The 144,179-nt window shown below is 39.1% G+C and overlaps 1 protein-coding gene and 1 pseudogene across 3 annotated transcripts; one reads left to right on the top strand and one right to left on the bottom strand.

Moving 5' to 3' along the window:
- Positions 1–42,109: 42,109 nt before the first annotated feature.
- On the bottom strand, positions 42,110–50,821 carry LOC100590275 (annotated as a pseudogene).
- Positions 50,822–52,468: 1,647 nt separating this feature from the next.
- On the top strand, positions 52,469–102,089 carry LHFPL1 (LHFPL tetraspan subfamily member 1). Of its 3 annotated transcripts, none has more exons than XM_003262214.3 (4): positions 52,469–52,791; positions 61,512–61,907; positions 72,157–72,255; positions 101,131–102,089. In XM_003262214.3, the coding sequence occupies exons 2-4, from the start codon at positions 61,526–61,528 to the stop codon at positions 101,310–101,312; spliced, it is 663 nt and encodes a 220-aa protein (XP_003262262.1). In that variant the 5' UTR covers positions 52,469–52,791; positions 61,512–61,525; the 3' UTR covers positions 101,313–102,089. The 3 variants fall into 3 exon arrangements, with proteins under 3 accessions (XP_003262262.1, XP_003262263.1, XP_012354252.1); XM_003262215.3 differs by having other exon boundaries at positions 52,574–52,653; positions 101,131–101,684; XM_012498798.2 differs by lacking the exon at positions 52,469–52,791 and having other exon boundaries at positions 61,384–61,907; positions 101,131–102,086.
- Positions 102,090–144,179: the final 42,090 nt, after the last annotated feature.

Raw genomic sequence — 144,179 nt, 5'->3', positions numbered from 1 at the left:
TCTTCTCTTCTAGGTATTTTGAAATATACAATAGAATGCTGTAAACTATAGTCACCCTACTGATCCATCTAATGCTAGGTCTTATATCTTCTATCAAACCGTATATATGTACCCATTAATCTGCTTGTCTTTATCATCGCCTCCTCACTACCCTTCTTGGCCTCTGGTAACCACCAAGCTACTCTCTATCTTCATGAGATCCACTTTTTTTTTTTTTTTTTTTAGCTCCCACAGGTAATTGAGAACATGCAATATTTGTCTTTCTGTTCTTGGCTTATTTCACTTAACTTAATGACATCCAGTTCTATCCACGTTGCTACAAATGACAGGATTTTATCCTTTTTATGGCTGAATAATGTTCCACTGTGTATACATACCACATTTTCTTTATCCATTCAACCACTGATGGGCATGTAGGTTGATTCCATGTTTTGACTATTGTGAATAGTGCTGCAATAAACATAGGAGTGCAGACACATGTCTTTTTGATATATTGATTTCTTTCTTTTGATATATACCCAGTAGTGGAATTGTTGAATCATATGGTAGTTCTACTTTTAGTTTTTTGAGGAGCCTTTATGCTGTTCTCCATAGTAGCCGTACTAATTTACATTTCCACCAACAGTGTATAAGGGTTCCCATTTCTCTGCATCCTTGCCAGCATCCATTATTACCTGTCTTTTTGATAAAAGCCATTTTAACTGTGATGAGATGATATTTCATTAAAATTTTGATTTGAATTTATCTGATTATAAGTGATGTTCAGTATTTTTTTCATATATCTGTTGACCATTTTTAAGTCTTCTTTTGATAAATGTTTAATCAGGCCTTTTGTCCATTTTAAATTGCATTATTTTTCTTTTTTTGCAATTGAATTGTCTGAGCTTCTTATATATTCCGGTCAGATCCCTAATCCCTTGTCAGATGGGTCTTTTGCAAATATTTTCTCCCATTCTGTGGGTTGTCTCTTCAGTTTTTTTATTGTTTCCTTTGCTGTGCAGAAGCTTTTTAGCTTGATGTAATTTTGCCTATTTTTGCTTTGGTTGCCTGTGCTTTCGAGATCCTACACAAAAAATCTTTACCCAGAACAACGTCATGGAACATTTCTCCGCTGTTTTCTTGTAGTTTCACAGTTTCAGATCTTAGACTTAAGTCTTTAATCCATTTTGATTTGATTTTTGTGTATGGTGAGAGATAGGGGTCTAGTTTCATTCCTCTGCATATGGACATCTAGTATTCCCAGCACTATTTGTTTATTTATTTATTTTTTATTTTTATTTATTTATTTTTTTTGAGATGGAGTCTCGTTCTGTCGCCCAGGCTGGAGTGCAGTGGCACGATCTCTGCTCACTGCAAGCTCCGCCTCCCGGGTTTGCGCCATTCTCCTGCCTCAGCCTCCCGAGTAGCTGGGACTACAGGCACCCACCACCACGCCCGGCTAATTTTTTGTATTTTTAGTAGAGACAGGGTTTCACCGTGTTAGCCAGGATGGTCTCAATCTCCTGACCTCGTGATCCGCCCGCCTCGGCCTCCCAAAGTGCTGGGATTACAAGCGTGAGCCACCACGCCCAGTCCCCAGCACCATTTATTGAAGAGACTGTCCTTTCCCCATTGTATGTTCTTGGCACCACTGTCAAAAATGAGTTTTCTGTAAATGCAGGTATGTATACCTAGGCTATATCTAGGTTATCTGTTTCTATTCCATTGGTCTATGCATCCACTTTTATTCTAGTACAATGATGTTTTGGTTACTATAATTTGGTAGCAAATTTTGAAGTCAGGTAGTGTGATACCTCTAGGTTTCTTCTTTTTGCTCAGGGCTGCTATGACTATTGGGGGTCTTTTGGGTTTTAAATACATTTTAGGATTGTCTTTCTATTTCTGTGAAGAATGTCATTGGTATTTTCATGGGAACTGTATTGAATTTTTAAATTGCTTTGGGTAGTATCGTCATTTTTAACAAGATTAATTCTTCCAGTTCATGATCATGGAATATCTTTCCTTTTTTGGTATCCTTTTAAATTTCTTTCATCAATGTTTTATTGTTTTTGATGTATAGACCTTTCACTTTGAGGTTAAATATGTTTCTAGATATTTTACATATTTTGTAGCTATTGTAAATGAGATTGCTTTCTTGATTTCTTTTTTTTTTTTGAGATGGAGTCTCTCTCTGTCACTTGATTTCTTTTTTAGATTGTTTACTGTTGGTGTATATAAATGCTACTGATTTTTGCATGTTGATTTGTATCCTGCAACTTTACAGAATTAGTTTATCAGTTCTAATAATTTTTGGTGGGATCTTTAGGTTTTCCTAAGTATAAGATTATGTCATCTGTGAAGAAGGCAAATTTAACTTCTTTTCAAATTTGGACATCCTTTATTTCTTTCTCTTGCCTAACTGCTCTGGCCAGTACTTCCAGTATTATATTGAATAAATGTGGTGAAAGTGGGCATCCTTGCCTTGTTCCACATTTCACAGGAACAGGTTTCAATTTTTTTCCCATTTAGTACAATGTTAGTTCTGGCTTTGTCATATATAAGGTCTTTATTATTTTGAGGTATGTTTCTTCTATACCCAATTTGATTAGGGTTCTTATTATAAAGGAATACTGAATTTTATTGAATGCTTTTTTGGCATTTATTAAAATAATCATATTGCTTTTGTTCTTGGTTCTGCTAATCTGATGTTTCACATTTATTTATTTGCATATGTTGAACAACCCTTGTATCCCTAGGATTGAATCCCACTTGACTATGGTGAATGATCTTTTCCATGTGTTGTTGAATTTGGTTTGCTAGTATTTTGTTGACAATTTTTGCATATATGTTCATTAGTGATATTGGCCTGTAATTTTCATTTTTCATTGTGTCCTTATCTGGTTTTAGTATCAGGGTAATGCTGGCCTCATATAATAAGTTTGAAAGTATTCTCTCCTCTTCATTTTTTTTTTGAATAGTATTGATATTAGTTCTTCAAATGTTTGGTAGAATTCAGTAGTGAAGTCATCAAGTCCTGGGCTTTTCTTTGATGGGAGATTTTTATTACAGCTTCACTCTCGTTACTTGTTATTGGTTTATTGAGATTTTATATTTCTTAATGGTTCAATCCTAGCAGGTTGGATGTATCAAGAAATTTACCCATTTCTTTTAGGTTTTCTAATTTGTTGACATGTAGTTGTTCATAATAGTCTCTAGTGATTCCTGGTATTTCTGTAATGTCAGTTGTTATGTCCCTTTTTCTGTTTCTCACATTAATAATTTTGATCTCTCTTATTTCTCTTAGTCTAGTCAAAGGTTTATCAATTTTATCTTTTCAGAAAACCTACTTTGATCTTCTATTTTGTTTTTTCAGTCTCAATTTCATTTATTTTTACTTTCATCTTTATTATTTATTTTCTTCTACTAATTTTGTGTTTGGTTTATTCTTGCTTTTTGAGTTTTTTGAGGTGCATCATCAGGTTGTTCACTTGAAGTCTTTCTACTTTCTTGATATAAGATTTTACTGCAAACTTTCCTCTTAGTACTGCTTTTGATGTATCCCATAGATTTTGGTATGTTGTATTTCCATTTTCATTTGTGTTAAGAAATTCCTAAATTTCCTTCTTAACTCTTTTGTTGACCCATCGGTCTTTCAGGAGCATGTTGTTTAATTTCCATGTGTTTGTAAAGTTTTCTGAGTTTCCTCTTGTAACTAATTTCTACTTTTACTTCATTGTGGTCAGAACAAATACTTGATATTTTTTTCTGTTTTTGAATTTGATAAAACTTGTTTTGTAGTCTAAGATATGAAATATTCTAGAAAATGCCAAATGTGCTAATGTAAAGAAGGTGTATTCTGCAGCAATTGGATGAAATGTTTTGTAAATATAAGTTAGACCTATTATGTTTATAGTTTAACTTTGCTCTTTTTGTGTTGATTTTCTGTCTGGATGATCTGTTCATTACTGAAAGTGAAGTGTTAAAGTCCGCCACTATTATTGCATTTCAGTCTATCTCTTTCTTTGGAGCTATTCATGTTTGCTTTGCATCCATAAAAACTCTGGTGTCAGATGCATAGATATTTATAATTGTTATATCTTCTTGCTGAATTGACCTCTTTTACATAGTGATCTTTTTTTTTTTGTCATTTTACAGTCTTTTATTTGTAGTTTATTTTATCTAATATAAGTATAGCTACTTTTCTTTTTGGTTTTCCAGTTGTATGGAATAGCTTTTTCCACCCCATTACTTTCAGTCTATGTATCTTTAAAGGTAAAGTGGGTTTCTTGTAGGCAGCATAAAGTTGGGTCTTATTTTTTATCCACTTAGTTGCTCTGTGCATTTTAATTGGATAATTGAGTCTATATTCAGTGTTATTATTGATAACTAAGGACTTTCTATGACAATTTTGATGTTTGTTTTCCCATTGTCTTGTAACTCCTTTCTTCCTTTCTTACTGTCTTCATTTGTGGTCAAGTGATTTCTTTTTTTTTGGTGGTATGTTTTATTTTTTGTTTTTCATGAATCTATTTTAGACTTTGTGGTTACTATAAGACTTACAAAAACATGTAATAGACATAATACGCTATTTCAGAGGGATAAAAACTTATCTTAAATCACAAAGAATAGAAACAAATTAAAAACAAAAGAAATTCTTCTACACCTTAACTCTATCCTCCCAACATTTTGACTTTCAGTTATCTCAACTTACATATTTTTATATTACTTCTCTCTTAACAGGTTGCTGTAGCTATTTTTGTTTTTGAAAAATTTGCCTTTTGGGATTCACAGTATGTTATGAGTGAATTGCAATCTAACATTTCAGTATTACAGTATTCTGGGTTTGTCTGTATCCTTCATTTACATTTAGCATTTTTTGTGAGAGGGGTCTGGTGCTGAACTCTCTCAACTATTATTTGTCTGGAAAAGACTTTATCTCTTCTTCATATTTGCACAATAACTTTGCTAGATACAGTATTCTTGAAGGGCATATTTTTTCTTTCTGTGTTTTTTGGTATTTTTAAATTAACATTTATTTTAGATTCCGTAGTACCTGTGCAGGTTTGTTACACAGGTAAACTATGTGTCATGGGAGTTTGGGGTACAAATTATTTCATCACCCAGGTAATAAGCTTAGTCCCTGATAAATAGTTATTCAATACTTACCCTCCTCCTACCCTCCGGTAGTCCCCATGTCTATTGTTCCTTTCTTTGTGTCCATGTGTACTCAAGATTTACTTTCCACTTTTAAGTGAGAACATGCAGTATTTGGTCTTCTATTCTTGCATTAGTTTATTTAGAATAATGGCCTCCAGCTCCATCCATGTTGTTGTATAAGACATGATATCATTCTTTTTTATGGCTGCATAGTATTCCGTGGTGTATATGTACTACATTTTCTTTATTCAACCTACTGTTGATGGGCATTTATGTTGATCCCACATCTTCACTATTGTAAATAGTGCTGTGATGAACATACACATGCATGCATCCTTATGGGAGAAGAATTTATATTTTTTTGGGTATATACATAATAATGGGATGGCTTGGTCAAATGGTTATTCTAAGTTCCTTGAAAAATCACCAAACTTCTTTCCACAATGGCTAAACAAATTTACATTCCCACTGGCAGTGTATAAGTGTTCTTTCTTTTCCACAACTTCACCAGTGTCTGTTTTATTTTGACTTTTTAATAATAGCCATTCTGACTGGAGTGTGATGGTATCTTATTGTGGTTTTGATTTACTTTTCTCTAATGATCAGTGATGTTGAACATTTATTCATATGCTTGCTGGCTGTGTGTATGTTTTCTTTTGAAAAGTGTCTGATCATCTGCTTTGCCTGCTTTTTAATGGGGTTGTTTTCTGCTTGTAAATTTGTTTAAGTTCCTTGTAGATTCTTGATATTACACCTTTTTCAGGTGTACAGTTTGCAAATATATTCTCCTATTCTGTGAATTGTCTGTTTATTCTGTTGATAGTTTCTTTGGCTGTGCAGAAGCTGTTTAGTTAGGTCCCACTTGTCAATTTTTGTTTTTGTTGCAATTGCTTTTGGCACCTTCATGAAATATTTTCCAGGTCCTATGTCCAGAATTTTATTTCCTAGGTTATTTTCCAGGTTTTTAAAAATAATTTTAGGTTTTGCATTTAAGTTTTAATCCATCTTGAGCTGATTTTTGTATCTTGTATAAGGAGGGAGTCTAGATTCTGTCTTCTATATATGGCTAGCCAGTTATCTCAGCACCATTTATTGAATAGGGAGTCCTTTGCCTATTGCATGTTTTTATCAACTTTGTTGAAGATCAGATGGTTGCAGGTATGTGGCCTTATTTCGGGCTCTCTATTCTGTTCCATTAGTCTATGTGTCTGTTTTTGCACCAATATCATGCTGTTTGGTTACTGTCAACTTGTAGTATATCTTGAAGTCAGGTAACATGATGTCTCCAGCTTTGTTATTTTTGCTTAGGATTGCCTTGGCTATTCGAGCTCTTTCTTGGTTTCATATGTTTTAAAATACCTTTTTCTAGTTCTGTGAAGAATGTCATTGGTAGTTTGATAGGGATAGCATTGAATCTGTAAATTGCTTTGGGCAGTATGGCCATTTTAATGATATTGATTCTTCCTATCCATGAGCATGGAATGTTTTTCCATTTGTTGTGTTTGAGCAGTGTTTTGTAATTTTCATTGTAGAGATCTTTCACCTTCCTGGTTAGCTGTATTGCTAGGTATTTTATTCTTTTTGTGGCAATTGTGAATGGGATTGCATTCCTGATTTGCCTCTCACCTTGGCTGTTGTTTGTGTATAGGAATGCTAGTGATTTTTGTACATTGATTTTGTATCCTGAAACTTTGCTGAAGTTGTTTATCAGCTGAAGGAGCTTTTGGGCCAAGGCTATGGGGTTTTCTATAGAATCACATCATCTGAAAACAGGGATAGTTCAACTTCCTCTATTCCTATTTGGATGTCCTTTATTTCTTTCTTTTGCCTGATCGAATCTATCCAGGACTTCCAATACTATGTTGAATAAGAGTGGTGGGAGAAGGCATCCTTGTTTTGTGCTGGTTTACAAGGGGAATGTTGTCACCTTTTCCCAATTCAGTATGATGCTGGCTGTGGATTTGTCATAGATGGCTCTTACTATTTTGAAATGTGTTCCTTCAATATCCAGTTTATTGAGAATTTTTGACATGAAGAGGTGTTGAATTTTATCAAAAACCTTTTCTGCATCTATGGAGATATTAATGTGGTTTTTGTCTTTAGTTCTGTTTATGTAATGAATCACATTTATTGATTTACTCATGTTGCACCAAACTTGCATCTCAGGGATAAAGCCTACTTGATCTTGATGGATTAGCTTTGTGATATGCTGCTGGATTAAGTTTGTCAGTATTTTTTGAGGATATTTGCATCTATATTCATCAAGGATATTAACCTGAAGTTTTCTTTTTAGTGATGTCTCTGTCAGGTTTTGGTAGTAGGATGATGCTGTTCTCATAGAATGAATCAGGAAAGAGCACCTCCTCCTCAATTTTTGGAGAAAAGTTTCAGTAGGAGTGGTACCAGCTCTTTTTTATACATCTGGTAGAATTTGGCTGTGATTCTGTTTGGTCTTGGGCTTTTTCTCATTGGTAGGCTTTTTTATTACTGATTCAACTTTGAAACTCATTACTGACCTGTTCAGAGATTCAGTTTCTTTCTGGTTCAATCTCGGAAGGTTGTGTGTTTTCAGAAATTTATCTGTTTTCTTCCTGGTGTTCTAGTTTGTGTGCATAGTGGTAGTCTTTGAGGTTTTTTTTTTTTTTTTTGTATTTCTGTGGGGTAGGTGGTAATGTCCCCTTTGTCATTTCTGATGTGTTTATTTGGATCTCTCTGTTTTTCATTAGTCTAGCTAGTGGTATATTGATCTTATTTATTCTTTCAAAAACAAAAGTCTTGGATTCATTGATCTTTTGCACAGTTTTTCGGGTGTCCATTTCCTAAAGTTCAACTCTGATTTTGATTATTTCTTGTCTTCTGTTAGCTTTGGGATTGGTTTGCTCTTGTTTTTCTAGTTCCTCTAGGTGTGATGTTAGGTTGTTAATTTGAAATATTACTAAATTTTTGATGTGGACATTCGGCACTGTAAACTTCTTTCTTAACATTGGTTTAGCTGTGTCCCAGAAATTCTGTTGTGCTACATCTTTGTTCTTATGAGTTTCAAAGAATTTCTTGTTTTCTGCCTTAATTTTGTTGTTTACTCAAAAGTCATTCAGGAGCAGGCTGTTTAATTTCCATGTAACTGTATGGTTTTGCACAATTCATTTGTATTTAAAACATTTTAAAAATTTAAAAATTTTTGTGGGTACATAGTATATATACACATAGTAGGTGTATATATTTATGGAATATATGAGATGTTTTGATATAGATATGAAATGTGAAATAAGCACATCATGGAGAATGGAGTACCTATTCCCTCAAACATTCATCCTTTGAGTTACAAACAATTCAATTACATTCTTTTAATTATTTTAAAATGTGAAATTAAGTTATTATTGACTATAGTCACCTTATTGTGCTATCAAACAGTAGGTCTTATTCATTTATTTTTTGTACCCATTAACCATCCCCACCCCTGTCTACCCTTTCTAGCCTCTGGTAACCATCTTCTACTCTCTATGTCCATGAGTTCAATTGTTTTGATTTTTTTTTTTTGAGACAGAGTCTCCCTCTGTCTCCCAGGCTGGAGTGCAGTGGCAAGATCTCAGCTCACTGCAAGCTCTGCTTCCCAGGTTCATGCCATTCTCGTGCCTCAGCCTCCTGAGTAGCTGGGACTACAGGTGCCCGCCACCACACCTGGCTAATTTTTTTGTATTTTTACTAGAGACGGGGTTTCACTGTGTTATCCAGGATGGTCTCGATCTCCTGATCTTGTGATCCACCCGCCTCGGCCTCCCAAAGTGCTGAGATTGCAGGCGTGAGCCACCACGCCAGGCCAATTGTTTTAACTTTTAGATCCTACCAATAAGTGACAACGTGCTTATTTCACTTTACGTAATCATTTCCAGTTCCATAATCTATTTACATTCAATGTTATTATTGATGAGTAAAGACTTACTCCTGCCATTTTGTTACTAGTTTTCTGGTTGTTTTGTGGTCTTTCCTTTTTTCTTTCTTTCCATCCTGTCTTTCTCTAATCAAGGTGATTTTCTGTACAATTTTCTTAGTATTGATTTCTATTTACTTTGCGTTGTGGTCCAAAAGTGCAACTGGTATGATTTGAGTTTTTTTTTTTATTATTTGCTGAGGATTGTTTTATGGCTGATTGTATGGTCAATTTTTGAGTATGTGCCATATGCAGATGAGAAAAGTATATATGCTCTTATTTTCAGATGGACAGTTCTGCAGATGTCTGCCAGGTCCATTTGGTCATGTGTTGAGTTTGGGCCCAAATATCTTTTGTTAGTTTTCTGCCACGACGATGTGTCTTACATTGTCAGTGGGATGTTGAAGTATCTCACTATTATTGTGTGGTTATCTAAGTCTCTTCATAGATCTCTAAGAATTTGCTTTATAAATCTGGGTGCTCTTGTGTTGAGTGCATATACTTTTAGGATAGTTAGGTCTTCTTGTTGAATTGAACCCTTTACCATTATGTAATACTCTTCTTTATCCTTTTTATAGTTGTTGATTTAAAATCTCTTTTGTCTGAAATTAGAATAGCAACACCTGGTTTCTTTTTTCTGTTTGCTTGGTAGATTTTTCTCCATCCCTTTACTTTGAGCCTATTTGTGTCATTGAATGTGAGATGGGTTTCTTGAAGACAGCATACAGTTGGGTCTTGCTTCTTTATCCAACCTGCTATTGTGTGCTTTTTAATTGGGGGCATTTATCCCGTTTACATTCAAGGTTAATATTGATATGTGCAGATTAGATCCTGTCATCCTGTTGTTAGCTGATTATTATAAAGACTTGATTGTGTAGTTGCTTTATAGTGTCAATGGTCTATGTACTTAAGTGTGTTTCTGTGGTGGCTGGTAACAGTCTTTCCATATTTATCACTCTCTTATGGTGCCTTATAAGGCAGGTCTGATGGTAATGAATTCCCTTAGCATTTTCTTGTTTGAAAAGGATCTTATTTGTTCTTTGCTATGAAGCTTAGTTTAGCTGGATATGAAATTCTTGGTTGGAGTTTATTTTCTTTAAAGAATGCTGAATATTGGTCCCCAATGTCTGCTGGCTTGTAAAGTTTCTGCTGAAAGGTCCACTGTTAGCTTGATCAAGTTCCCTTTGTAGGTGACCTGCCCCTTCTCTCTAGCTGCCGTTAACATTTTTTTATTTCATTTTGACCTTGGAGAATTTGACTATGAGTCTTGTGGATGATCATTTTTATAGTATCTTGCAGGGGTTCTCTGCATTTTCTAAATTTGAACGTAGGCCTCTCTAGTGGGGTTGGGGGACTTTTCATGGATGATATCCTCAAATATGTTTTCCGAATTGCCTGGATTATATCCTCAAATATGTTTTCTCTTCCTCTCTTTCAGGGATGTCAATGTGTCATAGATTTGTTTTCTGGCTTTATTCATTCTTCTTTATTCTTGTCTGAGTTGTTTCAGAGAACTGGTCTTCAAGCTTTGAGATGCCTTCCTCAGCTTGGTCAATTCTGCTGTTAATACTTGTGATTGTATTACAAAATTTGAAGTGAGTTTTTGGCTCACTTCAAATTGGTTCTTTCTTAAAATGGCCATTTCATCTTTCATCTCCTGTATCATTTTATTGTATTCCTTACATTCCTTGGATTGGGTTTGACTTTCTCAGAATCTCAATGATCTTCATTCCTATCCGTATTCTGAACTCTGTGCCTGTCATTTTAACCATTTCAGCCTGGTTAGGAACCATTGTTAGGAAACTAGTGTGGTCACTTGGAAGTGAGAAGACACTCTGGCTTTTTGAGTTGCCATAGTTCTTGTGTTGGTTCATTCTCATCTTTGTGGGCTGATGTTCCTTCAATCTTTGAGGTTGTTATCCTTTTCATGCAGTTTTTGTTTTTGGGTGTTGATTGTGGTGTAAGGTAAGTTCTGTTGACTGGCTTCATTTCTGGAAGATTTCAGGGGGCCAAGGCTCAGCTCAGCACTTTTAGGCTGCATGCTTTAACTCTGGGGGTGGTATTATGCTCCAGGCTCTGTTCTCTGGCCCAAGGTTAGGAACGTGCTGTGCTGAAGGGAGCCAAGTTGTTTCTGGTCTGCTGATCACAACATTCCAATGAGTGTTACTGGCCAAAGCACTTCACTGGGGTGCTGGCAGTGGGATCCATGCTTGCTTATGTGTGCCAGCAGTGGTGGCAACACTGAGGTGCACATGTGTTGGCTGGAGTGGGATACTGGCAGAAGTGGGGCTGTGGTGCTCCTGTTTGTGCTTATGCTGGCAGTGTGAGAAGGGTGGAGTGCTGGCAGGTGTGGGGTTGCTGGTGTCCATGCTCACATTCACACCAGTGGTGGTCGTGGCAGAGGCAGGGTGCTGGCGGGCATGGGGCTTCCAGCCTCTGCTTGTTCATTCACTATGGCAGTGATGGTGCTGCAGGGGGAGGCAATAGGATGCACTCATGCCAGCAACAGTGGTGCAGCAGGGTGTGCATGCACACATGTGCCAGTGGGGTAGGGGAGGTGAGGTCTGCTTGCAGGTGTGCACCAGCAAACTGGTGGGGATGTGGCCATGCATAAGTACATGCTGGCAAAGCCAAATGGAGGAGGCTGCAGTGGGGGAGGGTGTGAGTGGGTTGGTGCTCATCAGCAGGGGTCACTCTGCTGGAGCTCTCTGGCTGTCAAGTACAGTCTGCCAGTGAAGGAGATATGATGAGGGCCTTTGGGAAGTGCCCTGGTTGTGCATCCAAGTCTGCACTGCAAGTGGATGCAGCCAGGCTGGGGCCCTAGGAGAGGTCAGGAGACAGGAAGCATTCAGATCAGATGGCCCCATCTCATAGGCAAGACCTCCCTGCTCTGTCCAGGTTTAATCATCACCCCAAACCTAAAGTCTCCTAGAGGAGCATGACAAGCCTTAGGGGATGGGGATTCCTGGCTATTCTCTAGTGCTAATGTTCCTGCACCAAACTCTCTGGGTTATGCACAGCCTGGAATCCTACTGCTACCACCTCTCCAAGCAGCTTTCCCTGCTAGCTCAAGTGTCCATGCAGGTTGTGGGGTCTCCTGTTGCCAGGATTCTGGAGGTCCATGGCAAGAGCAGACCACTTCCTGCCTGTTCAACTCATTTCTTCCCCAGGAGTTGCTGATGGCCAGAAATGAGTTCTAGTGCTTGGTAGCTCCACATAGGACCCCCAGCTTTCTCCCCCTTCAGTCTAGCATCTGTGTTCTCCCTCCATCCACTCTCAATGCCTTCTGTTTGAAGATCTGCTTGAAGTGTGCCAGTCTTCCTGATGCCCCAGTCTCTTGGTAGCAGATATTCCTTCTGGCTATAGATAGTCAGCCATCTTGGTTAAAATTCTTACAGCATTTTAAAAATGTTGTTCCACTCCCTCCCGGCCTGTATAGTTTGTTGAGAAGTCGGTTGCCAGAAGAACTGAAACTCTTTTATATGTTATTTGCTTCTTTTGCTTGCTGTTTTTAGGATTATCTCCAGATATTCATATCTTTCTCAAGTTTTAGAAAGTTTTCTGTTATTATTTCTTTGAATAAGTTTTCTACCTCTACTCTTGCTCAACGCTCTCTTGAGCACCAATAGTTCTTAGATTTTGTCATTGGAGGTAATTTTCTATAGCTTGTAGGCAACCTTTGTAGCTTTTCATTTTTTTTCTTTTTTCTCTTCTGACTGTATTTTCAAACAGCCTTTATTTGAGCTCACTAATCATTTCCTCTGCTCTATTCTGCACTATTCTGATCTATTCTGCTGTTGAAAGCCTCTAGTGAATTTTTGAGTTCAACAACTGTATTTCTCAATTCCAAGATTTCTGTTTTGGTTTTAAAAATTATTTCAATATCTTTGTTTAATTTCTCTGATAAATTTCTGAACTGATTTACTGTGTTATCATGGAGATCATGAATTTCCTTATAACTGCTGTTTTAATTTTTTTGTTAGAGAGCTCATATATTGCCATCTCATTAGGGTCAGTGTATTAGTCCATTCTCAAACTGCTATAAAGAACTACCTGAGACTGGGTAATTTATGAAGAATAGAGGCTTAATTGATTCACAGTTCTGCAGGCCTATACGGAACCATGACTGGGAGGCCTCAGGAAACTTACAGTCATGGTGGAAGGCAAAGGGGAAGCAAGCAAGACTTACCATGGCAGAGCAGAAGAGAGAGAGAGTGAAAAGGAAGGTGCCACACACTTTTAAACCATCAGATCTCTCAAGAACTCACTCGCTATTACGAGAGCAGCAAGTGGAAAATCCACCGCCATGAGCCAATCATCTCCCATCAGGCCCCTCCCCAACACTTGCAGATTACAATTCAGCATGAGTTTTCGGTGGGGACACAGAGCCAAACCATATCAAACATGTTCTTTGCTTTATCTCTTTGAGGAGTCATGGTTCTCTGTCTGCTGTTTCTTGTGGATGTACATCTATGTCTTTGCTTTGAAGGATTAGCTGTTTATTCATCTTTGTCTGGCTTGCTTATTTTTTTATGGGATATATTTGCTTAAAAATACTTTTTATTGTAAAATCTAACAGACATAGGAAACTACATAAAACAAACCAAACACCTTTATAACCATAGTTTATGTTCAAAAAATGGAACTTTGCCGTTCACCCTAATCACAGCCCCCTCCTGCTTTTCAAAGGTAATAACAGTCCTGATCTTTATGGTAATCACACCTTTATTTTATTTTATCACCTAAAAGTTCATGCCTAAGCACTAGTTTAGTTATGCTTCACATCTTGCTAAGTCTTTTTTTTTTTTAATCTGGAGACTGCCTTCATCTTTTTTTCATTATAATTTATTCAAGAAATATTGCCTTTTTTCCTCTAAGAGTTTCTTATAGTCTTGACTTTGCTTGGTGGAGTCTCCTGTTGTAGTTTAGTAAGTTACTCTGTCCTGTACTTCTTGTAACTTGGTAGTTAGTTCCATAGGCTGAACCAAATTTGAGTTGATTTTTTTTCCTCTTGACTTCATAGTGTGTGTGATCTATTTGGAGGCACAAAGTTTTGGGTTACCTCTCTTTTCTCTGATGTTAGCTGCCAGTAATGATTAATACCATCAGTCTTTAGGTTGGTGATATTTCACCAGGTGCTTTGGTTATTAGAAGTTCATTCTGTTAAATCAGGAAGAACTTGCAGGAACAGTATTTCCTGAGTTCTCACATGTTGATAAACTTGGCATTTTTACTTGAACTCAGGTGGGTCATAAAATCTTTGGCTCACATTTTCTTTCCTTGGGCTTGTTAAATATGCCATCCCAATTTCTGCTGACATAAAAAGATTTGCTGTCAAAGTCTGATAATCTTGTTTTCTCTCTTTTATTAGTTATTTTGGTCCTTTTATTGATTTTTTTCCTTTAAAGTCCAGTAATTTTACTAGAATGTGTCTCTGTGTTGGTTAATTTGCCTAGGTTAATTTCTCCTTTTAACCTGAAGTTTTAAATTCTGTTTCATAGAAGTGTTCTTGAATCATACTTTGTAAAAACAATTGTTCTGTTTTCTTCCTTTGATTTTCTCATTTGAGGATTGAGAGCTTATGAAAAATAAAACATTTCTTAGCAGCTGCTGAGGGGCATCAACATAGGGATGAATAAGGAATTGCCAAGCAGTATTGAAGGCTGAATTGAGATTAAATGACATACATTTCTAGTGAAGCCAACTTTCTATAGCAGAACTCAGTAGCTACAAACAAAATAAATGGTTGGGTTTTGTGGCAGGTCACATAGCATAGAAAGGTGAAGGCTTGGGAAATCCTAGGATGCTAGTTGAAGTACAGCTGAAATAGTTACCAGCATATTAATTGTACAGATAAGTACAAAATACATGCAGCTATTTCTGGAATAGTTCCAAGTTTTTCTATTTTATTTTAAATAAAGGAAATGTGAATGTTTGACTAAATGTGATTTATTTCTTATTTATTTGTAAGAATGTTCATTAACAAATCAGAAAAGAAAATCTTGATAGACCATCTGTCCCAATTTTTTAATTTGAAAAAAATTCATTCCACATCTATGTGTCATCAGCCAGTGCAGTAATAATGTCAATGAAAACAGTGCCTGAGAGTGAAAGCCCTTTAATTGGAGACTTTTTTTATCAGTCATGTTGGCAGTGTTGGCAGATTTCAGATGTTTCAATAATATTATTTATACTAAATTTTTGGCCTGTGGGACTGAAAGTACTACCTGCTTAAACAATGAGCAAAGTCGATCTTTGTCCACAGACTCTCTGAAGTGGGAATCCTTGAGTATTTTCTACCTTTACATTTAGCTTAAGGTCAAGATAGACACAATTGTAATGTTAAAAGAATCTCTTTTTACTCTTCTTTAGGTTTCCCAGTATTCCTTTGCTCTGATATTGTCATACCTGACACCATTGATGCTTATTGATTAATTGGCTTTCTTTACCTCCTAACTCAATGTTCCTATTAAATAGGGGCAATGTAGGGAGATAAGATAAGATGGTTATTCCAGACAAAAATGTCTTTATCTCCACATGGTCTTGCCATAAACAATGGGGCTGGGGTATATGTAGGTGCGGGTTGGGGAACTAGATACACAAAAAATCCCATATATAAATCTGATGGAATTCTGCAGTTAACTTTAGAATCTTACATAGAGTTTTACTACATCTAGCTACCACTTCTTGTTCTTCCTGTTACTACAAAGTCTATTTCTCTTTCTTGATCTACTTCATTGCAATTGTCCATTCAGTAGTCATTTTGTCATCCTTGCCCCCACTGCTTGTTTGCCTTGACTAGGATGGTGAAATGTATTTGAAATGTACTGGGAGTAGCAAAATAGGATCTTAATGTGAACTTTTTGACTAATTTACCCAGCTTGTAGCTTTTGCAACAATATCCTTCTAAAGGATTTCAGTCAATCTCTGTCACTATCTACTTAAAGATGTCTTTTGCTACTGCTCTCCACAGATGGCTTCAGGATGCTGATGCTTTCACTGAGAACACCAATGCCTAAACTCTTTGTTGGACCAAGGCAACATTACAGATGATGAATACCTCTTTGAGACTGCTGCAGATGCTTGTACCTAGAGCACTTAACCTGCGTAAAAGGTAATACATCGTATTACTGCCAAAGCTCTTGGTACCAATGCTGCTGATTCTTTGGCTTGCAGTATCTTATGGCGATTTGCTCTGTTTACTGCAACTTCTTTGCTAAAGAATTCAGACTTAGGTCTCAGGCTGGGAATAAAATTCAATCTGATATATACCACGCTATACTTAAAATTTATATCCCTTCTGTGTTCAAACACTGGTCTGTTTCTATTGAATCAAACTTGTTTATCTTGATTCTGCTTACATAATTCTTTCTCAGAAGAATCCTTAGACTCTAGTATAGTATCTTTCCCAGCTCCAGTGGTTCTCCTGATAGTGCTCAAAATGTGCCTGGAGCCCCTCCTATAACATTCTCTTCCCTATTACTCCAAGTAAAAATGTTGTTGTCTTTATTAAAGTCTACACCCACCCAAGAATCAGTTTGAGTAATTGGTATTCCTTCAAGTGAGGTCTTACACAATACCAAAGCACTGGGGAGAGAGAAAGGTGGAGCCACCTGATTATTGACTATTAGTTCACACAAATTGCCACTGTCTTTTTGCTACTATCTCTATTTGGTGATTTATAGGATCCAGCAGAGAGCTGTTGTCCAGTGCCTGCCTGGGACATGGTAGTCTTTCTATTGCTTCTATTCCACATTTGTAATACTAGTATTTTATAAGGATTCTTGTGGTCATCACTAGGACACATACCCCATAGCCATTTCCATAGCCATTTCCTTTCTGGGGTCATGAGACCTCACTATTCCCACCTTTGAGAATCAGATGCAGGGCCTATGCTTTCGTTACCTACATAATTCTTTCTTTCCATTTCTCTGATCTCTTAGCCCAGGGCAATATCCAGACTGTAGAGAAAAGCCCCTACCTTCCCCACCACTCACTACCCATATGAATTAATTTAATTTAACATGTTTCTTCCATGTAGCTCAGCTGGAGTGGGAGTGGGGTTAGGTTTACAAGAGCAGTTAAAATATCTGTTAGAAAGCCTTGGAGTGGGTGTCTAGCAGCTGCTTGATGCTTTTTAAAGAATATGTGTGTGGAGAGGTAGTCCAGTCTTACTATCTTCAGCTTTGAGATTTTAACTGAAATAGTGACAAAAAAAGTCTCATTTATAAGTCTGTAAGTCTTCACCATTACATTTCAATCTTCTCACTAAGCACAGCAAAAGTGCACATCCTTCCCTAACTCTTACCTGTTCTCTTTGGAACATTCTTCTTCCAAGGCTGGAGAGGCTCCTCTCTAGTATCCTGAAATACAAGCAGGGTTAATGTAATCTGGGATAGATAGCACTCATACTACCTCGAGAGGAGGTAATGAGGACGGTAAAATAGGAGGGCACTGGAGTTATAATATAATAGGACTAACCAAGGTTATGTGCTTAAGTTTCTCTCATTGATGCAGTCACTAGTTAGTATAAATAAATCAATTGTTGGCACATAATTCACGGGAAAAAAGCAATAAACACTCCTATGGCTCAGAGATAAAAATATCTTGAGATCTTGCTAGGGATATGTAAAGAAGGGCATGAGATCAATATGATGGAGAATGCAAGGCAATAGACTGCCTTGAGAGTAGCCAGTTTCTACTGTAGGCTACACTGCATATTAGAGGGCTGTATTACTATAAAGAGACCACTTTCAGTTCAACTTTGGGATACCGTGAAGCACAAATTTCACAGGAAACATGGGAATTAAAAGGTTTGAAATATGTAAAACAGACCTTATGAGTAAGAAGAGAATTCTGAGTAAGATGTAATGACTGTGGTATGCATATACGTGGCAATATTGCAAGTTTCTGAAGATTTGCAAGGAAACAGAGGTGTCTTAAATACCACTCTGAGAGCAGACAGTTTGAAGAGTTATATTTTCACCAATATATGATGGCCATCACAATGATTCTTTTTTTTCTCTCCCTTGGTAGACTTTTCTTTTCTCTAGCACCATCTGAAGTCATGTGGTCACTGAGGGTTGAGACTCCCTAACCAACATTTACTTGTGCTGTAATCTTTTAATAAAGCCCTTGGGCTAAGCTGACTGACATTCTTTTGGATAGCCTCCACAGATTTTGGAGCAAAGCCTGAGGGAGCAAAATTCCAGGGTCTCAAAGGAACCCTTTGGGTACCATTTGACTGGGAAAACCTACACCAGAGCTTTCTTCAAGTCGCATACATGTGCTAATGATCATTGCAGTCAGGGCAAGACTACCAATAGACCTTGATGCTAAATTGCTTTCAATTGTGTTTTATTGACAGGCACAGGACTCTGAAAAAGGGGAATTGATTGGGTGTATTACTGTGGAAGTCCAAACGTGGTAAAAAAGACACTGAGATATCTTGAGTTGGAATCATTCCATTACAGAGGTCTGACAGAGATACTGGCTGGATCAACTGTCCTTTTCCTCTGTGATTTCATAATATATTCCCCATACTCTAGTTGGATTGGTTATTCATAAGTGTGATGAGTTACCGTAGATTTTTGTATCCAAGGCACCTATAACACTTTCTGTAGTGGCCAACTTAGACTTTCTATGATTTGGAGACATTTTAGTAGGTAACATATACACGGAAGTATTTTCCACTGAAATTTAAGAAAACATATGCATTCTGATATTTGCCATAAACCCACCATAGCAGGTTGAATGACCAGCCCCCATTAAAGCATTGGCACCCCAAAGGCAAATCTATGCATACTATTCCTGGATGGTGTAAGGAGTGCTGACATTAGTGTTTTCTGCTATAGAATAGCTAAGTTGGGAGGGTTATCTTTATTTATTCTTAAAAAATTATATATATATATATATGGTACACAATGTGATATTCTGATATACACATACACATTGCATTCTTGGGATAAATCCTATCTGGTCATGGTATGTAATTTTTAAATATTTTGCTATATTCAAATTGTATTTTGTTTAGGATTTTTATGTCTATATTCATAAGAGATATTAGTCTTTAGATTTCTGTTCTTTTGGTAATTTTGTCTGATTTTAGTGTCAATTTAATAGTGGTCTCATAGGATGAGTTGGGAGGCATTCTCTCCTCTTCTGTATTTTTTGGAAGTGGTATTGGGGAAATGTTTACAAAAGTTGCTAAACAAGCAAAAAACAGTAACAGCCACAAACAGCAACAACAAAAAGTCCTGGCCAAGGGAGAGAATATGATTTTCAAAATTATCACATTATATTATTTATAATGTCCAGTTTTCAACAATATAAAATACAAGACAAGCAAATAAATGAGAAAGTATGACCTATGCATAGGAAAAGAAGGCAGTCAATAGAAATGTTCTTTGATGAAGGCTAGATTTTGCATTTATTAGACAATAATTTTAAATCAGCTATTATAAATACTTTAAAAGAAATGAAAGAAATCATGTCCAAATAATGAATGCATGAAAATGTCTTATCAAATTGAGAAATTAGTAAAGAGAAGTTATGAAAAAGAATAAAATAGAAATTCTCGAGTTGAAAAGTACAATAACAGAAATAAAAAATTCAATAGTGAAGCTCAACGGCATATTTGAGCATGCAGAAGAGGAATCAACAAACGTGAAGACAGATCAATTGAGATATTCCATTCTGACTAACACAAATAAAAATAATAAAGAATATAGAAGAGAACTTCAGACCTGTGGGATACCATAATTTGTCCAACATACAAAGGGAGTACCAAAAGCAAAGGAGAGAGAGAAAAAAATAGAAAAAATAACCAAAGAAATAATGGCCAAAAACACCTTGAAATGGATGAAAAATATTAATATACACACCCTCGAAGTTCAACAAACTTCAAGCAGGATAAACTCAAAGGGATCCAAACTAGATACATGATAATCAAACTGTCAAAAGCCAATGCAGAAGAGACAATCTTGAAAGCAATAAAAGAGAAGTGACTTACCATACACAGTAGATCCTAAATACAATAAATAGTTGATTTCTAACCAGAAGTCATGGAGGCCAAAAGTAAAGGATGAGAAATTCAAAGTGCTGAAAGAAAAATACAGTTGACCAACAGTTCTGTAACTGGCAAAGGTATCCTTCAAAACTGAAGGAGAAATTAAGACATTCTTAGATTCAAAAAGAACAAACAGATAATTCATTGCAAGTAAATCTACCCTATAAGAAATAATAAAGGAAGTCCTAAGGCTGACATCCTCAAGGATTTTTTTTTTCACATGGAGTCTTGTTTTGTCGCCCAGGATGGAGTGCAGTGGCATGATCTCAGCTCACCGCAACCTTCTCCTCATGAGTTCAAGAGATTCTCCTGACTCAGCCTCCCAAGTAGCTGGGATTACAAGCCATGTGCCATCATGCCCGGCTAATTTTTGTATTTTTAGTAGAGATGGGGCTTCCCAATGTTGGCCAGGCTGGTATCAAACTCCTGACCTCAAGTGATCCACCTGCTTCCACCTCCCAAAGTGTTGGGATTACTGGCGCGAGCCACCACGCGAAGCCACCTTAAGGATATTTGACAGTAACCTGAATGTACATGAAGAAATAAAGGGCACTGGAAAAGGTAACTATACAGGTAAATATAAGACAGTTAAATGTATTTTTTGTTTGTAATGTTTTTTCTCTGTATGATTTAAAGGACAACTGTATAAAGCAATAATCATAAATTTCTCTTGATGGGCATATAATATATAACTATGTAATTTATGTGACAATAATAGCATAATAAATAAAGTGAATGGAGGTATATAAGGGCCAAATTTTTATATATTATTGAAATAAGTTCATATTAATCAGAATTAGATATTATAAATTATTAATTTTGATCCCCAGAACAATGACTAAGAAAATGACTATAATGAAATGGTAAAAGAAAAAGAAATAGAATGTAAATTCCTCACTAGAAAATATCTGGTTAGAATGAAAAAGGCATAAATGGAGCAATGGAGGGAAAAATGACATAAGATATATAGAAAACAAATAGCAAAATGACCAAAGTAAATCTTACCATATCAGTAATTGCAGTTAAAGTAAGTAGATTAGCACTTCAATTAAAATGAAGAGCTTGTCAAAACAGATTAAAAACATCAACTAATTATATGCTGTCTACAAAAGATACTTTAGATTCAAAGACACAAATAGGTTTAACGTAAAAGATTTCTAAAACTATGTCATACAAATAGTAACCAAAGGAAAGTTAAAGTGACTATACTAATCATCAGACAAAATAGACTTCAAGATCAAAATTTTTACTCGAGACAAAGAGGACATTTCATAATGATAAAAGAGTCTATCCATCAAAAAGATAAACTGGTTATAAATATATATATGTATATATATATGTATATATATGTGTATATATATGTATATATATGTGTATATATATGTGTATATATGTATATATATGTGTATATATATGTGTATATATGTATATATATGTGTATATATATGTGTATATATATGTGTATATATATATATATATACACATACCCCTACAACAGAGTCCCAAAATATATGAAGCAAAAACTATCAGAATCGAAGAGAGGAATAGGCAATGAACAGTAGTAGTAGTAGTAGTAGACTTCAATACCCCATTTTGAGAAATAGATACAATAACTGGATATGTGATGAAAAATAAATGAGAAGACTTGAACAACACTATAAAACAACTGTATCTAACAAACATCTATTGAACACTCCACCTGACAATAGCTGAACACAAATTCTTTCCAAATGCACATGGAACATTCTTCAGGATAAATCATATGTTAGGCTACCAGACAAGTCTTACAGATTTTTAAAAGATTGGAATCATGCGGAGTATATTCTCTGACCACAGTGGAATAAGATTAGAAATCAATAACAGAAGGAAATGGCCAATTCACAAATAGGTGAAAATTAAGCAACAAATTCCTAAATAACCAAAGAGTCAAAAAGAAAATCATGAGAAAAATTGGAAAATACTTTGAGATGAATGAAAATAAAAATGCAGCATTCCAAAATTTGTGAGATACCACAAAAGCAGTGCTTAGGGGAAAATTTATAGCCATATATATATAAACTTTCATCTTAAGAAACTAGGAAAAAAGGAGCAAACTAAATTCAAAGCAAGGGGATGTAAAGAGATAATAAACATTATACTGGGAGTAAGTGAAATAGAGAACAGAAAAACGAGAGAAAATTAACAAAACAAAAAATTATTTTTTTGGAAATATTAACAAAATGGAAAAAAAAATCTTTAGCTCTTTAGCTAGACTGACCGAAAAAGAAAGAGGACTCAAATTTCTAAATCAGGAATGAAAGAGTGACATTACAAGAACCTTTATAAAAATAAAAAGGATTATAATGTTGTACTATGAACAATTATGTGCCCACAAATTAGATAGCCTAGATGAAAAGAATGAATTCCTAGTAAGACACAAACCATCAAGACTGACTCAAGAAGGAATAGAAAATCAGAATATAACTATAAAAGGTAAAGAAATTGAATTAGCAATAAAAAAGAAAGCCCAGGACCATATATTTATCCTAGTGAATTGTACCAAATTTATTTTATTTTATATTATTATATTTTTTTGAGACGGAGTCTCACTCTGTCGCCCAGGCTGGAGTGCAGTGGCACAATCTCGGCTCACTGCAAGCTCCGCCTCCCGGGTTCACACCATTCTCCTGCCTCAGCCTCTCCGAGTAGCTGGGACTACAGGCGCCCGCCACCACGCCCGGCTAATTTTTTTTTGTATTTTTAGTAGAGATGGGGTTTCACCATGGTCTCAATCTCCTGACCTCGTGATCTGCCCGCCTCGGCCTCCCAAAGTGCTGGGATTACAAGCGTGAGCCACCGCGCCCGGCCAAATTGTACCAAATTTTTAAAGAAGAATTAATAACATTTTCTCAATACCACTTTAAAAAAAATAGAAGAGGAGAGAACACCTCTGAATTCGTTCTATGACACCAGTATTACACTGACACAAAAGCAAGACAAAAACACCACAAGAACAAAAATCAAAAGACTAATATCCCTTATGAATATAGAAATAAAAATCCAAAACAAAATATAAGCTAAGTAAATTCAGCAACATACAAAAATTCTTATATACTGTGACCAGGTAGGATTTATCCCAGGAATGCAAGGTTGATTCAGCATATTGAAAACTAATCATTATAATACACCATATGAATACAGTAAAGGAAAAACATATGTTCATCTCAATAGATGAAGAAAAAGTATTTAACAAAATGCAACATTCTTTCTTGATTAAAAAAAACATTCAACAAGGTGGGAATAGAAAGGAACATCATCAACTTGATAACAGGCATACATAAAAATCTACAGCTAATATACTTAATGGTGAAGGACTAAAGCTTTCCCCTAAGAACAAAAAGACTAAGATTTCTACTCTTGCCACTTCTGTTCCTCATTGTACTGCAAGTTCTAGTCATGGCCATTATGTAACAACAATGACAACAACAACAAAATAGAAGACATCCAGAAAGGAAAAAAGTAAAACAATATCTGTTCACAGATTACATGACCATGTGTATAGAAAACCTTATGAAATCCAAAAAAATCATTAGAATTCAGTAATGTTAGGAGATATAAGATATGTATACAAAAATAAATTTTATTTCTATATACTCACAATGAAAATTGCAAAATAATGTTGAAGAAATATTTTCATTTTCAATATCACCAAAAATAATAAAATACTTAGGAATACATTTTTTAAATTGCAAAACTTGCACACAGAAAACTAGAAAACATCACTGAAGGAAATTAAGAAGACCTAAATGAATAGACACTCCATGCTCATGAGTCAAAAGACTTAATATTTTCAAGATGGCAATATGTCCTAAATTGATCTACAGCTTCAATGTAATCCCTACCAAAATCCTCACTGCCTTTTTTACAAAAATTGAGGTGCTGATTTTAAAATTCATGTGGAAATGACAGGGATTTCAAATAGCCAAATAATCCTGAAAAAGAACAGTTGGAGGAGTGACACTTTCTGATTTCAAAAATTATTACAAAGCCACAGTAGTCAATTCTGCATGGCATTTCCATAAGGAAAGACATGTAGATCAATGGAATGGAGTTGAAAGTTCAGAAAGAAACCAATGTAACTATGGTCAATTGATTTTCAGCAAGGGTACAAAAGCTATCCAATGGGGAAAGACTAGTCTTTACAACATATGGTACTGGCACAGCCGGATATCTACATGTGAAAGAAAGAATTTGGAACCCTACCTCACCTCACCTCAAACATATAGAAAAATTAACTCAAAATGAGTCAAAGACCTGAATGTAAGTGTAAACTATAAGTCTAAACCCTTAAAAGAAAATTTAGGTTTAAATATTTGTGACCTTGCATAAGGCAATGGTTTCTTAGATAAGAAACCAAAAACACAATGGCAAAAAAAAAAAAAAAAATGGTGAATAGGACTTCATCAAAATTTTTAAAATTTTGCTTCAAATGACAATCAGGAAACTGAAAAGACAACGCACAGAGTGGGAGAAAAATATTTGCAAATAATAACATTTTTAAGGGTGCAGTATCCAGAATATATGAGGAACTCTTGCAACTCAATAACAAAAAGACAAATGGCTTAATTTAAAAATTGGCAAAAAACTTAAAACATTTCTCCATAAAAGACTGGCCAATACATGCATTAAAAGATGTGAAAAATCTTTAGCTATTAGGGAAAAGCAAACAAAATCACCATGACATGCCACTTTATATCCACTAGGATGGCTATAAGAAAAAAATATGGAAAACAAAATGTTGGTGAGGATGTGGAGAAACTGGAAAATTTCTATATTGTTGTTGGAAAGACTTTGGCAGTTCTTCATAATATTAAACATAGAGGTACTGTATGACTCAGGAATTTCACTCCTAGGTATATACCCAGAAGAAATAAAAACATATTTCCACAAAAATACTTGTACAAAGAATGTTTATAGCAGCATTATTCATAATAGCCAAAGAGTAGAAATGACCTAAATGTTCATCAACTGATAAATGGGTAAACAAAATGTGGTATGTTCATGCAATGGAATATTATTCAGTCATAAAAAGAAATGAATTTCTGAGAGACGCTACAACATGAATAAGTCTTGAAAAGATTATTCTAAATGACAGAAGCCAGACAAATAAAGGTCACATATTCTATAATTTCACTTACATGAGATGTCTAGAATGTCAAATTGACAGAGGAAAAAAGTAGATCGGTGGTAGGAAGGGGTTTGGGCAAGGGGAGTAAGAAATGGGGAGTGAGTGCTAACAGGCATGAGATTTCTCTTTGAGTAGATGAAAATGCTCCAGAGTTGGATAATGGTGATTGTTGTCCAACCTTGTGACTATATTAGATATTGCTGAATTGTACACTTTTAAAGGATAAATTTTATGGTATACAAATTATATTTCAAAAAATCTGGAGAATAAAAAGTATTACTTATAGTTGGGACATTCAGTATGGCAGCCATTAGTGACAGGTAGCTAATGAACACCTGAAATGTCACCGGTCAGAATTACGACGTACTGTAAATGCAGAATACATATCACATTTCAAATAAGGTAAAATATCCCATTAACAAATTTAATATTGATTACATGTTGAAATGATAACATTGTGCATGTACTGGATTAAATAAAATTATTACAACAAATTAGTTCATTTTTTAAAAAATGTGACTGCTGAAAATTTTAAAGTAACATATGTGGTTTGGATTTTTTATTCTCATTTTATTTTCTTAGGACAGCATTTCCTTAGAAGGATAATACATCAAGCCCAGTATAATTTTTTTTTTTTTTTCTATCTGGATAGTTAACATTGAACTTTATGTTTCTATTAGCTCACGGAAGGAGGCCTGTGGGATCAGTCTGGAATATTGATTCCTGTGGGGGTGTATGGGTGCAAGAAAAGGAGAGAATGGAAACAATGCTGGTTTCTAATTATCAAAACAATCTAAAGCGTCTGGGAATGCAAGATTATTGTTCATTGGTTTATTAGGTGGAATCATATTTGGGGAATCATGATTACTATGTCTAAAACATTTATGGCTGAACAATATGTATCAATCAGTGAGAAAATCTCTAAAACTCAAGTGTACCTGCCATACATGTGTTTTAAAACATGTTATATTTTGTTAAAATAAACCGTTTTTTCCTCTCACTGAAATAGGGTGGGAATAAATGAAACGGTGGGCTACCACATTGAGCCATTCCAGCCTTTTATACCTCCATGTAATTGACTTCTTAGAAAGTTTGCTGAGGAAATATTATTTCCTCTATGGTAGATGCCTCTTAAGTAAGAAGCCTAGGACTGTGATGATTGTCCAGGTCAGAGTCCATTGGCCTGACCCGAGGGTAGGGTGCACTGTTTTATTTAAAGAGGACAGAACAGGCAGACACTGGCAAATGCACCTCTGAGCTCTCAGAACCCACAGTACATCACCTTGGCAGACCACACGATTTAATGGGTTATTGATGACATAGAGAAACAAAAATATATTTTTAAAAGCTGTTATGTAAATACTACATAACAGGTAGATAATAAAGTCATCTTTGGCTTTCAAGACCCACATGGGTTCACCGTAGTTGACCACATAACTTTGAGGCTGTTGTTTAATATAAAAAGAGAACAAATGTAAATTCTAAAAGCCTAAAAAAAAGGTCAAGGAAATGTATCTCTTTGATGAATAATAACTCAGGAGGGCCATCACTCTTCTGTGTGATTCAAGATTTATGGCTTGAGTGGCTTTCTGTAAGCTACTGCTGCTGTTGGTGGTGGTTGTGGTGGTGGGTCTAGTCAAGAGTACAAATACTGTAGTTGTGGATGGAGATGGCAAGGAAAGGGGTAAGGCAAAAGGATCACTTTTTGTGAATAGAGGGCTGAAATGCAAACCATCTTCTGCAAAGGCAAGCTTCCAGTTAAGAAGGTGCATTGGTTTAACTCATTGTTCAGGGAAGAGGTGCTTTCAGATTAAAACCTTAAGACTGTAAGATTTGAAGTCATTGGTGAGGAAATCTCCCTACCTAAAGATGAATGCTTCATATTTTCTCTAGTTAACTATAAGAGTGATTTTTTTTTATTAAATGGAAATTCTTTCCTTCTACTATTAAAGGAAAAAATAAGAAAAATGGTAAGGTGATCACAGGGCACCTTCCCTGTCATTTATACCTCCTAAGGGAGGGTCACTTCTGCCTGATGCAGAGGTTTATCATATCTTTCTGTCTGAGGGCATCTCTAAAGAGGCAAGCTGGGGGGAAAAAAAAGAATCAACCTTTCAATTAAGAAGGAAAAACACATTTTTAAAATGGGGAAGCAGAACAAAATGTCTGAATGGAAGCCTACACCATTTGTTCCTCCTACAGGCACATCAAAATTTAGCAGCTAGCTACACACGAAAACCACCATCAGAAGAACCAAATATCAGGTGAGCAATCACAGTACCTGATTTTAACTTCACATTGCCGAGAGGGGCACTGAAAGGGAGTAGGAGAGACAGTCTTGAATTGCCAATGCTACCCCTCCCCCATTCCCCAATAGCAGAGAATCTGCGTCCTCGGGAAGAGGGAGAGCACAGGAGCTGGAGGACTTTACATTGAACTCAGTGAAGACACCCTGTCACAGCAGAAAGCAAAACTGGGCTGTGCCCAGCTGGCACCCGCCCATGGAGGGAGCATTTGAACTGGCCCTAGCCAGGGAGTGATCTCTCATCCCAGTGATCAGAGCTTGAGTTCTGGCAAGCCTTGCCACCACAGGCTGGAGTGCTCTGGGGTCCTACATAAACTTGAAAAGCAATCTAGGACACAAGGACTGCAATTCCTAGGCAACTATTAGTGCTGAGCTGGGCTCAGAGCCACAGAGCTAGGGTAGTATGTGACCTAGAGAGACACCTTCTGGGGTGGCTAAAGGAGTGCTTGTGCCTCTCCTCCTCCAACCCCAGGCAGTGCAGCTTGAAGCAATGAAAGTGTCTCCTTTCTTCTGCTAAAAGGGAGGCGAGCAAATAACCAAGAGGACTTTGTCTTGTATCTTGGATACCAGCTCAGTCACAGTAGTATAGGGCACTGGGCAGAGTCATGAGGCCTCCATTCCCGGACCTAGCTCCCAGACAACATTTCTAGACATACTCTGGGCCAAAAAAGAATTCACTGCCTTGAAGAGAAAGACGCAGTCCTGGCAAGATTTGTTATCTGCTGACTAAAGAGACCTTGGGCCCCAAAGAATGAATAGCAATACTCAGGTAATATGCTATAGGCCTTGGGCTCTGAGATGTGCTGGCTTCAGCTGTCAGCCAGCACATTCCCAGCTGTGGTGGCTATGGTGAAAGATTCCTTTTGTTTGAGAAAAGGAGGGGAAAATGTAAAGGGGACTCTGTCTTGAGCCTTAGGTACCAGCTTGGTCACAGTGAGGTAGAGCACCAAGCAGGGTATTGGGGTCCTCAATTCCAGGCCTAGGCTCTTGGTCAACATTACTGGACATGCCTTGGGGCAGAGGGGAGCCCACTTCCCTGATGGGTGAGTCCCGGGCCTGACAGCATTCACCACAAGGTGACTGAAGATCCTTTGGACTTTAAGTGAACATTGCTATTGGCCTGGAAGAAACTGGTGCTAGTGGCCACAAGGAGAAGCTCTTCTGCCTGTGGAAAGGGAAGTTCCACTAGGAAGAAATTTGTCTTGTGGTTTGAGTGCCAACATAGCCACAGTAAAATAGAACACTGGGTACATTTCTAAGGTTTTTTACTCCAATCTCCAACTTTCAGACAGCATCTCTGGACACATTCAGGGTCTGGGGGAACTCGCTGCTCTGAAGGAAGGGGACACAAACTTGGCTGGTGTCACCATCTGCTGATTGTGGAGCCCTAGGGACTTGAGTGAACATAGGTGGCAACCAGGTATTGGTTACAGTGGGTCCTGGGTGACACCCAGTGCAGTGCTGGCTTTAGATCTGACCCAATGCACTCCCAGTGGTGGTGGCCCAGAGGTGGCTGTGTCCACCCATCGCCAGTTCCAGGTAGCTCAGCACAGCGGAAGAGACTGTTTGGGAGAAAGTAAGGGAAAAGAACAAGAGTCTCTGCCCAGTAATCCAGATAGTTTTTCTGGATCTTATCCAAGATCACCAAGGTAGTAACTTTACAAGTGTGCAAGAACAACAGTGCTGTTTGGTTTGGGGCCTAAGTCTCTTCGAATTCCTGGAAAGCCTTCCCAGGAAAGATAGGCACAAATAAGCCCAGACTGCGAAGACTGCAATAAATACCTAATTATTCAATACTCAGATACTGAAGAACATATAAAAGTACCAACATCTTCCAGAAAAATATGACCTCACCAAGTTAATTAAATAAGGCACCAGGGACCAATCCTGGAGAAACAGAGATATGAAGGAGAATTAATACCAATCCTACACAAACAATTTCAAAAAATAGAGGAGAGACTACTGCTAAACTTATTCTATGAGGCCAGTATTACCCTTACAGCAAAAATAGATAAAAGCACATCAAACAAAGAAAACAACAGGCCAATATCTCTGATAAATTTTGATGCAAAAATCAACAAAGTACTAGCAAACCGAATTCAGCAATACATTGAAAAGATCATTCATCATGACCAAGTGAGATTTAGCTTGGGGATGCAAGCATCATTCAACATATGAAAACCGATCAATGTGATACATTATGTCAATAGAATAAAAGACAAAAACTATATGAACATTTCAACTCATGTTGACAAATTATTCAGTAAAATTCAACATTTCTGTATGATAAAAACTCTCAAAAACTGGGCATGGTGGAACATACCTCAACATAATGAAAACCATATATGACAGACCCACAGATAGTATCACACGGAATGGGGAAATACTGAAGTTTTCCTCTAAGATTTGGAACATGACAAGGATGCCCACTTTCACGACTGTTGTTCAGTGTAGTATTGGAAGGCCTAGCTAGAGCAATGAGACAAGAGCAGTAAATAAAGGGCACCCAAATAGCAAAGGAAGAAAAATTATCCTTGTTTGCAGATAATATGATCTTATATTTGGGAAAACCTAAAGACTCTACCAAAAAAAGCTATTAGAATTGATAAACGAATTCAGTAAAGTTGAAGGATACAAAATCAACATACAAAAATCAGTAGCATTTCTATATGCCAACAGTGAACAATCTGAAAAAGAAACCAAGAGGGTAATCCCATTTACAACAGGTACAAATGAAATACATAACCTAAGAATCAACCAAAGAAGTGAAAGATCTTCTACAATGAAAATTATAAAACACTGATGAAAGGAATTGAGGAGGACACCAGTAAATGGAAACATATTCCATATTTATGGATTGGAAGAACCAATATTGTTAAAATGTTCATACTACCCAAAGCAATCTACAGATTTTATGCAATCTCCATCAAAATACCAATGACATTCTTCACAGCAGCAGAAAAACAATTGTAAAATTTATATGGAACCACAAAATACCCAGAATAGCCAAAGATACTCTGAGCAAAATAAACAAAACTGGAGGAATTACTTTGTCTGACTTCAAATTATGCTACAGAGCTATAGCAACCAAAACAGCATGATACTGATGTAAAAACAGACACATAGACCAATGGAACAGAATAGGGAACCCAGACACAAATCCATATATCTATGGTCAACTCATTTTTTACAAAGGTGCCAAGAACACATATTGGGAAAAGGACATTCAATAAATGGTGCTGGGAAAACTAGATATTCATAGGCAGAAGAATGAAACTTGACTCCTCTCTCTTGGCATACACAAAAATCAAATCAAAATTGAATAAAGACTTAAATCTAAGTCCCAAAATGAAGCTGCTACAAGAAAACTTCGGAGAAACTCTCCAGAACATTGGTCAGGGCAAAAATTTCTTGAGTAATACCCCACAAGCACAGGTGATCAATAAAAAGTGAACAAATGGAATCACAAGTTAAAAAGTGTCTGCACAACAAAGGATACAATCAACAAAGAGAAGAGACAATCCACAGAATGAGAGAGAATTTTTCCAAACTACCCATCTAACAAAGGATTAACAACAAATGTAGAAAAGAGCTCAAACAAGTCTATAGAAGAACATCTAATAATCTGATTAAAAAATGGGCAAAAGATTTGAACAGCCATTTCTCAAAAGAAGACATACAGCGTACCTGCTGAGTCCCACGCCTGACAACATGGAAGGAACTGGAGGTCATTATATTAAGTGAAATAAGGCAGGCACACAAAGACTTTCTCTTTTTCTATTGATTGGTATAGTTTCAGAAGGAATGGTACCAGCTTCTCTTTGTGCTTCTGGTAGAATTTGGCTGTGAATCCGTCTGGTCCTGGACTTTTTTTGGTTGGTAAGCTACTAATTATTGCCTCAATTTCAGACCCTGTTATTGGTCTATTCAGAGATTCAACTTCCTAGTTTAGTCTTGGGAGGGTGTATGTGTTCAGGAATTTATCCATTTCTTCTAGATTTTCTAGTTTATTTGTGTAGAGGTGTTTATAGTATTCTCTGATTGTAGTTTGTATTTCTGTGGGATTGGTGGTGATATTCCCTTTATCATTTTTTATTGCATCTATTTGATTCTTCTCTCTTTTCTTCCATATTAGTCTTGCTAGTTGGCCTTTTTGTTGATCTTTTCAAAAAACCAGCTCCTGGATTCATTGATTTTTTGAAGGGTTTTTTGTGTCTCTATCTCCTTCAGTTCTGCTCTGATCTTAGTTATTTCTTGCCTTCTGCTAGCTTTTTAATGTGTTTGCTCTTGCTTCTCTACTTCTTTTAATTGTGATGTTAGGGTGTCAATTTTAGAGCTTTCCTCCTTTCTCTTGTGGGCATTTAGTGCTATAAATTTCCCTCTACACCTGCTTTAAATGTGTCCCAGAGATTCTGGTATGTTGTGTCTTTGTTCTCATTGGTTTCAAAGAACATCTTTATTTCTGCCTTCATTTCGTTGTGTACCCAGTAGTCATTCAGGAGCAGGTTGTTCAGTTTCCATGTAGTTGTGCAGTTTTGAGTGAGTTCCATAATCCTGAGTTCTAATTTGAGTGCACTGTGGTCTGAGAGACAGTTTGTTGTGATTTCTGTTCTTTTACATTTGCTAAGGAGTGCTTTACTTCCAATTATGTGGTCAATTTTAGAATAAGTGTGATGTGGTGCTGAGAAAAATGTGTATTCTGTTGATTTGGGGTGGAGAGTTCTGTAGATGTCTATTAGGTCTGCTTGGTGCAGAGCTGAGTTCAATTCCTGGATATCCTCGTTAATCTTCTGTCTCATTGATCTGTCTAATATTGACAGTAGGGTGTTAAAGTCTCCCATTATTATTGTGTGGGAGTCTAAGTCTCTTTGTAGGTCTCTAAGGACTTGTTTTATGAATCTGGGTGTTCCTGTATTGGGTGCATATATATTTAAGATAGGTAGCTCTTCTTGTTGAATTGATCCCTTTACCATTATGTAATGGCCTTCCATGTCTCTTTTGATCTTTGTTGGTTTAAAGTATGTTTTATCAGAGACTAGGATTGCAACCCCTGCTTCTTTTTGCTTTCCATTTGCTTGGTAGATCTTCCTCCATCCCTTTATTTTTAGCAGATGTGTGTCTCTGCACATGAGATGGGTCTCCTGCATACAGCACACTGATGGGTCTTGACTCTTTATCCAGTTTGCCAGTCTGTGTCTTTTAATTGGGGCATTTAGCCCATTTACATTTAAGGTTAATAATGTTATGTGTGAATTTGATCTTGTCATTATGATGTTTGCTGGTTATTTTGCCTGTTAATTGGTGCAGTTTCTTCATAGCATCAATGGTCTTTACAATTTGGCACTTTTTGCAGTGGCTGGTACCAGTTGTTGTGAAAGGCCAATTTTTATAGAAATTTCTTGGAGAAGGAATGAGAGCGCTTAGAGACTAGACATTTGGTAATTCCACAAAGAGGGGAAAATCAGGTTATATGCATTAGGGATCAGCTGATCTTTTAGGAATCATGAAGAAAAGTTGATGAGCGTCCCAGGTAAAGGTATAGCTCATCTGTGATTAAAAAATTTGATTGTCGTTTCTCATTCTGGCATAACATGGAAGCTATAAGGAGCTGCTGTTGTGTTGCTCTGGGTAACAACCCACATTTGATGTTTTCTAGCCAAGTTCAGACGAGATGAACTTCAGGACAATTGGCCCATTAATCAACAGGATGCCTCATGATTATTTGATGTCATTCAGCTCTCTACTTTCACACAAAACCCTATTATTAGATTATTTCTATCAGAGACCTACAGGCACAAAGCCAGCTGTAGCCAACCTAAATATCTGCATTATTGCACGAGGCTATTTTGTAAAGGATGTAAGTCAGTGAGAACTAAAACTTGCTGAGGTATGGGGAGATGAAAGTGGGAATGTAGGTAACTGGTAGAATCTTAGCTGTAGCAACTAATTCAATTGCCATTGCCCTAGCTTATGAATGGTCTTTCCTATATGCAGCTCTCCCAAAGATTACTTTGAAGGGCCCCACTTGGTGGAAGTCCCAAGAACAGCCTTGAAACCCAGGGACTCAGATATGGGCAACAAGCCTTCCTCTGAAGACAAGATGTTATGTTAGTTCACAGGACTTGACTTTCAGATAAGTTGTTTACAGATCTAGCTAGAAGCCTCATTTTATATTTTCCTTTTTCTGGCCTCATAAAAAAGACTTCAAAGACCTTCACTAGCCTTGACCACTGCTAACTCTGAATTTTAGGGTCACAAGGCACTCTTGGCAAAAGATGAGAAGAAGGAGGCTGAAAGAGTCAGGAGTCCTTTAAGCTTTGCTTCATTTCAGTGATAGGTAATATCAGAGACCCTTTGAAAAGGCTTTGAGCGGGACCCTTTGAAAAGGCTTTGAGTGGCTGAAGTGCCATCCTGTTGGTTCTGGGTGGTTACTTGGGAACAGTGGGAAGTTTTAGAGAAGTGGTCTTAGGAATGTGTATGCAAGACTCTCTGATATTCTACATGTCTCCTTCCCTAAGGGGGGCATTTACACTGGATTACCACAGGCCTTACTCATTTGTCCATTGGATTTACAGGAGAAATAATAAAATATCTTAGCACATACCTAACCCCTAGAAGCAACTCAAAGCTCCCTCTCTCCCTCCACAAGAAAAAAGTACTGAAGGGCCAGAAGGAAGGCAGTATAACATGGGAGGCTAAAAGTAAGGGCTTCTGTGCAAATGGTAACCAAAAAGGAGTATGGGTTGCTATACTACTATCAGACAAAACAGACTTTAATAAAAAATTGTTACAAACACAAAGAAGAACATTATATAATGATAAAAGGGCAATTCACCAAGAAGATATAGCAATTATAAATATTCATGCACCAAACCCCAGAGCTTCTAAATATATAAAACAAACTTTGATAGAATTGAAGGGAGAAATAGACAATACCAAAATAACAGTAGCAAATGTCAATACCTCACTGTTTCAACAATGTATGGAACAACCAGACAGAAGATCAATAAGAAACAAAGGACTTAATAACACTATAGGCCAATTGGAACTAACAGACATACACAGAACACTTTAACCAACAGCAGCAGAATTTACATTCTTCTCAAGTGTATAGGGAACATTCTCCGGGATAGACCACATGGTAGGCTGCAAAGTAAGTCTTAACAAATTCAAAAAGATCGAAATTATAAAAGCATAAAGCATCTCTTCTGATCAAAATGCAATGAAGGTAGAAATCAATAGCAGTAGAAAAAAATCCACAAATATGTGAAAACTAAACAAACCACTCAAACAACCAATGGGTCAAAGAAGTCACAAGAGAAATTAGAAAAGATTTTGAGACAAAACGAGATTTTTTTTCTGTTTTGAAAACAAAAACAAAAATACAAAATAGTATGGGATACAGCAAAAATAGTGTTAAGAGAGAAGTTTATAGAAAAAGGCAGATATCAAATCAACAATTTAGCTTTTTATCTCAAGAAATTAGAAAATAAATGAACGAAACCCAAAGCTAGTGGAAGAAAAGAAATAATAATTAGAGCAGAGATAAATAAAATGGAGAATAGAAAACATGAAAAAAATCAAGAAGACTTTTTTTAAAAAAAGATAAAATTGACAAACTGTTAGCTAGATTAACCAAGAAAAAGAGAAAGAAGACTCAAATAACTAAAATCAGAAATGAAAGAGGCAACATTATAACTGATGCCACAGAACTACAAGGAGATTTTAAGAGAATACTATGAATGATTGTACACCAACAAGTTGGATAACCCAGAAGAAATGAATCAAGTTCTAAAAACACACAACCTAGCATAACTGAATCATGAAGAAAGAGAAAATCCAAATAGACAAATAACAAGTAAGGCGATTAAATTAATAATTAAAAACCTCCCAACAAATAAAAATCCAGAACCAGATGGCTTCACTGGAGAATTCTACCAAACATTTAAAGAGGAATTAGTGCCAATATTCCTGAAACTTTTTCCAAAAATTGAAGAGGAGGAAACACTTCCAAATTCATTCTATAAGTACAGCATTACACTGATATCAAAGCCAGACAGACACTACAAGAAAACTACAGATAAATATCTCTGATGAATATTGATACAAGAATTCTCAACAAAATACCAGTGAACTGAGTTCAACAGAACATTAAAAGAATTATACATTATGACCAAGTGGGATTTATTCCTGGAATGCAAGAATGAGTCAATATGTGAAAATTAATCAATGTAATACACGGCATTAACATTATGAAGGATAAAAACCACATGATCATCTCAATTGAGATTATAGAAAAAGCATTTGACAAGATGAAATAACCTTTCATGATAAAAACACTCAGCAAACTAGAAATGAAAGAAAATGCCTCAACATAAAAAAGGCCATATAAGAAAAGCCCACACTAATGTCAGCCTCATTGGCATGATTAAAACTTTTACTTTAATATCAGGAACAAGACAAGGAAACCTATTCTTACCACTCTCTCACCACTATTATTCAACACCAGAGAAATTATGTGAGAAAAAGAAACAAAAAAAATCCAAATTGAAAAGAAAGAAGTAAAATTATTCTTCACAGAAAACATGATCTTATACATAGAAAATCCTAAATACTCCACAAAGAACTGGTAAAACTAATAAAGGAATTCTGCAAAATTGCAGGATACAAAATCAACATACAGAAATAAATTGTATTTCTACACACTAACAATGAACAATCTGAAAATGAAATTAAGAAACAATTTCATTTACAACAGCACCAAATACTTAGGAGTAAACCTAACCAAGGAGATGAAAGACTTTTACACTGAAAACTACAAAATGTTGCTTAAAGAAATTAAGACATAAATAAATGGAAAGATATCCTGTGTTCATGGATTAGAAGACTTAATATTGTTAAGATATCCATAATACTCAATGCAATCTACAGATTCAATACAATCCCTATCAAAATCCCAATGGGATATTTTGCAGAAATAGAAAAATCCATCCTAAAATTTACATTGAATCTCAAGAAAGCCTAAAGAGCCAAAACAATTTTGAAAAAGAAGAACAAATTGAAAGATTCACACTTCCTGATTTCAAAACATATTACAAAAATACAGTAATCAAAACTGTATGGTACTGGCATAAAGACAAACATATAGACCAACGGAATGGAATAGACAGCCCAGAAATAAATTCTCATGTATATGATGAAATAATCCTCAAGGTTGCAAAGACTTCCCCCTCAAGTGGGGGAAGAAACAGTCTCTCCAAAAAATGGTGCTAGGAAAACTGGGTATTCACATGTGAAAGAGTAGAGTGGGAACCTTGTCTTATACAATACAGTATATAAAAATTGACTCAAAGTGTATTAAATTCCTAAACATAAAACCCAATACTATAAAACTCCTAGAATACATTAGACCTGAGAATAATTTTTTTTGGATATGACAACAAAAGCACAGGTGACAAAAACAAAAATAGACAAATGGGACTGCATCAAACTGATGAATATTTTTCGTCAAAGGTTGAAAGGGCAATCTATGGAATGGAAGAATATATTTGCAAATCACATACCTGATAAAGGGTAATATCCAAAATATAAAGAACTTCTACAATTCAACAACAAAAAGCCAAATCACCAGATTAAAAGATGGGCAAAAGACTTAAATAGACATTTCTCCAAAGATGATATACAACTGGCCAAGAAGCATATGAAAAGATTCTTGACATCACTAATCATCAGAGGAATGCAAATGAAAACACAATGATATTAGCCCACTCCTAATGGGATGGCTACTATTAAAAACAAACAAACAAACAGAAAATAACCTGTGTCGGCAAGAATGTGGAGTAATTGCAACCTTTCTGCATTGTGGTTGGGATTGTAAATGGTGCAACCACTATGAGAAACAGTATGAAGCCTCCCTCCCAAATTAAAAATAGATCTACCATATGAATCAACAATCCCACTTCTGGGTGTATATCTAAAAAAATGGAAGGCAGTGTCTCAAATAGATATACACACACTCTTGTTCACAGCAGCACTATTTTCACAATAGCAAAGAGGCAGAAGCAACCCAAATGCCCATAGATGGATGAGTGGATAAACAAAATGAATGGAAACAAAATACAAATGTATTACATATAAAATTTGTGTATACATATTTATATATACATTTTTTATATATGTGTATGTCTATACACACACCACACAATGGAATATCATTCAGCTTTAAAAAAGAAAAAAATTCTATCATATCCTACAACACCAATGAACCTTGAGGACATTATGCTAAGTGAAATAAGCCAATCACAAAAAGGCAAATACCATAAGGTGGGAAAATGTATGTCGTGTATTTTTACCAAAATTTTAAAAAGTTAAGAAAAAAAACTAAGGGTCCTGTGGTATGAAATGGACCTCAGTGTCAGTATTTTTATGAGCTGAGAGATCTAGGATAAGTTTGTTCTTATAAATATGCTTTGGTTTTCCCAATCATGAAAAGGGGATTATAAAATACTACCTATTACTCAGGCTTGTTGTAAGGATCAAACAAGATAATGTATGTAAAAGTGCTTAGTACAGCACTTACTAGATAGTAAATGATTACTGTCTCTTAGCTGTGATTGCTAGCTAAGACAACTTTAGGCTACAATTCCAGAATACTGGTTTTCATGGGATGAGGGAAACAATTAAAGCTGGAATCCTGATAACAAACATATTTTTCGTTTCTTCTCTCATGGACCTCAGCTGGGACAGAGAAGGGGCCTGAAGAAGGTGTATACACAGGATGTTTCTGATTCTCTACCTATCTCCTCTAAGGCGGCCAGTTACATTCCTTGTTGGCCAAAACTTTGTGTATTTATCCCACTAAATTAACCAGATTAAAAAATAAAATGTATTTAGAGCATACCTCTAACTTCTAGAAGGATCTCAGAGCTTCCTCTCATAACCTCACAGAATAGGAGTACTCCTGGGGGTCAGAAGAGACAAAGTAGTATGATGTGATGCTGAAGAACAAGTTAAGATGGACAGAACTTCTATGCCAGTTCTGATTATCTATGAAATCTTAAGCAGGGTTTTGAACCACCTCTGCCACAGTTTCCTCAGCTATTAAATTGGGGATATAAATGTGTAAGATAATCACTAGATTGTTGTATGAATCAAATGATATAACCTATGTAAAATCACCTAGCATAATGCCTGGTACACAGTAAGCATTTAATAAAATGTAGTTAATGTTAACCAAAGTGATCCTTGGGCCACTGTTCTGGAGAGAACTGATGTGATGTAGGGAGCCATTAGACAAACCTCCATGTCTTTGTGGCAAGAAGGATATCCTCTCCCTATTGTAGCCTCTCTCCATTGCTTCTTTGATTACTTTTTGATTCTTTTGATTACTCTCCATTTTTGATTCTTTTGATTACTCTCCATTGCTTCTTTTGATTACTCTAGACACATATTTTGTGTCTAGAGTGTTTGGAGTGGGAAGTTGGGAGGACAGTCCCAGCATTTATAGGACTAGGGAGGGTACTAGGACTACCTTTACTCTAGAAACAGGGACAAATATTCTTTTTCTCCCTGAGTTGTTATAGGGTTCTTTGTTCCTTTCTTTGGGAGTGCTAATTTCTAGAAGGAAAGAAAAGGCCTTTTGCCTAGCTCAAGGAAGTTAAGGAAGCTGCTAAGCCTATACTTAGCATGATGAGATTTAGACCTTCATGGGGCCATAGGAGGATGACATCCTTAGGAAATTTCCATTTCTGCCCCTTCTGTCACTTTCCCTCTTGCTTACTATTTTCCTATCACATTAGCCTGGTTTTTGAAAATGCATAACAGCTTTATTGAGATATATTTCACAAACTGTACAATTCACCTAATTAAATGGTTTTTAGTATGACCACAGAGTTGTGCAACCATCACCATTTTCTAGTTTTAGAGTATTTTTATTGCCCTGAAAGAAACTCTGTAAATGTTTTTAGTTTTTATTTTATTTTTTATTTTTTCATGAAATCCTCTGGTGTTGAAACTGATCTTAATTTCTTTTTCTTTTTTTTCACGATATTTTAAATTATTTTTCTTTTTATTTTTTCATGGTGATTTATTTTTCTTTATTTCCACGATGTGTAAATGTTGAGCAATCTCTCCTGTGGGACACCAGAATATACTATCCCCAAATATGCCTCTTTGGCATAAGGATTGTCTTAAGCTGAAGGCAATTGAGAAAAAGCAGATGTAGGAAAGCTCTCTGCCCTCCCTCTTTTTGTCTAAAAACAGAATGTAAATTTACAAAGACAAAGACACACCACCTCTCCTTTCTACCAGGGAGAACAAAGGCTAACCACTGAAGAAAACTTTAGATTCTCATAAGCCTTGAGATGGCAACACAAAAATCTACATTAACAAGCTTTTATCTGCCATTTATTTACCTTCCCACAAGTTATCACCCCTAGAGACTCACAGTCCTCTTTCTTTGTCTTGTCACTTCTCTAAAAACTGACTGTTGTTTGTTGATGGTGCTACGTAAGGTGGACTTCAAAGCCACCTTTTTGAGAATTACTAATTACCTGGGTATCTTCCATATGTATGTTTATATATTATATATAACATAAGTAATTATATATTATGTATAATACATAACATATATAATCTTATATAAGTACATATAATTATATATAACATATAAAATAAATATATATAACATATAAAAATTACATTATATAATATATAACATGTATATAGACTGTATTATATATTTGTATTTATATAAGTATATAATACATTATATATACATATATAATATAATATGTATTTATATTTATATACTTATGGAAATATATTTATATATTCATATAAATATATTTATATTTATATATTTATATAAATACATATTATATGTGTCTATATAATATGTATGTATAATATGCATAATATAAATACATATTATATATATAGTAATAAACTTCCTTTTGCTTTTCTCTTGTTAATCTGCCTCTGCCTTTTATTACAGGGATCTGCTTTAACTGGAATTTATGAAAGTTGAAAAAAATGAGTCTTCCTTCCCTTCACTGTCCATTCTCCCTTCCCCCAGGCCCTGGCAACCAATAATCTATTTTTTATCCCTATAGATTTGCTTGTTCTGGACATTTCATATAAAAGAAATCATACAATATGTGGCCTGTTGTGTCTAGCTTATTTCGCTTAGCATAATGTTTTCAAGGTTCATTCATGTTGTAGTATCTATCAGTACTTCCTTCTTTTATGGCTGAATAATATGCCATTGTATATAATGGACACATTTCGTCTATTCATTGGTTAGTGAACATTTGAGCTGTTTCTATTTTTTTCCCCACTGTGAAACTATAAACACTGTGAATACTCATAGCTACTATGAATATTTATGCTCAAGTTTTTGCCTGAGTACCTGGCTTTGATTTTGGAGTGTGTATACCGAGAAGTAGACTTGCTGGGTCACACAGTAACTCTGTGTTGACTTTTTTGAGGAATTGCCAAGCTGTTTTTCACAGCAGCTGCATGATTTTGCACCTCTACCAGAAAAGTACAAGGGTTCCAAATTCTCTACTCCCTCCCAACACTTATTTTCTGTTTTTAAAATTGTTGTTATTATAGCTACCCTAGTGGGTCTAAAGTGGTCTCTCATGTTTTTTTTTTAAGTATGATACTGTTTATTTAACTTAAAAAAACATTTCAGCATTCTAAACATAGGAAAAAATAACAGAACATTGCAAATCATATTTAAGTACAGAAGGTTCTTGAACTTTCATTGATCCAGTGGCTCTTTATTTTGCTAGCAATTAAGAATTCTAGAGTTTGTTTAAAAACAGTTTTAAAACTACCACACTTCACTAAAAACAAAAAACCAAACACTTCTCATGCCAGCTGACCCCCCTTTGTCCACAGCTAAGAATGGCAGCAGAATGCTATGTCACTATACACAGAAACAAGACCACCTGAAGCTAAACGGATGCCCATGCAGAGTCAACAGGTGGAGCCTCACAGCAGCACACCCTGAGCTACAGCCCCTCCAAAAGGCGTCTTCCCCCACAGCCTCAACGCCAAGCAAGGAGCATGAAGAGTTTGTCGGGGTTGTTTTTTCTTTTTACAAATTATAGATATGTGCAGTTGATAACTCAGCATTTCTAGCCAATAACCATAGACTTAATACTACCTTAAAAATCAAAAAAATGCCAGAAACATCTTTAAATGCCTTGTCACTCCAACTGCAATGTACACAGAGTAGGGAGAACACCAGAGTGACTTTTCATTTTTAAAATGTTTGAAATATGTACAACTTTGATACAGTTTCAGGATGCTCCAGGCACCCAACCACTTCATGTAAACCACTGACAATTTCTAGAGCACTTCGAGAGACTACAATATGATCATAATCAAATTTTGTAATTAAACTTAATGAGGGCAACAGACACTTCTCAAATAAGAGATATGTCAATTATGACACTCCCCTACTCTAAGGCATTCACAAGATGACAGATAGTTTTTTTATTCCCCCTCCTCCTTCTTCTCTTCCTCCTCCTCTTCCTCTTCATCTTCTTTGTCTTTCTCTTTCACCTTTTTCCAGGCAATTTTAGTGGCACCCTTTGTACTAGCAATCTTTCCTTTAGACTTACAGTCAGCAACATCCTTCTCATACTTCTCCTTCAGCTTTGCTGTCTTAGTGATATAAGGCTGCTTTTCTCTGTCACTTTAGTTAATCCACATCTCACCCGGCTTTTTTGCCATGTCTCCAATAGAGATGCCAGGATTTGTGGATTTGATCTTGGGGCGGAATTCTGAACAAAACAGGAAGAATCCAGACAGTGGCCTTTTGAGGGCGTTAGGGTCCTTCTTCTTGCCTCCCTCAGCTGGTCCATTATCCTTCATTTCCTGATCATAGTGTACTTTATCCACCTTTGCCATTTCATCAAATTTGGTCTTCTCTTTCCCAGACATGGTCTTCCACTTCTCAGAGCACTTCTTGGAAAATTCTACAAAATTGACAGGGACCTCTGGGTTTTTCTTCTTATGTTCTTCTCTGCATGTCTGTGCAAAGGAAGGCATAAGCAGACATCTTGCCCATTTGATTTCTTGTGGTCACTTTTAGCCATCCTGACTGTATTGTTCCCTAGTCCATCTCATGTGTTTCTATTTGTATTATCCTAATGACTAATAATTTTGAGCATCTTCTCATGTGGTTATTGACCTTTTGCATATATTCTTTGTAGAAATATCTACTCCAGTCTTTGGGGTGCTTTAAAATTAGGTTGCTTTCATGTTCTTTATATATTCTAGATACTAGGCCCTTATCAGATATATGATTTGAAAACATTCCCCTCCGCCCATGTGGGTTATCTTTTCACTCTCTTGATAGTGTCCTTTGATGCACAGAAGCTTTTAATTTTGAAGTGCAATTTATCTTTTTTTCTTTTGTTGCTTGTGCTTTTGGTGTCATATCTAAAACACATTGCCTGATTCAAGGTCACAATGATTTATACCTATGTATTCTATGAGGTTTATGGTTTTTGCTCTTATATTGAGTTCTTTGATACATTTTAAATTAATTTCTGTATATGGTGTGAGATGAGGTAGAGGTTCAACTTTATTCTTTTGCATATAAATATACAGTTGTCCTTAACCTGCTTTTTGTTCCGTAAATGCGTTGATCATTTGTATAACTTGCGGTTTCCTTATTTGCTGTCTCCTTTGCTTGGAATTTTCTTACCTCTCTTCCTTGTATGGCTGGCTTCTGACTTTTTAGGTCTCGTGTGAAATATCACCTTATCAGTGTCCTAACTACCCCATCTAAAGCTGTCCTTATTCCCACTCCAACACTCTATCCTATCACCAAATTTTATTTTTGTTTTAAAACTTATCTCTCTCCTTCATTAATGTTCACTTGTTTTATTGGCTGTCTTTCCTACTAATATGTGAGCTCTGCGAGAGCAAGAATCTTGTCTGTCCTGTTATCATTGTCTCCCCAGTCTCTGACACATAATAGATGGTCAACAAATCATTATAGAATGAACGTAGTGGTCCCACAAGTAGTAGTAATACTAATAACAATTACCTCAAAATTATTTTGCTACTTAATGATTTGTTCCCATAGTATAATGATAATTTTTAAAATTTTTTAAACTTTTTCCCTAGGTAGAAGAATTAAGTCCTGAGAAGGGTGAAAGTGACGGCCCAAGGTGAAAGACAGAATCTTTGATTTGTGGAGCAATTCTCACAGCAATAATTTAGCTTGTGGTATCCCACAAGAGTAAAGGGAGAAAGACGCAAGAGACACATGGTTTGAAGCTACTCAATGCCAAATTCAAGGTGCTTGGACCTGCTTCCAGCCTCCCTGTATTTCCTCAAAGTTTGTCTAAATTCAAGGAAGAAAACCAGGTGGTCCCAGAGTTGATGGCTCTTTGCCAAGCAGAGCAAGTATCAGCCACTGAGTCGCCCCTTAGAACTCATTAAAAATGAAAAAGAATGATTAAGGAAGCTGGAAATACTGTTTCATTTCTGAGTAAGATTGGTTTCTCACAGCTCATCCCTAGTTACCACCGGACAATGGTTGGTCGATACAGCACTTAAAGCTGGAAGGATGTGTAACCACTTTGCCCCCAGTCCCCACATCCTTCCTGAGCCACTTCTTCCTGAGCCATCTCTTGTCCTTGAGAAGCTGTGGTATGTGGGAAACAGGGTGGTTGGAGGAGGTCTGACCAATCTTTGTCTTCTTCACAAGTCCTTGTTTCTTTACCTATCCCTTAAGTGTGAGTGTTTCTCAGGGTTGCTCCTGTCCCTGGCCCTCATATTTGACAAACACCTTTGTTCTATCATCTACCCTTAGGCTTGTATCTTCCACACATGAACTTTCAGCCTGGAACTTTCCCCTGAGCTCTAGACCCATATAACTATGTTTATTGTACAACTCCACTGGGATGTACAGAGATGCTTTGAACCTAATAGCCAAGCTGAACTCAATAATTTACTGATCGTCACTGGCCACTACCAGGGAGAAAGAGTGTGGAGAGGTGGAGATACTGCTGTGTGCCTGTGTTCTTATTTTAATGAAGGACATATCTATGTATCGATTTTCTCAAAGCAGAAATTTAGGATTCATAAAATATTTCTCCCTTTCCCTTACACCCTTTTGGACCCTGCATTCTGTCCTCATCCAGCCTTTCTTCTTTCTGCAGTTTTTTTTTTTTCTGAATCTGTTACTCAACAGACCTAACAGCTCTGTGACTTTGGAAAAGTCATTGAACTTTTCTAAGCTTCAGTTTCCTGCTCTGAAAATGGGGGTAATGTTTATTTCATAAGTTTATTGTGAGGATCAACTTTACCATTCAAATTTTAGGAATCATTACTCATTAAAAGGCAAGGCCTGCTTGCAAGGATTAGGCAATGTTTGCCTGTCATTCCCAGCAAATATTCTTAATGACAGCCTCCTAGGCAGATCTTCTAAATAGAAGGCATGTTAGAATCCACCAATGTGCCTATGATTTCCCCAGAGATCAGAATTACATACCAAGAAGTGATGAAACGAAGTTGTTTGGCTGTCAATTGCTTTACTCATTGCTGCCAAGAAAACATGGTTTATATTGCAGGTCACTAGGCAAATGCCCAAATGTGCTCTGGGGTGGTCTTAAGCCAGCACCCAAATACTTAGCCAGAGAACAAAGCTGAGGTTTATAGAGTAGGGCTTTTCTTATTGTGTCATCTTTGCTTCCTGCAGCTGTTGCTTCATGGGATTTGGTGGGCAAGTAGTCTAGTTTGTAGCACTGCCTCCGCTGGCCAGCCACTGGCCCTGTCAGATTACCCCTGTAGAAAAGGTTGCTGTGTATTTTCTGAGCTCTATGTCTCACTTCCTGAGCATTTTTTGGGGGTGGGGGTGGGGGAGGCTATCTTGTAGCCTTCACTTTTCCTTCAGCCTCTAAGCCAGCACTGAAATGGCAGAAGACATGTTCATCCTTTTAGCTGTTTTGATGTCCTTCTGTGGTGTGGTTGCCCAGGTCTTTCAGAGCAGCCTGGATGGCTATACTATTCAGCAAAGCCAGGAAACTATTGTAATGCTGTAATAACCAACGAGATGCCCAGAAACCAAAGTCTTTGTGAGTGAGGTCCCAAAATTGACAAAGCTCCGTGACTTGCTTTAGGAGACAGAGGCAAGAACAATAATTTCTTGGTTCTGGAATGCTGCTTCTCTTGTTTCACTGAATTTTCTAAAACTGAGTTCTAGAAAAAATTCTCCATGAAATGAATTAGGGTGGTCTGGAAAATCAGCCATGCCACCAATGGCCACTCTTCCACATGATTTGGCTGACTGAGAAGAGAGGGATGTTTATGTTAGAAAGTCTTTGAAAGACAATGATGGCTTTGTGGTAAGAGAGGTTGGATGAGGAAGAATGACAGAGGAAATACTGTTGAAAAAGTTGGGAGAGGATTTGTTCTTTCAGCTCTATGGACCATCATTTAGGACACTGCCTGAGGAGTAAAATTCTACTCAAATCTTCGTTAACGGGACCAGTAGAGAGTGGACTTTCTGTTCCTAAGCAAACCAATCCCATAATTAGTTCAGCATTGAGGTACTTTTAATACAGGGGCCCAAGGTATATAGAATTCTGGTATATAGGACTTTTTAAGAGTTTTGTATTTAAATGGGCAAAAACTGGAAGCATTCCCTTTGAAAACTGGCACAAGACAGGGATGCCCTCTCTCATCACTCCTATTCAGCATTGTGTTGAAAGTTCTGGCCAGAGCAATCAGGCAGGAGAAAGAAATAAAGGGTATCCAATTAGGAAAAGAGGAAGTCAAATTGTCCCTGTTTGCAGATGACATGATTGTATACTTAAAAAACCCCATCGTCTCAGCCCAAAGTCTCCTTAAGCTGATAAGCAACTTCAGCAAAGTCTCAGGATACAAAATCAATGTGCAAAAATCACAAGCATTCCTATACACCAATAACAGACAAACAGAGAGCCAAATCATGAGTGAACTCCCATTCACAATTGCTTCAAAGAGAATACAATACCTAGGAATCCAACTTACAAGGGATGTGAAGGACCTCTTCAAGGAGAACTACAAACCACTGCTCAACGAAATAAAAGATGACACAAACAAAGGGAAGAACACTCCATGCTCATGGATAGGAAGAATCAATATTGTGAAAATGGCCATACTGCCCAAGGTAATTTATAAATTCAATGCCATCCCCATCAAGCTACCAATGACTTTCCTCACAGAATTGGAAAAAACTACTTTAAAGTTCATATGGAACCAAAAAAGAGCCTGCATTGCCAAGACAATCCTAAGCAAAAAGAACAAAGCTGGAAGCATCACGCTACCTGACTTCAAACTATACTACAAGGCTACAGTAACCAAAACAGCATGGTACTGGTACCAAAACAGAGATATAGACCAATGGAACAGAATAGAGCCCCTGGAAATAATACCACACATCTGCAACCATCTGGTCTTTGACAAACCTGACAAAAACAAGAAATGGGGAAAGGATTCCCTATTTAATAAATAGTGCTGGGAAAACTTGCTAGCCATATGTAGAAAGCTGAAACTGGATCCCTTCCTTACGTCTTACACAAAAATTAATTCAAGATGGATTAAAGACTTAAATGTTAGACCTAAAACCATAAAAACCCTAGAAGAAAACCTAAGCAATACCATTCAGGCCACAGGCATGGGCAAGGACTTCATGACTAAAACATCAAAAGCAATGGCACCAAAAGCCAAAATTGACAAATGGGATCTAATTAAACTAAAGAGCTTCCGCAAGGCAAAAGAAACTACCATCAGAGTGAACAGGCAACCTACAGAATGGGAGAAAATTTTTGCAATCTACCCATCTGACAAAGGGCTAATATCAGAATCTACAAATAACTTAAACAAATTTACAAGCAAAAATCAAACGACCCCATCAAAAAGTGGGCAAAGGATATGAACAGACATTTCTCAAAAGAAGACATTTATGCAGCCAACAGACACATGAAAAAATGCTCATCATCACTGGCCATCAGAGAAATGCAAATCAAAACCACAATGAGATACCATCTCACACCAGTTAGAATGGTGATCATTAAAAAGTCAGGAAACAACAGGTGCTGGAGAGGATGTGGAGAAATAGGAACACTTTCACAACGTTGGTGGGACTGTAAACTAGTTCAACCATTGTGGAAGAGAGTGTGGTGATTCCTCAAGGATCTAGAACTGGAAATACCATTTGACCCAGCCATCCCATTACTGGTTGTATACCCAAAGGATTATGAATCATGCTGCTATGAAGACACAGGCACACATATGTTTATTGCAGCACTATTCACAATAGCAAAGACTTGGAACCAGGCCAAATGTCCAACAAGGATAGACTGGATTAAGAAAATGTGGCACATATACACCATGGAATACTATGCAGCCATAAAAAATGATGAGTTCATGTCCTTTGTAGAGACATGGATGAAGCTGGAAACCATCATTCTCAGCAAACTATCGCAAGGACAGAAAACCAAACACTGCATGTTCTCACTCATAGGTGGGAGTTGAACAATGAGAACTCTTGGACACAGGGTGGGGAACATCACACACCGGGGCCTCTCGTGGGCTAGGGGGAGGGAGGAGGGATAGCATTAGGAGATATACCTAATGTTAATGATGAGTTAATGGGTGCAGCACACCAACATGGCACATGTATACATATGTAACAAACCTGCACATTGTGCACATGTACCCTAGAACTTAAAGTATAATAAAAAAAAGAGTTTTGTATTAACATCTTCATGGAAATTTTCACTAAATCTGTTCTCATTTATTTAATTATTTATTTTGAGATGGAATCTCACTCTGTCACCCAGGCTGGAGTGCAGTGATGCAATCTCGGCTCACTGCAACCTCCACCTCCCGGGTTCAAATGATTCTTCTGCCTCAGCCTTCCGAGTAGGTGGGATTGCAGGTGCCCACCAGCATGCCCAGCTAATTTTTGTACTTTTAGTAGAGATGGGGTTTCAACATGTTGGCTAGACTAGTCTCAAACTCCTGACCTCAAGTGATCCGCTTGCCTCGGCCTCCCAAAGTGCTGGGATTACAAGCATGAGCTACCGCACCTGGCCACTAAATCTGTTTTTATTGGTACATAATACAGGTACATATTTTCAGAGTACAAATGATAATTTGATACATTCATATAATGTGTAAAGATTAAATCAGGATAATTGGAACATCCATCACCTTAAATAATTCTCTTTTCTTTATCTTAGGAACATTTGAATTATTCTCTGCTAGCTATTTGGAAGTGTACAATAGATTAATGTTAACTATAGTCACCATACTGATCTATCACACACTAGGTCTTATTCTAACTGTACATTTATACCCATTTTCCAACCTGTACTCATCCTCCTTCCCCGCTGGTTTCCCAGGCCTCTGGTAATCATCAATCTACTCTCTATCTTCCTAAATCTGTTTTTTTAAAGTTTACTTAAACATAAATATGCTTACAGAAAGATACTCATAGTAGTGTGAATATAATGCAATTTAGTTTAACTTACCCTATTCAATTTGGACCCAAAATTTGGTACATGATTTTAGTTAAAAAAAGGATTTGCAATCTGTTTTATTTTCATCTACTATAAATATAATAAAAATCCTCCCTCAAAAGCTGTTAAAGCAGGCAGCAAGATCCATGAGCAAATTTATTTTTGGTTTACTTCTGAATAATACACAAATTGCACTGCAAAAGCTTAAAAGTTGGTGCAGCAAAATATTTTTGAAATGCATTTTAAAATATATTTTGAAACATATTGTGTAGTGGAGAGAAGCCTATGTGTAACATATGAAACAACTATAACAGCAATCCCATTTTTGTTAATATTGTGTGTAGCTTATAAATCTACACAGACCAAGATAGAAGTAACTTCTTGAATCCGAGTTCCAGTGGTATGCTGGAGCTGGCTTGTAGCAGCTTCTAAGAATCAATTGTGCGTATCTCTTCCCAATACTACTTTTACTGATGTCAAGCTGGTAGCTTGAAATTGGCCATGATGGGAGTATTTATACTATGGCAATCAGCAAATGCCACAAATCAGGGCTCTTTTGCAGCCCTCCACCTCCCACCTCCTGAAGCCAGTTACTAAATGTTTACCAGCACACCACATCACTGCTTAACACTATCAGTTCATCCTTCGAGGTCAAAAAGGAAACTCAACAGAAGAGTTATTGGTTCTCATTTTTATACACTAAAGAAATATAAGTTTCATCTCTAGGTTTTCAATCTATAACTGAAACTACAGTTTAGGCAAGGAGTACCTTTCATATCCAACCTGTATTGGTGACAGGTCATGGAGTTCATATGGTTTTAAATTTGCAAACACATATATACAAATTTCCCAAAGTTCAAGGGCAATGGGATTCTAGAAATGATTTCTTTTTTTACAAAATAAATGCTTCTGTCTTGGAAGACTAGAACAGAACATACTAATAAGAGAAGAAGACGCTCTGACAAAAGAGGAAAAAATAAAATATGTTGGAAAACGACATCAACAGAGGTTCAAAGGATAATTAACAGAAAAACACATTTTCATAAAACTACCAAATGTTTGGCTTAGCTGAATTCCTGTGTGTTGCTAACTCACAGGGAATAGATTTTAACTAGTGTGGGTTAACTGGCACCTTAACAAAGCTGACAGCAAGCAGAATTTATTTTTATTTCACCATTTTCCCTTCCTTTCCAACCTCTTTCTCCTCATAATCAACATAATGTCTCTACTATAATCTATCGATGTGTGTTTAACCAGGGGTCAACATCTTTTCTCTGTAAAGAGTCACTTAGTAAATATTTTTAGGCTTTGTGGACCATAAGATCTCTGTCACAACTACTCAACTCCTCAAGTGTAGCATGAAAGCAGCCATAGATGATACATAAGTGAATAAACAGTGGGAGTGTGCCAATAAAACTTTACAAAAACAGACAGCCTACTGGATTTGGCATGCACAGTCTCTGGCTTGCTGACCCCTTGTCTAGACTGCAAAATGCTGTGGGGGTGTTGATCTCATTTGGGAAATGCTATTGTGTACAACAGTGTTTGGCAAATGAGGGATGGGGATGGGGGTATATATCAGAATCACCTGTTACCCATATCTTACCCTTGCAGAATCTCTTATTCTAGACTGATCGAAGGCAGGATTTAGGTATTCCCTAGTTTCCTTTCCAATACCCATTTTAGCACCATCCTGTCCCCTAAATACACTACAAGAAGTGTTCCTTTCTCAAGCCTTTCCACATAATCTTATGAAAGCAAGGCTGAAGAGCATTTTTAATTGAAAACATATCAAGAGCCACAAGATGCAAGCAATTTTTTTCTGAGAGAGCATTCAACTGTTAAGAACAGGAAACAAACTTTGTCCAATAAATTGGATTATTATTTATTATACACTTAAGTGTCTATAGAGAAAAGAGGATAAAAGAAGAAAGTACAATGGTATTCTTCTTAGAGTTTCAAATAATGATAGGTTCCCCAAATGACAGGGGTAGTCACTAAGCAAAGGGCAATATTTACTGCTGTGCATAGAGTGGGGATCATCTATTTTTTATATGTCAACATTTTCAGCCATATCTCACACAGTTACTATGTGTCAGTTAATATTAACCTATTTTTAATGAAGGAGGGCCTAACATTTCTTTTTACATAATCCTATGTCTGAAGCAACGGTTCTTAAGGGAATGACAGCTGGGAGGTTATAAAACTTAGTTGGGGGGCTTACACTGCCAAAAGTCTAACATTCCACCTAAGGGGTCATCTGTGCTTCCCCCAGAAACATGATGGCCTCAGTAAGCCATGATTACAGATGGAAATGTGATTTATCACTGTGTTGTAGAACAAAACGGTAAAAATTGCTGATGGAAAGTTGCTAGATAGACAAATACGTGCATGAATATAGGATTATATCACTGATAAAAGGCAGGATACAGGTGGTATACACAGAAGGCAGGAGAAACTTTGTAAGTTCATTAAAGAATCACAGTACAATTAATACGTTAATTTACAGTCATATTTTGAATTATTGCCACAACATGCTAGAAAATAGGCCTAATCACCTTTGTAGCATTCTGGTGAGGGAACTGGGCCATCAGAGAAGCATCGATACTTTGGATCAGTCCAGTGTGCTCTGTTAAGGTAACCATTCTTCCTTCTAACTCATTTGGATTTGTTCAGCAAAGTTCCCCGTTCACAGGACATCTAGGAGGGGAAAAGAGACATGTAAGAAAATAATAATAATAATAATAAAGATACTAGGTAGAAGATAATAAGTTTCCTCAAATATGAAGTGTCAGGGACATTCACAGGTGGGAAATATGACACCAGGTTGGAGTAGAACATCAGGCAAAGCTCCATTCATCTCCAGACCACTCAGCTCTTTTCCCAAGCAGAGTAGCAGTTATTAGTGCACTGGGATAAATTAAACACTGACTTTTGATTGTATTATTACTATAAAAACATATTAGTTATTCCTTTCAATGTATGATTTCCACAAATTCTGAAATGTAAGCTCATTACATCTTGGAGCCAAAGATTGCTCTGCTGGAGCATCTTCCCCATCAGGCAATGGAAATCAGTTTGGGGAGAAGAGGTTTTTCTTTCTTATTCCATTTAGGCATGTGTTCTCTCAGTCACTTCTAGCCACATGGGTCTGCTACCTACCATGGTAGAGATTATCTAGGGCGTTGGAGGAAAATTAGAGAGAATCTCTGTTCCTCAGCAGGCTTTTGGGCAGCAAGTGAGGAAGTAAGATAGATAACGCAGTTCAAGCGCGGGCATGCCTGCGCGCATGCGCGCGCGCTCGCGCGGACGGACACACACACACACACACACACACACACACACACACACACAGAGCTGCCTTGTCCGCTTTGAGGTTGGAAGTTTGGGTACTCTGTGCCCACTAAGCTACTTTCTATTTCAAGTGCCTGTATGTCTGAGGCTGGGTTTGAAGCCTCCAGCATGTTTGGAGTTAATCCCCATTAGGTTGGACTCCGCCCCTTTCTCCCAAAGGTGAAGCAAGGTTTTCAGGCATCACTGCAAAGGGCAGCTAGTATTCCCATCCTTGTCTAACAAGCTGTGAGGAGAAGTTGTTTCTGAGACCTGAGCCTGAAGAGAGGGAACAAGTCAGTCAGCCTTCGTGGTCAGAAGGTAAATATGCAACTTGGGCCAAATGCAATTCAAACAGCTGGATAAGAAACTGCTTTGCTCTCCCCTTGCTCAGCCCCCCTTCTCCCCTTCCTTTCTCAGGTTTCCTGTCCTTTCATCTCAAAGCTCAGAGAAGCCGTTTTCTACCCAGGGCAGCCTGGTGCTTTTTTATTTCTTCATAGTCCGTTGTTTGCACAGAGGCTAAGATGAATCAGGGCTGGATTCCTATTTCATATTGACAAGATTTGAGGACCTAAGGGTTAAGTGCTAGTTGGTTTCCCCAGGAGAGTTGGTAACCTGAGGAGAGGAAGTGCCTGTTTCTGGGAGTGGAGAGAGTGATTTTGTTATGACCTGTCTATAAAAGTAAAAATGGATCCGGTTTGCTAATGTGGTAGGTTGATCTCCTGGATTTGCCTAAATCTAAGGGGTTATGCGACGGAAATGGGGTAATTAAGTTAAACTGAAATGCAAATATTGAGGCCTCTCAGGCTGGAAATAAAAGAATGCATCCATTTTGTAAATATTTATGAGTTCCTACTATGTGCCAAGGCATGACAATTTCCAGAAGAACCTGAAATACTTAAACTATAAATCCATTCTTGCAAAGAACACTTGGCCAAGTGGTTTCATTTTGTGGTGGGGAACTGAAAATAGAATGAAGCCTAGGGGTGAGGAAAAATCACCCATGGAGCCGTTGTGGGGAGAGAAAGGGGAAAGGAGAGATGTTCTAAATCTTAGGTGGTTTCAAGTCTTTTCCATTACTTACGAGAGAATAGGGTCTTCTCTGGTAGAAAGGGAGAGAATTGATACCTACTCTGGTGTTAGGTATAGTGCAGATGTTTCACTTGAATTTTATGCTTAATCATTTCCATTTTATAAATGAAACCAAAACTCAGAGGTTTTAAGTGATCTTTTTATGTGCATATAGCCTGTAAGGGGCAGACCTCAGGACTCTGTCTCTGATCTGATTCCAAAATTGTGACTCCTCCACTAAAACAGTATTCCTCAATCATTAGTTCCCATTAGAATCAATTGAGGATTTTTAACAATATGAATTCCCATAAATTCGAATTCAGTGAATCTAGGAGGGGGTGACATAGTCTGCATTTTGAACAAGCATTGAAAGTGATTCTGAACAAGCATTGAAAGTGATTCTGTTGAGAAACATTCTTGATATACCATGCTGCCTCTCAACTTCTCTGAAGTGATTGGAAAAGCAATCAGCCCATCTTCTTCCCATGTGGGCCTGATTCACTCAATGGAAGTGGTCAGCTGTGATTGCATTTTATTCCCAGCTTATACAATGGGGTGGAGAGACTAATGGGCAACAATAACAGGGCTGGGTTTAGGGCTTAACAATGTCTTGCCAGGGATCTTGATAGGGCTAGTTTCTAACCAGCTGAGAGTGTGAGACAGAACTCATAGCCAACCAGCTTATCACTGAAGATGATGGCACCTGTCTAGCCAGAATAAGAACTGAGATGAAGATCTCTCATTGGCACCTCACTTTTAAAATCATAGGATAGATGGGGAGCTCAAGGAGCAGCATCTTGGGGAGAGGGAAGGAGAGAGAAGCTCATATGAAATTTGGGGAGGTTATTCCAGTTCCTACCTTTCCAGTCTCAAACTCTGGAGAAAGGAAATAGCCCAGGGCCTGATGTGGAGGTTCTTTTTATGAGCTCTCTTTGTCTCTGCATGGTCAAATATATTTATTTAGAGTTGATCATTTCAAAGTAATCAATTGCTCAGGTAGTCCTTTCTCTCCACTTAGTCTCTGGTCTCCTGTCTTTTAATGCCTTACCTGCTTGTTAGCATTCCCACCTCTGGATGGAGAGATGCAAATAAACACATCAACTCACCCAACACAGTTTTACTGGTCTTTCTACCCCAAACTAAAAGAGGAGGGAAGGAAGAAGAAGGCCCAGAAAGAGGTTCAGCAAACATGAAATCTGAGGAATTTGAAATAAAAGACATAAGTCAACAGAGAGATCTTAGAGTCACCAAGATAGAAATGGAAAATAAAGCCTTTTGAATGAGTACATCATGAGATGATTTCAGGCACAGGAGAACTCAGAGCACTTCTCATAATGGAGATAGCCAGAGGAGAAGAAACCCCTGAGGGAGACAGGTAGCAGAACATGAGGAGAGAAATGTTTGGGGAGTAGGAGTATTTTTTTTTTTTTTTGAAGCTTTGTCTGAAACAGAAAGATCTAGCATGGTCAGGCTGCTTATATACCCAACTTGATATAAGGAGTCACATCGGTCCAACACGTTTCTCTGGAGCAGGACTCTATTTACCCACTGGAAACATATGCCTGCATATCTCGTTCATTTCCTAGGGAAGTCTCAACTCTGAGTAAGATGTATTTGTAACAGGATTGGCAGGAAGACAATGCACACTGTCTGGGGGCGTGAGGAGAAAGGCCTGTTCAAATTCCTTTGCCAACACCAGTGCCAAGAAAGCTGCTCTTCACAGACCAGTCCTAAACCAGCAGTCTTGCAGGCATGTTTCCCTCAGCAGCTGTTAAGTCACTGACTCCCTTTCTTACCACTTCATGTTCTAGTCTTTAATTTGCTTACTGTTTTGCCTGTACCCTCTTACCCTGGGAAAGGCAGTGCTCTCCTTAACTCAGAAGTTGCGCAACAAGCTCAAGTGGGAACAAAAGGATTTGTGTCTTTTTCTGTGGGTACTGGGGAGGAGGTGATACAGGAAAGAATAGCTTTGTTTTTCTCCACCAAGAGAAATATAAAAGCAAATTTCACTTTCACTGATACTTTATTGTAAGTGCCCATACATTAGTAGGTATACAAGAGAGTGAAAAAAGTGAGAACAAATGATTAAAGGCTTGGCAATTGGACACCACAGGGAGAGGGAGAATGCTTATTATGGGGAAAAAGGCTAAAGGTCTCCTGCTAGCAATCTGAGTTGATGAAGGGCTCTCATCTGGAAGATGGTGGCTAGCTGTTCTCCATTCCCTCTGAGGACCCAACAAAAGGATCTGGCCTTAGGTTGCAACAAAAAAAGTTTATAGGCCGGGCGCGGTGGCTCATGCTTGTAATCCCAGCACTTGGGGAGGCTGAGGCGGGCGGATCACGAGGTCAGGAGATCAAGACCACGGTGAAACCCCGTCTCTACTAAAAATACAAAAAATTAGCCGGGCGTGGTGGCGGGCGCCTGTAGTCCCAGCTACTCGGAGAGGCTGAGGCTGGAGAATGGCGTGAACCTGGGAGGCGGAGCTAGCAGTGAGCCGAGATCGCGCCACTGCACTCCAGCCTGGGTGACAGAGCGAGACTCCGTCTCAAAAAAAAAAAAAAGTTTATAAGGCATATAACAAATTATTTATTGACGGTGAGAGTTGTTAAGCAACTAAGAGATACCATAGATTCCCCTTTCCTAGAGTTCTTTAAAAGTAATGGAGATAACCATTTGCCATGTATGGTTTAGGTGGATTTCCTGCATCATATAGGTTGAGGTGACTTCTACTCATGAGGCTATGCTAGAATGGCTAGCATTATCTCTAAAGATGAGCAAACATTAGGCTTTAGTAAGGATAGCAAATTCAGAACAGAACTCACATTTTTATCCTATTTATTACAACTTTCTGGCAACATCCACTGCATCTCATACAACCAATCTCGGAAACAGGCTGCGGCCCATCTAGCAGATTAAAAAACCTGAGGAATGAGGGATAATGTGACACTTAAAGTGAGAGGTTCAACTGTAATCCTGTCAATGCCTGGTAACTCGACCACTCCACAAGAGCATCAGGGTGAGTTCTTGGTTCCTGAAATCCAGTGTGGCTGTTTGGCTGGATATTCCAGGACAGGGAAACAAAGCTGTTACATACATGAAGTATACAACAGGAATTAAGATAGAATAAAATATAGCATTGTTTGTGATTTCTAGTTATGTAAATATAAAGTGACTTAACCGGTTTCTGGGAATGAATTTGGATTGCTTTGGAGGGTTGTCATGAAGGAGATTACTCCATTGCAGGTGGCATAACTAAAAGCATTTTCTAGAATACACTTCACTGTCCACCACATGTGAACATAAAGCAGTGTGTGAACAGACTCCATGTGCCCTGCGGCCTCTCTATCCAGCCACAAGAGAAGCTGGGCTGAGACTCATATTGTGTTCAGAAACTATTAAGCAATTGGATCTCTGAGATCTCTTCCTTGATTGCGTTCAAGTCTATGATTTAGAAAGGTTTGCATTTAAAGTATATAAGCTTCATATCTTCAATGTTTAATTCCATAGCCACTTTTAACTTTATATTGTTTGAGTCCTGAAAAGAGAATATTAGAGAATTATCTGTGGCAGTGATTCTTAACCTGCTGTCCATGGATCGTGCTAGCCCACAACATCTCTAGTCCTAAATAGGGTGACCATTTCATCCAAGGTTGTTTGGGACCTTCCTGGTTTTATCACTGAAAATTCCACATCCCAGGAAACCCCTGAGTCCCAGGAAAACTGACATGGTTGGTCACCCTAGTCATAAACGAAATAAGGACTATGAGTTTTTCCTAAAGTTGAAAGTACTTCATCTAAATTCCGAAGGACAATGAGTTTTTCTAAAGCTAAACACATTTAATTTAAATTGAATTTTGAGAATTTGCCTTCCTATGTCTTGGCTTCAAAATGTCACTTTTAAACCATGATAAAAATCATGGTGACAGTAATTGATAGTATTGTAGTTTAATTTAACAGCTTCATTTGTCACAGGTGAGGACAACCATATATTACAACCCCTCCCCTCATTTCTACTGTAGTCTTGGTACTACACAGAGATAGTCCATTCCTCTGTCTTAAGTTCTCTCCCCTTCCTACTTGTTGTTATATTGGGACTTTTAAAAAAATTTTATTTTTCCATAAGTTATTGGGGTACAGGTGGCATTTGGTTACATGAGTAAGTTCTTTAGTGGTGATTTGTGAGATTTTGGTGCACCCATCACCCGAGTAGTATACACTGCACCATATTTGTAGTCTTTTATCCCTCGCCTTCCCCCCAAGTCCCCAAAGTCTATTGTGTCATTCTTATGCCTTTGCATCCTCATAGGTTAGCTCCCACATATCAGTGAGAAATATGATGTTTAGTTTTCCATTCCTGAGTTACATCACTTAGAATAATAGTCTCCAATCTCATCCAGGTCGCTGCAATAATGACTTCTTTTCCTCTAGGTAGATACCCAGTAGTGGGATTGCTGGATCAAATGGTAGTTCTACTTGTAGTTCTTTAGGGAATCTCCACACCGTCTTCTATAGTGGCTGTGCTAGTGTACATTCCCACCATCAGTGTAGAAGTGTTCCCTGTTCACCGCATCCATGCCAACATTTACTGTTTTTTGATTTTTTGATTATGGCCATTCTTGCAGGAGTAAGGTGGCATTGCATTGTGGTTTTGATTTGCATTTCCCTGATCATTAGTGATGTTGAGCATTTTTTCATATGTCTGTTGGCCATTTGTATATCTTTTTTTATAATTGTCTATTCATGTCTTTAGCCTACTTTCTGATGGGATTGTTTTTTTCTTACTGATTTGTTTGAGTTCATTGTGGATTCTAGATATTAGTCTTTTGTCAGATGTATAGATTGTGAAGATTTTCTCTCTCTGTGGGTTGTCTGCTTACTCTGCTGACTGTTCCTTTTGCCGTGCAAAAGCTCTTTAGTTTAATTAGGTCCCCGCTATTTATCTTTGTTTTTATTGCATTTGCTTTTGGGTTCTTGGTCATGAAATCCTTGCTGAAGCCAATGTCTAGAAGGGTTTTTTTTTCAATGCTATCTTCTAGAATCTTTATAGTTTCATGTCTTGGGTTTAAGTCCTTAATCCATCTTCAATTGATTTTTGTATAAGGTGAGAGATAAGGATCCAGTTTCATTCTCCCACATGTGGCTAGCCAATTATCCCAGCACTATTTGTTGAAAAGGATGTCCTTTCCCCACTTTATGTTTTTGTTTGCTTTGTTGAAGATCAGTTGGCTGTATTTGGGTTTTTCTGGGTTCTCTATTCTGTTCCATTGGTCTATGTGCCTATTTTTATACCAGTACCACGCTGTTTTGGTGACTATGGCCTTATAGTATAGTTTGAAATCAGGTAGTATGATGCTTCCAGATTTGTTCTTTTTGCTTCATACTGGGACTTTTCATCTCCAGGTGATGACGTCCATGAGGGACATTCAGAGTTAGTTTTGACTACAAGTGCTGAGATTGAAAGAAATTATATACTTGACCTGATGGTGTTTGCACTATGTCTGGAGAAATTGGGTTTCCTTCTGTCTTCAATATTTTTTGAAAATCTCTATGGAAAATCATGGAGGCTTTTAATTGTAATACTTTTGGGGTAATACTGTAGGGGAAGGCTTCAGGTAAAAGCGAAGTGAGAAATTATGGCTTTGCCGTTGAATCACTGTGTACCCTTGGGTAGGTCGCTTGTCTTTCTGAAACCCAATTTTCTCATTTGTAAATTTGGGATAATATCTTTCTTACTAACCTAAGAAGACCGTTGGGCAGAGCACATATAATAACGGATTTGGAAGGGATTGTGATGACACAGCTAATAGCTGTTAGTCAGCTTGTTTCCTCTCCTCCTCTGGCCTGGGCTGCTTCATCAGGAAATGAGTCTGTAACGGAGGGCTGCTTGCACTTTTTGTAATCTTACAAACTCTAATATAACAAGCAGAGGCATTACCTCATTGTGGCCAACCATACCTGCTGTCTAACAGCAATTACTCAAAACTAGTTCCACTTCTCCCCCTGCTGCCTTTCAATCCCTCATCACATCTTTCTCTCATTCCTCCCATTCTCAGCCACAAAGCCTAATTCCCAGGGGCCCAGCTCAGGGCACTTTCTTCCCAAGCCCTAACATTCCAGAGTAAGCACCTGCAATTTACGGTCTCTGCTCCCTTCCTGCACAAAACACATAGCACAAAATACATGTGTATCAAGAGAGGAATTGTGGTTGAGTAAAAAAAGAGCATTATATTAAGAATCAAATAACTGGGCTCTGATCTGGCCAGTGTACCTCACTAGCCCTTCACTCTTGAGTAAATCACTTCCTCTCCATATTCCCACCTGTAAAGTGATGGAGAGGGGGTAGTTTAACATTGTGTGGTAGAAAAGTACTGGCCTAGGCATCTGCAGATCAGGTTTCTGGTTCTGATGTTGCTGCTTGCTAACTTACTCCGTGACTTGAAGAAAATCACTTCCTCCTTTACTGGGCCAAATTCTCCCATATGTAAAACAAGAAGTTTCGATTAAATGATTCATTAAGTTCCCTACCCATCTGGAAATTGAATGATTCTATGAAATGGATTTCACTAAACAAACTTGAATTGGACTGTCTGCTCTGTGTCAGGCACTGTTTGATGCTGGTTGTGAAAGGGCTCATGACTGAGACCCTGAGACACTTAGTGCCTCTGCTGCTTGTTCCTGTCAGTGTCTAAAATTGGCAATGTGGCGATGACCCCATACAGCCAGTTCCTGCACTTCCCCTGCTTTGGGTCCCCCAACCTCCTTCCCCGTCCTCTACACCACCGCATATAACTTTAAGTAATGGTGGTGAAACATGGAGAAGTTTTTGAAACATATTCCACCATCTGCCTGCTGGAGACATTCACAGTGCTGTCATCAAGCTGCAGTGTGGTCTCTAGCCGGCCCAATAGAAAAACAGGCCAGAAAGCAATGGCAGATTAATGGAGTTGGGAGGAAAGTGGTTGATTTTTGTCAGGGGGTCTGTGAAAACCGTTTGTGAGCTGAGCTGAAGAATTAGATCTGGAAAGACTCTCAGCGTCTTGATTACAAGATTACTTGTTCCAAAAGGGACCTCGAAAGGTCCTTACAGCTATATGTTCCTGCTGCAAGGTAGGGAGTGCCTGATCCTGATCTATTTCAGAACTTTGAGAAGCTTTTTGGATTATATCCAGCAAAGGACAAGGAAGCTTTTCTTAATAGCCAGTCCAGAGATAACCTCTCCTGGTTGGAAAGTTGCCTCCCATTTTGATTTTAGGAAAAGTGACTGATCAGTGCTCTCTCAGTGACAAGTACAGGGTATGAGACTAGACACCCCTTATTTTATTCTATCCATTTAAACCTGGCTGATGCATCCCAGTTGAAAAGCCCACACTAGCACACTGCTGGACATGTTACCCAAGTCAAATGGGAACAACCTGTAACTCCATGGCGAGGTCTGTTTCCCTCTTACCCCTTATAGTAGGGGCGGGTCTTGTTAAGTTGTCTTCCTTCTCCTTCACTCACTGAAAACAACTTTGTTCCTGATCCTCTTCAGATATTGCCTCCTTCCAAGCTACCAGGCCAGGAAGTCCATTCAGCTGGAAGCTGGAACAGCAGCCTTGTTTTCATTTAGGCTCCTTTCCTGCCACTTGTTCCACGATGTATGTCAAGAGTTAAAAGCTGTCTGATCCGGCTGTGTTTGAATTGGCAGAGCAGACCCTAATTCAGTTATCTGGTTCCTCCATGGCAGCCTAAAGACCATAGAACTCTAAATCAGGCAGAAGGAAGGGAAGGTGGGAAAAGTACTGAAAAGCAAAATCCCACAGGGATCCAAATGATCCTCGAGAGAATAATCTTATCCAGAAGCAATGACCAAGTGGCACATAATTGAGCCCCAGGACTGGCCAACCAGATGAAAAATAGGCCAGTGGAGCCTACATGGTAACTTACTGCATTTGGTGCTGTGATCCAACTCATCTCCCCATCCCTGCAGAGAAACCTGTGACCATGAGGAGCAGCCTGACCATGGTGGGAACCCTCTGGGCCTTCCTGTCCCTTGTTACTGCTGTGACCAGTTCTACCAGTTACTTCCTACCTTACTGGCTCTTTGGATCCCAGCTGGGGAAGCCAGTGTCATTCAGCACATTCCGGAGGTGCAACTACCCTGTGCGGGGAGAGGGACACAGTCTGATCATGGTGGAAGAATGTGGGCGCTATGCCAGCTTCAATGCCATCCCAAGCCTGGCCTGGCAGATGTGCACAGTGGTGACAGGTGCCGGCTGTGCTCTGCTGCTCCTGGTGGCACTAGCTGCTGTCCTGGGTTGCTGCATGGAGGAGCTCATCTCCAGAATGATGGGACGTTGCATGGGAGCAGCGCAGTTCGTTGGAGGTAAGACTGTGCTTCTGCGATTGGGTAGGTTGGGTAGCTTTGGGGCAGGGAGGAGTGGGGAGTGTAGCCTTATGGGGAAACCCATTCTCACCCCCTTCACTTTGTCCAACTCTAAGGCTATGAATAAAGTCTCCTTTAAAATATTTAGTCTAGGACTTCCCAAAGTGCAATCAATATCAGAGTTTTATTCACAGCAAATTTGGCTAGTAGGCAGAGTTTACCCTCTATTTTTGTCACCTTCATCTGCCTGCAGGTTGCCCATTTAAAAACATTATCTATTAATATGTCTGCCTTCCAGAGGCAGCAACATACACTCTAGTATTACTGCTCCAATATAAACTTAATTTCTAGGGGCCCTGCTCTCTGGTAGTTATCTCGGAGAACAGTGATCTGATATAAACACAAACACACAGGTGCAAATTACTAACAGTTCTCATCAAAGAAATATACCTCTAATAGTGAAATGCTGGGTACCAGAAAAACTGCAGATGACTACTTATTTGGACCACATCTAAGGCTAGCCCTGTCTGGCAGCTATTAGCAGTCTACCCAGATTTCTTGTGACCTTGACCCACCTTACTTGTCCTTCCCCTCATTCAGGCTCCCCCTAACTTTAGTGCAGGGAACCTGAGATACTGGCAGTGTGTGGATTGGCTAGAAAAGAGCAAAATGCAAAAATGGCAGACTTCAGGAAGACAATGAGAGCTGTATAATTTGAATTGTCTGAGGAGAAAAAACAAATTTAGAAAGACAGGAAAATACATATGTGAATATTTGAGTATTTTGCAAAACCTAGACTGGGCACTGGGAAAAAGTGCTGGTAGAATCTACTGCTGAAGTTTGTTGTTACAGAGTTTTAGAATTACTACCCAATTCATTATCATTATTATCTCCATTAGCATGACAGTGTGGGTCACTAGAGCCAGGAAACTTGGATTTCACTTCTGTTTTTTTTCACCAAGTTGCTCTGTGACCATAGTGGGAAAATGACATGACTTTTCCTATGCTTCACTTCCTTTGAATTTGTCCCCTGGTGATATAGCCCAGATCTGATCTTTCTTTCTTCTGTCCAATAACTGCATTCATGTGGCCTTGGAGTGAGATGGCAGTGATGAGCTAAGACAGTGGTTCTCAATGGGGACTACTTTTGCACGCCCCTCCCCCCGGAAGACATTTGGCAATGTCTGGAGGCATTTTAAATTGTCACAACTTGGGAAGGGTCCTACTGACATCCAGTGGGTGAAGGTGAGGGATGGTGATGAACGTCTACAATGCACAAGATGAGGACAACACTCCCCAACAACAACAAAGAGGAATCCAGCCAAAATGTCAATAGTTCCAAGTTTGAGAAACCCTGGGCTAGGCTACCATGGTTTCCTGGCCTGATTATGAAAAGCATCAGATTCTTTTTGTGATACCAATTAAGGTGATGCTTTCTGGTTTCCTCTTTTCTCAGACTAGCTGCAAAAGTTTTAAATCTGAATTACGATTCTAGCCTCCCTCATTTCTGATTTTTCCCACCGTTTAGCCACTAATGGGTTTTTAGCCACATTGGAATGTGCAATTAGGTTAGTTTCTTACCTTTGAAAACTGTAATACTAAACCAGTTGCTAAGGCTGATCTAAGCCAATTATTTTAGCCGGCTTTGGAGGCTCCATGGGTATTACAAATAGGTCTTAGGCTTACCTTTCACTTTTATTTTTAAACATGCTATAATTAACTCAGCACTGCTATGAACACATTATTTCAGGAAGTGACACTTGACTGATAGGGCAGAGGGGTCATCCTTGCAATTCATGTTTATAGCCCTGGAGCCCAGTTCCATGCCTGGCTGGCATAAAGCAGATGTTCAGTAACTGTAGAAAGAATGAATGCATGGCTAAGGCAATATCTAGCATATGTTGGGATAAACTGAATATGTGAGAGCTGGACTAGTTCACATCCTTTCCTCTTTTTCCAGGCTTCCATGCAGGGCTGTTAGCACCCTGAGCTCTCTTCTCTTCTGACAAAACAGTGACAGTTTAGCCTCACTTGTATTTCTAAGAGTTTCCAGCAGAGTGAGAAGGGGCTAACTGTCAGGAATCAGAAAGCCTAGCAACAGCCTCCATCAGATTCCACACATTAAAGTGGCTACCATACCCCCAGCTTGCCTCCTCTTTTGGGCTCAACTGAGACTTTCACAAAGCATCCATAATTCTCCATATGATGCATTTCAGTTGATTTCACCTACTAGGTATAGAAACTCAAAGGAAATTGTGGATGGGGAATGTAGGAAGGTAGTGGAGATTTGGATATTCGCAGGTTAGGCGGGACAGAACTTTGAGTGGCAGGTGTCATATAGAGGAAATAAAAACATGAGCATCAGTTTAGTTTCACATGATTCTGCCATTCTATATCCACATGAGCCTTGCTCATAGGAACATAGTCACAGTGTTGACATGTAGATGAGGGTCTTTAAAGCTCAAGAAGAAAATGCCATTTGGCAGTAGTCCTACAAGTCTTCAAGACCCTGGGTGTGCTACCAGGTTTATCCCTGGGCAGGGGATTGATATTGGGACAGATCGCTAGACTTCCACAGCTTCCCCATCTGTAACACCAGCCAATTAAGAACCATTCCTGCCTCCTTTCTAGAGACTGGTGGCTGTCCAGGTTATATCAGATGTGAAAGAATGGTGAGGGTTGCCTGGATGAACTCACTAGGAGCCCCTTGACATATGACTGTGACCTAAGGATCTTCAGACATCTTTGGCCTGACCCTCTGAGACAGGCTTTGCCAGTGGAAGGAAACCAAGGCTGGGCAGCATTTTGGGCCCCATGGATAAAAGACACAAGAGAAAGAGTTTGGGGGATTAAGTTCAAACTTGTGTAGCTGAGGGGAATTGATTTTGTTGCTTCAGGCCTGGCTGCTTCTCGGCAGCTAGTGCATTAACCGAAATACATTGGGGGAGGAGTCAGTTTTTGTCAGGTCTGGTTTCTCTCTGCCAGACCCCAAACCACGGAAGAGATGGAGTATCCATTAAGAACTACCCCCTCCCCCTGCCTGACTCTTGTTCCCCAGTTTGGCGGCTGCCCACAGAGATGAGTGGTGGGAAGTGGGAGAGACAGGAAGAAATAAAGAGCTGCTGGCCTGACTCATACTCAGCAAAGTGACCTGATGGGGCCCATGGGTCCCATTTTCTCCACCTGTAGCTGATCCATCTGGACAAGCCTAGGGTCCAGAGAGCCTTCCACTGGGACCTCCATGCCCTGCTCCAATCAATGAAGGAAACACCTGGCCAGGAGATTATTTCAACACTGGGGTTGCTGAGATTTCTAAACAGCTGGCCCCCAGTCCCTGAGAACATGGCCATTATTCATATTCCCCTGTGTATACATATGCAAGATGCTTATGAGATCCTCTATCTTCAGTGAGAGCTAAACAAAGAACAAATAGGTGAGTAGTAAATATAAGGAACTTCTTGGCAGGAAAACAATGTAAGATCTTGGATCAGGTTACTCATGGGAGGCCAAGAATCTTTCTCGACCAAGGAATGTATCAGAATCACCTGGGGTGCTTAAAAATGTGAGCTTTCCAACTCTCTGGTCTCGTTTCCCATTCTGATATACACAACAACAGGTGTAACGCTACACATTTAGTCAAATCTCCCCAGTGACTTTGATGTGTATGTGTGTTCCCTTTCCCCAGCCCAAGGGAGGATCACTACCCTGGGCATTATTTTTTTGTTGTTAAGAGAACAGCATTCAACACACCAGTGCTTTTCTCCATGTAAGGTCCTAATATTACATGCTTCAAAGTGAATAAAAGTTGCCATTGGAGACATATCACTGAGAACTTGATTTCAGGAAGAGTGCCATGTTTCTAAAAATCATTATCGTCTCTGGAAACCATTTTTTTCCTGAAAAGTCCTTCAGAGTTTCACCAGATATCATTTTATTTATCCTTACCATGCTGAGAAAGGATTATGAAAGTGATTTTCTGTTTGGGAAGTGGTATTCAAGGAAGTTAACTCACTAGCAAAGACTTATGCAGCAAATTGGAGCAGAGCTGAGAATATGGTCCAGGGCTCCTGACTCTCAGTCCTGTGCTTCATACACTGATGCTCTTGAATTTTTTTCTTTTCTCTGTTGGAAAAGAAATGCTATCACAGTGTTTTCCAGAGTGGTCCATGAACCACTTGGATTAAGAATTACCTGGGATGCTTGTTATTACAGATTCCTTAGTGCTACAGACTGCACCAGGGCCTGCTAAAGTGCATATTACACAACCTCTCATGCTGATATATTTTTGAAAATATATTATGAAATATTTCAGATGTACTCACTACTCTGTGTAAGAAATGGAATATTAGCAATATAGCTGAAGCCTCCTTTATACCCTGATCACATTCCCTTGTCCCCACTGAAAAGGTAACAACTGTCTGGGAGTTGTTATTTATCATTCACTATCATGATTCCAGGACACACTAAAATTTGAGAAACTCTGCTCAGCCTCGTTTAGGGTGTTGCTTCTTTCTGGGATTCCCTTTTCTTCTATCCCTCCCTGTAAATATCTACCTATCTCTCAAAGGCTAGGTCCAATGCAGCCCTTCTGTGAAGCCTTCCCTGATCTATGAACGATCCTGTAACTCCAAGAGGAATATGGGGTAGAATGAATGGCGGGGGGGCGGGGTGGTAAGTGAAGGAACTCCCTAGGAAGGGAAAGCTGAGATATAGTTGAAAGTCAGGCTTGCAAATTTTCCACTGGTTTGTGTTTGAGTCAAAGTTGTTATAATAACAAATTAACCCATACTAGGCTTCTGCTCAGGGCAGTAAATCCAAGCTACCCAATAATTATGTTTGGAAAGTAGGATTGGCAGCTATGCAAAGACAAGGGAATTGAGAATGAGAGCAGGAAGTTTAACAAATGCCCACTCAACAGTTGCACTTGTGAATAGTGGAGGGGTGTCCAAAGGAGGTTGGTAACACCCAATGAGGAGGTTATCCCTGCCAGAAGACAAAGATTAGGCATCTACCTATTTGAGAATGTGTAGTTGGGAGAGGATTATATAGCAGCTGGGATATGGGGAAATAGTAATGCTGGGAACAGGGGAAAGTTGAAGGCAGCTGTGGTGTGGCTGGAGGGAGGGTTCCAAGTTCTGTCTCAGATTTTGCACCTGAGGGTATGTATTGGTGTCCCAGTTTCCACAAGGGCTGAGGCTGAATAAAATGTCTAACTCCAGCCCTTTTCTTGGTCAGCTCAGTAAATTCAAACCATGGCAACTATGTCGGGGAGAACATTTGGTATGTTTTGTGATAGGGGATTCTTAGGGAGGGGAACAGCTGAGGAAGAGAAACAAAATGGCAGCCTACTGGACATCTTCCCACGTGTAGTAGGGGAGTAAAGACAGTAACACACTCTAAAGGCTCTCTTTTCCTTCTCTAGAGGCACGTGAGATTAGAAAAGTTCCCAGCTAAGCATATGCAGTGGAAACAGACTTCAGGCCGGGCGCGGTGGCTCACGCCTGTAATCTTAGCACTTTGCGAGGCCAAGGCAGGTGGATTGCCTGCGCTCAGGAGTTCGACACCAGCCTGGGCAACATGGTGAAACCCCGTCTCTACTAAAAATACAAACATTAGTCAGGCATGATGGCATGCACCTATAATCCCAGCTATTAGGGAAGCTGAGACAGGAGAGCCGCTTGAACCTGGGAGGCGGAGGTTGCAGTGAGCCGAGATCGTGCCATTGCACTCCAGCCTGGGTGACAGAGTGAGACTCTGACTCAAAAAAAAAAAAGAAACGGACTTCTTCAAGGGGCATATGTGGTTGGAGGGGAAGTCAAACTGGGAGTTAGCAATGACACAGAAGAGAAGTGAGAGCCAGGGCTGCAGCTCATATGTGGCAGGGCTGGGATTCAAACAAGTTTTCTCTGCCACCAGAGCTTCTGCTCTTAACATTTTTAGTGGTGTTTTTCTTAAGTGTTGGTACCAGGACAAGATACCTCCACATTACAGGGCGCTTTTAAAATGCATATTCCTGGGCTGCAGTTACTGAATCAAATACCTGGGGCTGAGGTCCAAGAATCCACATTTTTAATGAACCTCCATTCTTTCAGAAGGTGGCAGGGACTGACACTTATAAATGACTTTCCTGTTGCTACTTGAAGCACATCTTCACAACTCCAAATTAATGAGAACTGCTGGAGACAAATATAATGGAGAATGAATTACTCTATGAATCCATTTTTATTTTTAATGTGTTCCCAGGGGCATCTTTCTCCAGCTATGATAAAATGTAATGGAATCAGCTGTCAGTTACAAGTCAAATATCTCCATGAAGTATGTTTACAACCTAATGTGCTCACCTGTCTAAAAGGCAGGATGGAGGGCTGGGGAAGATGGCGGGGGTGGGAGGGCAGGTTGGGCAGAGCATGGAGCTACATGCACTAGAGCTGAACAAATGCTTTGCAGAGATTCCTGTTCTTTCAGCAGGTACTTCTGCAAAATTGCAAGATAACTCCAACCAGGCAGCTTTTGAATCAAGCCCTGCTCGGGTTTTGACTTTTTAGCTGTTTGTTATGAGGTTAAAGAGGTGAGGAAGAAATTAGCATGGAGAACCCAGGTAGAAACTGGGAGAGGAGCAACAGGGAGAGTCAGCTGTATAAGAATAATAAATTTTTCTTGAGCACTTTCTATGTACGAGGCACCTTATGTATATTAATCTCACTAATTCTTGGAACAGCTACATAAAATACAGTCAGCCTTCCATATCTGCAGGTTCTGCATCCACAGATTCAACCAACCATAACTCTAAAATATTTTTAAAAATCCAACAAGAATACAACTATTTACATACCATTTACATTGCATTAGGTATTATAAGTAATCTAGAGATGACTTAAAATATACAAGAAGATGTGCTAGGTTATATGCAAACACTATATCATTTTATATAAGGGATTTGAGCATGCACAGGTTTTGCTACCTACAGGGGTCCTGGAACCAATCCCCTGTGAATACCAAGGGACAAGTGTATTGTTATTACTCTGATTTTACAGATGAGATGAATGAGGCACAGAGAAATTAAGTAACTTGGGTAAACTCACACAGCCTCCAAGTGGCAGGGCTGGAATTTGAATTCAGGTCTAGTTCTGCAGTCTGACTGCAGAACCCATTGTTTTAAGCCACCATGTTGTGCTGTCACTCTCAATCTAATGCCTAGAAAATGCCTAGTGCCTGCTGGAGATATTGTTGCCAAGAGGTAATCATCCCTGGACACATGTCTCTAGAAGGACAGAGCCTCTAAGGGTTGATGAGCTCTTTGATCAGTGAAAAAGGGCATTGCCAGTTACTAGCTATGTGACCTTGGGTAAATCATTTTCCCTTTCTGTGTTTCAACATTCACATCTGCAACAAGGAGAGATTAGGGTAGGTTATGTGTCCAAAAGGCTTTTCCTTTCTAACTTTTTTTTTTTTTTTTTTTTTTTTTTTTTTTATAGTGTCAGGTGTCTGGGATGATTTCCCAGCCCTGACATGGAAGTCCCTTCAGAATGGACTTTCCCCTTGGGCAGTGTGGGCAAAGGAAGCTGTCTGTTATATAGCCTGTGCATACTCTGAAACAGATGCATTTATGGAGTACTTATTATCTACCATGTGCCAAGGACACAGAATTGAAGATAAGTATGTCTCCTGCCTTCAAGGAATACACACTGTAGTGAGGGAGGCAGATGATAAACTTTTGTAAAGAATATATATTACAGACTATTTTAGTCACAGGAGTAAGCACTGGGTGCTATGGGAACAGAAAGAAGGAGCGTGCAACTTAGCCTGGGGGTTGGGGAAGACTTAGCGAGGGAAGACTTCCCGGAGAAGGAAATCCTTGACCTGAGCTCCTCAGTATGGTAAGATCTGAAGAAGATGGAAGGTTCCCTCTACAGTGCCAAGAAAGGCACTTGGCCAGCTCTAGTTTCCGCTTGAGAAGGCAGAGTTCGTGCCAGTCCCAGGGATCTGAATGTGAAGGTTAGAAAATAGAGCTGGTGTTCTTTTATAAACTTGTATTCTTTTCTTCCTAGTCTGTGTGGGAAAACTCAGTCTTTATTAAATTTTCCCTCAAAGGGTATATACTGGCAGCAGGAAAAGGCTTAGGTTTCATTTCTACTTTTGTCCTTAACCCAATGTGCATACTCTGGACGACCTCTTCATATCCTAGGATTTCAGTTTATCTGTGGAAAAAACAGGGGGTGTTGTTGTATTGCCACTGGATGAATTCCAGGGCCTAGAAAGGTCTTTGAGTGACCAGTTTCACTTCCTGTGATACCACGAGACAGATAAGAATGCTTTCTAATTTTAAGCATTCCACTGAAGAGAATTTCTAACCTTAATTGGTCATTGTTTTAGTTTCTAAAACCATTCTCACTGTCAGTAAATTCTCCCTTTTTTCTTATTTAAATCCTTCTTGCTCTTTCTTAAGGCCCTTCTCTTCTTCTGCGGCCTCAATGAGTACTGAGAAAAGCTAGTTGCCATGGGGCAGCCAAGCTTGGAGGCTACTTTGAAATCTTCCTAAAGGATTCATCTGAAGGCAATATGAGTTTTTTAGAGTATATATGGACTCTTCCTCAGTGAGGAAAGAGAAGTGAAGATGAAGCTGGCAGTCCCTAGGGCAGCCCGCTTTTCACTGTCCAGTTGAGCCTCAGAGCTCTGGAACCTATAAATATGCTATTCATTCACCATTGATCAAGCAGCTGCTTTGTGACGGTTCTGTGCTATGTGTTACTTTCTGCGTCCACATTCATGGCAAGTGTCCCTCCCATGATCGTTAGTGTGGCACCCAAGTATGGCATGATTGTAATTAGACTCTTTTGGTTACAAGTAGCAGAAACTCACTTGAGTTGCCTCAGTGAAAAGGGAATTTATTGTAACATAAGGAAAGTAGATTTGGAAAGCCATCAGGAAGGCCTGGCTTCTCTTTTTCCTAGCGGTTTCATTGACGGTATGGAGTTTTTCTCATGGTATGTCTGTTTCATGTCACTATTCTCCTCTATTCTCTCCCTCTACCAATCAGTTTGCTCAGCTTATCCAGAATTGATACCCACTCATAACTTTGAATTGAACTTGGCTTTAGCTTGACACAGACTTGATTCTACCTCCTGGTGTTGTGGGGGTGTTTTCAACTTCTGCATTATCCATTAACTAGCTCAGCATCTTTATGATTTTTTTTCCCTCCATTTTTAAACAGACTAGTCAAGTGCAGTAGTGAGAAGGGGGAAAGAGTAGAACAATAAGTTCAATCTATAACTGACTGTGAACAATCAATTGAGACAACTCACTACCTTCAGACCAGTCATCTTTATGCTTCTCAATTAAAAATTCCAGAAACAAGAAACTAGCCCAGGTCACCTCTTCATGCCAGGCTACAATGTCACCCATCACTGACCAGCCAATGAATTTGTTTTAGTTGTCAGATGCCAATGCTTGATACAATCCTCTGTGGCCAGAGGCAGGGTAAAAGTCGTAGGATATAAAATGTGAAAACGTATGCAGCAAGAAAAAGTTGTGAGCAACGTGGTTGCCCTTAGAAGGCAGTATTGGCAAGCAGACCCAGATTTGTATCTCTGGTTGGGAGAATAAGATTATCACTAAGGTACAACAGAATTTCCCTGTAATGACTAAATGACCTAAATAAAAGGGCCTTAATCCTTTTATTTAGGGTAAAGGGTCATGGTGTAAGGCATATGGAAACCAAAGAAGGGAGGACTGCTTGGTATAAAGCTGGAATGATTTATCAGGGGAGGAGTGTGGCTCCCTGCTCATCGGTCCAGCAGCTGACTCCAAGTTACAGAAATCGCTACATATTTTCAGCTAGTAGGGACCTGCCTGATGTTTAGAAACAGCTGGATTTTGGGAAAGAGTGGCAACCTTTACATTGTTATTCTCTGTATATCAGTCCAAGGCTAAAGAGGTTGGAAAAGCCAACCTAGCCTTGTAAGTCACTGACAAAAGTATTTTGGCTGTAAAAAGTATATTGGCCTGTCTCATTTTTCAACATTTTTTAAATTTATGAGTTGTCCCCTCTGCTACCTATTACACTCCACTACCTGTGGCATGGCCAAAAATAAAATCCTGTTGAGTTGTTACTCTCATAGAAATTTAGGGTAAAGGGGGAAGTGTAAGCTCAGTTGAGGAGGCAGAATTTGAGCTGAACTAATCCAAAGGGAATGTTGGGGTGACAGAAGATGTTATATTTTTTCTGTCTGTGTGTATGCTTTCTTTCTAGGGCTGCTGATAAGCTCAGGCTGTGCCTTATACCCTTTAGGATGGAATAGCCCGGAGATAATGCAAACATGTGGGAATGTCTCCAATCAATTTCAGTTAGGTAAGGTGGCCTGGGCAGATGGCAGCGATGGTTCATGGGAAATGTGTTTTCCAAAGTGCTTTACCACTTGGAGGGCACTCTGCAAGTGGTACTTGCCTGAATCTCTCTCACTGTGTTAGCTTATGGGAAGTGGTGGCTTAACTCACAAGAGTTGGCTGTAAATTCCCCTTCTTTAGCTATTTCTCCATACAATTTATGCACTTTTGCCCGGGGACCTATGACCAGTTTAGGGCAACCCTATCTTCAGAGGAATTTAAAATGCTTGGAGACTAACAATCTGCCATCTTCTGAATAAATCCTTGTTCCTACTACTGTTTCCTTCTAGGCACCATTTTCCAAATGTAAATCAACAGTATCGCTTGTCAATCTCCACTGAAGATGTAACATGAGGTTATTTAGTTTACCTGAAGCATGAGGAACCTAGATAAATATTCAAAATTGTTTCTAATGGCAAGAGCTGTTAAATATTAGAGTAGGTGACGGAAGTAGCCCTGAACCATTCTCTGGTTGCCAATTTTCATTGAGAATGTCTCAGGTTCACTATTGTGAGTTGGTAATAGATTAGATTCTAATTGGAAGACTTCAAAAATATTCCCCCACCTATCATGATGAAAGAGAGTAGGAGAGGGAATGTCTAGGTTTCCTTGGGTATTCTCAATTGTACAAAAGGATTTGGGAACAACAAGGCCATCCAACCACATAGAGCTTGTGCTCCAATACTTCCCTTTCTCTCTGTTGCCTCAGATTGTTTGTTGAGTCTTGCTTGACTCATTTTTGAGAAAGTTATTCCCTATGCAAACATAACATGAGGGAAGGTGTAACTAGTGTGGACGCTCAAATGTCCAGTGTTTCTCACTCAGGACAAGGCTGACGGGTAAATATAATATTTCTGCCATAGACAAAAGAATGGGTAAATACTTGGGGCAGGTGTTGAAGAAAGGGAAGCAAGCCACTAGCCCTGCTAGCTGGGGTAAAAGCTAAAGATTCAGCACATTTTTCCTAGTTGGTTGTGGGACTGATTCTACTTTTTGAAAATGACAGTTTTGTTGATATATAATTCACATATTATAAAATGTACCCATTTAGTGCATATAATCAGTGGGTTTTAGTATAATCACAACATTGTCTATCCATCACCACTATCCAATTCCAGAATTTTTTTTTTTTTTTTGAGATGGAGCTTCCCTCTGTCACCCAGGCTGGAGTGCAGTGGCACGATCTCAGGTCACTATAACCTCTGCCTCCCAGGTTCAAGCGATTCTCCTGACTCAGCCTCTCAAGTGGCTGGGACTACAGGCTAGCGCCCTACGCCCAACTAATTTTTGTATTTTTAGTAGAGACAGGGTGTTGTGGAGGAGGGGTTTCCGCCATAGTTCAAACTGCTGACCTCAGGTGATCCGCCCACCTTTGCCTCCCAAAGTGCTGGGATTACAGGGAGCCACCGCAGCCTGCCCCAGAACATTTTCATCCGCCCAAAACGAAACCTCTTACCCATTAGCAGTCAGTGCCTATTTCCCTTTGCTCCCAGCTGCTGGTAACCACCGTCAATATGGATTTACCTATTTTGGATATTTTATGTAAATGGAATCATATAATATATGTTTTTTTGTGTGTCTGGCTTTTTCACTGAGCGAGAAGTTTTCAAGATGTATACATGTAGTAGCATGTACCAGTACTTTATTTCTTTTCATGTCTGAATAATATTCCATGGTATAAATATAACACATTTTATTTATCCATTTATCATTTGATGAATACTTGAATTGTTTCTACTTTTTGGCTATTATTATATAATATTTCTATAAATATTTGTGTACACATTTTTGTGTGGACATATTTTCATTTCTTTTGGGTATATATCTCAAAATTGCTGAGTCAAATATTAACTCTATGTTTAAACCTTTTGAGGAACTGCCAGGCTTTCCAAAATGACTGCATTATTTTACATTCCCACCAACAATGTACCATGGTTTCAATTTTCTCAACATCTTCCTCAATACTTATTTTCCACTTTTTGTTATGGCTGTCCTAGTGGGAGTAAAGTGCTATCTTATTGTGGTTTTGATTTGCATTTCCGTGATGACTGATGATTTCAAACATCTTTTTGTGTACTTATTGGCTGTTTTTACATCTCCTTTGGAGAAACGTGCATTGAAATCATTTGCTTGGTTTTTTTTTTCTTTTTTCTTTTTTGAGATGGAGTAACACTTCGTCACTCAGGCTGGAGTGCAGTGGTGCGATCTCTGCTCACTGCAACCTCTGCCTCCCAGGTTCAAGCAATTCTCCTGCCTCAGCCTCCCGAGTAGCTGGGATTACAGGCACCCGCCACCACACCCAGCTAATTTTTGTATTTTTTAGGAGAGATGGGGTTTCACCATGTTGGCCAGGCAGTTCTTGAACTCCTGACCTCAAGTAGTCTGCCTGCCTCGGCCTCCAAAGGACTGGGATTACAGGTGTGAGCCACCACAACCAGCCATCCTTTGCTGATTTTTAATTGGGTTATTTGTTGTTGTTGTCATTGTTGTTGAGCTGTAAGATTGTTTTATGTATTCTGGATACAAGACCCTTTTTGGATATATGATTTTTAAATATTTCCTCCCATTCTGTAGGTTGTCTTTTCACTTTCTTGATGACATTCTTTGAAGTACAAAAGTAATTTTGATCAGATCTAATTTATCTATTTTCCTTTTTCTTTTTTTTTTTTGCCTCTGTTTTAGGTGTCATATTTAAGAATACATTGATAAATCCAACATCATAAAGATTTACTCCTAGGTTTTCCTTTAAGAGTTTTATAATTTTAGCTCTTATATTTAGGGCTTTGCTCTGTTTTGAGTTAATTTTGAAAGTGGTATGAGATATAGGTCCATATTCATTCTTTTGGATGTGAATATCCAGTTGTTGTAGCACCATTTCTCAAAAAGTCTATTATTTCCCCTCATTGAATGGTCTTGGTATCCTTGTTGAAAAATCAATTGTCCATAAATATAAGGGTTTATATCTGGATTCTTCATTCCATTCCATTGATATATATGTGTATTCCTATGCCAGTACCACACTGTATTGATTGTCATAGCTTTGTAGTAAGTTCTGAAATCAGAAGTATGAGTTTTCCTTCTCTTTTAATACTGCTTTGGCTATTCTGATTCCTTTGCATTTCCATCAGAATTTTAGATTTAGCTTGTCAATTTCTACACAAAATCAAGCTGATATTTTGATAAGAATTGTATTGAATCTGTAGATTAGTTTGGGGAGTATTGCTACCTTAATAATATGAAGTTTTCCAATCCATGAACCTGAGATGACTTTCCATTTAGTTAGGTCACTTTGAATTCCTTTGAATGATGTTTTGTCATTTTCAGTGTAGAACATTTTCACTTATTTGGATAAATTTATTCATAAGTATTTTATTGTTATTTTTTAATAAGTAAAGCAGGCCTATTAACACTGAATTGTTTTACACTTTTGTTTTATTTTAAGTTTCCTTATTGTTATTGTATAGAAATACAGATGGTTCCCCAACATACTATGGTTTGGCTTATGATTTTTCAACTTTGCAATGGTGCGAAAATGATACACATATAGTAGAAACTGCACTTCTAATTTTGAATTTTGACCTTTTTTTAGGTTAGAGATTTGTAGTATGATACACTTTTGAGATGCTAGGCCACAGTAGTGAGCCACAGCTCTCAGTCAGGTACCAACAACCCATACTCTACAGCATACTGTGTTGCCCAATGGTTTTGCTGAACTGTAACATTATAAGTGTTCTGAGCACCTTTAGGGTAGGCTAGGTGAAGCTATTCCATTCAGTGGATTAGGCATATTAAATACATTTTTGACTTACAATATTTTTAAGTTACAATGAGTTCGTTGGGATGTAACCTCACTGTAAATTGAGGAGTATATGTACAAATGATTTTTGCATGTTGGCCTTGTATTCTGCAACCTTGCTGAACTCCTTTATTAATTCTAATAACTTTAAAGTGTATTCCTTAAAATTTTCTAGATACAACAATCATGTTATCTGAGAATAGAGACAGTTTTACTTCTTCCTTTCCAATCTGGATGTCTTTTGCTTGTTTTCCTTGCCTAATTGCCCTTGCAAGAACCTCCAGGACAATGCTGAATAGAACTTGTGAGAATGAAGATCCTTATCACTGGTGTTAGCGGTAAAATATCCAGTTTTTCATCATTAAACATTGATGTTAGCTACGTTTTTTTAATAGATGGAGGACCTTTATTAGGTTGAAGAAGTTCCCTTCTATTCCTAGTTTGCTGATTGTGTTCACAATGAAAGGGTGTTGGAGTTAATCAGATGTCTTTTCTTCATTTACTGAGATAATCCTGTAATTTTTGTCTTTTATCCTTTCAATGTGGTGCATTTCATTGATTGATTTTCATATGTTAAACCAACCTTGCATTTCTTGGATAAATCAAAGTTGGTCGTGGTGTATAATTCATTCTATACCTTGCTGGATTTAGTTTTCTATGATTTTGTTAAGGGCTTTTGCATCTATATTTATTAGGGATATTGACCTGTATATTTCTTTCCTTGTGATGTGTTTATTGACTTTTGGTATTAAGGTAATATTGGCTTTACAGAATGAGTTGCTATGATTCTACTTTGATTAAGGTAAAATGCCGAAGTAAAAAGTTGGATATGTGATTTGCATGGAGATTACCAACTTTGTTTTTTGCCCTAATCACCACCTAAAGACCTAGTTCATAAATGAGTAGTTCTGGGCTGAGTGCAGTGGCTCATGCTTGTAATCCCAGCACTTTTGGAAGCTGAGGTGGATGGATCACTTGAGCCCAGGAGTTCAAGACCAGCCTGGGAAACATGGTGAAACCCTCTCTTTACAAAAAATAAAAATAATTAGCTGGGTGTGGTGATGTTCACCTATAGTCCCAGCTACTTGGGAAGGGAGATACACAGAGCCAAAAAAGAAAAGACATGGTCCCTGCCAGAGGAATAAGCTTTTTTACCCTGACATGGTTCAGAGAGATGAAGAAAGTAGGGAGGAGCATAGAGGCGGGCATTATCAATCCGTCAGAGTAAGTAAAAAGGATTTACTACTCTGCTACTCTGATAGGCTTTCTGCAGCCTCCTATATGAAGAGATCACATTCATGTCTTCAATCTATCTTTTCTTAGGTTTTCATTCAAGTTATCCTAAACCATCCACACTATTTTTTAGTCCTAATTTGAATGATCAAAGATACAACTTATATTAAGGCACTGATCTTGATGTCTGCATTGGATTAAAGATAGCCAAAAATTTCTTGATACTCTTCCCATAGAGAAGCTGGGTCTGTCTCCAATTCCTATTCCCCAAATCTTCACCGGCATATAGCTGCTTTAAGTTAATCTAATTAAATCTAATTAGCGCATTAGACTTAGTACTCTAATTAGCTTCATTATAGAAGATAAATAGAGTATGACAGAAGTGACATCAAGCTTATTCTAGGCCTATGGTCTAAAGAACTTGCAGTTTCCATCTTGGTTTCTTGGAGCTCTGAGTCATCATATAAAAAGTTTGACTACCTTGGAGAGACCACATGGGATTTCCAAGAGTTACTTAAAGACAGAAAAGTTCAGCTAGTACAGTTATTCCTGCCAAGGCACTAGACATGTGAGTGAAGTTGTTCTGAACCCTCCATACCGGTTAACTGAATATCACTGAATGACATCAGTTAATGCCATTTAAAGTGGAAGAATTGCCCACCTGAGCTCTGAACAAATTGTGATCTGCAGAACCATGAGGTATAATAAAATGGTTGTTTTAAGCTGCTATGCTCTGAGGTAGTCTGTCATACAACAATGGATAACCAGAAAAATGCCAAACCATAAGTATATTTCAGATCGTTATTTTAAATAAAAATAATTCATGTTATGTGACAAAATAAAACAATACATATATAAAGGTTTAAAACTTAAAATCAGTCTTTTTTTCTGATCTCAATCCCATTCCCCAAAATGACCACTAAGTTCCTTTTATATTCTCCAGAATTTTTAATAAATATAAATATTTTTTCCAACTGGGATCATATTATCTAGCTCTCTATCTATCTATCTGGCTACACTGTTCTGCACCTTGCGTTTTTCACTTATTCATATCTCTTGAAAAGCTATCAATGTTTATAGATCTTCCTTCTATATTTTAGGTATGCCATATTTTTCCATTGTAGGGATAACATAATAACATGCTCTGTGAGGGCATAGATTTTTGTCTGTGTTGTTTATTGCTATCTCCCCAGTGCCTGCTTAAAGAGTACCAAATAGTACTGCATATTTGTTGAATGATTGAATCATATGATCATTAACCACTTCTTTATGCACATTTAGGTTGCTTCCAGTTTTTGGCTTTTCCAAAACATATTTCAGGGAACAACTTTATGTATATGTCTTAGCATACTAGTTTATCTGTGGGACAAATTCCTAGGAGTGAAGTGATTGGGTTAATGGTTATTTTAAATTTTTAGAAGTCATCGATGAATTAAATGCTCTCCAAAGAGACTGTACTGTTATTCTCCAACCCACAATGTGAGTTTGCCTGATGTCCCATAGCCTCCTCAGTTTTGTGGATTGTCAACATTTCAGTTCCTTCCACTCTGGTATCTTCTTTTAATCTGCATTTCAATAATTATGAAAAGGATTAAATAACATTTTGTTTTTATTGCTCATTTCAAATAATATATTCAACTCCAGCAACTTCAAAAGGTAACAGTGTCTAATTTACAATTACAATTCTTTAAAAATTCTTAACTTTTATCCATTTATTTTAAGTCTACTTTGGTTTCAGACTCTGATTAGAATGTTCCTGAGATTTGCCTTGGTCTATTTTAGCTTGGAGTCAAAGCCCTTTCTAGCAGCTCATCTCCAACTCCCAGGCAGGCTTGCCATCGAAGGACCTCATGCTGCTTCTTTTGGAGAGAACAGTTTTCAGCATATGCCATCTTCCTTCAGCAAGGAAAAGGAATAGAAAGGGAGGGAGCAGAGAATAGGAGACCCACTTTATCCTTTCCATTCACTTGTTCCTAACTCTTTCTTTTTTCTGTGCATGGGATTGAGGAGAATAAAAATGATGTTAACGATAATTAATATGTTTTTGAGCATTTATTATATCCCATACATTATTTTACTTAAACCTTGATGACAGAGAGGGAATAACTGAAGGAGCAAAATTCTTGAGAAGGTGGTTATTAAGTTACCCCAGGGCGCAGAGCTTGTAATTGGCAGAACCAGGATTTAAACCCAGGCCTGGGAGTCTCCATTGCCCTAGCTTTCAACCATTACTTAGGTGCTGTGATCATTATGTAATAATAATTGCTATCATTTATTGAATGCTTGCATAGGCTTCATATTAATTACATTTTAGGATTATTATGCAATACTTCAAATATTTTTAAAGATATGAAGTAATACCGTGAACATCCATGTACCTATTACCGATTAAGTAGCTACTTAAAGTTATGTAGCTTGCCTAAGTTCACTCACTCAGCTAGTAGAGTGGCAGAGCTGGGATTTGAATTCCAGCTTAGAAAATAAAACCTTACCAATATGTTTGAATCTCTGTATATCCTGCCCCAATTACATCTCTGTGCCTATCCAACAGAAGTAACTACAATCTTGAATTTGGATGTCTTAAAAATGTTGTATACACTCATTATGGTGATTGTGCTATGAACATTAAATTCATTACCATATTGGTTTCTTAAAACAATTCTGTCAGGTTGATTTCATCTACTGACATTATCCTGAGAGGAAGAATAAGACTCTCATATCCCTCAACTGATAGCACAAAGCCCTTGGTGCCAGTTTTAATGAGGCAGCTCCCTCCTTTATGATGCTTGGCATATTTAGCTATGTGTGGCATATTTTATACAGAATCATAGAATGTGCAAACAAAATAGATCTTAGTTATCATTTGGGTTTGGCTGGTTCTTTATTATCGTTTATCTTCAATGTCACCCCCTCAAAGTCCCCCATCATCATACTTTTCTATCACAGCACCTTTTTGGTGTCTTTTGTAGCACTAATCACAATATATAATTATTAGATTTGCTTATGTGATTACCCGTGTTCCTTATTAGAATGTAAGCTTCATGTTGGCTCAGACCTTGTGTGTCCTTTTTCACATTCAACAGAGGCTTATTGAGCAAATAAATCTAATCCAACCTCCTTAAGGTAAAGACCGGAAACCTGAGGCCTGGAAAAGGACTTGCCAAGATCACGCACCGTAGGTTTTCTGACTCGCAGGCAGGCACTGTGCTACGAGGGAAGGAACTTCGGTGGTTCTAAAAATGGTAGATGTTCTCATGGTGTCTAATTAGTGTTGATAAATGATATGAAGGAAGAGACAGGGTTTGGTGAGAGAATTCTAGAGGGGGCATCTGACTTAAATTAGAGGAAAATTAGGGAAGGCCTCTCTAAGAAGGTAAGATTTAAGAAGAAACCTGAAGGGTGGGTAGGCTTAACCAAGTGAACTACATGAAGAAGAGAGTTCCACACAAAGAGGTAGAATTCTGTAACAGCTCTAATGTGTGAAAGCGCATGTCGTATTTGGGTACTACTCTAAGGCCAGTTTTGCTGAATCAGAAGAGTGAGTAATGGGAAGAGTAATAGATGATCTCAGAGACATAGGCATTAGTCAGAATTTAAAGGACTTTGTATTTTATCCTAACTGCAGTGAGAAACCATTGCAGGGTTTGAGGAAGAAAAGAGATAAGATGTGATTTCTATTCGAGGAAGTTTCCTCTGGCAGTGTTATAGAGAATGGCTATGAGGATGGTGACAAGAGTGGAAGCAGGAGGCCAGTCAGGAGGTTGAGCCATAGTCTAGGCAAAGACATGAGGGTAGCAAAGGTGACAGTGGAGCTGGGGAAAGTAGGCTGTTTCAAAATATATTTTAAAGGTGTAATCGATTGTACAGATGATAGATTTGATATGGGTATGGAAGAGATGTCCGAAAATGGGGAAGACTAGAGGAGAAGCAGCTGTGGCTGGGATTGAGAAAAGAGAAGGAAACTCAGTTTTAGATAGGTTTTGGAGATACCTGTGTGAGAAATCCAAGTGGAGATGTCAAGCAAGCAGTCTGGAGCTCAGTGAGGTATCTGGCCTTGAGTTTAGAAATTGAAGAGTTCTTAATACATAGATGATGTTTAAAGTAATGGGAAAGAGGATTGTAATACTAACAGTGGTTATCACCTACTGAATATGACCTATGTGCCAGGCAATGTTCCAAGTGTTTTATATGCATCCTCTCATTTAATCTTCACAGCAACCAAGTGAAATAGGTGCTGTCATTATCTTCATCTTATCATGAGGATGAGAAGTTTACAGAAAAGTAAAGGGACTTATCCAAGATGAATTTAGCTAGGGAGAAAGAGTTGAGTGAGAAGAGAAGAGAGCCCAGCCTAAGTAATGGGAAATTCTTCATGTATAAAGATTGGGCAATCATAGCGAACTCCTATATGGCACTCACTATACATACAAGAGCTCATTCCATCTTTGCCACAATCTATAAAGAAGATATTATTAGCCTCATTTACAGAAAGGGAAATTGAGGTTAAGAGAGATTAAGTAACTTGCCTAAGGTCATTCAGCAGTGGAGTGGCAGATAGAAGTCTGATCTAAGCAACACCATCTAATAGAAGTTTTTGCAATGATGGAAATGTTCTCTGTGTTGCTGTCTCATGTGTTACTAGTCACATGTTGTTGAACAATTAAAATATGGCTAATGGGACTGAGGGACTGAATTGTCACTTTTAGTTTTATTAAATAAATATCTAATTTTATTAATTAATCTAATGTAATTTTATTAAGTGCAATAGGCACAATGTGACTAGTGGCTACCATATTGGACAGTGCAACTTGAGAGAGTCTGTGCTCTTAGTTGCTTCTCTGTACAGAAACTTACTAAGGAGACTCAGAGGAGTAGCCAGAGAAATGTAAAAAAGAAAATCAAGAATGTGGGGATCACAGCAGCCAAGAGAAAAAGAGTATGTCAGAAAAGAAGGTGTAATCAATCATGTTTAACATTGCTGCATTAAACTTGATGAAGACAGAGAAGTGACCATTGGAGTCAGTCAGACAAAGGTGACCTAGAAGACAAGTTGTGGAGTTACAGATACTGGCAGTATTGTGAGATAAGGAAAATGAAGGCAATGTGTGTAGATAGTTCTTTCAAGCAATTTTGCTAAGAAGGAGAGCAGAGAAAGTAAGCAGTAGCTGGAGGAGAATGCAGGATGTAGAAAGGCCTTTTCTAAAATGACCAAATGCTTGGATGCTGACGGGAATGATCCTGTAGTGGAGACAGAATGATGCAAAAAAGCAAAGTCTCTGAGAAACTGAGGGTGCAATGAGGAGGATTTTTTTCTATTTTTTTTGTATTATAAAGAAATCTAAGTAAGAGCCCTGAACAGAGATTTCAAGTGATTTCTTAATATACTTATTGCAACTTTGATGAGATTTTCAAAATCCTCTTAAATCCACACACTACTAGAAAATTCTTTCATACCCAATGGCATATAGACAGGGGACACCTAAATAGGTCCCACTGAAAACTTAGAGAAGCTATATACTTCTTTGTTTTTCACAAAAAACTAGATGTTTATTTGTTCCACACAGGAAAAAAGGGATGTGAGAAGTCATGTTCAGCAACATAAAAGGTCTCCCTGATTACTCTGCACAATGAGAATAAAAGGATTCATGAATATACATGTTATGACAAAATTTCAGAACATTAAAGATAAACAGAATATCTTAAAAACTTGTAGAGAAGAAAAAAGTTTTATAAAAGACAAAATACATATAAAGAACAGAATCATTCTGGCATAACATATTTTATCAAAGCCAATGGATGCTAGATGAAAAGGTACAATGCTTTTAAAATTGTATATCCAGAAAAACTGTCATTCAAGTAAAATAAAATAATGAAGATTTTCAACATGGAAGGCCACATAACATTTATCGCTCATGCATTTTTCATAGGGGGATATTGGAAGATATATTACAGTCAAAGGAGAGAATAAATCCCAAAAGAGGAAGGCAAGTAATCCAGGAAACCATAACTACAAGTCTGCAAATCTTTGAAGAATAGCATGAACGAAGCCTCTGTAACACATTAGAAGGCAATTGTTCACAATTGGAGGAGGCTTATGGCCTTCGGTGAAAAGGTTGCTAAGGAAAAGGGAGTCTTGAAGAAGGAGAAATTCTAACTGAAAGGTTAGGATAATTTGTGAATAGGAAAATGTCAGATGACAGATAAAAAGATTAGAAATGCCCAGGTAAACAAACATGCAATAAAATATATAAGAAAGTCATGGTCCAAATATAAAGCAAATGAAAAAGAAGTATGCTTTAAAACAATTGGGAGCTACAGTAAGAATACATTTTAATTTTAAATATGGGTTCATTTATATTAAATTAGCTTAAGAAAATAACACTGCACATGTAACAAGTGAGAAGTATCTTTCTTAGTAGAGAACTTGGTCCCTTGTTGAACAATATTTACTACTTCCTATTATTGAAAGCACTATTTATTGGTAATAGAGTCAATCTATTGTCAAGGTATGGGAGACTAGGTTGTGATTGCAAGATAAAAATAATATGTTTCAACTTATACCTTCTATACCTAACACAGAGTCCATAATAAATGTCCTCATTAATATTTGGAGAATAAATACATACATACATTTCTTTTTTTTAATATTGAAATTTTTATTTTACAGATGAAAAAGGTGGAAGATAAAATAATTTAAGAAGTCCTATTTTGTCTAGCATAGGGGAAAAGGGAACACAGCTTTGTGAGTTTGTCTTTTTTTATACTTTAAGTTCTAGTCTATTAAGGTAGAAGTCAAAATATTCCTATGTTAAAGCTTTAGTTTAATCAAAATGAAATGATCAGGAAACAGATTTTTTTTTAGCTGATTCTTACACTGTTATTTTCCTTTACTCTTTAGTTCTGAGGAAGAGGACACAAAAATCTTGAATTTCACTCCTGTTGCTCAGTGACAATGTTCAGAGAAATGTGGCATTTTAACCATCATTTTGGTAAACTTGGTTATTTTTGTATGGCCATCTGTCCCTAAAGCACATTATTAAGGATATTCTTTTTTAAAAATTATACTTTAAGTTTTGGGATACATGTGCAGAACGTGCAGCTTTGTTACATAGGTATACACGTGCCATGGTGGTTTGCCGCACCCATCAACCATTCATCTACATTAGGTATTTCTCCTAATGCTATCCCTCCCCTAGCCCCCCACCCCCCAATAGGCCCAGGTGTGTGATGTTCCCCTCACTGTGTCCATGTGTTCTCATTGTTCAACTAGCACTTATGAGTGAGATCATGTGGTGTTTGGTTTTCTGTTCCTCTGTTAATTGGCTGAAAATGATGGTTTCCAGCTTCATCCATGTCCCCGCAAAGGGCATAAACTCATCCTTTTTTATGGATGCATAGTATTCCATGGTGCATATGTGCCACATTTTCTTTATCCACTCTATCACTGGTGGGCATTTGGGTTGGTTCCAGATCTTTGCTATTGTGAATAGTGCCGCAATAAACGTATGTATGCATGTGTCTTTAAAGTAGAACGATTTATAATCCTTTGGGTATATACCCAGTAATGGGATTGCTGTGTCAAATGGCATTTCTGTTTCTAGATTCTTGAGGAATCGCCAAACTGTCTTCCACAATGGTTGAACTAATTTACACTCCCACCAACAGCGTAAAAGTGTTCCTATTTCTCCACATCCTCTCCAGCATCTGTTTTTTCCTGACTTTTTAATGATCACCATCCTAACTGGTGTGAGATGGTTATCTCATTGTGGTTTTGATTTGCATTTCTCTAATGACCAGTGATGATGAGCTTTTTTTCATATGTTTGTTGGCCGCATAAATGTCCTCTTTTGAGACGTGTCTGTTCATATCCTTTGCCCACTTCTTGATGGAGTTGTTTTTTTCTTGTAAATTTGTTTAAGTTCCTGGTAGATTCTGGATATTAGCCCTTTGTCAGATGGATAGATTGCAACCATTTTCTCCCATTCTGTAGGTTGCCTGTTCACTCTGATGATAGTTTCTTTTGCTGTGCAGAAGCTCTTTAGTTTAATTAGATCCCATTTGTCAATTTTGGCTTTTGTTGCCATTGCTTTTGATATTTTAGTCATGAAGTCCTTGCCCATGCCTATGTCCTGAATGGTATTGCCTAGGTTTTCTTCTAGGGTTTTTATGGTTCTAGGTCTCTAATGAGACATAGCTGCTTTTAAGTAAGCTTACGGAACTGTTGTGTTATAAATAGCACTTAATTCTAGGGTAATGTCTGTATTGTCCATCAATGGATCACATTCACAACATGTTCTCATGAATATAATATAATAAGACCCAAAAAATCTCAAGCATGACTGATGGTAATATGCCATTTTTATAATGAGGAAAACCTGAGATGGAGAGCTAAAGTGACTTGTGTAAGGTCACACAGCAAATTAAAGGCAGAATAATGAATGGAGCCTATCTTCTAACTCACTGCCTGTGTGCCACAATGACTTTTTTCCTCTCCATTGGTGAGGGTATGTCTTGGGTCATTTGAGAATTTTTTTTCTTTAGGATACACTTCAGCTCTATTGTTTTCAGAAACAAATGTCTGAAACATCATGGAAAGTAACTAGTGATGCATCCTGTCTCCCCACCTCAACCCGTATCCCCACCCCCAGTCCCCCATCAATCTTTTGGTATAATCAGATTAAACATAAATCAGGAAGTGGCTGGACCTGATGGGATTCTGAAAGAGATCCCCATTGGAATGGATATATGTGGGAAATTCTTAAGTGCCTCTAGATTTGACTTGCACTAATAAAGGAACGTAAATGGTCCTGCTAAACTCAATCAAATAAGAAATATCTACAAAAAGAAATATCTACAAATAAGAAATATCTATAAAAAATCAAATAAGAAATATCTACAAAAATATCTATAAAAATATCTACAAATAAGAAATATCTACAAAAATTTTTGTGTTCCACATGTTCTAAGATTATATATAGTTTATCTAGGGCCTGTCTCTGGTCTTCTGGGGCATGTGTTTGGGGGATAGGGACGATGAATGATTGGAGGGGGTTTGGGGAAGATACAGCCTTGAAAACAAAAACGTACAATTACAAAAAGAATCTACCAACACCCCCCTGCCCCCCGCAAACCAGGGAAGTTTGACCTCCTTCCTTCCACTGCCTCTTTTGTTTCCAGGTTCTTCTCTTGTGTCTTCCAGTCCATCTTCCAGGTCCCTTGCTGTCCCGGGACTCCCTTGGTGTCCACTCTACCCCCCTGGAAAATTATGTACCTGACCCTGTCCCACCAGAGTCTTCAGTTGAACAGTTTAGGAAATTGACTCCTTTACTTCTTTTCTTCACTTAAAGAAGAAACTAACAGCCAAATATTTAAAACAGAAAATGAACAAACATTAACCGGGAACCTGCACTGAAACTTAAACTGAGAGGGACCTTGAGATCAGTCAGTGGGGCAAAAAGGGCAGGTGACTTTCTGAAGGCCCCACAACTAGTGACCTAGGACTAGTTTCCTTACTCCCACGTATACGGTAGATGCTGCTTAATGGCAACCCAGTATCTGTTTCTTGAATGAATCACCCATTCAACAAGAGGGAGAAAACAGGTAAAGGCTCCTTGCAACAGCCCTGTCAAGTGCAATGCCTTTCATATGCCTTAATTTTATTAAATACATGAAAAATTTAAGCTGAGAAAAATGCTTTGCTAGTTGTTAATTGAACTCCAGCCATCAAATGAAGATTTTATGAACTTGATGCCACACAGATGAATTCTTGAGAAGTCAAATTCTAAATTGATGCTATTCTTCATCAAGCCTCTAATTGAAAGAGAGGGTTGGGCATAGATTGCCTAGTTGTAAGACTGGGCTTTTGCATAGCTACATTCTTAGCTCTGTGACCTTGGGCAAATTATTCAGCATTTGTGAGTTTGTTACTACCTCATGGATTGTTGTGAGGATTAGATGAGATAATGCATGTAATACACACAGTATAGTATTTGGTATATAGTAACCAGTCAATAGTTGATATCTGATATCATCATCATCATCATCATCATCATCATCATCATCCCGATACCAGTTGTTAAAATAAAAATGTTCCCAGTACTTTAGTTTTCAGAAAAAGGACCTATTACAGCAAGGAGCCAGTATATGCAGCATGAAGGATAAATGCACAGGTTAATAGTAGAATGACCTGGGTTCAAATATGAGCCTTACCATTTGCAAGTTGTGCAAGCCTCCATTAATGGGGATTGGTAATAGTATTTCTCTCTGTAGGGTTAATGAGAAGATTAAGTGAAGTATAGACCCATACAAAGCACAATAGGCTGCATTATATGTAACTTGCTGTTAGTAGCACCCTAGGTCTCAAGAGCCTTTTTGGAGGGGATGCCCCAGACTTGGCTTCTGGGAGGGAAGGAGGGACTCCCTCCAACACACACTTGGCAAAGGCCTGCAGTAGAGGCCACCCAAAAGCCCTGTGTGTGCTCCCTGTGTTTCCTCTCCTGGAGGTTCATTTCCTTTGCTCTCCCATCATTTCCGCTCATTCTTGCCAGTTCAGAGCCTTTTATGGTGACTTGGGGTTTGACCTTTGTGGGTTCAGTTTCCAGGCATTTCCTGTTACCTTTTCTTTCTGCCAGTTTCCTTCTTTATGGACAGTTTGTTTTCTTGTGCTCACCACAGCACAAAGAAGCAGTCTAATACATCTCCATGCCCATAGCAGGGCATCAAAGTGTGGTAGAAACAACCGTGGCCAGGGTATCAGGGCACCTGGGTTTTGATCTTCCTAAGCTTGCTTGGGCACGTCACTTTGGCACTCTGAGCCTTAGTTTCCTTGTTTTCACATAGAGAGCATTGGACTAGATCGATAACTACTCAGAGGCCCCAGATACATGCCTACCTCCCTGTGTTGTGATATGCCTACTTTTATGGTGAGGTCTTTGATCTAATTTCATGTCTACCTATTTTGTATTTAAATAACAGAAGAACAGATATCAGGTCCTCTTAATGTGTACACACACGCACACAAACAGGAGAAATGTATGCTAATTTGCTTGACTGTAGTAATCATTTCACTATAGGTGTATAAAAACATCATATTGTATATGTTAAAAATGTACAATAAAAACTAAAGCAATCTACTTAAGGCATCCCTTCTAGAGGAGAGGAGCTTTTTAGTAATACCCACCCCATCAAGATTAGGTTATAGAGGAAAAGAAAAAAAAAAAGAAAGTAATACCCACCCATGGAAGGAGGGGCCAGAGATTGGCCAAAGGGATTGTCCAAAGCAACTCATCTATAGGAGGCCATTCGCCCCTCACAATTTTCCTGCAGCATCAGCTAGAATGCCCTGGCAGGCAGTCCTTGAAAATCCATGGCTTAGGTGTTGCTTAAGACTTTTTAGTTGCCCCTCTAGCCCACACAGAGAGGAGTATCCAGCCATTGAAGAAGCTGTGCTGAGCCGGAGCAAGCAGTGGGGAATCAGTCAGTTAAAAGGCAACTTAAGCAGCGGCTCTGTGAGGTAATTGGTATCGCTTCTGTTTTACTCATGGGGAGCTGAAACTCAAAAAGGTTTGATGACTTGCCTCAGAGGTTAAGTTTGTGACAGGACATGATTTCAACCGCACATCCGTAGTGCTTGGCATGCTCAGTGTTGCACTGAATGGAATGTACAAATTGTAGGGTGGCTCTGTTGCTATCTGACTGTATCACCATAGATAAGTAATTTCACTTCTTTAAACCTGTTTCCCCACGACTAAAGTGAGGATGATATTACCTACTGATATGGTTTGACTCTGTGTCCCCATCAAAATCTCACCTTGAATTGTAATAATCCCCACGTGTCTAGGGCAGGACTAGGTGGAGATAACTGAATCATGGGGAAAGTTTCCCCCATGCTGTTCTCATGATAATAAGCGAGTCTCACAAGATCCGATGGTTTTATAAGCATCTGGCCTTTCCCCTGCTTGCACTCATTCTCTCTCCTGCTGCTCTGTGAAGAGGTGCCTTTTGGCATGATGATAACTTTCCTGAGGCCTCCCCAGCCATGTTTAACTGTGAGTCAAGTAAGCTTCTTTTTTTTTTTTTTTGAGATGGAGTCTCACTCTGTAGCCCAGGCTGAAGTGCAGTGGCACGATATCTCGGCTCACTGCAGCCTCTGACCCCCAGGCTCAATCAATTCTTCTGTCTCAGCCTCCTGAGTAGCTGAGATTACAGGCATGCACCACCATGCCTGGCTAATTTTTATATTTTAGTAGAGACAGGGTTTCACCATGTTGGTCAGGCTAGTCTCGAACTCCTGACCTCGTGATCCGCCCACCTCGGCCTCCCAAACTGCTGGGATTACAGGCGTGAGCCACCGTGCCCGGCTTTTTTTTTTTTTTTTTTTTTGTAAATTACCCAGTCTCAGGTATTTCTTCATAGCAGCATGAGAATGGACTAATATACCTACCTTCAAAAATTGTTTTGGCCATAACATGACAAAATGCAGATAAATGTGCTTTATGAAAACAATGCTCTACAGGTACAAGGCATAACAGATTAGAAAGCTAATTTACCATTAGATTTTCTCACTGATCGTCTTCTATTAAAAATAGTGAGGTGCTTAAAGTAATGAGCCTCTATACATCCCATGGGCCACTAAGCTACTTTCATTTTGAATAGAAAAATAATGACGGTGCTTATAAACATTTCTATCTTTTCTGACATAGTCTGCATGAGAATGGGGTGCTCACCCCTGGAGTAGTTGGTGACTAAGGTGACTTCCAGCTTGATGACTCCAGAGGAAAGCCAGGCTGTTACAATAGCCTCAAGGGCAGGTCTTTTGCTTCACTTGGCCTTATTTTCACATTGCCTTGCAGAGGGCCTAGTAGGCTCAATGACTGGAAAAGTGAATGCGGAATTGTGAGCCAGTTGTCTATGCATCAGATGACCACACGATGGCAGTAAAGTCAGGTGAATTCATTCTTTGCTGCTTTCTCAGTCCTGCCTCTGGTCCTTAGATCAAAGAATGTGAACACACTTAATTCTTTGTTTCTGTTTCTTCCAGTTAATGCCTGGGCAACATGGTGAAGCCCCGTCTCAACAAAAAATATAAAAATAATATTTTTATATTTTTGTTGAGACGGGGCTTCACCATGTTGCCCAGGCTGGTCTTGAATTCCTGGACTCATCTAAGCTGCCCACCTCGGCCTCTTAAAGTGCTGGGATTACAGACGTGAGCTGCTTGGCCTGACATTAACTGATAGTATTACTATTGTTATTAGTATAGGTTGGACAATATAGAAGGTTTTTTAATAAAGTGAAATGGGTTTCAAAGGCAGGAACCAGGAGGAAAACGAGGGACAACTGTAATCCTAGGAGCAATTCCCTGGCGAGGCTAGTTACAGGGGTGAAAATATATGTTATATCTGTGTTCTATGTCATATGACTTTTTCACATCATTGTCACCAAGCCTCACCCTGGTGAACTGTGAGAAATTATGAGAAAGAGACAAACGTATCTTTCAAATGAAAGCCGCTAGCACTGTATCAAGCACAGTGTAGGTTTCCAATAAATGTGGATTCCTCTTGCTTTTCCTCTAAAAGTTAGACTGATGTGAGCTAATGATATGGTCCTATCCAGTGGTTCCCCATGGAGCTGTGTATCAGAATCATCTGGGCCTTCTCCCCAGACATACTAATTTCGTAGATCTGGAGTGGGGCCTAAGAATCTGTATTTTACAGCTCTCTCAGACACTTTTGGGAACTTGTTGGACCAGTTGGGAGCGTGTTTAGCTGAGATAAAGAGGATCTGAGAAGTATTAATTATTCTAGGCATGGTGCTAAGTGCTTTGTGTCATCTTTTTGGCCTTCATAGCTGCTCTGTGAGATAGGTGGTATCGCTTCCATTTTACTCATGGAGAAGCTGAAACACAGAAAGGATAAATGGCTTGCCTCACAGGTTCAGTTTGTGAAAGGACATGATTTCTAGCACAGCTCCCTGTAACTCTCATCCCAGACTCTTCTCCCTGTACCACACTGACTTCCTGAACACACGCAGACCTGGGCTCAGTCTCTATATTCTCTAAGTGGGGACCTTGGTCAGATACTTTATCTGGCTGTTTGATTCTTTTGTCTATAATAATTCCTGCCTCTGGCTGGGACTTGACGAATGAATAAAACAAATGAAAAATAAATAAATGAGATAATGGATCACAAAATACCTTAAAAATGATAAAGTACTAAACTCATATTGGGTGGTATTATTTGTGGCATTTGTCATTACCCAGGAACCTTGGACCTTGAAAAGTCTCTATGGTGTATATCTGTTGGCTGATAAAGCATGGATGGAAATAGCTAATGTTCAAAGCTGGCATTGCTGGTATGGGGCTAATTTAATGGCTAGAATGAGGGAACATGCACTTCTGAGTCCTGAGGTAAGTCAGCTCACTGGGTCTGGCTTTCTAGCATTCTTGAATATTCGAGGATTATGTCAAAAATTATTAACAGTCACTCAGTAAGCATATTCTGGACATTCACTGTATTCAAGATGCTGAATAAGGCATTGTAAAAACTACAAAGAATTTAAGGATATAGTCTTCAACAAGTCTGTAGTTTATTTGAGGAGACATTATCCATACACACACACACACACACACACACACACACAGATGGAGTCTAACAAAAGCAGCCATAATGATGTCAATCACAAATGTGTAGTGTCGTCAGAAGGAGTAAATTACTGTTGTTATGCGAAGACACACAATGACAACTCTAGAATCTATCTTCCTTCTCTTTATGTACGTTCTCATCTAGGTTACTGAAAATAGTCCCTGACTCTCTCTCTCCCTGTTCCACAAAGGTAGTGCACATCAACCCCTTTATCTATCTCCCATTCTGTGGACAAACTGACATTTCCAAAATGCGAATCTGATGTCATTATCCTTCTTTAGCAATGGTTCCCCATTGCCTTCAGGATAAAGTCCAGATTCTTTAGCAAGGCCTACAGGGACTCTGGCTATCACTTCCATCACCACCCTATCTTCTTCTCTTGCCCAGCCACCTCGAAAATACCATGTTCCTCCACCCCTTTGCAACTTTGCATGTGTTACTCCCTTTGCTGGGAATGCCCTTCTTCCCTTCCTTACCTAGCTAACTTCTTATTTTTCCCTGAAAACTCCCCAGCTCCTTTCAACTGGATTTGATATCTCTCACCTATATCCTTGTAGCAGTCCATATCGGAGCATTTGTCACACTAATAGTCTATTTCCTTGTCCCATTTCTGCTTCTGGCTCCCTTTCACTCATCTAGTTTGTTGATCTTACCTATGAGAAAACAATATGTTTACAGAGCTTACTATAGTGACTGGCATATAGAAACATTTAACCAATATTAGCTATTACTATTCCAGTAACTGACTTATTTAGCTGAGAAAGTTTAAGTGGAAGCAAGCAGAGAGCTACTGAGCAGATGTTAGGGGAGAGGAACCAATTTCCTAGAGGCTAAGGGTCGTCAAGAGCTAGTGCTGAATCAAATACATCCAATATTTGGTCAGATGGGTTTTAACCCATCTCCTTGAGGAGAGCGCCCAAAGCTCTTCTGAGAATCTGCTCCAGGTGTAGCTGACAGGCTGTATAAAAGGCAACACGGGGTGACCCAGAAGTGTTTTTCAGAGGCAGCTGAAGGTAAATCTGGAGAAAGACCTAGAAGCACAATTTAACTTGGCCTGAGACATGGAAGATGAGCAGAGTAGCTAAAACTCAGGATAGCTATATGAAAAGTGATATAAATAAGCAATACGGGTTGGCAAAACATGAGGAAAGCTCAAGCTAATGCTCAATAATGGCGAGGAAGATTTTAATCGAAGGACTCAATTTGTTCGGCAGAAGTGTGTGAGAGAGAAAAGGAAAATCAGCCAAATCAGGGCATTTCTGTCATCATGAGGACTTGGCTCTTCTTTGAGTACTCCCATGGACTTTCTGGCAAGTGCCCTGGTCTTCCCTTACCCTTTGGAACATTGGGTTGAACCGTGATGAAGTTGAAAACCCAGAATGTCCTACCCCTCCTGCAGACCTGACTGGACCAAAAAGTCAGTGGCTACTCACAATAACATATTTACCTGAACAACTGAAGTTTTCAGTGGGCTGTTTTTTATTCTTCTTCTCTGGCAAAGGAGCCTGGCAGGCTTCTGGAATCTTCAGTAGGTTCTGGGCCTCCAATCTGGGCTGCTGTTGACACTCACGCCCAGCTTGGAGAGTGAGAAGAGAGATGTTCTCATAGCTTTGGCTGTCTTTTTACTGGGGGCCGTGGTGGGGGTGGTAGGGTGTTTGGCAATTGCTCTTGAATTCGTTGGCTTTGTTTTATCTTTGTGGATTATTCATCTGTGTTTGCTGAACCTAGCAGAGAAAGTTCTCTGTTCATTTAGCTTGGCTGCATTAAAAATGTTTTTATGTTGCTACCTATAAAGACCCTAAAGTCAGCAGTATGTCTCTGAACAGATGGGACCACCAGCTCCTTCCAAACTGCTACTTCTCTTGCTAACATAAAATTCAGGACCTCATGGCAAAAATGTGTTGAGTCAGCAAATAGCAACCACCCCTCCCTTACCCTACCATGTGTACCAAACAGTAGTTTGGGAGATGGGTGGTTACCTGGTTTCTTGACTTTAGATGGTGCCACAATGCTGAGAAGAACAGCTGGCTTTCCTGAACTGGGTTTGCTTCGGAAAAAATAATACCCTCAATAGGAAGAGGTCTGTAAAAGCTTAACCCTCCCCAGCCATCAGTCTCCATGTGCCATGATCTCTATGTCTAGTGTTCTAATCTTCCACCCACCCCATTGACTCTCCTTTAGTATCTCTAGTGTTCTAATCTTCCACCCACCCCATTGATTCTCCTTTATTCTCTTTCTCTTCTTTGATTTCTCTCTATTCCTTCCCCTCACACCCTACTCTATCAAATTCCAAAGGATTCCTAGGTGCTTCTCTGTAGCTGAGGGTTTTGTCCTCAGGGCCACTATAGGCTACCTGGCTTGATATGTGGAAGCCTGTGAAAGCCGTCAAGGCCCCCAGGTCACTCCTGAGCAGATTTCTCTGTATATCTGTCCTGTTCCTCTACACTGGGTGGTGAAGTTGAGGATGATATGCAGGTTCCCATTTTAGGTTCTTCTCTATCGTTGGTGTCATTACTTCCCTTCTTTTGCCTATCTAAGGCCAGGGCAGTGTCTCTTAAACTTCCTGATTATTGGAGTATATTAGATGAAAAAACAAATGCTAATATTGTTCTCTTTGCCCCTTACCTGAAACACCCGCCAGTCTTCTAATTCCAATAATTCCTAGAATTTGGATCTCATCTTTCTAATGGAATACAACCCTCTCTCTACACCCTTGAACTATTCACATTGTCCAAATGGATTTTTCCCTTCTTGCCTGACCCTGAAACTCCAAACTACTTCACAATTCTTACCCCATCTTCATGAGCCTCTCCCCTTCCACACCAATATCCAACACTTCTTACCATAATCCGGGGTCCTAGCATGCTTGTTTTTTCCTTCTACAGTAGCAGCTCTCAGAACTTGACTGTTGGCAACACTTGTGTGAAATTAAATCTTCATATATCTGAAGGTTCCACTACATTTCATCTAGCCCTATTCAGTTTTGGAGGTGTTAGTTGTCATTATGGGCTTGCTATATCCCTGCTTCCCTGACTCTTCCTCCAATCTTTCAGGAGCCTGGAATTTCATCAGATGATTCTCTGAAAGAGAAGACTCAACTCGCTCAAAAGACAGACTTACCTCATTCTCTTTTTATGCCCTTTCTTTTCAACATTGTTTCCTTCTTCCTCCAAAGAGAACTCCCTTTTTGGATTCACTCTCCAGCATTCTTGGCTTCTAAGCTGGCATTCTGCACATGCCCCCTGAATGGGGGAGCCACTCTATCAGATTCTGACTCACTCTGGTCCGTAATTTTGATGCCCACAGCAATGCTAGGTCCCACCACAAGCACTGGTTTGGGGCTAACTCCCCATAGCTCATCATGACCCATTGACAACTAGCCAGACACCACAACCCTGAAAGGCATAGGGCTGCGGCTCTAGGGAGGGTGGTCAGTTTAAGTGGCCGCCGGTGACAATTTATCTCTAAACAGTGAGCTGTAAAACATAACATCGTGCTGAATCAAAGGAAACAGAGTCAAATTCCAAACCAATTTGATTTGCAACTTGGAATAAAAGCAACGTGTCTTGATTTAAATGTCAGGCCCACTGCTGAGTGATGATTTAATAACTTGTATGAGAGATTCTGTCACAGCAAATTCAACACTGGAATTGAGTGACTCACAGATAGAGTGTTAGAAATGATACAGAAGAGCACAAAAAGGAATAGGCTTATCTCAGGGCTCATCCAGAAGCTTTGCATAAAGCTAATTTGCAGTTAGAACCTCTTTTCTCCCCCTATCCTGCCACCGATCCTTCTCTTCACAGACACCCATGCATGGATATAGAGAAAATTTCTAGGTGTGATGTCATCTCCCTGCAGTATCTTCTAAGGACACAGACTTTTAAACAATTCTAGCATGGAAGTAGAGTCAGTGCATTTAATCTGAAGGCAAGGAAGCAGTTAGTTTGGTGTTTCCCAAGGGACTTTAAGGATGCATCTGGTCCTAATGTGATGTCTTTAGCCAGGTACTTAATCAGTTTTCCGCATTTTAAGGGTTAAAGAGCTGAGACCTGGTGGAGTTAAAACATTTATTCAAATATTTATCTTGTCTCCTTACTCCCAGGGAATCAGTGCTTCCTCCTCAATACCTTGTGAGATCTCTCCCCTTGAGCTTCCCTTGCCTTCCAGGGGGTAACATACCAGAATGCTCACGACTGACCATGCCTCACTCCCAGTCTGCCTCCCAGGTCAAGAAGGAACCATGCATGGCCGTTCTTAAGGGAGGAAATTCCATTCTGTTGGGCTAATCTTTTAGTCATGAAGATTTATTTTGAATAGAATTTAAAGGACAAATATCTGGTGTTTGTCTACATGAGGATTGCTCAACCTAGACAATATCGACACTTTTTGGCCAGATCATTTTTTTGTTGTGGAGAACTGTTTTATGTATTGTTGGATGTGTAGCAGTGTCCCTGACCTCTGGTAACTCTCTCTGCCTATATCCTCCATTTGCCTCCAGTCTATTTGACACAGACCTTTCAGGTTAATATTTCCAGACCATACCTCTAACTTAGTGGTTCTCAATAGAAAGCAACCTCCCCTCACACCAGCGGGCATTGGGCAATGTCTGGTGACATTTTCGGTGTTCACAACTTGGTGGGGAGGAAGAATAAGTTGTTACAGACATATAGTGGGTAGAAGCCAGGGTGTTACAGTGTACAGGAAAACCGCCCCCTGCCCCCGCCCCCACACCAAATAAATGTCCAACTCAAAATGTCAATAGCGCCAAGGTTGAGAAACCTTGCTCTAGCATATCGTTCCCTGCTCAGAAACTTTCCATTGTTTCACACTGCTTGTAGGAAAGATGACAGATTTTGTGCCCTCTCCTGATGTAGATTCAGTTTATGATTTTGTCAACTATAGCTCCTTTTTGGAAACAGCTCTGAATGTTATGCTTTCTCTGAAACATGTCATGTGCTTTCTCACTCACATAACTTTGCTCACGCCAACCACTCCCTCTGCCTAGAATGCCCACTTCCTACTACTAAAGCCAAGTTGAAATGTAGCATCTACAAAGGCTTACCTGAGCTCAAATTTTCCCAGCTGCAAATAATTCCTCCTTCCCTGGATATTCCTACAGTATTTTACACATATATCTCTTAAAGCACTTATCATATTCATACTACAATAGAAAATATGAACTGGAAGGGGCTTTTAGAATTCTCTTCAGTAAATCCTTCCACTAAAAGTAAAGGAAACTGAGGTCCAGAAAGGTGAAGTAATTGGCTGAAGGCATTGTATATTCATGCAAGACTTGGTCTGTAGTAATTTGTGTTCTTGGTTTCATTCTCCTAGCATGGTTGAGATGGATAATCATGAACTTTGACTTAGGTCTGGCAGTCAAATTGCAATTCTGGCACTTATAAGTGGGCCAAGTCATTTACCTTTCTGAAACTCAGTTCCCTGAGCAGTAAATGGAAATAATCATGGCTGTTATGAGAACTAAATGAGATGGTGTATTAAAAATGCCTAGCATATAGTCGGTACTCAATACATGTTTGTCAGATGAAAATAAGGATCAATAGTAGTTTAAATACTGGGATTTAGGAATGGATGATGGTCCATAGGACTTCACTAAAAGGCAACAAGAGGCCAAATATGGCAACTCATTGCCACCTGCTCCCTACTTTTGCACCCTTCCATAGACGATTTCCTCAGTGGGCCATCAGACCAGCATGCAAGTTTTCTGCGGAGTAACTGAGTGCTGACAGTGGCTCTCCAAATGGTAAGGTAGTTCTTAAAAGGTCTGCTTTTTCTTTTTCTTTTTCTTTTACAGTGCCAATGATATAATCTCTTTTTTTCCTCCGGTAGATAACAGGTAGAGTTCTGGGGAGGGATGTGGATGGAACATATATTTCCCCTCTTTCTCCTTAGTTTCCTTTATGACAGCAGTCTGGGACTTAGATGCCTTCAGAGGTCTAACAGGAATCTCTCCGAGAGGGAATTCACAAGGCACTTGGGGTGGCAATAGGAGCACTTTAGTGTTGGCTCCTAGCTCAGTGATACCTGGTTCTGACTTCAGTGAGGTTTATTGGGGCCTTTCTAGCCAGCTGTTCACTCTGGAGCTAACCACTCTGTCAGTTTTCTTCCTGCCTAGGGCTTTGGGGTAATGGCATGCTATGCATTCATTCTCTTCATTCAGAGAAATGAGTCTTTCCCTGATCCCATGGGGCATGTACCTAATAGAAATATCCTTGCTACTCGAATGAGGGGATGACCTGAGAGACAGGTGAAGAAACAGAATGAGGCTTCTGATGCCTTGTCTAGACTAGATTTGGAATAAGCTGGGGACAATGAAGTTGCTTGACAATGGGCCCACCTCAGAGCTGGTTCCTGTCTGCTCTGCCAGGTGAGTACAGGAGATTTTTGTTGGAGGGGGTTAGAAGAGAAGCTCAGGTGAGTCTACTACAACTTGACTTAGGAGCCCCCCCTCCTTAGGGCTTACAGGTCAAGGGCCCTGTAAGGGAAAAATGCTTTTGGGTGTGATGAAAAAAAACTGCAGAGGGCAGAGCACTGGATTGGGAGTAAAGGCACTTGGTCTGGATTTCTGCCTCTACCTGTCTGCTTCTGAGAGAGTTCCCAGGGCTATCACCGGAGCCTCATATTATAGTTTGTGAAGTAGGTGCAATAGAGTCTGCAGTCTTCTTCCCAGTGATGGCAGAAGTTGAAGGTTTTCCAGTCTCTGGAGTTTTCACTCTGTGAATTCCAAAACATTGTTCAAACCTTCTTACTTTGTGTATGTGAAACAGGGAGTGTGTGTGTGTGTGAGAGTGTGTGTATGTTTGTGAGTGTGTGTCTAGGAGGAGGAGCAACAAGGAGGGGATATAGCTCTATAGGCTGCCTGTCTCTATATGGTATTCTTCAGTTTACTGTCTTCAGAGTCCACCATTGTTGTTCATGTTTAAACTACTTTGGAGATAGTTGAGCTCCTTTCTCAAAGGAGGCTTCTCTTTCAAATTTGCTCTTTCTGAGGTTTGTACTATTTTCATAGCTGCTGTAATTGGGCTTTCATCATGATTTTGGGTGGGACCACAGGAGTTCAGGAACTTTAGACTGCCCAGGTCTATTGGTAAAGTACTATTTCCTCTGAAGGACTGTAACACTTGACAGTGGTCATAAGAGGGGATAAGGGATCCATTCACCCATTCAAGTAGAAAGGAAGGATACACAGTACTGTGAGAGCCTCTGATGAGGGAAGTTGACTTAGGAAGGTCAGAGAAAACTTCACTGAAGAATTAATGATTATGTTTAGTTCTGAGGAATTATTAAACATTGACTAAGTAAAGAAAGTAGTGGAAAGTATATGCGTACACGTGCACATGCAGTAAATATTTTAGGCAAAGGAAACAGAATGTGCATAAGCCTTAAGGTACAAGGGATCAGGGCACATTCCAGAAAGAAATAAAATACTATATTCGCTGGTTTTTCAACTTTAATTCAAAATTTAAGCCATAGTTTTAGGTGTAAAGGGTTGAAAATGCCAATGTACTCAGCTTTGAAGTACTGTTAGGCTAAATCACATGTACTGAAATGGTACCCACTGTGGATAGGGCACATGAAAGTATAATCACGAAAAGAAACAAATGCATCTGTACTATTGGGCCAACAATCTGGAAGAGAGGAAAGGGCAGATAAAAAAATGTGAAATGTAAATCTTTCTCCCAATATTTTGTCCAGCAGGTACATCTGTCTATGGAGTATACGGATACATTCCGGGAGGGCTACTTGGTTGAGGTGACATGAGCCCAGTGGAGTGAATCAAGGGAGGGCTTCAAGCAGGTGCCAAGTTCTGGATAGTGTTCTGAGGAAGCTATAAATTGGTGAATAAGAGGAGAAACAGCATGAGACATGACTTGGTGGTAGACTATTTTATTTCTGAGATGGGAAATATGGGGATAAATTAGGCTGGCCTGAATGGGAAAGCAAAGCAGCCAAGCTTGGGCCCATCTTAGACTCTTTCTAGGACACACCAACTAATCAATTAAAAGCAGTAAAATTAAGGTTCACCAAGTAGTATGTGAAAATAAATAATTAGTTATTTGAATTTAGCCTTTAAGAAAATAAATTGTCATACAGATCAATCTTGACATCCTCCACTGACTGTAGTCAGGATTAACTTTCTTCAAGATTTAGATAGAGAGAGATAGGTGAAAGTTGCTGCCTATCTCTCTTCTCAGGGCCTCTCTGCAATTTTGTATCACTGGGACCCTACCATAATTTCTGGAGTCCTGTTTGCTTAAGCACTTTATTTTAGCAGTTAGTTACTTTGATACCTTGTAAAGTAAAAGCTCTTATTTTTCTAGGCATTAACATTTTCTGAAGGATGGCTGAAAAGTCACAAATCTTTCAGACAAAGGAACTTGTCTCTGATGGAATAGCAGGTGGTGGGGTGGATGTCTTTGAGCAGGTGACCTTTCCCATTACCTTTTAAAGAGAAAACTACCCACCTCAAAGCTTGGCTTTGATTCCAATGCATATTTCTTTCCTGGGTGTTGAAAGGCTAGGTTAGGATAGAGACATGATGTAAGAGGGAGTTGATTTTATTTTACCTGTCTAATCCCCTGATGATGCAGGCAGCCCATGTACAGTATTCTATCACTGTGGTTAAAAGTGTGGAGTTTCGAAGTCATGATGAGTCAGCATTTGTATCTTTACTACTTGCCGGCTGTGTGGTTTTCAGTTGCCTCATCTTCTGTAGCTGTGTGTGCCTCAGTTGCTTCGTCCTTTGTAAAACAGGGTTAATAAGAGTACCTATCTCATATAATTACTGTAATGATCAATGAGATATATGTTTAAAGAGCTTAGCATAATGCTTGACATCTTATCAAGTTGTTCTTGTCATCATTGTCATTAGCATTGCCACCCATACCACCCCCAGGCTCCTACTCTAACAAAAAAATAAAATCTTACAACCTCTTGCTAAGGCAAAGATCAGCAGTCAGCACAGAAGGAAAGAAGAAAATAGGAAGCCCAGGGGTATTCACTGTTTCCTATTCTCACCCTAACCATAGCATCCCAAAGAGAATGTATAAAAACTGTACTTTCTAGAATCATTTCTATAGTTCATTACCAAAGAGAAAATATGAAAAGACAACCCAATCCTCATTCTCTGTCCCTGTTCTCACAGGTACCTGTCGGCTTGGCTGGGCCTATTACTGTGCTGGAGGTGGAGCAGCTGCAGCCATGTTGATCTGCACTTGGCTCTCTTGCTTTGCTGGAAGAAACCCCAAGCCTGTCATATTGGTGGAGAGCATCATGAGGAATACCAATTCTTATGCTATGGAGCTTGACCATTGCCTCAAACCTTGAGCTTTGAAAGAAGATTGGAGAGGGTGGGAAAGGGGAGGAGGGAGCCCTGAAAAGAGGTACTAAGGATTAGGCCATTTGTCATCTAACTGTCATTAGTGTAGCCTAGTGTTTGCATGCTTTTTAAACTAATTATCGTTCATTTTCACTTATCTTTAATCCAGTAGGTCACTGGCTGTTTATAAAATTCATCTAGTGGAAACATTCTCAGACATTTACCCAACTGGCAAGTCGTGCTAACCCGAAGACCCAAAGTACCCCTTTATGCAAAATAGGATCCAAAGCTAAGGCTGGGTAAGAATAGTTGTGCAGGGAGGGAGCACGAGATGGGCAGAGCTGGTTCCTACCACTCCATTCACACAGTTCATCAGTTCATTCCCGAGTATTTCTTGTCACCCCCAAACATCTCTGGAGTACTACTGCTCAATTTTTGTGTCGTTATCAGGAGTATACCTTGGCTCTTCCTTTTTTTCTCCTGCTTTCCCCTCCCCACCCCTTATGGGGAAGCTTCAGGGGAGCGGGGGAGGGTGATTCCCAGTGGTGGGGAAAACATTAATCAAGGATACTTGCATTTAGCCTGGAGCCCCTTCCTCATTATGCTTTAGAATATTCATAGGAGTTCAATTTGTATTCTGGCTGGGTGATGAGCAAAAAAAATACATAGTAGCAAATATTCTCTCATCCTTTAGAGATAAAGAAATGGTGTTCATCAAATATACTGAGAATAGACTAGCATTTGTGGGGCACTCAATAAATTTAAATTCATGGTGACAGTGACAAGGATGTTTCTGCAAATACTTATTGAAATTTCTATCAGAGATCATTTTTATTGACTAGGAAATCCACAGTGGCCTTTTACCCCCTATAGTCACTCCTAATGTGACATAAGTTCATCTGCCTGTTTCAAAGACTGTTCATCAAATGATCTCTCCTCCATCTGGGGCGAGTTAGCCACAAAAGAACACAGCACTGATGTCACCTAGGGCTGATGTATTTTTAGGCCTGGACTCCATCCCATCTGTGCTCAAGGTTGATGGATGGTGTAGAAGAACTTGGTGTCTCCTGGGGGCAGACTTTGTCTCACTCCTCTCCCCCAGTTAATTCAGGCCAGCTCCATTGTTCCATAACTACAGCTATTGTTCTGTAACTACAGCTTTAGGGAATGGGGAGGGCCCGTGATTCAAAAGGCCAGCTCATCTGTTTCTATTCTTAATAATTCCAGCATGGTTTTGATACAGCCCTACCTAGAGGGATAGAAATAGAAAAAAACTGGCTTCATAAGTTATATGCTATCTCATGAGAGGTCAGAGTTCTTATATTGGCTTTACATAGGTAAGTGAATTTAAATGCTTCCTCCATCTATAGTTGACATATAGTTGACATATAAAGAATATGTCAAACATTTGAGAAAAGACAGATAGCTCACTTCAGAAAAGGTAGTTGGATCAGGCGATCTCTCTTTTCAGGCTAGGCAACCTTCTGGAATTCTGTAGGATAGACTTTGTCAAAGTGAGCGTATAAGTCAGAATCCTGCCAAGAAACAGATGGTATTCTCAAGGAGTTTAGCTGAGACGAGCTTAGTGAAGGGACAATTTATGATGGTGTGTGCAGGGTTAAGGGAACTTACCAGTGATTGTGAGGCATAGAAAGACTATGAACAGTGAGGGGCTGTTCTTATTATTACTCCTAACACTGAAAGGACAAAGGGAAGAAACTGTTATTGGCACCCAGTAAGTACTGCACATGTACAAGAGGGGCTGCCTCACAGGAGCTCTTGCTTCAGGTAGCGCAATGTAGTCTCTGCCCAAATGCAGTAAGGAGGGAGAGAGGGGAATGAACACCCATATCTCACTCTTTCCACTCTTTGATCTCCTGCCAGTGCCCATCATTAGCCAGACCCAGCCACGTGGCAGCTGGCAAAGAAGCCTGTTGCAATAGCCCATTGAGGTCAGACTCCTTTGGCATACAGCATGGCAGGGAAGGTTGGAGAATGAAGCTTGAGGTTATGTGGGGCCAATGGAAAATAACATTTCAGTGAGTGCTCTTAGCCACCAGACAATGCCATTGCCTTGTGCACTGCTTCCCAGGAAGTATATGCTTTGCTTTCCTCCATGGCCCAGAAGCTTAAACACACTGTGAAGTAATTGGACCCTGGAAAGGAGACTGAAGAGGAAGGGGTTAATTTGAAAGAACACTTTAAATAACTATCACCTTGGAGGAGTTAGTTGCAGGTGAAGTAAGTTGGAATGTTTTCTCCTCTTTTCCAATGAAAGGAAACTGGATTTAAAAGACACATATTTTTTTTCTGTGAAGAAACCAGGTCTGCAGGGGCTTATATTCAAAGAAGGATCTAGCCCCATGTTCAATTCGAATTAAAATTCCTCCTTGCCTATGTCTGGTTTCTTTCCTGCCAGGCCTTGTTTTTACATAGATGCCTGACAAGACTTGGTTCTTTTCCCCATGGCCTGGAGCAAACTTTTAGAAGCTAAATCTGTGTCTTAGGCTGCTATTGTACAGAAAGGAAGGAGAGCCCATGGGTCAGGTGGAGGCTGAATGAATGAGGTGAGAACCTAAGAGACTCTGCAGTTTGTCCCATGCCTAGCTGGCTGCCATGTTCCTTACCTGGGCATGCAGGCTGAGTGCCTGACTATGGGCCCTTTCTGACCCTGAACCACTTAGATCTTGGGGAGGGGGTCAGAGGTAGGAAGTGATTCATCTAGGCTAACTCACAGTCCATTTAATATTTCATAAGAGCCCATTTTGCAAGATACTCCTTTCAGAAAATAATCTCAGATGGGCAACAACTTCCCAATTGGCATGCTTTTGTGTCTAGAGGATTGAAATTTCTACACCTGGGCTAGCAAGTGTTAAGTCACTAGGGTATGTCTTCAGTGGTGCTGTCTCTCTAATGTCACACTTCATTACCTCTGCTCTCAGAGGAGTAGCTGCCTTCATTCACTTACAGCTGCTAGTGACTTCCAGGCAGTGGGTTCTGCTTTGCGGGAGTGAGCGTGTGACCTGAGCCAAGATGGAAAGGTTCTGGTCTGTGGGAAAGGAGTTCTGGCTTATGCAAAAGTAGATGGCAGTATGAAGTCTTGGCTGGATGAGGGAAAACCCTGTGAGGATGAGGGAATGAGGAAGCTTCTGGGAAGCAGAGGCTTTATAAATTTGTCAAACAAATTGTACTAAGGAAAGTTCTAGCTCCTTCAATATGTGATGGGGACACTTCCTTCTGAGTCTGGCCTTCACTCTCTGTAGAAACATTCATATTAATTTAAAGTAGTTTCAAGATGGTATTTGGTCCCTAGGAAGCCTGGTGATGGGAAAAATGGAACTTTCAAGAAAACTAATACTGAATATATTTTGTAAAGGATGGAAGGCATCCTACTTGGTGGCTTGAGGGGAAAGGTGTGCTATTTCTAGAACTCACAATCAATCTCCAGCCATACCCAGTAAAGCTTTCTTAGTAGACAGCACTCAGGGCTCTTCCAAAGAATCATAGCTACCTTGTGTCCTTGGTTAAAGAGCATTTTCTGAGCTGCAGTGGGGCTGGAGTTGAAAGATACTTATTACTGGCCTCTCTCTCAGATGTAGAGAAATGCATTTTAAGCTTCATTTTTTCATCTACTTCTGAGATTTGGCTCTCCCAGGGAGATCTCCCAGATCTCTTCTTTAAACTCGTCAAACCCCCACTGAGTCCTCAAAGCTAACAGCAAATAAACAGTTGCTATGTGCGCACACAAATAATTTAGATTTTCATTATACAGAGCTGCTGACATGTTAGGAGGCAGAAGTAGGGGAAGACAAAATGCTAGGTTTTGATGGCAGTGCCGTATTCTTCTCCTTCCTCCCCCTCCAGAAATGAGGCCCAGAGAACAGTACTTGGGAGTCGGGGGTAGCGGGGGTGGGGGGTATCAGGGCCAGCCAGCATCCACATTGGCAGGACCCTGATGTTGGCTCCCTTTCATGTAGTGTCTCTGCTACATGAAGGAGACATTAGAAGAGGTGGTAGAAATTACATATGAGAATCAAAGCTGGTAGAAAGTTCAAGAGGGAAAAAAGGTAAATAAAGAGGTAAATATCAGAACCACTCCAGAGAAACAGTGTCTCCTCCCACTGTGGCTTATTAGAATTTCATTTGGGACACTTCGACTTTCTTTCGAAGATATCTCAGTATCTTCTGCACTAAAACATTGCCCTCCTAGGCAACATGGTAAAGTGAAGTCTGTCCAGGATTTGGAGTCGGACAAATCAAGGTTTGAATCTCAGCTCAAACATTTATTAGCTGTGTATCCTTGGGCAAGGCAGTTAACTGAGCTTACTAACATTCTAAGATAACACTGGCTATTGACTCCACAATTCTCAGTAACTATAGAAGGAGTTAATCATTCGGTAGCCCCATTAATTTTAATTTGCATTGATTATTCTAACGTAGTGATTTTTAATCCTGGTGAACATTAGAATGTCCTGGGAAGCTTTTAAAAAATTTTGATGCTTTTGTCCATCCCAGTTCAACTGAGTCAGAATCTGTAGATGCCACTACACCATACCACCCTCCCTTTATTTTTGCTATCATCTACTGACCTCCTAGTCATCCCTCATTCATAAGGACTTTAGCACCTGGCTCAGTCTCTTCTCTATTTTTATTTCTTTCATACTTTTAGAAATTTCAACATCATGTGAACCACTCTTCCAATTTATTGGCCTCAAAACTCTTTGACTTCTTTACCTCCAATAATATATTTCTTTCTACCCAACCTTTGTAGCTCCCACTCTTGACATCAACAATAAACACACAATCACTAAAGTTCTGATGTCAAATCTCCCATTCCTGACCAACACTTCTTATTCTTTCATCTCATGTTTTTTAACATCCCCACTCTACCAACTATTTGACCCCATCCTAGTTACACAACTAAAGTCCCTAGTTTATCATTGTAATCACCCCTTGCATAAATGTTCCACTCTTTTCCCCTCTTTAATTCTGCCATATATTTATCAAAAAAAACCCACAAAACCCCTAGCCCTGGTTAAATGTAATAATTTCCCTGCTCGATGCTTGCACCAAGTTCTCAACTATTTAGAGAGAAAAACTAGCTACCCTTGCACCTTTTCCTTGTCTATTCTCACCCCCTTGGTGAGTTCATTCAATCTCATGACTTTACATGTTATCTATACCTTTGCTACACAAACGGTGGGCTATGGTCCAAAAGTGTCAGTATCACATTGAGAATGTATTAGAAATTTAGAATCTTGACTCTACTCCAGACCTACTGAATCAGAATCTGCATTTTAACAAGATCCTAAGTGATTCATTTGCATTGAAGTTTGAGAGGCACTGATCTGCATCAATGGTTATCATCTTTGATTGCAAACCAGAATCAGCTATGATTTTCTAGTGTCAATATCTACTTTCAGAAGCTCTAATTTAATTGGTCTAGGGTAGGGGCTGGATATATATAAATTTTTTCTTTTTTTTGTAGAAAGGCCATAGGTTAGGCTTTATTATGCTAATTCAAAATAAAATTAAAGATGTCTAAGGAAACAGAGTTGATCCCTCACCTGAGAATGACGAAGTAAGAGAGTGTTGCAGAAATAATCTATAAAGCAGCACACCAACATGGCACATATATACATACGTAACAAACCTGCACGTTGTGCTCATGTACCCTAGAACTTAAAGTATAATAAAATATATATATATTAAAAAAATGAGGCTGATATATATACACTGACATTGAAACATATTTATTTATTTATTTTTGTTATTATACTTTAGGTTTTAGGGTACATGTGCACAATGTGCAGGTTTGTTACATATTTATCCATGTGCCATGTTGTTTTGCTGCACCCATTACCTCGTCATTTAGCATTAGGTACATCTCCTAATGCTGTCCCTCCCCCCTCCCCCCACCCCACAACAGTCCCCGGAGTGTGATGTTCCCCTTCCTGTGTCCATGTGTTCTCATTGTTCAATTCTCACCTATGAGCGAGAACATGTGGTGTTTGGTTTTTTGTCCTTGCGATAGTTTACTGAGAATGATGTTTTCCAGTTTCATCCATGTCCCTACAAAGGACATGAACTCATCATTTTTTATGGCTGCATAGTATTCCATGGTGTATATGTGCCACATTTTCTTAATCCAGTCTATCGTTGTTGGACATTTGGGTTGGTTCCAAGTCTTTGCTATTGTGAATAGTGCCACAATAAACATACGTGTGCATGTGTCTTTATAGCAGCATGACTTATAGTCCTTTGGGTATATACCCAGTAATGGGATGGCTGGGTCAAATGGTATTTCTAGTTCTAGATCCCTGAGGAATCGCCACACTGACTTCCACAATGGTTGAACTAGTTTACAGTCCCACCAACAGTGTAAAAGTGTTCCTATTTCTCCACATCCTCTCCAGCACCTGTTGTTTCCTGACTTTCTAATGATGGCCATTCTAACTGGTGTGAGATGGTATCTCACTGTGGTTTTGATTTGCATTTCTCTGATGGCCAGTGATGATGAGCATTTTTTCATGTGTTTTTTGGCTGCATAAATGTCTTCTTTTGAGAAGTGTCTGTTCATGTCCTTCACCCACTTTTTGATGGGGTTGTTTGTTTTTTTCTTGTAAATTTGTTTGAGTTCATTGTAGATTCTGGATATTAGCCCTTTGTCAGATGAGTAGGTTGCAAAAATTTTCTCCCATTCTGTAGGTTGCCTGTTCACTCTGATGGTAGTTTCTTTTGCTGTGCAGAAGCTCCTTAGTTAATTAGATCCCATTTGTCAATTTTGGCTTTTGTTGCCATTGCTTTTGGTGTTTTAGACATGAAGTCCTTGCCCACGCCTATGTCCTGAATGGTATTGCCTAGGTTTTCTGGTAGGATTTAAATGGTTTTAGGTCTAACATTTAAGTCTTTAATCCATCTTGAATTAATTTTTGTATAAGGTGTAAGGAAGGGATCCAGTTTCAGCTTTCTACATATGGCTAGCCAGTTTTCCCAGCACCATTTATTAAATAGGGAATCCTTTCCCCATTGCTTGTTTTGTCAGGTTTGTCAAAGATCAGATAGTTGTAGATATGCGCATCATTTCTGAGGGCTCTGTTCTGTTCCATTGATCTATGTCTCTGTTGTGGTACCAGTACCATGCTGTTTTGGTTACTGTAGCCTTGTAGTATAGTTTGAAGTCAGGTAGCATGATGCCTCCAGCTTTGTTCTTTTGGCTTAGGATTGACTTGGCGATGTGGGCTCTTTTTTGGTTCCATATGAACTTTAAAGTAGTTTTTTCCAATTCTGTGAAGAAAGTCATTGGTAGCTTGATGGGGATGGCATTGAATCTATAAATTACCTTGGGCAGTATGGCCATTTTCACAATATTGATTCTTCCAACCCATGAGCATGGAATGTTCTTCCATTTGTTTGTATCCTCTTTTATTTCATTGAGCAGTGGTTTGTAGTTCTCCTTGAAGAGGTCCTTCACATCCCTTGTAAGTTGGATTCCTAGGTATTTTATTCTCTTTGAAGCAATTGTGAATGGGAGTTCACCCATGATTTGGCTCTCTGTTTGTCTGTGATTGGTGTACAAGAATGCTTGTGATTTTTGTACATTGATTTTGTATCCTGAGACTTTGCTGAAGTTGCTAATCAGCTTAAGGAGATTTTGGGCTGAGACAATGGGGTTTTCTAGATATACAATCATGTCATCTGCAAACAGGGACAATTTGACTTCCTCTTTTCCTAATTGAATACCCTTTATTTCCTTCTCCTGCCTGATTGCTCTGGCCAGAACTTCCACCACTATGTTGAATAGGAGCGGTGAGAGAGGGCATCCCTGTCTTGTGCCAGTTTTCAAAGGGAATGCTTCCAGTTTTTGCCCATTCAGTATGATATTGGCTGTGGGTTTGTCATAGATAGCTCTTATTATTTTGAGATACATCCCATCAATACCTAATTTATTGAGAGTTTTTAGCATGAAGTGTTGTTGAATTTTGTCAAAGGCCTTTTCTGCATCTATTGAGATAATCATGTGGTTTTTGTCTTTGGTTCTGTTTATATGCTGGATTACATTTATTGATTTGCGTATGTTGAACCAGCCTTGCATCCCAGGGATGAAGCCCACTTGATCATGGTGGATAAGCTTTTTGATGTGCTGCTGGATTCGGTTTGCCAGTATTTTATTGAGGATTTTTGCATCAATGTTCATCAAGGATATTGGTCTGAAATTCTCTTTTTTGGTTATGTCTCTTCCAGGCTTTGGTATCAGGACAATGCTGGCTTCATAAAATGTGTTAGGGAGGATTCCGTCTTTCTCTATCGATTGGAATAGTTTCAGAAGGAATGGTACCAGTTCCTCCTTGTACCTCTGGTAGAATTCAGCTGTGAATCCATCAGGTCCTGGACTCTTTTGGGTTGGTAAGCTATTGATTATTGCCACAATTTCAGAGCCTGTTATTGGTCTATTCAGAGATTCAACTTCTTCCTGGTTTAGTCTTGGGAGGGTGTATTTGTCGAGGAACTTATCCATTTCTTCTAGATTTTCTAGTTTATTTGCATAGAGGTGTTTGTAGTATTCTCTGATGGTAGATTGTATTTCTGTGGGATTGGTGGTGATATCCCCTTTTTCATTTTTTATTGCATCTATTTGATTCTTCTCTCTTTTCTTCTTTATTAGTCTTGCTAGCGGTCTATCAATTTTGTTGATCTTTTCAAAAAACCAGCTCCTGGATTCATTAATTTTTTGAAGGGCTTTTTGTGTCTCTATTTCCTTCAGTTCTGCTCTGATTTTAGTTATTTCTAGGCTTCTGCTAGCTTTTGAATGTGTTTGCTCTTGCTTTTCTAGTTCTTTTAATTGTGATGTTAGGGTGTCAATTTTGGATCTTTCCTGCTTTCTCTTGTGGGCATTTAGTGCTATAAATTTCCCTCTACACACTGCTTTGAATGTGTCCCAGAGATTCTGGTATGTTGTGTCTTTGTTCTCGTTGGTTTCAAAGAACATCTTTATTTCTGCCTTCATTTCATTATGTACCCAATAGTCATTCAGGAGCAGGTTGTTCAGTTTCCATGTAGTTGAGCGGTTTTGAGTGAGTTTGTTAATCCTGAGTTCTAGTTTGATTGCACTGTGGTCTGAGAGACAGTTTGTTATAATTTCTGTTCTTTTACATTTGCTGAGGAGAGCTTTACTTCCAACTGTGTGGTCAATTTTGGAATAGGTGTGGTGTGGTGCTGAAAAAAATGTATATTCTGTTGATTTGGGGTGGAGAGTTCCGTAGATGTCTATTAGGTCCACTTTGTGCAGAGCTGAGTTCAATTCCTGGATATCCTTGTTAACTTTCTGTCTCATTGATCTGTCTAATGTTGACAGTGGGGTGTTAAAATCTCCCATTATTATTGTGTGGGAGTTTAAGTCCCTTTGTAGGTCACTCAGGACTTGCTTTATGAATCTGGGTGCTCCTGTGTTGGGTGCATATATATTTAGGATAGTTAGCTCTTCTTGTTGAATTGATCCCTTTACCATTATGTAATGGCCTTCTTTGTCTCTTTTGATCTTTGTTGGTTTAAAGTCTATTTTATCAGAGACTAGGATTGCAACCCCTGCCTTTTTTTGTTTTCCATTTGCTTGATAGATCTTCCTCCATCCCTTTATTTTGAGTCTATGTGTGTCTCTGCACGTGAGATGGGTTTCCTGAATACAGCACACTGATGGGTCGTGACTCCTTATCCAGTTTGCCAGTCTGTGTCTTTTAATCGGAGCATTTAGCCCATCTACATTTAAAGTTAATATTGTTATGTGTGAATCTGATCCTGTCATTATGATGTTAGTTGGTTATTTTGCTCGTTAGTTGATGCAGTTTCTTCCTAGCTTCGATGGTCTTTACAATTTGGCATGTTTTTGCAGGGGCTGGTACCGGTTGTTCCTTTCCATGTTTAGTGCTTCCTTCAGGAGCTCTTTTAGGGCAGGCCTGGTGGTGACAAAATCACTCAGCATTTGCTTGTCTGTAAAGTATTTTATTTCTCCTTCACTTATGAAGCTTAGTTTGGCTGGATATGAAATTCTGGGTTGAAAATTCTTTTCTTTAAGAATGTTGAATATTGGCCCCCACTCTCTTCTGGCTTGTAGAGTTTCTGCCGAGAGATCAGCTGTTATTCTGATGGGCTTCCCTTTGTGGGTAACCCGACCTTTCTCTCTGGCTGCCCTTAACATTTTTTCCTTCATTTCAACTTTGGTGAATCTGACAATTATGTGTCTTGGAGTTGCTCTTCTCGAGGAGTATCTTTGTGGCGTTCTCTGTATTTCCTGAATCTGAATGTTGGCCTGCCTTGCTAGATTGGGGAAGTTCTCCTGGATAATATCTTGCAGAGTGTTTTCCAACTTGTTTCCATTCTCCCCATCATTTTCAGCTACACTAATCAGACATAGGTTTGGTCTTTTCACATAGTCCCAAATTTCTTGGAGGCTTTGTTCATTTCTTTTTATTCTTTTTTCTCTAAACTTTCCTTCTCGCTTCATTTCATTCATTTCATCTTCCATCAGTGATACCCTTTCTTCCCGTTGATCGCATCTGCTACCGAGGCTTCTGCAATCTTCACATAGTTCTCGAAACTTGGCTTTCAGCTCCATCAGCTCCTTTAAGCCCTTCTCTCCATTGGTTATTCTAGTTATCCATTCTTCTAATTTTTTTTCAAAGTTTTTAACTTCTTTGCCATTGTTTTGAATTTCCTCCCATAGGTCGGGGTAGTTTGATCGTCTGAAGCCTTCTTCTCTCAACTCATCAAAGTCATCCTCCATCCAGCTTTGTTCTGTTGCTGGTGAGGAACTGCGTTCCTTTGGAGGAGGAGAGGTGCTCTGCTGTTTAGAGTTTCCAGTTTTTCTGCTCTGTTTTTTCCCCATCTTTGTGGTTTTATCTACTTTTGGTCTTTGATGATGGTGATGTACAGATGGGTTTTTGGTGTGGATGTCCTTTCTGTTTGTTAATTTTCCTTCTACCAGACAGGACCCTCAGCTGCAGGTCTGTTGGAGTTTACTAGAGGTCCACTCCAGACCCTGTTTGGCTGGGTGTCAGCAGTGGTGGCTGCAGAACAGTAGATTTTCCTGAGACCACAAATTCAGCTGTCTGATAGTTCCTCTGGAAGTTTTGTCTCAGGGGAGTATCCGGCCGAGTGAGGTGTCAGTCTGTCCCTCCTGGGGGGTGCCTCCCAGTTAGGCTGCTCGGGGGTGAGGGACCCACTTTAGGAGGCAGTCTGTCCTTTCTCAGATCTCCAGCTGCGTGCTGGGAGAACCACTACTCTCTTCAAAGCTGTCAGTCAGACAGGGTCATTTAAGTCTGCAGAGATTCCTGCTGAATTTTTGTTTGTCTGTGCCCTGCCCCCAGAGGTGGAGCCTACAGAGGCAGGCAGGCCTCCTTGAGCTGTGGTGGGCTTCACCCAGTTCGAGCTTCCTGGCTGCTTTGTTTACCTAAGCAAGCCTGGGCAATGGCGGGCGCCCCTCCCCCAACCTCGCTGCCGCCTTGCAGTTTGATCTCAGACTGCTGTGCTAGCAATCAGCGAGATTCCGTGGGCATAGGACCCTCCGAGCCAGGTGCGGGACACAATCTCCTGGTGTGCCGTTTTCCAGGCCCGTTGGAAAAGTGCAGTATTAGGGTGGGACTGACCCAATTTTCCAGGTGCCATCTGTTACCCCTTTCTTTGACTAGGAAAGGGAACTCCCTGACCCCTTGCGCTTCCCGAGTGAGGCAGTGCCTCACCCTGCTTCGGCTGGCGCACAGTGCGCTTCACCAACTGTCCTGCACCCACTGTTTGGCACTCCCTAGTGAGATGAAACCGGTACCTCAGACGGAAATGCAGAAATCACCTGTCTTCTGTGTCGCTCAGGCTGGGAGCTGTAGACCAGAGCTGTTCCTATTTGGCCATCTTGGCTCCACTGATATATATAAATTTTGTAAGCCATCATGTGATTTTAATGTTCAGCCTAGGTTGACAACCACTGACTTAAGTACTGGTGACTCCCAAGTTAATATCTCTAGGCCAAACATCTCTGAACTTCAGGCTCAAATGTTCAACCACTTACTCCATGTCTCTACTTGGATGTCTAGTAGACTTGACAGAGTGTACATATCCATAACCAAGATCCAAATCTTCCAATCCTAAACTCATTCCTTGTAATCATCCACATCTTACTAACTAAAGGGCACTATATTTACTGGGTTTTCTCTTCTACCTCCTTGGGTGGCCCTTCTCATCCTTTTTTGGATCATCTGCCTGTGTTCAACCTCTCAGTGTTGAAATGATCCAGGGTACATAGCTCCTCTCGATATCTAGAATCTCCCCAGGTGATCTCATTTACATGCTGATGATGCTCTGATTTAAACATAGTCATGTTGCTCAAATTTAACCTGTGCAACAGAAAATTATTAGTTTTCTCCTCCAACCCCACCAGCGCTTCTACCAAAACCTGGGAATAATCTCTGATGTTTTTCCTTCCCTGGGCTGCTACCTCCAATCCATGTGCAAATCGTAACAAGTCTACTTCCAAAATATATTCCTTATATACACACTTCTCTTATCTCTACTATTACAATTCTAAGACATCATTGACAAAAAAGTTTTAGCAAACTGAGACTAAAAAGGAATATTCTGGCCAGGTGCAATGGCTCACGCCTGTAATCCCAGCACTTTGGGAGGCTGAGGTGGATGGATCACAAGGTCAGGAGATATAAAATATCTCCAGCCTTGACGACAGAGTGAGACTCTGTCTCAAAAAAAAAAAAGGAATATTCTACCCTGGTAACAGATATCTATCAAGCCTCTAGCAAACATTGTACTAAATAAAAAAAAAAAAAATTAGAAGCATTCTAGTTTAAAACAGAAAAAAGGACAAAGATATTTCAGCTCACAATTGCAACAAAAAATATAGGGTACCTAAGACTAAATCTTACAAAAGACGCAGAAAAGTTATAAAGCAACATGGGAAAAGAAAAAAGGATTCATAAATAGGTTTCATGAATGGAAAGACTTGAGATCTTTTTTAAAGCATGTCAGGTTTTTTTCAGAATGAATTTATAAATTCTATGCCATTCCAATAAATATTCTGTCTTTTTTAGTGTAAATTTACATGCTCATCTTCACATTTGTGTTCAGATATCAAGACTTAAAGCTATAATGATTAACAAGTGTGGTAGTGACACAGAGATTAACAAATGGATAAATGGAACAGAATAGAGGATCAAGAAACACACTCATGATTATAAGGAAACTAGATAGATATGACAGAAATAGCATTATTAATCAATGAGGGAAGGATAGACAAATTCAACAAATGATAATATTTCGGAAATGAAATTATATCCCTAAAACACTCCATTTATAAGAATCTTAATTCCAGATGGATTAATGACCTAAATGTGAAACAATTCAAACTTTGAAGATAACTTAGAAAAATATTGTTTTGACTTTAATACAGAAAGGAACTTCTAAAAAAGACACAAAAGGCACAGCCCATAAATCAAAAGAATGATACACTTGACTAAATTAAAATTTGAAAACGTCTGTTTAATGAAAAGGTCAGCTTGACTTTTCTGGTCCCCTTCTGTTGGGAGTGGGCCGTGTGACTAGTTCTAGCTAGTGGGTTGTGAGCAGCAGTGATGTGTGCCACTTCCAAGCTGGTTTATTAGTATTTGCCAGTGTGAACCCTTCTAGAGATCTCCTTTCCCTCTCCCATGGTGACACAAAGTACTCTTGTTGAAAAGAGCCTGGATCCTGGAGTGAGGAAGCACTCCCAGCCAACTAATGGTGCACCTGTGATCAAAAAGATACATTTGCTACTTTAAAAAGCCTCATTAATGAACAGTATCATAAGCAAAATGAAAGGGTAAGCCTCAGACTGGGAGAAAATATTTGTAAAGGTGTAGCTAATGAGGGATTAATATGAAAACAATTTAAAGAGCTACAAATCAATAAGGAAAACATAACTCAATAAAAATAAAACACAGGCAGAGGGTATGATTAAGTAATTAACTTAGGAGGAAACTCCATAGGATGCTAAACTACCTAAACTCAGGGAAATACAAATTAAATAACAAGAAGATACAATTTGTATCCGTAAGTTTGGTAAAAATGTAAAAGGCCATTTATAGCAAGTGTTGGAAAGAAATAAGAACTGTCATCATTGCTGGCTCAAATATAAATTGGCATAGACACTTTGGAGAAGAATTTGTCAATATCTTGTAAAGATGAAGATCTAGGTGTATATGTAATTTCAGACGAGATCGGGCGTGTTCAGGGTGGTATGGCCGCAGACTGTACATGTAATTTCACCTCTATGAATTTGCTGTGGAGAAACTCTAGCACAACAGCAGACAAAGACATTTACAATGCTGACTGTCAATGTCATTGATATCTGGAATAGAAAATGTCAAATATCTACCAGTGGGAGAATAGAAAAATAAATTTGATATATTTATTTAATGGAAGTTAAAATGAATGACTTATGCATGTGTGAATGCATCTAAAAATCATAATGTTGAGTGAGTAAAGCAAGTTGCAGAATGGCTTCAGGGTATACCTTTTCCATAAAATTTGAAAACATGTAAAACAATACTACATATTTGTTATGGAATATATTTTTGTTCATGAAGTATTCATGCCGCCTCACACTACATCTTTTGGAAGAGTATAGTTTCCCAGTCTATTGATGCCTTGGCCGTGAGATTCACTTTGTCCAGTAGAGTATTTGGGTAGAACTGATAATGTAAGAATTCTGAGTCAAGGCCTTAAGAAGCATCATATTTTTGTTTTGTTTCTTTGGGAGTTTCTGACCTCCACAATGAGAAGCACATGTCACTTGAGACTATCCCTTCAGTTTCAGCCACAGAATGAAAATACATGAATGACTGCTGCCCCAGCTGACATAGAGACCTGGGAACAAGAGAGTAAATGCTTGTTGTTGTATGATACTAGGTTTGAAATACATGAAAAACTGAACTATGCAATGTTCATATGCCAGAACATATGTAATGTATGTGTATGCAATACAAACAGGAATAATAAACAGTAAATAATAAAATAATAAACAGTAAATTCAGGAGAGTGGTTATTTTTGAGGAAGGAAACAAGGAATCCTTATCCTTCTTTATTCTGTTTTATTTTTCTTCATAGCACATTTATTTATTGTTTCTCTCTCCCTCCCACTAAAATGTAAATTCTACAAAACCAAGCAATGAGCCTTATTTGTTGACTGCTCTGGTGCAGGCATCCTACTGGCACACAATAGGCACTCAGTAAACATTTGTTGAAAGAATGAGACTGCTTACTCATCTGTAGTAGGGACAATACTAATGGTCATGAAGGATTATACTGAGGGTTGAACAAGATTATACCTGAGAATATGCATCGTATTGAACCTGGCATCTACGCATTCAATTATGTCAGCCTTTTTTCTTTTTCTTTTTCTATTCTGGATATGTGGTTTCTCTGTTGAACTATCTCAGTAATGTACAGAGCACTTTGTAATGTGTAAGGTGTAGACAAGAAACTGTTTCTTTTTTTTTTTTCTTTTTTTTTTTTTTTTTGAGACGGAGTCTTTCTCTGTCCCCCAGGCTGGAGTGCAGTGGCACGATCTCGGCTCACCACAACCTCCACCTCCCGGGTTCACGCCATTCTCCTGCCTCAGCCTCCCGAGTAGCTGGGACTACAGGCACCCGTCAACACGCCCGGCTAATTTTTTGTATTTTTAGTAGAGATGGGGTCTCACCGTGTTAGCCAGGATGGTCTCGATCTCCTGACCTCATGATCCGCCCGCCTCGGCCTCCCAAAGTGCTGGGATTACATGCTTGAGCCACCGCGCCCGGCCAAGAAACTGTTTCTTAACTGTGCAATCTCTAACAAGTTATTTAACCTCTGTGTTCCTGATCTGTAGACTGAGGATAATAATACCCATCTCATATGTTGGTTGAGAGTATTAAATAGTGTAATGACATGAAGCACTTAGCATGGGGCCTGACACATAGTAAATGCTCAATAAACATTAGTTATTTATTATTACTACTACAAAATAGACAGTTGCCTATGTGGTATCAGTTCAGGAATATTTGGCAGGCTGCTTTACTAAAATAATATCTTCCACACCAGCTTGTCATTTCCATTTCTACTTTTACTATTATGGAGTTATTCTTTTGGTTTATGCCTTGTTCATTCCAGCTACTTCTTACAAGCTTCATTGGGAATATGCTCCCAATAGTTTCTTGTGCTTAATATTATGTGACATCTATTTTCCTCTACTCCTGGACAGATGGGCAACATAAGGACTCCAGGGAAAGGTTTAGGAAGAGAAGTGAAGAAATGCATTCCAGAGGCAACCTTGGGCTATTTGTCCCTTTTCCTTAAGGATGGCCCTGTTCAGAATTGCCTGTAGTCATCAGTCTGTGTCTCAGCAGGAGCTAACTCTCTAGCTTCTGCTCCTTATGATATAGGTGAGGCATTAGTAATCTATGATAACTGCTTTCTCTTAGGGTTCCCAAGTATTCCATGTTCTGAGGACTATCTCTCGCTGTACTATCTTTTATACTGCATCATCTCTCCCACTTGTTGGGGACTTGCCAACCGAAATCATGCCCAAACTCACTATATAGGTGCTATTGTCAGGACTTCTTCTTGGGCCGTGGGATATTATCCTTAGCTCCCTGATTATAAGGCTGCATTATTTAGCTCATACCGTACTTGATGGCTATGTACTTAGGAATCCTTGAAGTATATTTGAAAATAATTGTGATCGATATGCAAACATGTACAAATATTTCTGAAAATGCCCATAACTTGTTGGCTTTTTAAAAAACATCCTTCTTAACATATACTTTATACATCATAAAATTTACCTGTTTTAAGCATATGATCAATGTATTCTCAGTATATTCATAGAGTTGTGCAACCATCACCACAATCCAGTTTTAAAACATTTATGATTGGATTCTGAATGTATTTCTTATGCCGACAATCAGTAATCTTGTTGGGAATCCTGGAAAATGTCTAAAATTTAACTACTTTGTTTTATGGAATAAGTGGCCTCCAACAAAATGATACAAATAAATTTACATAGTATCAATACAATTTCACCATCAATCTTTTCATACAATTAAAATGCATTTAATGACATATTGCGGGGGGGGGGATGTGGGAATCATGTAAAAACTGACCAAATTGGGTATTTCCATGAAGGTTAGTAACTACATTAGGATCAGTAACTGCTAACTGCCACAAAAGAAAACCAAAGTTTCATTAATCTCAACACAACAAAAGTTGATTTCATCAAGTCTAATGCAGGTTGGTGGGGATTCTCTTCCAAGCAGTGACTTGGGGATTAAGGCTGCCTTCTTTCTGTGATACCACCATCTTCATATATAGCATCTAAGACCACAAAGGGCAAAGGGAAAGATGGATGAGGAACAACAGCTCTTAACCTCCTGGACCTGGAAGTGGTACACATCACTCCCATTGGTCAGAACTAGCTATATGGCCCCAGCCCAACGGCATGTTTGTGGAAGGTAGGTTAATACATTGATCATTTAGTGAGAAATTTCTCAGCTATGTTGGTGTAGGGGCAAAGACGGAGAGCTTTCCCCTTCATCCTATGAAAGTTCACTGAAAATGAACTGACAATAGGCAAATTAATATGAAAAAAGGCATACAGATTTAGTTAATGTGTGTAGCACAGGGGAATCACAGAATGAGTACCCCATAACCCAGTGGGGTACAGAAGCATATATACCCTTCTTCATAGGAGAAGGGGAGATGAGGGTTGTTGGAGTAAATGTTTTTTAGGGGGAATGAATGGACCCAATGTTCAGACAATGGTTAGTAAATAATTATTTTTGGGAATTGAATGGGATTTGAGAACGGACAATAGTTTGGGACAAAGTTTGTCTGGGCTCTATTATAGGTGTGGTGTTTAATTTTCAGTTTCTTTCTCTATGACACGAGTTTTAATCTTCTCTAGTTAATGAAATTTCAGGGAAGAGATTGAAGGTAATTGTGTTATTCTTTGGGGGTCCAGTTTTAAAGTTGATAAGGGAACATCAGAGAACAGCCTCATTCTGTGCTTTGGAAGAGATAGAAGATTGAGAGAAGGGAGGCAGGGAAGGTCAGAGAATCTTCGAGTCTGCTTTTTCAGTTTAGCATGTCAAAGTGCCATAGTTTGGGGGTATTATTTATTGAGCCCCCAAAGCGGTCAAGCCTGTGATGCTTTATTATTCTTTTGCTCTTTCCTCAAGCGCTAAGAATGACTGCAATATCTCACAATATTATGATTTTACATTCTTCACTTCTAGAAATTAGATTCGCTCTTGGTCATGTAAAATGTGCAGTTCTCATGTATGCCAGCACTTCAAGTAAAATTAAAAAAAAATATGCAGTTTCAGCTAGACTGCAAGTCATCATTCACCAAGAGGTGATACAAGTCAACATACTTGCCCTTCAGTCTGCAAAATCCTTATCCAAGATTGTTTGTTCTGCACAATAAAATGCTTATCAATTCAGTGAGATTAATTCTTTATAAAATTAATATATTTATACCAACAGATATCATATTTTTATGAATCTTTAGATTGTCATCCATTACTTAGCTCACCAAGTAACCAATGATTTTGGTCATTATTTGATGACCCTTATTTAGTGTCTGTGGTAAGTGTAATGAGGGGATCTCTTTTTTTGTCCTCTAATCTTCTTTTCCTAAATCCTTGCCATAGTCAATAATATCTAACAAGAATGTACTCAAGGTCAAGAACCTAGAAATGAAAGCTGCCAAAAAGGCCAGAAGCCATGGTTCTAAACCTGGCTCTGCCTCTAATTAACTGTATGATGTTGGGCAAGCCTCAACCTCTCTGAGTCTCTGCTTCTTTATTTGAAAAAAATTATAAATTTTAATATCTGCTAATGAAAATGAGTGGTCAGTGTGGCCTTCAGAGAACAGCCTTGTAGCCTCTGTTGCTAGCTAACTCTCCTTTCCTGCATTCCAGGGGTATATTAGTCCATTCTCACACTGCTATGAAGAAATACCTGAGACTGGGTTCTGCATAGCTGTGGAGGCCTCAGAAAACTTACAATTATGGCAGAAGGCACCTCTTCAGAGGGTGGCAGGAGAGAGAATGAGTGCTGAGCGAAGGGGAAAGCCCCTTATAAAACCATCAGATCTCGTGAGAGCTCACTCACCATCATAAGAACAGTGTCGGGGGAAACTGCCCCTATGATTCAATTATCTGCATCTGGTCCTGCCCTTGGCACATGGGGATTATTATAATTCAAAGTAAGATTTGGGTGGGGACACAGAGCCAAACCATATTATTTCACCCCTGGACCCTCCCAAATCTCATGTCCTCACATTTCGAAACAATCATGCCCTTCCTACAGTCTCCCAAAGTCTTAGTTCATTCCAGCATTAACCCAAAAGTTCAAGTCCAATGTCTTATCTGAGACAATACAAATCCCTTCCACCTATGAGCTTGTAAAATCAAAAGCAAGTTAGTTACTTCCTAGATACAATGGGGGTACAGGCATTGGGTAAATACACCCATTCCAAATGGGAGAAATTGACCAAAACAAAGGTGCTATAGGGCCCATGCAAGTCTGAAATCCAATAGGGTAGTCATTAAATCTTAAAGTTCCAAAATGATCTCCTTTGACTCCATGTCTTGTATCCAGGTCACGCTGATACAAAGGTGGGCTCCCATGGCCTTGGGCAGCTCTGCCTCTATGGCTTTGCAGAGTACTGCCCTCTTCCCAGCTGCTTTCACAGGCTAGTGTTGACTGCTTATGGTTTTTCCAGGTGCATGGTGCAAGATGTCAGTAGATCTACCATTCTGGGGTCTGGAGGATGGTGGCCCTCTTCTCACAGCTCCACTAGGCAGTTCCCCAGTGGGGACTCTGTGTGGGGGCTCCAACCTCACATTGCCCTTCCACACTGCCCTAGCAGAGGTTCTCCATGAAGGCTCTGCCTATGCAGCAAATTTCTGCCTGGACATCCAGGCATTGCCATACATCCTCTGAAATCTAGGCAGAGGTTCCCAAACCTTAATTATTGACTTCTGTGCACCCACAGGCCTAACACCACATGTAAGCTGCCAAGGCATGGGGCTTGCACCCTCTAAAGCAATGGCCTGAGCTGTACCTTGACTCCTTTTAGCCACAGCACTGGAGGTGAGGGGGCTGGGACACAGGGTACCATGTCCCAAGGTTGCATAGAGCAGGGGGGCCCTGGGCCTGACCCATGAAACCATTTTTCCATCCTAGGCCTCCAGGCCTGTGATGGGAGGGGCTGCTGTGAAGGTCTCTGACATGCCCTGGAGATATTTTCCCCAATGTGTTGGTGGTTAACATCCGGCTCCTCATTACTTATGCAAATTTCTGCAGCTGGCTTGAGTTTCTCCCCAGAAAATGGGTTTTTCTTTTCTATCACATTGTCAGGGTGCAAATTTTCCAAACTTTTATGCTCTGCTTCCTCTTGAATGCTTTGCTGCTTATAAATTTCTTCTGCCAGACACCCTAAATCACCTCTCTCAAGTTCAAAGTTTGACAGATCTCTAGGGCAGGGGCAAAATGCTGCCAGTCTCTTTGCTAAAGCATAGCAAGAGTCACCTTTATTCCAGTTCCCAACAAGTTCCTCATCTCCATCTGAGACCACCTCAGCCTGAACTTCATTGTCCATATCACTATCAGAATTTTGGCCAAAGCAATTCAATAAGTCTCTAGGAAGTTCCAAAGTTTCCCACATTTTCTTATCTTCTTCTGAGCCATCCAAACTCTTCCAACCTCTGCCCATTACACAGTTCCAAAGTTACTTCCACATATTCGGGTATCTTTACAGTAACACCCTACTACCTGAGTACCAATTAACTGTATTAATCCATCCTCATGCTTCTATGAAGAAATACCCCAAACTGGGTAATTTATAAAGAAAGGAGGTTTAATTGACTCACAGTTCTGCATGGCTGGGGAGCCCTCAGGACATTTACAATCATGGTGGAAGACACCTCTTCAGAAGGTGGCAGGTGAGTGAATGAGAGCCGAGCAAAGGAGTAAGCCCCTTATAAAACCATCAGATCTTGTGAGAACTCACTCACTATGATGGGAACAGCTTGGGGTGAAACCGCCCCCACGATTAAATTTTCTCCAGCTTGTCCTGCCCTTGACACATGGGAATTATTAAAATTAAAGGTGAGATCTATGCGGGGACACAGAGCCAAATCATATCAAGGGGTTTCTTTTCTGAGAGCCCTTTTCCCGAGATTCCAGTCCTTCCTTCAGTTTCTGTGGTGCTTCTATTCAAATGTGTTTGTGGAGATTCTGACTTAATAGGTCTACAGCGAAGCCTAGGAATCTGTTTTGCAACAAGCTCTTGAGGTATTTTGGATTATTAGCCAGGTGTCACTGCCAGATTATCACACTTCACTATTTTGCACAGACTATGTAGAGTTGTCCCTCAGTATCCAGGACCCCTTTGGATACCAAAACATATGGATGTTCAAGTTCATGATATAAAATGACATAGTATTTGCATATAACCTACTCATATCCTCCTGTATACTTTACATATCTCTAGATTATTTATAATATGCAATACAATATAAATACTATGTAAATAGTTGTCATAGTGCATCATTTAGGGAAAAACAATAAGAAAAAAATTGTACTTTTTTCTTCAATATTTTGTTGGTTGTTTGAATCCATGAATGAAGATCCCATCGATATGGATGGTGAGCTGTACTTCTAACATGAATAGGAATCTCTGGTTCAAGGTAAATGCCAATTAAGAAAATTAAACGTACATGATCTCTATTTTGATTTCAGCTTATTGTAGATTAAAAGGTAAATTGTGCTCTTACAGTTTTCGTTGGTTCATTAAATTTACTTATACTGTCATATTCCCAGTCAAATGCCACAATTCTGTTTCAGTCCCCCTGTCCCCAAGAATGCAAAGTTTTTTTTTTTTTGGTCTGACCCTTATATATTTCATCTTTCCTTTCTAGGTCAAACATGCTGTCATTACTTGTACAAAATTCTGATACAGTAGCATTCCAGGTTCCTAAACCAAACTCTGAACTCTTTGGCAAACAACTTAAGAAAAAAAGCATTTCTCATTGTTATGCAAGCTTTCCTCCTCTCTCTGGCACTACAGTTCCCCACAGATCTCTAAGCTCTTTCACAGTTCTGCTCTCTCAGCCAGCACCAGCCCATCTCCACACCATACTTTTAGGTCTGAGTCAGCGGTCCTGTAGAACATTAACTCATTAACAACACAATTGTCCCTTACTTCTGAGCTCTCACCCAACTAGGGTTGTTTCAGTTAGCAAATACGGTGAAGGACTTTTTTTTGTTTTTGAATTGCCATTCTTTTTACAGGGTACTTGGGAAGCTCAAAGGAATCCATAAAAATGTACTCTATGATAGATATAAAGCATAACTCAAATATAGAGTGGAGGTGTAAATGGGTGCCATCCTCTATAATTTATTCTTCCTCCATTTATTTTAGAAAAAAGCTAGAATCCTCATACACCTTAAATTTCAAGGACATTTATCATTTGCATTGCTGGCATACTACCATCCAAACATAATCATATTTATCTTCCATCCCTATTGGGTTCTGGAGAATTACACATATTTCTTTTCTTCTGTAAATCTTCATAGCAATACAGATATTAACCCCTACTCAACCTCATTCCCAGCTGCACCACTAACTCTAACCTATCCTGTTTTCATGTCTTCAGTCACGTGCACTATCTCCTCTGAATTTACATTTTAGACTGTCAGATGGGACCACAGTCAGAAGTTCATTTTATTTCTAAATGATGGAAAAGTCATGAGCATTGAGATAAATAGAAGTATTAATATTTTCAAAGTCAACAACACAAAGAGATTTGGGGTCTGAGGTAGCTTATGAAATGTGAAGGGCCACCACACAGTGCCCCATACTATTGAGCACTTTTGTAAAAACCAACAAGCAAAAATGGTTTCTATTCTTTGGACAACCATGAAGGAAAATTTGTTCACAAAGTAGTATTCTAACATAGCTGTAAATGCAGTCACTCTTTTGTGGTTTAAGCTCAAGGACTATACTGGTTTCTGAGATGATGGAGTCATTATATTTCCAGAGTGATGACAAGAAAAGAAGAAGTTGAGGGAAATTTTGACTATTGCTGGCTCCTAGATATGTACTTGTCTGTGGACTCACAGGTCTGCAAATCTGTGCATGGTGATAAGCGGGGGTAGAGAGCATTTATGGGTGCACACATATATACAAGTTTCCTTTTATTACTTGTGGTAGGTAGAATTCTAAAAATGTACCCCTAACCCCCAGCCAGGTGCCACTCCCTAATAAGTTGACATATCACTCCTGTGATGACATTACATCATATGACACAGTTGACTTCTGGATAGGGTGGTCTCTCAGAGCATAGATTGGCTCCCCTGGCTGACAGCCAGTAAAAAGATGGGTACTTTCAGTCTTGTAACTGCATCAAACTGAATTCTAACACAACCACATGAGTTTAGAAGAGAGCTCTGGGCCTCTAGATGAGAATGCAGATCAGTCGATAACTTGATTTTAGCCTTGTAAGACCCTGAACAGAGATTCCAGTTACACCATGCTGCACTTTTGAACTACAGAACGATGAGCTAACAAATGAATGCTATTTTAAGCCACAAAGTTTGTAGTAATTTTTAGGCAGCAATGCAAAACTAATATATTATTGAATTAGTCTTTTACCTGGATTATGGAGCTCCTGAAACCATAGATCATGTTATCTCCATGGGAAAGACCCACTGTCCCTCATGCAAAGTCATGTGTTCAGGAAGTACTCCACAACTGTTATCTGTTAACAAATAAGGTCACTGAACCAGGTGCAATTGCTTAGTGTGCTCATTGACTCAGAGCATAATTGAGCTGCTTCTGTGGTTCACAGTTACTATTAAATGCTCACTGGCCAGAAGGTGAGGGCCACAGAACTAAGGCGTTCAGCTTAGGTTTTCTCTCCACTCTCTAAAAGACAGGAAGCGTTCTTCACACACACACGAGACTAATAGTCACATCATGTGGGCTTAAATAAGCCAGACTGGGCTTCCTCTGGGATCAGGGAGATGATATCAGAAATAAAAATAAACCACAAGGCACTTGCTGCCCTCGTTCTTGGGCTGATGAGGAGCCAGATAATGAAGTTACACATTTTAACGTGATCATGAGAATGAAAAAGGGCCCACTTCTCTCTCAGTTTCCATTAGAGACTTTGTCCAGAGAACAGCTATATTAACAGGTACTTTGCAAAATGTAGCTTCCTTCCTGTTCTCAGCAGGGAGGGCATCAGTGCCTGCTCTAATGCTTGATCATCCTTCTTTTCCACCTCTGTTCATTCCTTTTCTTCCTTTTTCCTTCCCTTTCCCTGCTTCCTCTTCCTAATTTTATTTTTTGTTATTGAGCTCTTTAGTTGGGAGAGTGAGAGCCCCAGCAGCACAGAAAAAACCTCAGCCTTTCAGAGTGAGATAAATGCCCTTTATTCTTGAGTTTCTCACTGCCTAGAATGTAAGTGTAGAAAATAGAACAGTCTAACAGAAGCAGAGAGCAAGACCTTTTTCATGGTGTTTGAAAAAGACTAGAAAAAGGTGGCAGAAAGCAGGATGAGGTGACTCTGTTCCTGTCTCTCAGCAGTCACTCAGTCAATGTTTCTGGAGTGCCATGACATTCACTCTCATTTCATGTCATTAAACAGGGTACGAAGTAGTTTCAGCACAAGTGTAGATTATGCACAGACATTTGCTGTCTGTTCTTGGGAGCCAAGGGAAACACAAGATTTGGTCCCTATCCGTAAGGAACTAATAGGGCTGCCAGGCAGCATAGAATCCATATATGAAAAGGACATGTGGAAGACACAGATGGCCCCAGGATAATGCAGAAGAACTAGAGTGATAGGGTATTCTAGCATTGGAGAAGAGTAGAAGGGATGTGATTTAGTGGAAGTGGCAGTGATGGTTATAGAGGAGCGTAGGAAGGTTTTTTGTGGCAGGGGATGGGGAAGGAGTGCAATGTAGTTTCATGGATGCAGGGTGAAGTTGGAATGAACATTCTTTATGCCTAGTTGTCACAGTATTCATGTTGTTATGGACCAAATTGTGTCCCTTACAAATTCATATGTTAAAGTCCTAATTCTAGTATCTCAGAATGTGAGTGTATTTTGAGATAGCGCTTTTGAAGAGGTAGTTAAGGTTAAATGAGTTCAAATGGATGGGGCCCTGATCCAATATGACTCATGTCCTTATAGTAATAAAAAGAAGAAGAAACACAAGGAATGTGCACACACAGAGATAAGGCCAAGTGAGGACACAGTGAGAAGGTGGCTGTCTGGGATTCAAGGAGAGAGGCCTCAGGAGAAGCCAAATCAGCCAACTCCTTGATCTTGGACTTCCGGCCTCCAAAACTGTGAGAGAAAAAAAAAAAAAACATTTCTCTTCTTTGAGCCTCTAGTCTATGGCATTATGTTATGGCAGCATGAGCTAATACACATGTGAAGGAAGATTGTTCTCAGTGCTGAATGGGGGTTGCTCTAAATCACTTACTCTCACGGTCAAAGCTTTAAGTGGCCTAACAGTAACGGGTGTGTCAGCACTTGAGGAGACAGGTTCTGGCAGGACTCTTAGCTGGGTGACCTTCTGTAGGTCATGTTGCTTATCTGGGCCATTTTTGTCTCTTTGGTAAATTAGGAAATTAATAAGAGTGACTTGCTAATGCATAGATACAAGGTTCAAGGTGGAGATCATAATAACTTTTGTAAATTTTTCAAAATACTCATGCTCTACTGCTTTGCTCCCTGCCCCTGCTGAGAATCCCTGGTTTTTATTATTTTATTTTATTATGTTAGGAACACTTAACGTGAGATCTAGCGTCTTAAAACATTTTAAGCTAAGTGAAAAAAGCCAGACACAGAGCCACAAGTACTGAATGATTTCACGTATGTGACGTATCTAAAATAATGAAATTCATAAAACCAAAGACTGGAATGGTCATTATTAGGTGCTATTGGAATGACGATATGGGGACTTATTAATCAACAGGTAGAAAGTTTCAGATAAGTAAAATGGATAAGCTGTAGAGAATCTGGCTTTTGTACTGAAGGTCATTTAAGGTCAGTCAGTCTGCTAGTCTTGCATATCCATGCACCCCTATTTCCTGTTATTGATAAGTTGCCTAGTCCTAAAAGGACGAGTACCTTCTGCTTTTTGCATGGCTCAAGAACTTACTCCATCCTATGCTACCACCATTAAGTGCTAGCAGAGTGGTAAATGCCTCTTTTGAGGTGAGAGTTGAGGGGAACCATGAGAGTGGCAAGTTGGGGCTCTCAGAGCTATCAGCTAGCTGAGATTGTTCAACAGGTAAGATGCAGTATAGGAAACACCAATGCCTTCACCTTCTGCTTTGTGTTTACTTTTAGGAAAGATGTCCCCAGCTCTGGAGGAGGTGGTATGAAATCGTGAGGCTTCTCATGGTCAGAGAGAAGCCCCCATCCTTAGCTCCCTTTGTTTCCCATTAGCTCAGCATACATGTCTTGGTTGTAGTTTTCCATTCAGACAGTCTGAATGTGAGTGTGTGCATAGGGGCCAGGGACCTAAGTATAAGAATGGAGTTTCCAGCTCATGGGTACAGACTTCCTTGCCTCTTCCCTGCCACAAAGCCCAGTTACATCGCCTGACCTGTTCCCAAACTCCATTACTGAAATGCCCACATGATCTACCTAATGTGGGGAGGGAGGCAGTCCTAGAACCCCCTGAAGCCCATACTAGAAATCCTGAGTGCAGCTGAATAAGTGGCAAAATGATTGAGCATCTCTTTCTTCTGCTTTGATCAGCCTCTAACCCAGGCAGGAGATTTATTTCTCTTGTCAATGTTATTTCAGGGCTCAGAAACCAGTTGTCTAACTTGCTCTTCAGCCAATCATAGGCAGGGGTAAAGAGGGGAATGGCAGACAATAAGGTCTGCTGGGGATAGTGCAAGTTATTTTGAGCTTATCTTATTCTTAGCCAGCAGCCTGGGGCGTCGGTGTCTGTACATGATTCAGTTTTGCCTGGTGGCGGTGGCAGCAGGACTCTTTGCTTCAGGTGCTTGACGTTCAGTATTACAGAAATGAATTATGGGAAAAGCAGTTTCCTGAGGCTAACACAGTCTCCCAGTAGACTCCTGAAGGATCAGGAGGAAGATTTCATGTGGACAGCCTGCTATGTGAGCAGATGTAGAAATGCCAGTGCCTACTGGGGAACATGGTCCTTAAAAAGGAAAACAATCAACCTGGCACCCCAATATGCCTGATCTGATTTTGAGATAAAAGAATATAAGGTCCTGTCATTCTGAGGTTCAGCCCATGAAGCAAGACTAGCAAGGGAAAAGACAAGAGGAGAGTGACTGGTAGAGAGAACTGGGGAAGGGATGCCCTACTCTTTGTTCTCACTCGTCTAAGAGAACAGTGATGGAACGCCAACACCTATACCTTCTCAGTGTGTCAAACACTAGGTGATGAGTTATTATGGTTCCTAGAAATGACTTTCCCATTATCCCTACACTACCAAGTTCTTGATGTGTAAAATTCTGCAACAACTCCAGCCCCCAGGTCTTTCTGTTTTTTAGCTGCCTATAAGAATATTAGTGCATTGCTGGCCACATAGTAAATGTTCAATAAATGTTGAATGAATTAATGAATGGTCTATGTTAGTAATTTTTATACTTAAAAACTCAGCAGAACCTTTTCTTTCAAATATAATCTTAATCTGAAACTCAATACACAGAATGAATCAAAGTTGAACACTCGTGGAGTGTGATCAAATCCTGCATCACTGCATTTATTTCTTCTCGTGTCTCTAGTGCTGCAGCCAGCCTTTGACAATTCTCAACCTGACTATGATTCAGATACCTACATGTAGGCTTCAATTTTAGGTATCCTGTATAGGGTGTGGTATTAGGAAAAGGAGATAGGAGTGGTCACACGTAAAGGGGTCAAAAGGCCTAGACAAAGAAAACTCAAAGAGAAGAACATATCAGGAGAGGCAGATGTGACAAGCTATGAGCTTTCACTGGAAGTTAGAAATGTGCCAGCTATCATTATGAGTGAATATGACTCTTTATAAAAGGCACAAGAAAGAATAAAGAAACAAGGAGTGGGAGGCTAGCGTAGGGCAAATGTGACTGTGAGGGCCAATGGGAAGTACTTAATGAGACACAATCATTCATTTCACATATTCAAAAAATTTTTAATAAGTGCATTGTTACGGGCACTAGAGAAACACCAGTGAACAGAAATACCTACACTCATGAAGCTTACATTCTAGTGTTGGGTAGGAGACAGGCAAGAAGCAAAGTAAACAAATAGACTCTTTCCCTGAATGATTTCATCCAGATTTATGGTTTTATTTATCTTCCATATTATTTTTTAAAAAATTTTCTGCTTGTGGTATTTATTTATAATTTTAATTTTTAATTTTTTAAAATTTCAATAGCTTATGGGGTACAAGTGGTTTTTGGCTACATGGATGAATTGAATAGTGGTGAAATCTGATATTTTAGTGCACCTGTCACCTGAGTAGTGGACATTGTACCCCATATGCAACATTTTATTCCTTGACACCCCCACCCACCCTACCTCTTCTGAGTCTCCAATGTCCATTATACCACTCTATATGCCTTTGTGTACCCATAGCTTAGCTCCCACTTATAAGTGAGAACATACGATATTTGATTTTCCATTCCTGAATTACTTCACTTAGAAGAGTGGCCTCTAGCTCCATTCTAGTTGTTGCAAAAGACATTGTTTCATTCTTTTTTTGTGGCTGAGTAGTATTCCATGGTGTGTATATACCACATTTTCTTTATCCACTCATTGGTCGATGGACACTTAGGCTGGTTCCATATCTTTGCAATTGTTAATTATGCTTGAATAAACATGCGTGGAAGTGTCTTTTTGATATAATGTCTCTTTTCCTTTGGGCAGATACCCAGTAGTGGGATTGCTGAATCAAATGATACATCTACTTTTAGTTCCTTAAGAAATCTCCACACTGTTTTTCATAGATGCTGCACTAATTTACACTTCCATCAGCAGTGTATAAGCATTCTCTTTTCAACATATCCACACCAACATCTATTGTTTTTTGACTTTTGAATAATGCCCATTGTGGCTGGGGTCAGGTAGTATTTCATTGTGGTTTTAATTTGCGTTTCCCTGATTAGTGATGTTGAACATTTTTTATGTGTTTGTTGGCCATTTGTATATCTTCTTCTGAGAAATGTCTGTTCATGTCATTTGCCCCCTTTTTGATGGGATTATTTGTTTTTTTCTTGCTGATTTGAGTTCCTTGTAGATTCTGGATATTATTCCTTTGTCAGATACATAATTTGCAAATATTTTCTCCCACCCTGTGGGTTCTGTTTATTCTGATGATTATTCATTTTGCTGTACAGAAGCTTTTTAGTTTAATTAGGTCCCATTTATTTATTTTTGTTTTTGTTGCATTTGCTTTTGGGGTCTTAGTCATCAATTCTTTGCCTAGGCCAATGTCCAGGATAATTTTTCCGAGGTTATCTCCTAGATTTTGTTATGGTTTCAGGTCTTAGATTTAAGTCTTTGATCCATCTTGAGTTGATTTTTGTATAAGGTGAGAGATAGGGATCCAGTTTCATTCTCTAAACGTGGCTAGCCAGTTTTCCCAGCACCATTTATTTAATAAGGTGTCCTTTCCCCGATTCATGTTTTTGTATGTGTTTTTGAAGATCAGATGGTTGTAGGTATTTGGCTTTATTTCTGAGTTCTCTATTCTGCTCCATTTTTACCATTATATTCCGACTCCTAATTTATATATCCAGCCATGAAGTGTCCTCAGAAGTTTAGACTCACTTTTCTAATTGCCAGTTCTTATGAGTCCCTCAAGTTTAACACGACCAAAACAGAATGTTTGATATTGTTCCTTCCACAGCCTATCCCATCTTGATATGGTTTCCCTATTCCTCAGTTGCTCAGGCCAAGACCTAAAAGTCATGCTTGATTACTCTCTTTCCTTCACCCCACTACTTTCAATCTGTCAGCAAGTCTTGTTGGTTTCACTGTCAAAATACATGCTGGATCTAACCATTCTTCATCACCTCCATGGCTACCACCCCAATCCAAGCTATTATCATCTCACACCTGAACAACTGCAAGATATCCCTATTCAACAACTAATAATTTCCCATGACTCCAAGAATTAAACAAAAACACTTTTTTAAGGCCACCCACAAATTTTGGTCAAGATCTGTCCCCAATTTATTTCTACAACCTCATCTACTATCAGTCTTTCTTTCTCACGAAGCTCAAGACACATTGGTCTCCTCTCTGTTGTTTGAACCAGGCAAGTCCTTTTCCTCCTCCTGCTTTTTGCCATTTATTTTTCCCTCTGCCTGCAGTGTTCTTTCTCTTGCTCTTCATATAACTTATTCCTTCCTCTTTCCACTATAACCACCTCAGAGACATCTTTCCTGACTCTCTAAAGTATACCCAACTCCATTTTTCTCTGACACAGAACCCTATTTGTTTCTTTCATAATTCTTATCACAGCTTGAAATTATTTCAGCCGTTCATGTGTATATGTGCATATGTGTGTGTGTATGTGTGTTGGTTTATTTGTGTTTCTGTCTCTCCCATTATGCTGCAAGTTCTGTGAATATAGGGGCAATGTCCATCTAATTTTCCACTGTATTTTTAGTGCCTGGCATATTAGTTGCTTAATAAAAATGTTTTGAATAAACAAATGGGTGGGGAAGGATTATGGAACTAGAATATAGGCATCACGAAGGTCTGAAGAGACAATGAAGTTTCTGGGCCCCATACCATCAATCACATCAGTGACTGGTTGGTTAGGCTCAAGCTTCCAGGATATAGTCAGGGCCAGAGATTTTCGTAGCTAGGGAACATAGTATGGAGGCTAGAGCATTAATTGCGTTTGCATTAGGTTAACAGAAAAAGACTGGAAGAAGAAATTTAAGTCCGGAGTGAAGCTAGCCTTAATAACCAGTGGACACAGAGCTTTCTATGTTCAGAGGTGGAACACTACCTAAAGAGAAGAAATAAATGCTTTGATAACAGGCAGACCTGAGTTTGGATACCGACTGAGCCACTGACAAGCTACGTGACTTTCAGCAATTTATTTAATCTACCCAAGCATCAGATTCCTCATCAGCAAAATAGATACAATAAGGTTGCCTACTGCATAGGGTTATTGTAACAACTAAGTGAATTAAATATGTGTAGCACTTTGAACAGAACCTAGCACATAATGTGCACCGGTAATGAACAAAAGAAGAAGCAGAGGGAGAAACAGAAGAAATAAGCTCTCCTGTGGGTTGAAGATTGTCCCAGTCCTTGGGGAGAAATCCACATGGAAAGAGAATAAATTTGCAAGCTATGCTTATGTCTGTGCCTATTAATTTATAACAAACTTGTATCTTTTTGCTTACAGAAAAAAAGTAGATAGAGTCCTAGGATTCTCTCTCCCTGTCTTGTTACCTTGGCCTTCTTTCTCAGTTAGGTGACTGTGCTGACCTGGATGTGATTGCATGGGTTGCATTCCCAAAGGTATGGCCACGGTTACATAAACACACTAAAAACCAGTCAATTCATCAGGAGAAAATAGAGTCGCTCAAGCTAATTATATGTCCCAGGGCCCAGACCATGAGCCAGCAGTGGCTACCTAGCCCAGCAATTTCATGCCATTCATATCCATATGGGTTACTTTAGACCAATAAGAAATTTCCTCATATTGTAGTTTGAAGTGGATCTCTTGGTGTAGCATGGAGTTGCAGATGGCTCAGAGCCAGGAAAGGCTTTCTTCAAAGAATGCCATAAATGCAGTACAATCAAAAGAAGTCACTTTGCTCCTAAATGAGGGCATAAATTCTGAGAAATGATCCTACCAGTAGTCATTCTGGATGTACAAAATAGAAGCAGCAGTGAGTTATCAATCCTAAAATTAGGGAGAAATATTTTCTATGAATATTTGTAGTTCGTTATTGACTTTTGAGGCTCATTATACAAGTACTAAAAAATGGAATTTTATGATTACTTTGTGTAATTATGTATTGACAGGGAGAGCCAAGCTCCCTTTGAAGTTAGTGAGAGATATGCATGAAGAATGAGAGATAAAATTAGTTTCTATTTTTCAATTTTGTGCAAAGTAGAATTCAGTATTTCAAAATGACAAAAGACTCATCTTGTTTTCAAATAGACTATAAAGCACAATAACACAATTTATTTACATACCTGCCTTCTTCTGAAGCTCAAAGCATTTTGCAGGTGTTCTTTTAGTTATTTTCGTAATGGAAAGGGTAAATGGTTTTAATCTCTACTTTTTTCCAGATATGAAAACTGAGGCACAGAGCAGCCAAGTCATTTACTAACAATCGCAGTAGACTGTTTTTACATTTTTCCCTTTAAAATGAGATGAATAATAATTTCTGCCCTATCTCACAGTGTTGCTGTAAGGATATGTATAGAACACCTCTTGTGTGATTTAAAACAGTCTAGACCTTACCTTCTACTCCAACCAATACCGTATTAATTATTTCGTTGCAGACTTCCACCCACTTTACTGTGTGCAACCTGACAGTGCTTCACCTTGAACCCACTGCTGCTATGTCTTGCTCCCTACCCTGTGGTTTTGAGGACACCTTGGCATTGGATGTCCTTGGGACCTTCCTTGAGCAATGTTTTCCCCTGGACTGGTAGTCCCGAGATATACCCCTTCATACTCCTTCAGGTTTCTCAGAAGGTCCCAGCCATCCACAGACATATCCAACTCAGGAATTCCTACCTGCATTTTCATTCCCTCCTTCCCTGTTTCACTTCCCTAGCCCTTTTGTCTGTTTTCTGGAATCACTTCCCAAATATACTACCTACAAGCAAGCCTTTTCCTCAGGCTCTGCTTTCCAGATAAGTAAGCCCAAGACAGAGTGACATGAAATAACATATGTGAGATAATTTGAAAACCCAAAAATGCTATGCAATACAAGCTATTAATCTGATTTATGTAATGTTAGTAGTCTTCATACCAATTATAACCATAATAATTAATGTTCCTAATGAAGCTATTAAATGATTGAAGCAAAAATTGGCAGGTTTTTTGTTTTTTTTTCTGAAACTCTGGATCCTCTACAAATTAGAAGTATTTCTTTCCCTGGAGGAACACTAGATTTCTCAAGGGGTATTCAGGCAAAGGGAGAATTAAAAGAATCAATTTCCGGTGTTATCTCAACTTCCATATCATTCAATTCTTAATACTGATCTGCCAGAGTCCATGCTTGAAGTCAAGGTGTCTTACCATGGCTCCCCTTTCCTTCCTCTCCGTTCATAGTTGCCCTTCTCCCACTACACAAAAGAAAAGCAGAACATTTATCTTGAATCTTGCTATGATGTATTCCATCACCCAACTATGTTTAAAAATAATAGCAACACTGCTGAGAAAGAGTCCTATGAGAGAAAAGCAAAGAGAGCACTGATTAAAAAAAATAACTTTTGTGGACCCATCAGTTACTAATGACCCTATAGCTTCTCTGTATGTTAACATGCAGAGATTTCCACACAGAGATTTAAAATGACCTTATAAAAGTAGAACATTTACTTATGCACAAGTGTAGGACAAAATGTTTCTAAAATGCTATCAGGAATGTGATGCCCAGAACTTCAGAAAACCAGTTTCACTTAATTAGAAGAAAACCCTTCCTTTTCAGCTAATATGCTGCCCTAATTATGTCAAATGAATAATTATAAGCAATAATTTTTAACAATAAAACTAAATTAGTAATCCATATTTAATAACTCTCAAGGGTCTTTCCTTCTGTCTACCACAAATTTTAGAAGCACTTGTAGAAGATTTTGATTAGAAAACTGAAATATGGTCTGTAAAATATATGGCTGTGTGTATGTGTCTGTTGTGTTTGTTTGTAGTCCATGAGACAAATCCTAAAATAAATATTTTCTAATTTTTTTAGTTTGTTTTAACTTCTTATTTGAAAATAATTTTAGACTTTCTCTTTGTAATTAATATATATTGTATTATTCAGTGTTTTCCAGAGAAACAGAGCTAATAGGTTATATATAGGTATACAGAAAAGTGTTTTTATGAAGGATTGGCTTATGTGATTATGGAGTCTGAGAAGTCCCATGATCTGCTGTTTGAGAGCTGGAGACCCAGGAAAGCCAGTGTGTAGTTCCAGTTCAAATCTGGAGGCCTGAGAACCAGCGGAACCAATGGTATAAGTCGCATTCTGAGTTCGAAGTCCCAAGAATGAGGAGCATCGATGTCTGAAGGCAGGAGAAGATGGATGTTCCACCTCAAGCAGAGACAGCAAATTCACTTGTCCTCCATCTTTTTATTCTATTCAGGCCCTAAACAGATCAAATGATCCTCACGTACATTGTTTTTGTTTTGTTTTGTGTTGCATGTCTTGAATATCTTCACTTCTATTTATTTATGTTTTGGTTGACAATTTGTGTTTTTTTTATTTTTCTAAAGTTTTATTTTAAGTTCTGGGATACATGTGCAATGTGCAGGGTGTGCAGGTTTGTTACATAGGTAAACGTGTGCCATAGTGGTTTGCTGCACCTATCAACCTATCACCTAGGTATTAAGCCCAGCATGCATTAGCCATTTGTCTTCATGTTCTCCCTTCCCACGCACAGCCCCCCAGTAGGTGTTCAGCTCTCATATGTAAGTGAGAACATGTGGTGGCTGGTTTTTTGTTCCTGCATTAGTTTGCTAAGGATAATGGCTTCCAGCTCCATTCATGTCCCTGCAAAGGACATGATCTCATTCCTTTTTATGGCTGCATAGTATTCCATGGTGTATATGTACCACATTTTCTTAATCCAGTCTATCATTGATGGGCATGTGGGTTGATTCCATGTCTTTGCTATTGTGAATAGTGCTGCAATGAACATATGTGTGCACGAATCTTTATAATAGAATGATTTATACTCATGCACATTGTTGATGATGATCTTTTATAGTCAGTCTACTGAGTAGACAGAGTATGTGCTAATGCAAATGCTAATCTCTTCTGGAAACACCTTCACAGACACACCCGGAAATAATGTTCACCAGCTATCTGAGCATCCTCGATCCCAGTTAAGTTGACATATAAAATTAACCATCACATGTATCTTGGAGTAGATACTTTGAAACTATCAAATATCCTGTTTCTCCTTAAACTTTTGCCCATTGATTTTAGCATCCATTGGTGGATCTTCTCTGCAACAATAATTACTGTGGTGTTCTAATGGTGATTTTCTATTTTCCTTAATCTTTGTACATTTATTAATTGGAATTCTTCTGTAAAGAAGAGTTGTTCCTTCACAATTTTGTGTTTGATTTTTTTAATTCTACATGTTATGATCCCATACTGTTGTTATTTATTCTGTTGCTCAAATTGTTCTCATTTTGATCATAGGGATCGCTAATAATAGACAGAGAAATGTCCTTAAAAGTCAAATGGTTTAAATTATTTGCTTCCGATAAAATTGAGCTAGTTGCATTATCAGTGACTGATCATTAAAAAGTGTGTTAAGGGTAGAACACTGTGTAACGTTTCACATGTAACACAGAAGACATTCAAAGAAACTTCCATTCTTATAAACTTATTTATATAAACAAAATTTCTCAATACTTTTCTATAAAAAGTAAAAATTAATGACCAGTGATGATGAGCTTTTTTTCATAAAAGAAAACAATTGAATTGATACTGAGACTTACCTAAATCTAGCAATTTTCAATGACATTTTGCTTTTTTTCCCATAGGTTATTGGGGTACAGGTGGTGTTTGGTTACATGAGTAAGTTCCTTAGTGGTGATTTGTGAGATTTTGGTTCACCCATCACCTGAGAAGTATATACTGCACCCAATTTGCAGTCTTTTATCCCCCATCCCCCTCCCATTCTTCCCCCCCAAGTCCCCAAAGTCCATTGTATCATTCTTATGCCTTTGCACCCTCATAGCTTAGCTCCCACGTATCAGTAAGAACATACAATGTTTGGTATTCCATTCCTGAGTTACTTCACTTAGGATAATAGACTCCAGTCTCATCCAGGTCGATGTGAATGCCATTAATTGATTCCTTTTTATGGCTGAGTAGTATTCCATATATATCACAATTTCTTTATCCACTTGTTGATTGATGGGCATTTGGGTTGGTTCCATGATTTTGCAATTGCGAATTGTGCTGCTATAAACATGCGTGTGCAAGTATCTTTTTTGAATAATGACTTCTTTTCCTCTGGATAGATACCCAGTAGTGGGAATACTGGATCAAATGGTAGTTCTACTGTTAGTTCTTTAAGAAATGTCCACACTATTTTCCACAGTGGCTGTGCTAGTTTACATTCCCGCCAGCAGTGTAAAAGTGTTCCCTTATCACTGCATCCACAACAACATCTACTGTTTTTTGATTTCTTGATTATGGCCATTTTTGCAGGAGTAAGGTGGTATTCCACTGTGGTTTTGATTTGCATTTCCCTGATCGTTAGTGATGCTGAGCATTTTTTCCTATGTTTGTTGGCCATTTGTATAACTTGTTTTGAGAATTGTCTATTCATGTCCTCAGCCCACTTTTTGACGGGATTGTTTGTTTTTTTCTTAACGATTTGCTTGAGCTCATTGTAGATTTTGGATATTAGTCCTTTGTCAGATGTATAGATTGTGAAGATCTTCTCCCACTCTATGGGTTGTCTGTTTATTCTGCTGACTGTTCCTTTTGCTGCACAAAAGCGCTTCAGTTTAATTAAGTCCCAGCTATTTAGCTTTGTTTTTATTGAATTTGCTTTTGGGTTCTTGGTCATGAAATCTCCACCTAAGCCAATGTCTAGAAGGGTTTTTCCAATGTTTTCTTCTAGAATTTTCATAGTTTCAGGTCTTAGATTTAAGTCCTTAATCCATCTTGAGTTGATTTTTGTATAACGTGAGAGTTGAGGATCCAGTTTCATTCTCCTACATATGGCTAGCCAATTATCCCAGCATCATTTGTTGAAAAGGGTGTCCTTTCCCTACTTTATATTTTGGTTTGCTTTGTCGATACATCAGTAGTTTTTTTTAAACACTGTACTATATTCCATTGTGTGTGTATATATGTAATATATGTGTGTGTATATGTATATATATGTATGTATATATGTATTACTCCATTTTCACACTGCTGATAAAGACATACCTGAGATTGGGTAATTAACAAAAGAAAGATGTTTAATTGGAATTACAGCTCCATGTGGCTGAGGAAACCTCACAATCATGGCGGGAGGCAAGGAGGAGCAAGTCCCATCTTACATGGATGGCAGCAGGCAAAGAGAGAATGAGGAAGATGCAAAAGCAGAAACCCCTGATAAAACCATCAGATCTCGTGAGACTTATTCACTGCCACGAGAACAGTACAGAGGAAACTGCCCCCATGATTCAATTATCTCCCACTGGGTCCCTCCCAAAACATATGGGAATTATGGGAGTACCATTCAAGATGAGATTTGGGTGGGTACACAGAGCCAAACCATATCATTCTGCCCCGGCCCCTGCCAAAATACCAATAATGCCTTCCCAACAGTCCCCCAAAGTCTTAACTCATTTCAGCATTAACTTAATGGTCCACAGTCCAAAGTCTCATTTGAGACAAGGCAACTCCCTTCTGCCTATGAGCCTATGAAATCAAAAACAAGCTAGTTATTTCCTAGATAAAATGGGGGTACAGACATTGGATAAATACGACTATTCCAAATGAGAGAAATTGGCCAAAACAAAGGGGCTACAAGACCCATGCAAGTCCAAAATCCAGTGGTGCAGTCAAATCTTAAAGCTCCAGAATGATCTCCTTTGAATCCATGTCTCACATGCAGGTCACACTGATGCAAAAGGTGGGTTCCCATGGTCTTGGGCAGCTCTGCCGTTGTGGCTTTGCAGGGTATGGCCTCCCTCCTGGCTACTTTCAAGGGCTGGTGTTGAGTGTCTGTGGCTTTTCCAGGCGCACGGTGCAAGCTGTCAGTGGATCTACCATTCTCGGGTCTGGAGGATGGTGGCCCTCTTCTCACAGCTCCACTAGGCGGTGCCCCAGTAGGAAATCTGTGTGGGAGCTGCGATCCCACATTTCCCTTCCACACTGCCCTAGCAGAGGTTCCCCATGAAAGCCCCGCCCCTGCAGCAAACTTCTGCCTGGGCATCCAGGCATTTCCACACATCTTCTGAAATCTAGGCAGAGGTTCCCAAACCTCAATTCTTGACTTCTGTGCACCCGCAGGCTCAACACCACGTGGAAGCTGCCAAGGCTTGGGGTTTGCACCATCTGAAGCCATGGCTAGAACTCTACATTGTTCCCTTTCAGCCACAGCTGGAGCAGCTGGGACACAGGGCACCAAGTCCTTTGGCTGCACACAGCTTGAGGACCCCTGTGCCTGGCCCAGGAAACCACTTTTTCCTACTAGGACTCTGGGCTTGTGATGGGAGGGGCTGCCATGAAGACCTTTGACGCCCTGGAGACGTTTTCTCCACTGTCTTGGGGATTAACATTTGGCTCCTCATTACTTATGCAAATATCTGCAGCTGGCTTGAATTTCTCCTCAGAAAATGGGATTCTCTTTTCTATCACATTGTCAGGCTGCAAATTTTTCAAAGTTTTATGCTCTGTTTCCCTTTTAAAGTTGAATGCTTTTACCAGAAACAAGTCACCTCTTAAATGCTTTGCTGCATAGAAATTTCTTCTGCCAGATACCCTAAATCCTCTCTCTCAAGTTCAAAGTTCCACAAATCTCTAGGGCAGGGGCAAACTGCTGCCAGTCTCTTTGCTAAAACATAACAAGAGTCACCTTTGCTCCAGTTCCCAACAAGTTCCTCATCTCCATCTGAGAACACCTCAGCCTGGACCTTATTATTCATATCACTGTCAGCATTTTGGGCAAAGCCATTCAACAAATCTCTAGGAAGTTCCAGCCTTTCCCACATTTTCCTGTCTTCTTCTGAGCCCTCCAAACCATTGCAACCTCTGCCTGTTACCCAGTTCCAAAGTCGCTTCCACATTTTTGGGTATCTTTTCAGCAACACCCCACTCCACTGGTACCAATTTACTGTATTAGTCTTGTTCTCATGCGTTGATAAATACATACCCGAGACTGGATAATTTACAAAAGTGGTTTAATTGGACTTGCAGCTCCATGTGGCTGGGGAAGTCTCACAATCACAGCAGGAGGCAAGGAGGAGCAAGTCCCATCTTACATGGATGGCAGCAGGCAAAGAGAGAATGAGGAAGATGCAAAAGCAGAAACCTCGGATAAAACCATCAGATCTCATGAAACTTATTCACCACCACAAGAGCAGTATGGGGGAAACCACCCCCATGATTCAATTATCTCTTACCGGGTCCCTCCCATGACATGTGGGAATTATGGGAGTACAATTCAAGATGAGATTTGAGTGGGGACACAGAGCCAAACCATATCTATAAATATATCTATGCCTAATCTCACAATTTATCCATTCCACTATTCATGAATATTTGAGTTGTTGCCAGTTTTTGGCTCTTATGAATAAAATGGCTGTGAACATTTACAACAAGGCTTTGGATGGTCATATAAGCTAAATTATCTTGGGTAAATATCTAGGATAGGAACCACAGGAGAGACATATGTTGAATCTTAACAGATAATACCAAACTTTTTCCAAAGTGGTTGAACGAATTTGAATTTCTAATAACAACATATGAGAATTCCAGTTGTTCCACATCCTCCCCATCACTTGGTCTTGTTAGTCTTCTTTATTTTAGCCATTTGGTGGGGGAATAGTGGTAACTCATTTTCGTTTGAATTTATCTCTGTTTATATTTTCTTTTGTGGAATAGCCTCATTTAGGAGTTAGTGGCATTTCTCCCTTGCAAGGAAAACCAGGTTTTGAAAGGTTCCAACAAATATAAATACAGCCACAGAGGAAGAAGGCCAGGGAGAAGCATCTCTGTCTACCCCCATTTTTCACAGATTATATCACAAAAATCTAACCACCAGTCATTAAGAGCTTAAAATCCAAACCTCTCACTGGGCCTTAGAGGTGGAATGGATTTTACATGTAGATTACACAGTTTGGTTAAAGATACTGGTTTGGAGAATAAGAAGACTGCCTGAGGACACCCAAGCCCTCTTCAATGTAAAGCAGAAATCCAAACTAGTTGGTTCACAAGATGAAATATTTTATTTGGCTTTCATGGAGTTGTAGTTTTGAGGCCAGCACTTAAAAATTCAGGAATTTCACATGAAAATCATTTACATCTGTCTACAATCAGCTGGCGCTTAGTAGCAGCTGGTTCCACAGTCCTCACTACTTTTTTTTTGCTCTCTGACATGCAGGAGGCTTGGTGTCAGGTTTTCTGATGACAGACCGACAATATTCATTTATGTTACCCATTTTGTACATACAGGCAATTGAATTTGTGGCCTGTTGTAAAATACTGTGATGAAGAGGCAACAGACACAGACTTTTTCAGGGTATCATTTCCTAATAAATAATTTACATGAATGGGAGAGTAGAGAGAGATAGTTTAAAGTCCTGAGATAAATTGCTTTCCTTATCAGCTCCTTAGTACCCTAAAGTTACAAAGGTACTTCTCTACAATTTTACATAGCTCGAATATGCCAAACTAGCTAGAGAAACCTTAGTAAGCTCAAAGTGGCCCCTTTTCCGTTATGAGACAGCAGTATATTGTGACATGGAGTTCAGGATCACATCTTCTAATAACACAGAAGAACTGTGGATGCTCCTGACAGAAGAGAAGTGAGTTCAGTCTTTTTAAAACAGAGCAATCTTTTAGAAAAGATTTTATTCTTGGGACTTTCAGAGGGTTTCATCCCTTCCGTGACCCAGTTGAGAATGACCTACCACTCCAGCTAACAAGGAAGTTAACTGGGAGAGGCAATAGTAGTGGCTTCCTTCTTAAGTGTAGAGTAGGGGTTCAGTAGTTCAGTGCACCAGAAGCACATAAAGGGTATGCTGAATTCAAGATAGCTGGGCCATACCCTCAGGACAAGTCCTATAGGGAGCTTGTTAAAATGCAGATTTTATTCATTAGGTCTGGAGTGGTGTCCCCAAATTTGCATTTCTAATAAGTTTTCAGGTGCTACAAGTGCAGCAGTCCAGGGACAACACTTGGAGAACCACTGGTGGTTCTTAACCACTGGTGAAGAGGGATAACTCACAGGTTACTATATTAAGGATTTATATTCCAGCAGGGTTAGACAAAAATTATAACACAATAGATTTAATTGAAGGTTCTTAATACATGCTTTCCGTTGCTAATTAGCCTGATTTTTTTTTCTGTAAACAGCTCAGGAATTGGAAGGGTTTAATAGTTTTTTTTTTTTTTTTTTTTTTTTTGCTGTTGTTGTTGTTTGTTTGTTTTTTAGAGGGAGACAGGGCACAAAAGCAATCAGTGAATAATTGACTCAATTGAAACTGAGACCTAAATTCTTCAGTTCTCCCTGGGGAGTCACTTCAGTAGCCAGTCACAAACACTCTACTCTCTGGTTTTGTTGCTAAAGTTTGGAAGTCCCCATGATAGATCAGAAAGTGCTGGGCTTGCATGACATTGGAAGGCACCACTGTTAAACAGCAAGACCAGGCCAGTTCTAAAACTAGAATGCGCAAGCTGGAAAAATGACAAAATGATTCCTTTCTTTCCTTGGTGAGTTAAAAGGTAAGATATTGCTCTCAAGAACTGCTCTAGAGCCTCTCCCTAAGGCATTCCCTCTCTGTTTCTCTGTCTGTCTCTCTTTCTCTTATTTTCATTGCAGCCAACCATTCTAAGGTAGCCAAGGTATATCTTTTTGTGTTCTTGAAAAATCTGCATTTTTTAATTTATATAAATGGTGTTATCAATCTCACTCTGCTTTTCCCACTCGGAAGATTTTATGATTCATCTACCTTGATAGGTGCACCCCTAACTTCAGCAAGCATCAGAATCACCAGGGGATGTTATAAAAATATAGATTTCTGGTTTACTTTAAGATATTTTTTTTCAATAGGTTCAGGGTAGGGCCTAGAAATCTGCATTTTAAACAAATTTATTGAGGTATAATCAACTTACCATGAAATTCACCTACTTTTAAGTATATACCTGTTTTAGTAAATTTGTGGAGTTGTGCAACCATTACCATGATCTAGTTAGAACTCTGCATTTTTTTTAGAATCAATATTAAAGATGTTTTAATGGCACCAGATGAAAAGTATACCCAAGTGTAGAGGATCATATAAATTTCAACTACAGACCAGAAAGTTTCAATTTTTAGCAGCATAAATGGTAATATTCATTAGTTTAAGGTTTTCAGTTTCTCATCAGTCTTAATTTTCTTTTTTCTCCCAAACAGATTTATGAGTCACCCATGAAAATCTTACAGCCTATTCTCATCTTTTACATTGTTGCCTACATTGTGTGTGGCTCACGCCTGTAATCCCAGCACTTTGGGAGGCCGAGATGGGCGGATCACGAGGTCAGGAGATCGAGACCATCCTGGTTAACACGGTGAAACCCCGTCTCTACTAAAGATACAAAAAATTAGCCGGGCGTGGTGGCGGGCGCCTGTAGTCCCAGCTACTGGGGAGGCTGAGACAGGAGAATGGCGTGAACCTGGGAGGCAGAGCTTGCAGTGAGCCGAGATCGCGCCACTGCACTCCAGCCTGGGCGAGAGAGCGGGACTCCGTCTCAAAAAAAAAAAAAGAAACTATAGTAACTGTTTTTAATAACTTTGCAATGTCTAAAAATATGTTAGGACAATGTACCACTGTCATATGGGATTTGGTAAACAATCTAGTTAAGTTAAGAATGTAGCCCTGGC

The sequence above is a fragment of the Nomascus leucogenys genome, chromosome X, assembly GCF_006542625.1.
Source record: "Nomascus leucogenys isolate Asia chromosome X, Asia_NLE_v1, whole genome shotgun sequence".
NCBI classification, from domain to species: Eukaryota; Metazoa; Chordata; class Mammalia; order Primates; family Hylobatidae; genus Nomascus; species Nomascus leucogenys.
Note: the sequence above shows the minus strand (reverse complement) of the source record. Positions and strands in the feature narration are given on the sequence as shown.

Bases quoted from the DNA above. Each gene is read 5' to 3' on its own strand.
- LHFPL1 (XM_012498798.2), top strand. From the start codon at position 61,457: ATGGTAACTTACTGCATTTGGTGCTGTGATCCAACTCATCTCCCCATC. The intron at 61,908-72,156 runs GTAAGACTGTGC...CTTTCTTTCTAG, and splicing joins AGCAGCGCAGTTCGTTGGAG to GGCTGCTGATAAGCTCAGGC. The intron at 72,256-101,130 runs GTAAGGTGGCCT...CTGTTCTCACAG, and splicing joins CTCCAATCAATTTCAGTTAG to GTACCTGTCGGCTTGGCTGG.